Source organism: Cervus canadensis, chromosome 10 (assembly GCF_019320065.1).
Source record: "Cervus canadensis isolate Bull #8, Minnesota chromosome 10, ASM1932006v1, whole genome shotgun sequence".
NCBI classification, from domain to species: Eukaryota; Metazoa; Chordata; class Mammalia; order Artiodactyla; family Cervidae; genus Cervus; species Cervus canadensis.
In genome coordinates, this window is record NC_057395.1 from 73,356,899 (window position 1) to 73,499,706 (window position 142,808).

The 142,808-nt window shown below is 51.5% G+C and overlaps 1 protein-coding gene across 2 annotated transcripts; it reads right to left on the reverse strand.

Annotated features, from left to right (window-relative positions):
- Positions 1-19,276: 19,276 nt before the first annotated feature.
- Positions 19,277-98,940, reverse strand: CDH22 (cadherin 22). Of its 2 annotated transcripts, XM_043480332.1 has the most exons (11): positions 98,676-98,940; positions 87,153-87,447; positions 72,229-72,348; positions 61,258-61,425; positions 56,392-56,585; positions 53,521-53,774; positions 43,472-43,608; positions 31,466-31,587; positions 31,228-31,345; positions 24,172-24,423; positions 19,277-20,575 (listed from the first exon to the last, which is right to left on the reverse strand). In XM_043480332.1, exons 1-11 carry the CDS (start codon positions 98,892-98,894, stop codon positions 20,013-20,015), a joined length of 2,442 nt encoding a protein of 813 aa, XP_043336267.1. In that variant the 5' UTR covers positions 98,895-98,940; the 3' UTR covers positions 19,277-20,012. The 2 variants fall into 2 exon arrangements, with proteins under 2 accessions (XP_043336267.1, XP_043336268.1); XM_043480333.1 differs by lacking the exons at positions 31,228-31,345; positions 31,466-31,587 and having other exon boundaries at positions 19,280-20,575.
- Positions 98,941-142,808: the final 43,868 nt, after the last annotated feature.

Consider the following 142,808-nt stretch of genomic DNA (forward strand, 5'->3'; position numbering starts at 1 on the left):
TGTCCTGAGCGGCTGGGATAGCTCATTGAACCTGGGCAGCTTTCACTTTCCCCATCCATTAAGTGGGGATAAAATTAAAGCACTGACCTCTGATTTAAGTGACTGTCAGGTGCATGCATGCCCAGTCGCTAAGTCACATCCGAATATGCAACCCTATGGACTTTAGCACGCCGGGCTCCTCTGTCCATGGGATTCTGCAGGCAAGAATACTGGAGTGGGTTGCCATGCCTTCCTCCAGGGGATCTTCCTGACCCAGGGGTCAAACCTGTGTCTCCTGCACTGACAGGTGAATTCTTTACCACTGGTCCACCAGGGAAGCCCGACTGTCATGAGAGGGCCAAATCCAAACCACTAGACCACCAGGAAAAAAATGATTGTTAAGAGGATTTAATGTGGTACCTGGGACAGGTCCTGAAATATGATGAGTGCTCAATTAATAGCAGCTAGGGTTAGGGAGCATTTTGTTTGCATCATCTTATTGAATTCTCTGAACAGCTTGGTGAGGGAGGCATTATTACAGATGAGGCTCAAAGATAAGAAACCCCTGTACTTGGGGGAGCTGACATTCACTCGCACTGAGCATCCCCTGGGCACTTATCAGGCTTCACACTGACTGCAGAAACAGACTGCTCCCACCCTCTTGGGGCTCATATTCGAGCAATTTGAACCCCCCGCCCCCCCATCCTCAGCTTCCCTAGGAGGGACACCACCCCACCCTCTTGCAGTAGCTGGGGAGGAATTAAGCCAGAAGGTCCCAACCAATAGATATCCTTGGGGTTTGGGTGCTTAATGACCCCCCTCCTCCTCATAACCATCTCATGTAAATTTCTTTTATAATTACACTGAAAGCTATCAAACTATCTAATTTAATTTCTTTGCGAAAATAAATAGCTAAAGTGGCCCTAGGTACTGGCATAAATACTTCAAGCAGAACCGTCCGGGATAGCTACTTATGCAGGCCTGACTGGCCGCAATACACACTTCATAAGTACATATTTATTGGGCCTGCCCCCCCCGCCCCCCCGAAGCCCTCTCCCCCCCTGAGAAGAGGCAAAGATTCTGCTGACTCAGCTGGAAGGAGAGGAAAGTGATTGGGGCCATGGTGGTAGTGTGGAGGAGGGGCGAGGGAATGGAGGGAAAATATGCTGGGTAATTAATTATCCGTCTTTGTACATACATAACTTTTTATTAAACAAATATGCAAATACTGCCTCTCCGCTGCCTTCGCCCGGGTCTGCCGTGGGGATGACTGTTAATTGGCGGCGGGGTCCGTGGGGAGGAGGCCTGTTTGAGAAGCCAGCCGGGGCTGGGCCAGACTCCTCTCTCCCTCACTTGCCGTGGCTCCCCTGGCCCACTGGGCCAGCATCGTTACTCAGATGCGCTTATACAAGGCCAACGGATTGTGCCTCCAGCGTATCACCTCTTGGCATTTCTACCTTTCTTCCCGGCTGCCAGGGCTTAGGGTCAGGCAGAGAGCAAGAGTCCTCTTTTGTTCTGGCTTCTGTCTACTTCCTCAGCCTCATTTCCTGTCCTTCTCGCTTTTGGCCTCCTGGCCTCCGACCTAACCTGCTCTACCTCAGGACCTTTGCATTGGCTATTTCTCTGCCTGGAATGCTGGGTTCTCATGGCCAGCTCTTTCTTTTTTCTTTTTTGGGGTGAGGGTTATGCCCCAAGGCATGTGCGATCTCAGTTCCCTGATTGGTGACTGAACCCACACCGCCTACAGCGGAAGCCCAGAGTAGCCACCGTGCTACTTTACTGCCAGGGAAGTTCCTGGCCAGCTCTTTCTTGAATTTCAGGTTTAAGGTCACTGTGACTTATGTGGCCACTTTTGTTTTTAAGCTACTTTGCTTTATGATTATTATTTTTCATCATACCTATCACCTTGGTAATTTTCACTTTTATTTATTAGTTTTGTAAGTTTTTTATTTCCTCCTGCTAGAATGTGACTTCCAATAGAAAAAAGCCTTGTGTTATCGATGGCCAAATCTCCAGTGCCTGGAATAGTATATGTAGTTAGTTGGCCCTTGCTCAGTATTCATGACCTAAATGGAAGGAAAAACTTCCTCACTCCTCTCCTTGCCCCCAGGCACCCTCTTCCGTTCTCCACACCTTTCAGGAGAGCCTTTTTAAAACACAAATCTTACCGTGGACAACCTTCCGTGGCTCCCTAGTTCTTCAGAATGATATCCAAGTTCCATTACCTGCCCCGTTACAACAGAGTCTCTGTTTACGTCTCCAATTCCTTCTTTATCCTCTGATACACTCACTGGCCTTCAGGCAAAGCCTCGTTCTTCCATGTGAGCCTTGGCACAAACGTTTCCAGCTGCTAAATTCTCTTCCATACCTCTCTTAGCTTGGCCAACCCCATCTTGTCTTCTGCTTCTCAGATCAGGCAGCGCCTCCTCCAGGAATTCTTTCTGCTTAATCTGCTATCCTCCCTGCCAATGCATCTTTCACCTCACTCTGGCTTTTCTCTCTATAAATGGAGGCCTTTAGGAGGGTGGGGATGCTGTCCCCTTTCCCATCTTTCAGGCAATGATCGTGAAGCTGGGTGGGGTATTAATCAGGTTCTGGTTTGAGAACATGGATTCTGGTCTAGCCTCCCTGGATTCATACTCCAGTGCCTCGATTTACTGGCTGCACTGAATACCCACCAAGATGGTGCCCAGTAGGGTGGGGGCATCTGGAATTTATACCTGTGTGGAGCCCCGTCCTCTTGAGTGTGGGCTGGGACCTAGTGACTTACTTCTAATAGATACGATACAGTAGAAGTGACGGAAAGTCACCTCTGAGAGTAGCTTATAAAAGGGTGAAAGCTCCCGTCTTGACACTCTGCCCATTCTCTATGAGGGACGACAGACAGCTGCCCTGTTATGGACGGCCCTGTGGTCTATGGAAAGGCACATATGGCAAGAAGCTAATATCTCTAGTCAATAGTAGTGAGGGCCTGGGACGCCAGGTAAACTGTGGAGTCCTGACCTACAGAAACTGTGAGATAATCAATGTTTATTGTTTACAGCTGTTAAGTTTGGGGCTAATTTGCTACACAGTGATAGGGAACTAAATATTGACTAGGTGGTTGTGGGCAAGACCTTTCTGTGTCTCAGTTTCTATATCTGTAGAGTGGAGACAATAATTACCCCCATCTTGTGGGTTGTTGTGGGGATTAAATGAGTTCCTTAGAACAGTGACTGGCACATAGTGAGTGCTGTGTGACTTTAGCTAGTCTCACATTCTTAGCACTTGGGAGGTGCTTAATAAGCCCTGAGCAGGAACAAACACGGTAAGAACAATAGTCCTTGTCTATTGCTCCCTGGGCATGAAGTCTTAGCTTCTTGGGATGGCACTCAAGGCCTTTTATGATCCCTTAGGCTCCTGCCAGCTTCATCGCTGTGGGGCTGGCCACTGTGTTCAACTTGCCACGTCTCAGCTCATCCTTACAATATCCCTGTAAAGTAGGGACTGTCTTACAAACGTGGAGCTTGGGTTCAGAGAGGTTAAGTAACTTGCCCAAGGTCACACAGCCAGAACAAGATTAAACTAAGTTTTGAATTCAGGAATGTCTGGCTTCGGGTTTGGTTTATTTGTGTGGCCTCAGTGCCTCCCATGGGCCTGGCATAAAGTAAGAAGCAGGTCCACGGTCACTGAACTGCCTGCCTGCCTGCCTGGATGAAGATTGCCCCTTCCTCCACCTCCCATTTGTCAGGTGAAAAAGCAACAAAAAGCTCACGCGGCCAAGAGACTTTGGAGAGCAATGCTTAACCCAGAGGATAGACTCACCAACGGGCCCCTGGGGCATCAGCCCAGTGACCCTGCTCAGTGGCTGGCTTTAACAGAGGAGGAGGAGGCCGTGGGAGCCAGCAGGGAGAGCTGCCCATTAGCCCTAATTAGCAGCCTGTCTGGAAAAGAGCTTGGGCTGAAATTAAGATGCTGTCAGTGGGTCCCAGCTGGGTCGTAGCAGAGTGGCAGCTGCAACATTTCCAGAGCCTGAGCTTGAAACACTCAACTGGGAAGGCCTCTCTGCCTGACTCCACCTGGACCCAGGGGCCCCCGGGAGGCAGCCAGACCTCTCCCCCAGCGAGACTGTGATTCACTGAGAACCCCTCGAGTGTCAGAGCTTGAGCCAAGCCCCCACTGGCCTGGTTATCTCCATGGGTCCTCCCACAGCACCTCTACACCACCCATTTTGCAGGAAGAAACAGAGGCTTAGAGAGCTTTCATGGTGTGCCCAAGGCCGCACAGCTAGAAGTGGCAGAGTTTTGGGGGGGGCTCCCGAGCCAGTGCCCCGAATCCAAGGCTGCACAGGTGGGAGGGAGGGGGAGATCCTGAGCAGGGCTTGAGTGGCAGGAATCACCAAGAGGACAGGGGACAGCGTCTGGGCTCCAAGTCACCTTCTTTCACTCCATCCCTTCCTCCCATCCCCAGGGCAGGACAGAGGTCCCTGTGGGGAGAAAGTTATGTAGCAGAGGCGGGCTGGATTTGGGGTGAAGTAGGGTGAAAGAGCAGGAAGACCAAGTGGCAGGAAGGATGCAGCCTGCCTCCGACTCTCCACTTCCTCTTTTAAGTTGCCAAGAATAAACCAGGATTTAAAATCAAACTTAAAAAAAAAAATCACAAAATCCCTAAAGCTGCTTTCCAAGAAATCAGTGGCAGTGATTTGTGCAGCAGATGAGCTTTGGCCAAGCGCTGCACAGTGGGCGGGGCTGCAAGGCGGGAGGTGGGCCAGGAGGTGCCCAGGACCTAGGCTGCCCCCACCTTGGTTGTCGATGTTGTTATTCGTAATAATGATCAGCAGCCCGTTGAGAGCTTGGGATGAATGCGTGTGGAATAAATGGCAGGTGGACTGAGCCTTCCCCATCCCAGCATGGCCCTCTGGGAGGTACTGGGAGGTCTGCCTTACCGGAGGTCGTGGCTGAGTCTACACAAAGCTGGTGTCCTCAGAGAGCCTGAGCTGAGCCCCCTGCAGCCCGCACACTCCCACCTCGGCCTTCCTGCCCATCCCGCCGCCAGGCTGAGTAGATGGTCATTTGCTCCCCAGCTGGCAGGCAGCTACTGATGTTTTTATGGGCAGGTTGCAGGTAATGAGCTTTCCCTCCAGGACCTGGAGACAGTCTAGAAAATTGTATTCAGGTTGGAGAGCGGAAAGGGGGAGAGGAGGGGCAGGAGGTGAGAGATTCTTCCTGCCTCTGCCATCTGCATCCCCACAGCCAAGGGGAGAGTCAGGTAAAGCCAACAGGGAGGGCCCAGACCCACCAGGGGTGGAGCAGAAGGCAGTGGTTCCTTCTCTCTGGGGATAACTTTACGCTGAGTTCTGGTCATGGGGGCTGTATGTCTGGAATCACAAATGGCACTGACTGTGCCCCCAGGGTCACTCTTACTTTATTCCATGCGTGCACCCATCATCCATCCATCCATCTACCATCTACCCACCCACCCATCCATCCATCTGTCCATTCATCAGCCCCCTGAGTCATCCATCCAACAGGTAGTTCTGGAGCTCTCTCTTTGGCTAGGCAGTGGGTAAGGTCCTAAGAATAGGGAGTATGGAGGTGAAGAGGAAAAAGACGTCTCCTTCCTAAGAACGGTCACTTACTTATTCATCTATTCAAATGATGTTATCGAGTTCCTATGACGGCCAGGTTCTGTGGTTAGTGGAGATATGTGCATGCATGCCTGCTAAGTTGCTTCAGTCCTGTCCAACTCTTTGCAGCCCTATAGACTGCAGCCTGCTAGGCTCCGCTGTCCATGGGATTCTCCAGGCAAGAATACTGGAGTGGGTTGCCATGCCCTCCTCCAGGGGATCTTCTCCACCCAGGGATTGAACCCTTATGCCTCCTGCACTGGCAGGCGGATTCTTTACCATGAACGAGCGCCACCTGGGAAGCCCAGTGGAGATAGAGTGATGAACAAAAAGGACACAGCCCTGATGCTTGAGGGCATCGGTGAGGATACCAAGCAAGGGCTTCGGGGGCGGATACTGATGGGTAGAGAATACAGGTGATGGACCTGCAAGGGTATTGCTGGCAAACATCGATAATGCCACCAAGTCATCACTGGCGATCCCTGCTGGCGTCCGCGGGGGTGTTGGTGCTAAGTGTTGAGTTCGTGCTCCCGAGGATACTGGTAACGGACACTGATGGTGCTCCTTTGGCATCCAGGGTGGGCACTGGCCCTGAGCAGTAGTCATGCTCTCAGAGACATCAGTGACGGGCTCTGGAAGGAGCCGATCTGTCCTTCTCCTGCAGATCTCACTCACCCTCCGCTTTCAGTCTCCTTTTCCCCAACCAATTAAAGCTCCTGCAGGCAGACAGACCTCGGGATGACCCTGTGGCTCCCAGTGTGATGTGATGGTGGCTCTCTCCTGGCCTTTACCGAGCTGCAGAACCCGCCTCCCAACTGGTGGCCTATTGATCCCCTTGCCAGGAATTCTCTCTGTGGTTAGAATGTCATTTTCCACCCCAAACACCTCTTTCTTGCAATTACTGAGAATTACTTATGAGGAGAAAGAGAGAGAGAGGAGTGTGTGTGTATATATTGATTACCACCTCTGAGAAGCTCAGGGATCATTTAGAGTAGATTAACCTAACTTTCTTTTGCCTTTTGGGAAGTTGGACTGCAAGTTATTTAAGGAGATTAATCAGCTCATCAGAGAACCAGACAGTCTTCCTACTTCTATCTCTTTTTAGGCTAGTTGGGACCGTGCCATTGTTACCCCTTTTTCAAAATACCCCTCCTTCAAAATCTCTTTTGCCCACCAGTCTGCCTGTACGTTCACCATGACTGCCCAGGTCACTTCAGCAGGGGCTCCTGCCAGCTCCTCTTTAGGGGAGAAGTAGGCACATCTCTGGCCGCTGTTTGTTTACTCAGATGGTCTTGTTGCCCGGATCCCAGTCTGGGCGCAACCTCAGAAAGGGCTGGACCACCCCAGGCCAGTCTCCCCCATCCAAGTCCTGGCTCAATGCAGCTGTCGCATAGGAAAGACCCAAATATTCCAGCCACTAAAAGGCAGTGACTTCCAGAGGCCTTTGCATGAGCAAGGCTTGCTCATCGGTTCTGCAGATGTCAGTCCCGCCCATCCACTCCTCTGCATCTCCAGGTGCAGCTCCGACCTCCTCCGCCCTGCCAGGAAGCCGTCCCAGACCGTGCCATCCTTCCGGGGACACTCGTTCTGCTTAGAGAGGCGGAGAGAGGGGATGTGAGAGGAGAGGAAGGAAAGAGAGAGAGGAAGAGGAGGAGAAGGGAAAGAAGAGACAAGGAGAGGCAGTGCGGAGGGCCTGGGGAGGATCCGCCGGCTTCCTGACTCAGCGGCATGTCTTGCAAGTTCATCAAGTGCAGCTGGGGAAAGGGCAGACAGACTGGGGTTCGAATCTCCACTGCAGCCTTCCCCAAAGGCTGTGTGACCTTGGGCAAGTCACGTCACCTCTCTGAGCTTCGGGTCCTCATCATTCAAACGGGAAGATGACAGTTCCTACCTCGCAAGGTTGTTAAGATTGCAAATGAGGTCGTGTATGTAATGTGCTTAGAACATGGCCCGGGGCTTTAGTAGGTGGTCCATTGATGGCAGGTAGGCATCGCCAGGCCACTGTTGACGGCAGGACTCCTGGCAGAGCCTCTGTGAAGACGTGCTGGGTGATCGGAACCTCGTCTCTGCCGTGGGGACCTCCGTCCCTCCTCCCCGTCCCCCTGTCCACAGGCGGATGCAGAAGGGACAGCCAGTGGCCTGGGTCTCTGGGAGGAGGGGCCGGGGGTCAGCCCCTGGCATCTGGGCTAGGAAGCAGCCCCTTTCAGAGCACAGCAGGCCCTCGCTGCCCCCCTCTCTGCCATTTCTCTCCTCTTCCAGGAAAAAAGTTTGAAGTTGAATGGGTCCCGAGGTGGAATATTTTCCAAATGTCAGTGCAATCTGTGGTACATTACAGCTAAATGCGATCATCGCCGTGCTGGGCTCTGAATGTCAGCGCACCGGCCGTGATGGAGTGACAAACAGCAGGTTGACAGGTGGGGTCTCGGCCCCCCCACCTCCTGGGAAGTCAGCCTGGCAGGGGAGGGAAACAGGCCATCTCTGGGTTCAGCAGACGTGGACCATGGGCCTCGGAGGGACACACTGTGGGCTCGTGAGGTCCCGTGTGTTTTATGTGCGTGTGCATGAGTGGGTACATCTGTTCCTGTGTTTCTGTGCTACCTACCTCTCTCTCTTTCTGGCTGCACTGTGTAGCATGTGGGATCTTAGTTCCCCAACCAGGGATTGAACCCGTGCCTCCTGCAGCGGAAGACCCCAGGAAGGTGTTCACCGAGCCCCGTGGAGGTGTATGAACAGTGCTGTGTACGAGTCCTCCATCTCAAGGTATCCCCGTATGTCAGTGTGTTCACATGCATTAGTTCAGAGCTCCTGGAACGATGCACACACGTTCACACCGTCCACCAGGAGACTGTGCATCTGTCGATACAGACATCATCCTTCTCGCGGTGACGTAATACCCGTTGCATCATCTATCTTCCTACGGCTCTTCCGATCTCCCTGAAATGTGCGTAGTGTGTGCCTGCAATGTGTATTTCTGTGTATCCATGACTGTGTGTGTGGTGTATACAGTTTCAAGACCTTACCAGGTGTGTGTGCGCGCGCACGCACGTGTCTAGGTTAGTAAATTGCGTCTCAACCACAAAGGAGGGTGGGGAAACAGGAGTCAGGAGCGGCTCTCTGCCTCGCTGCCCCTGTGGCAGGGCATTCTGATGGCCGCGTGCTCTGTGGAGCCTGTGATTGGCTGAGCGGGAGGGGGCTTCAGTAGCCTCCAATTACCGGGGAGTGGATGGTGAGCTGTGAGGCCAGAGGGATGGCGCGTGCATGCCAGGATTAAAGCGTCCTGTGTATGCAGACGGGCCCCGTGTGTGTGCGTGCTGTCCTTGTGTTTTGTGATTTTTATGTGTGGCCACAAGGGCCCATGAGAACGCATAGGCAGACCCGCGTCATGTGGGACTGGAGGCCATCGATGTGTCTCTGGCGTCCATAAGTGTTGCTATCATCGTCCCTCTGTGAGTCTGCTAGCGCACACCTGGGGTGTATGTATGAGATGTGGTCTCTGCACGTCTGAGCATGTGTATATTCTTGTGTGACTCTGTGTGTGTGCGGGTTCTGCCCGACTGTCTTTGTATGTGCCTTCAGGTATATGGGAGGGTCTCTGGGGTTATCTCTGGGTAGAGTGTGTGAGCATGTGTTTTTGTTTTAGTCGCTAAGTCGTGTCTGACTCTTTGTGACCCCCTGGACCACAAAGAGGTAACTCGCCAGGCTCCTCTGTCTATGGCTGTCTATGAGCGAAGGAGAACGGCCTGGCTCTCACAGAAAACTGGAGAAGGTTGCCGTTTCCCCGTCCAGGGGATCTTCCAGACCCAGGGGTCGAACTTGTGTCTCCTGCATTGGCGGGCGGATTCTTTACCACTGAGACATCTGGGAAGCCCGAGTGTGCACATTTGTGTGTGCGTCTGTGTATGTTTATGGTTAAATGTGACATTCTGAGCGAGCTGATCCGTAAGAAGGAAGAGGAAGAGAGAAAACCGTGCCCCATCCTCACCCCGTCCCAGCTGGTGGTCAGGATCCCAAGGTCTCCTCCCTCAGACTGTACAAGCGTCCACCCAAGGGCGGAGGTCCCGCACACCCCCAGTTAAAGAGCTCGGTGAGCCTGGTGTCTGGTGACAGCTGGTGCTGAGCCTGGCCTGGGGGATGAATTGTGTCCCCGTGGAATCCACGTGTTGAACTCCTAACCCGTAGAACTTCAGCACGTCACCTTATTTGAAAAAAGAGTCATTGCAGATGTGATTCGCTAAGAGGAGGTCATCCTGGAGTCAGGCGGACCCCTAATCCAACATGACTGGTGTCCTTAGAGAAAGGAGGAGTTTGGACAGGGACAGACAGGCAGTGCGGGGAGAGGACAGCCATCTACGAGCCAAGGAGAGCGGCCTGGCTGTCACAGACCCTCTTCTCCCAGAGCCTCACACATAAGCCTTACCTAGGCCCACATAGCACACACTAGGAACCAACTCTATGGGCACCTGGATGTCTGATATCTGGCCTCTGGCACTGTGAGATAATAAATTTCTGTTGCTTAAACTGCTCAGCTTCTGGTGCTTTGTTACGGCAGCCCTAGCAACTTGATCTGGGGATGTGAAGGCTCAAAGTGCTTCTCCGAGCTCCTCTGCTTCCTGCAGACCCATCTCGCAGCCTCCAGTGCTGTGATCAGCAGGCTGCCCGCATCTTCGCGCCGCCCTAGGCTCTCCCAGCGCTAATCACAGTGTCCTCAAGGTCTCAGGCCATCAGCCCCTCCCCTGGGCTAGACAACCCCACCTCTGACCCTTTCCCCACGCCTCCCCTGCCCCCAGATCTCAGCTTCCTCCAGACTCTCCGGATAAGCCTGGGCTTAATCACCTTTCTGAGCCCAAGTATATCTTTCTCCACCCACTTCCCGCTCCTCCCATCTGGCTCTGTGTTCTGCATAGAGCAGGTGCCCACTGAAGGACTCAGCGAGGGGCCCCAGGCTTTCAGTCTCTTTCTGGGCCGGGACTGGGAAAGAGACCTCTTCTGCACGCTGCTTTTCCCAGACCAATTGCCCGCATCCGGGTCCTGCTCTTGAAAGTGAAGTCGCTCAGTCGTGTCTGACTGTTTGTGACCCCATCGACTGTAGCCCATATGTGAACTGTGAACTTCCAGATGTTCAAGCTGGTTTTAGAAAAGGCAGAGGAACCAGAGATCAAATTGCCAATATCCGCTGGATCGTCAAAAAAGCAAGAGAGTTCCAGAAAAACATCTATTTCTGCTTTATTGACTATTCCAAAACCTTTGACTGTGTAGATCACAATAAACTGTGGGAAATTCTGAAAGATATGGGAATACCAGACCACCTGACCTGCCTCTTGAGAAACCTGTATGCAGGTCAGGAAGCAACAGTTAGAACTGGACATGGAACAACAGACTGGATCCAAATAGGAAAAGGAGTACATCAAGGCTGTATATTGTCACCCTGCTTATTTAACTTATATGCAGAGTACATCATGAGAAACGCTGGGCTGGAAGAAGCACAAGCTGGAATCAAGATTGCCGGGAGAAATATCAATAATCTCAGATATGCAGATGACACCACCCTTATGGCAGAAAGTGAAGAGGAACTAAAAAAACCTCTTGATGAAAGTGAAAGAGGAGAGTGAAAAATTTGGCTTAAAGCTCAACATTCAGAAAACTAAGATCATGGCATCTGGTCCCATTACTTCATGGCAAGTAGATGGGGAAACAGTGGAAACAGTGTCAGACTTTATATTTTTGGGCTCCAAAATCACTGCAGATGGTGATTGCAGCCATGAAATTAAAAGATGCTTACTCCTTGGAAGGAAAGTTATAACCAACCTAGATAGCATATTAAAAAGCAGAGACATTACTTTGCCAACAAAGGTCCATCTATCAAGGCTATGGTTTTTCCAGTGGTCATGTATGGATGTGAGAGTTGGACTGTGAAGAAAGCTGAGCGCCGAAGAATTGACGCTTTTGAACTATGGTGTTGGAGAAGACTCTTGAGAGTTCTTGGACTGCAAGGAGATCCAACCAGTCTATCCTAAAGGAGATCAGTCCTGGGTGTTCATTGGAAGGACTGATGCTGAAGCTGAAACTCCAATACTTTGGCCACTTCATGCAAAGAGTTGACTCATTGGAAAAGACCCTGATGCTGGAAGGGATTGCGGGTGGGAGGAGAAGGGGATGACAGAGGATGAGATGGTTGGATGGCATCACTGACTCGGTGGACATGAGTTTGAGTAAACTCTGGGAGTTGGTGATAGACAGGGAGGCCTGGCGTGCTGCAGTTCATGGGGTCACAAAGAGTCAGACACGACTGAGAGACTGAACTGACTGGACTGACTGGACTGTAGCCCACCAGGCTCCTCCGTCCATGGAATTTTCCAGACAAGAGTACTGGAGTGGGTTGCCATTTCCTTCTCCAGGGGATCTTCCCAACTCAGGGATCGAACCCTGGTCTCCCACGCTGTAGGCAGACACTTTACCATCTGTGCCACCAGGGAAGCTCTTGCTCTTACTCGGGCTGAACTAGGTGCAGGTCTGGGTCACCAGACCCTCCAAACAACCCCACAAGACAGGGACTATTTTAGCCCAGTTGTCCGGAGGGAAAACCAAAACCAGGGAGGGGAAATAAGTGGTCTAAGATGACGTGTTACTTCTTGAACATCAGATCAGGAAGGAACTTTGGTACCAGCTAGATCATCCCTCTCCCCTGCTCCCATTTTAGAGCTGGAGAAACTGAGGTCCAAGTGGCTCCTCTCCCTCTCCCGACCTCTAATGCTTCCTCACTGCTCACCCCTGACCCTCTGAGCGCTCCCGGCTCTCTAGCTCTTGCGACTTGAGCGATTCTGCAGACGAGGGTGACCGCAGAGCTCTTGTCAGCCCCTCCTCTTTCCCAAGCTCCAGTCCAGAATTTCCCTGTCTTGCACACATGGCCCGCAGGGCTTTCAAACTCAACATGCCCGGAGCCAAACCGACTTTCTGTGATCCTTGATCCGGGGCGTCTCCTGGGTTCCCTGGCTCATTACCAGCTTCTCTGTCCTTGCAGCTCAAGCCTGAAGCCTTTGACCTGCTCTCTCCGCCGTGCCCACATCCAGTCAACTGCTGACTCCCACTGGGTCTTACGCTTAAATATTTCTTAAATCCACTGTTGCTGACCCAGTTTAAGCTTCAGCTTCTCTCTCTCTGAGATTCCTGTATTAGCTTTTACTTTAAAAATGTATTTATTTGTTTGGCTGTGTTGAGTCTTAGTTGCAGCATGTGGGGTCTTTGGACTCTAGCCGTGGTGCATGGACCCAGTAGTTGTAGTGTGTGGGCTTATTTGCTCCTTGGCATACGGCATGTGGGATCTTAGTTCCCTGACCAGGGATTGAACCCACGTCCTCTGCATTGCAAGGCGGATTCTTAACCACTGGGCCACCAGAGATGTCCCTGTATTAACTCCTTGTATCAGCTTAGAATTAAGCTTGGCTGCTTGGAATGGAAAACCAAAATAATAGTAACTTCAGCAAGTTGGACGTTTATTTCTCTCTCATGGAATCAAAGTGTGGATTGGGCAGTTCGGGGCTGGTATGGTGGCTCCATGAGGCTAAAAGGAACCTAAAAGTTTCTGCCCAGCCCACTGGCTGGCAACCATAGGGTCAGCATTTGTCTTCATGGTCCAAGATGACTGCTTGAGTGCCAGCCATCTCAGCTGTGTTCCTCCAACAGAAAGGAGAAAGGAGCAGGAAAAATAGGCTAAAGGTGTGGGTCAACAGTCTTTTAAGGAATTGTTCCCAGAAGCTTCCACTTAGCAATTCTGCTTAGATTGTTGACTAGGACTCAGTCCATGTAATACATAGTTGTAATGGAGATTGGGAAATGTGGCCCCTGTATTAGGGGGCCAAATGCCTAGTCCAAAATCGGGGTTTTCTGACTAAAGAAGAAGGTAAGAATGGGAGTTCCTCACCTCTTCACGGGTTTCCCTCTCTCTTTTCTCACCCTCTAATCTACCCTGGACACAGCAAGGTAGGGTAATCCTTATAAAATACAAATCCATAGAGTTGCCAGATTTGGCAAAGAAAAATATAGGATTCCCAGTTAAAGATGTGAATTTCAGATAAATAATGACACATGTTTTAATATAAGTGTGGCCTAGGTGATATTTAGAAGATACTAATGCTAAAACAACAATTTATTATTTATCTGAAATTCAAATACAACTGGACACCCTGCAGTTTATCTGTCAACTCTTTGCATACACCTTTCATGGCTCTCCATTGTTTTTGAGAAAAGGCTCAAGCTCTCTGGAGGGATTTACTGGTACCTTTATAATCTGTCCTCCAACTGACCTGTCCAAACCCAGTGTTTCCTGGACAAGCCAGGCACTGCCACTGTGTCTCCCAGGCTTCAAGCCTTTGTTTGAGTTGTTTTGTCAGCCTGGAACGCCCTTGTCTATCTGAGAAGCCCCATGCATCCGGGAGGGACCATGGCCTCTGTCCATCTCTATATTCCTGGGAACTGTTCGGGGTCTGAGGTTATTTGATGAATGAAATGACAAGTTCAAGGCTACCCAGCAAGTGAAGGGCAAGGTTACAGCGGCCGCCTGGACTCATAACTCCCTCCCCAGTGCTCTCTGCACCCAGCTGGCTCATGTGGACCCAGCACTGAGTTCTCTGTCTCCTGGGTCGTCATACTTTAGGAGCCCACATCGGAATGCAATGCCCCCAGCACACAGTGGGTTAAGCCAGCCTTGGAGACGGGAGCTGGAGCCCACGGAGTCCTTTCTGACAATAAAGCTAATGAATCCCTCCTTGCCGTTTTCTCTTGCACAATAACATTTAATCATCATTTGCACAGCAGATGAGAAGTTTGAGGCAGATGCAATTCTGCGTGAGTGGCGATTTCTGTGTGTGGGCACCGTTCCTGCTGTCCCCAGCACACCTGACAATCTGGGGCTGGGATGGGCTCCTTCCCAGAGGGGCTGTGTGTGCACCCATGTGCCAGGGCTCTGACCCCACACCCATGTGGGAGGTGGGCTTTGGAGGCACGTGTCTATCCGTGTGCATGCTTGGGTGTGGAGTCAGACACATGTGTCGTGGCTGTGGGTGAACTGTGGCAGGTCAGCCTGACTGCGCACGTGGACAGAGGTGGTGAGGTGCCTGAGGACACGTGGTGTGGAAGTGGCGGTGCACACGTGTAGGCAGGCAGGCATATGGGGGTATATATCATTGCACGTGTATGTGTCCTTGGTGTTGATCTGAGGCTTCCTGGAGGATGCCTCTAAGTGGTTAGATGCTTGTAAGTGATCACGTATATTATGTACACGCAGGCCTATGTTGCTCGTATGTGCATACACATCTCTGGGCATCATGGAGTTGAATTTAGCTCCATGCGTGCACCCATGTGCCAGGGCTGACAGTTCCTGAGGCTATACATGCTTTCCTGTGCATGCACATGCATTATGAATGCATGCATGGACCTATGAGTTCATATGCATGGGTGCATCTGAGGGGACATACATTCCTATACCACATACCTGCCTGGGAGTGTCTGGGGACACACATATGTTCATGAACATGCATGCATGCATGCCTGAATGGGGAAATGTGTTGGTTCCTGAAAGGGTATCAGTGAGCACACACATACATGCAAGCAAGAGAACACAGCTATGGAAGGCACACATGTCTTGTGTGCAAATGTGAGTGCACACATGAGAGTGTGCCTCTAGTACACGCATGGTGTGTGGGCACACGGCCACATCTGCAGACCTGCAGGAATTATGCTCTGTGTGCGTGGCTGGGAGCATCTGTATGTCTGCACCGTGCGCCCAGCCAGGAACGTGTCTGAAGGTACACATGTGCCTGCGCTATACGCTGGCTTGGGTATGTGGGCATGCTCGTGCCCCCCCCCCCGCCCCCATGCACGCACTGAAGCGTGAACACTCTCTTGCTTCCAAGTGAGGGCTGACAGGGTTACATTTTCCAAAGGCTCAGCGGCCAGTGACAGAGCTGGTCTGAGCGCACTGGCTGGCAGGAGGTAAGTGGAGCTGCTGATTCGTGACCCAGGGGTGGGCGGTCATGACGGCCGGCTGACGGATGCAGCCCTCAGCCGCCCCCTGTGACAGCAGCCGGCTCTCTGAGCTGCCTGAAGCAGGAGGTGGGAGGTTAGTTCTTGACCTGTGCACTTGGTGTTGGCTTCCCACTTCTCTGGTGCATGCCCACATCCACGTGCAGACGCACACGCGTTGGGACATCCAGAGACTCAGACCCGGGCTTGGACCGTGGCCACGGCCCCACCTCCACCTTGCTGCCCAGCTCTGCCATCTGTCTGAAATGCCTCCCCTTCTCACCAACTGCTTCCCTCTCCTCCCCACACCTCCAGAAACTCCACTCAGAATCCGAGCTGTCCTTGTTCTGCACAGAATCAATGGTGGGGTGTGTGTGAAATAGTCCAGGCCCTTGTAAGCTCTGCAGCCCTGATCTAGCCTCCCCCTGCCCAACTGTGAGCACTGGGTTCCTCGTCTGTAAAATGGAGCTAATGAGGTACCTGCTTAAAATAAACAAGGCCACTTAAATAAAGCACTAAACACAGCACATGTTGAGTCCACCCTCCATGGGTTTTACCTGAGCTAGTAATTATGTACAGAGCTTAGAACAGGGTCTGGCATGCGGCAAGAGCCATGTAGGGCGCTGTCATCATCTTTTACCATCATTGTCATTGTCATTAATATCCCTGGTTCTAAAATTCTTAGCCAATTATACATCAATTCTTGCTCATGACCCTGAATGCTCTTTTATCCCGTGCTGCTGATGGTGACAGAGATGATGACAATAAAAGGGATTTTTTTTTTTCTTTTCGTTTTCCCCATGCCTTGAAAGGGGGGCAGACGTGGGAGAGGCAAGGCTCTTTGTTTTCTGAGCTCCCTGATAGAGTTGGGTGTGCCCAGTTAGAGCCTGGAGCTGGGGTGGCTGTGCTGTCTGCGTAATACAGGCAGGGGAAATGGAGCTTGTGGGGGAAGTTGGTGAGAATCAGTGAGGCCGATGGGCAAACACTGTGTCTGCCACGAGACCCTTGTCTGTGACCCCAGACCCTCAGAGAAGGGTACAAAGCTCACAAAATACATGACGTGACAGGCACCTTGTGGAACCCAGAGGAGGGACTGGGCTCACGTATTTCACTCCTGGGCTGGCTCAGAGCTCAGTGGAGTAGGCAGGTGAGGGTGCGGGAGCTGGAAGCAGAGGGGATCGAGGGGGCATTCCCTAGCCCTCCAGCCCCACTCCTAGGATTAGCAGAAGTCACAGGGAACCTTGAAGACTCCCACAGCCTGTAGAACATGGTGGTAAGTGGAGGAAAAGCTCTCCCAGAGCAAGAAGGTGACATCAGATACACCCAGGCCACGTGTCCAGGACTTCCAGTGGGTCAGGCACCATACGTGCTACAGATGGTGTAGGTTCCGGGGGTCAGAGTGCCCCTGTTAAATCTTGGCATCTCCACTTCTTAGTTGTTTGATCTTGGGCAAGTTACTTAACCTCTCTGTGCCTCATTCTCTGACCAATAAAATGAGGGCTACTTCGCTGGGCTGATGAAGGATTAAAAGAGGTTAATTCACATGAAGAGCTTTGAGTAATGCCTGGCGGGTGGGAAATGCTCAGTGCCAGGGATTATTTCTGTATTTTATCCTCACTGCAACCCTATGGAGTAGGTGTTCTAGTGTGTGCACTTTATGGAGAAGAAAATAGGGGCACAGAGAGGGTAAAACACTTGTCCGAAGTCACACAGCTGGAAAACAGAAGAGCCAGAGGCTCAGAAGGTGAATCTGGATGAATGACATTTTTTTATTTCTGGCAAGCTCTTTAACTCTGTGTGACCTCAAGAAAGTCATTCTCCACGTATGGGGTTTGGACAAAATGTTCAAGGGTCTTTGTGACTCTGTCCCTTTGGATGTGCAACCTGTCTGCAATCTTCTCGACAGGGACAGAGTCTGTCAATGCAAGGGGCACATGTGGAAGGGACAGAGACTTGGAATCAGAGGTCTTGTGTTGTTTCAGCTCTGTCCCCACCAGCTGGGCGAACTTGAGCCGGTCACTTTACTTCTCTGGATTTGGATCTCAGTTACCCTCTCTACAATGGTGATGGCGATACCAATCTGAGAACTGTTGGGATTCTGTATGTGAGAATTGGGCACACAATTGGGTGAGGGAGAGGATCACGTCTTCTCAGGGGTCCGCAAGTTACCAGGGCTCCTACATGGATGAGAGTCCCAATGCCCCACATCCCTCAGTGGACTTTAGGAGACATGGTCAAGTTGACCAAAGCATCATTTCTTAGCCTGGCCTTCAAGGTCTTTTCCCAGCTGGCCTCTAACCAGCCTTCCCCGCTCACATCTCACTATTCCTCCACCTGGTGGCCCAGCCCTGGGGACCACACATCACTCCTGAAGCTGCCTCATGCTTCCTGCCACTCCCCCACCCCCAGTCCTTGAGGATGCTCTTCTCTCTGCCTGTAATGCTCTTGCTTGCTCGGCTATCTCATATATCTCAGACTCATTCTTCAAGATCCAGTTGGAGTCACCTCCTCTGGGAACTATTCAATCTTTCTTCAGTGTTTCCAGCAACTTTTTTTTCCTGTTAATTCTGCTACAATGCTTACCCAATGCATTGTTACTGGCTGCTTCTGGCCCCCTGCACCCCCTCCCCCAAGTTGGAAGTTCCTGGAAGGAAGGAACTACTTATGCTCTGTGTGTATTAATGACTTTGCATGGGTTACTACTCTCTGAGCCAGTTTTCTCATCTGTGAACTAGGCTGACAGTGTCTAACTTAGATGAGATAATACAGGTAGGGCACTCAGGACAGAATGACTATCTCTGGATCTATCACAGTGGACCTTGGCAAATGTGGAGGGAATGAATGAATGCTCCCTGGGAGGGCAAAAGAAAAAGGCAAGTGAGCATTTATTGAGCACTTTCAATGTGGAAGGAAGGCACTGAGATCAGAACTTAACATTCATTATTTCCTTTTAGTCTCTTAACAATCCTTTAAGGAAGGGATTATCAGCCTCATTTTACAGATGAGAAAACTGACGCTCCAGCAGTTGAGGACCCTGATGAAGGATGCCTACCTAGCAGGAGCTGGAATTCACAGCCAATCAATGTGGAACGAATCACTTGGGGACAAGGGTGTGAGGGCAAATTAACCTGTATCTTATAATCAAACGGTTTTAGAACTGAAGGCTCTTAGAGATGACTTAGCCCTGGGGTCCTTAACTTGGGGTCCATGGCTGGGGAAAACTGCAGGGTCCCAGACCAAATAAATAAGGTCCTCAGGGACTTCCCTGTTAGTTTAGTGGGTTAAGACTCCTCGCTGCTGATTGAAAGGGAGTGGGTTTGATCCCTTGTCAGGGAACTAAGATCCCACATGCTGTGCAGTGTGGTCAAAAGGTAAAACTAAAATAAAATAAGGTCCTCATCACACCCAGTGGCTTTCAACTCTTCCATCTCCCAGCAACCCTTGCACTTGAGCCAAGTCCTGGAGCTGCCCACCTTGTCCTCTCTTGGCACCCCTGCCCAGTGTCGTTTCAGCGTCATCTGAAACTCCAGTCACTGGGAATGTCCCTACGTCCCCCATCCTCCATTCAGAGCAGGAGCACCTTTTCTCTTTCCTTAGAAACATAGAGAAAGTGGGGAGAAAGCTCAGACCTGGGAGACAGACACGCCTGGCTTCTAATAACGACAAAAAGAATAATAGTATCAAAGGCTAACATTTATTGAACACCTACTATGTGCCAGGCACTGTCCTGACCACTTGACACATACGAAACCTTTTTATCCTCAGGACTCTTCGAGGTAGGTTCTGCTCATTTGCCTCGTTTGACACAGGAGGAAACTGAGGCCCAGAGAAGGGAGGTAACCTGCCCAAGGCCAGGTAGCCAGTAAGGGCCGTGGCTCCACCGCACACTGGCCAGGTGTCCTTGGACAGGTCCCAGCCACTGCTCTGGGGGGGCTTTCCCCATCTGTTACCTTCAGGGCTCCACCTCGCGGTTTCCATGACGACTAAGACGGTCTCTGCACAGTCCCAGTACACAGTAGGCGCTTAGTAAATGAACAGCCCTTCTTTCCTCTTAACTCTGATGGGGGATACCTGGGGAAGGGGGGGCACTTCGGCAGCATTCTCTCTCCGGCTTCTCCCCCAAGCCAGGAGGGAGCCACGCCCCACCCCACACCCCTCTCTCTGTGTAAGCCCCAGAGCCGAGCGGCGTCCGTTCTCGGGGCAGTTTCCGTGATGTTGATCCTAATTCCCGCACCTCTGGGCGAAAGCTGCCCACCCCCTCGGGGAGGGATGCCGTCGGAGGGTCCGCTCCCGTGGCCCCACTCCTGGCCGCCCTGGGAGGGTGGGAGGTTTGGGAATGGGGGTGAAGCAGGGGACGGACGTGCTTTGTCCTGGGGGTGCAGTCGGGTCCCGGGCGGCAGGGAGGGCCGGGCTAGGAGGCCGGGGCCTCGTCGTCCGGGCGGTGGCCGGCGTAGAGGGCGGCCAGGGGCCGGAAGCGGGGGCCCCAGCCGCTGAGATAGGCGAAGTCCTGCTCGGAGCCCGACGAGCCGCCGCTGTGCAGCGAGCTGAGCGAGGCGGCCGGCGAGTCCGCGCCCTCGAAGGCGTAGGTCTGGAAGGCGTCGTAGGGCGGCACCGACGGGTCCCCGTCCGCCAGCGCCACTTTGCGGCTGATGAAGTCCCTGAACACCGAGAAGTCCGGCTCGGGGCTCGGCGGCCCCTGAGGCAGCGAGTGGCGCTCCGAGGGCAGGCGCGCCTGCGGGGGGCTCCCCGCGCTCCCTGCGGGGCCCTCGCCGCCGCCGCCGCCGCCGTCGCCGCCCTTGAGCTCGCCGAAGTCGTAGAGGCTCCGCAGCGCCGACATGTCGTAGGCCTCGGTGTCCTGCTCGCCGCCGCCCTCGTCGTTGTACTTGATGACGTTGTCCCGCATGTCCTCGTCCTCGTCCGAGCTGAGGTGACTCTTGTGGTGGCGCCTGAGGGTGAGGATCAGCAGCACCAGCACTGCCCGGGAGAGGGAAGTGGGAGCCCGTGAGCGCCCAGCCCTACCCAGGGTGGCCCGCGGACCACCCTTCTGATGCCCAGCAGAACGGGTTCAGCCTAAAAGCTCATGCGGGCTTCCTAGATTTCTGTGCAAAAATACCTTTCTCACAGTCTGAACAGAGCTGGCTATCTGGAGAGGTAGTGAGCTGCCCATCTTGGGAGGTGTGCAAATTCAAGGCTACACCCCCACTGGCGGTGGGGACAGAGAGCTGGTGTTAAGAGATTTCGTGTGTGTTGTAGGGCTGGACCCAACCTCTGAGGTCTTCATCCTCAACTCTATGAAGATACATCCCTGTGAGGTCTCTGGGGGCTGGTGCGTGGAAAGAGGGCAGCTGAGGTTTGAGGGAATGAAATGTCCTTGACCCTGACGTCTCTCTCACCCTTGTCCTTCTCTGTCCACTCCAGAGGCCCTGATCACCCTGTTAGCCCTTCGGGTCTCAGATCCAGGTATGTCCTGAAGGAGCCCTTCACCTCCTGCAGGCCAGGTTCAGCACCATCACCTCCAAGCTTCCCTGGTGAGGGTTCCTCTCTATCGCCCTGCTTGGGCCCCTGGATCAGCAGCATCGGCACCTCCTGGGAACTTGTTAGAAATGCAGGTTCTTAGGTTGTGCCCTAGATCTACTGGATCTGTTTCAGTAAGGCTTTGAAGTGATGCCCAGGCAGCTCAGGTCTGAAAGCCACCGCTCCTTCATAGCACAGATCCTGCCATATGTCGGTCTCATCTCACCTCGAATCCACACTCTGAACTACCCTGGAGGACCCTGGGGCATGTTCCCCTGGCAGGGTGCCTGGCACGCAGTAAGCATGAGAACTATGCTTATTGAATGAATGACTGAATGAAGAAATAGATGGAGACCTGGGTGTTGCAAGGTTGAGAGAATGAATGAATTGTCCCTACTTGGCTTTCTTCACCTGCCAGAAAGGACTCCGCATGCCCTTCCTCCTCCCACCTCACTGATAACTCGTCTTCAACCTTCTAAGCTTCTCTTCTCCTCTACTTTCTGACTTCTTTTATTTAAAAAAAGATTTTGGCTATGCCTTATGTGGGATCCTAGTTCCCTGACCAGTGATTGAACTCGCACCCACTGCCTTGGAAGCATGGAGTCCCAACCACTGGACCACCAGGGGCAGGAAGTCCCCTCTCTGATTTCTTAACATCAGATGTCCCAGGACTCAGTCCTTGGTCCTTTATCCACATCCTCTTTCATGGCGCTTTCCTTGTCTTGTGGCTTTAAATTCCAATTAGAGGCTGACAGCTCCCATACTGCAGCCTCCAGCCTGGACTTCTCCCTTGAAACCTAGATTGTACATCCAGTTTCTGCCCCAACAAGTCCCAGGGGGTGACCAGAAGAATTGCAAACTTAACCTGTTGAAATTTGATATAATAATCTTTCCTCCTTCCTACCCTCCATCTCCCTGCCTCAGCAACGGCAACCCCAACTTCCCAGTGACTTGAGGCTTTTCGCCTCTTTCATTTACTGATGAATCCCAGTGCCTAGGATAATTGAGCACATGGGGGTGGGGCTCATGGATGGATAAATTGGGAACTGAGGAGCAGACAGAGAATTAGATGGATGGGTGGGTAGATGAATGGACAGAGACGCGCTGGGTATCATGTCAGGCACTGGATTTTTCTTGCTGCTACAAACAGCTCGGGCTAGGCCAGGGGCCAGAACCAGCTGCGTGGGCCATGGGGCAGGCTGCTGGCTCACGACCTAACAAGGTGGCCCATGACAGGGAAGGAGGGGGGGGGACCCAGGGACAGGTCGGGAGGGAGGAAAGGTGTCAGGAGAGACGTGGGAAAGATGGATGGACGGCTTCCGGAGCTGGAGGCTGGAGCTGCGGAGGGCGATGCCCGTGAGAGCAGATGGTGGGGAGCGTGGGCGGCGGGCGACAGATGTGCCAGGCCTGATCAGCGATTCCGCCCGTCACCTTTACAGCACTGATGTGCACTTTCTTCGTTTGTGGGCAATTAGGCAGAAATTTGTTTGCACTGCCTCGGAAAATGAAACCGCTGTAAAGTGTACCCTCTGGAAAAAGGGTTTCTGAGCCATGGGCTGAGGAGGGGAGAGAGCGGGGTGGGTGGGGGGAGCCTCCTAGCTAGGAGGGGCCTGCCCAGGGCTTCTGCAGGTCCCGGGGGTGAGCAGCGAGGCGTAGGATGCAGCTGAATCTCCCAGGGAACCGAGCAAACCTGGGATCTGCCATCTGGCCCTTCCTTGAGCTCCTCCAACTTTGGGTGTTCTGTGAAGTCCAGAGGTCAGGGCTGAGGTGAAGCCCTTCTGCTTCAACAGCGAGAGGCGGCACTGTGGCCACTGGGTCTAGTTGAGCTCCTGAAACTGGACTTCTTCCTTGGGGACACTTTGGGGGTTCAAGTGGCTGCTGGTGCAACTGATACCAGAGTAGATTTTGCCCCCTCCCCGAATACCTTAAGATTTTAAGCCAGCTGCCCCAAGATTTTGCCCCCAGTTTAAATTCCTAGCAGTGAAAAAAAGTGAAAGTATTAGTTGCTCAGTCGTATCTGACTTTTTGCGACCCTGTGGACTGTAGCCCATCAAGCTTCTCTGTCCATGGGATTCTCCAGGCAAGAATACTGGAGTGGGTAGCCATTCCCTTCTCCAGGGAATCTTCCTGACCTAGCGATCCAACCCTGGTCTCCTGCATTATAGCCGGATTCTTTACCTTCTGAGCCATGGGGGAAGCCCAGATTTCCCAGCAGGTGGGGTAGTTAAAGGAACAGAAACCACAGGCTGAAAAGACCTGATTTCAAGGAAGACCCAGTTAGAAGACTAGCTGGGTCCCCTTCTGCAAGCCACTTAACCTCTCCAAGCCTTAGTTTTGTCATCTGAAAAAAGGGGTTGATACATCTGGCTGCACGGTTGTAAGGTTCACAAGAGTCCTTTTTACTAAAAGCCCTACATAGAGAATAAAATAGGACGATAGACATGAGAGAACTTTAAAACATAGGCTTGGCTTTTAAAAATTAGGGGAGACTTCGGGCCATATAGAGCCAGCTGAACTCAGTCTCCACTGGGTGCTGACCACTTCTGAAGTTGGCAAAGCGGCTGCTTGGTACTTAGGAGACTTATAAGAGCTGCAGGTTAGAGCTCGGAGCTCAGGCAATTGGTTCAAGATGGAAGACTAGAAAGACACACCCCCATCTCCTACTGCGAGAGCACCAAAATCACAGCTAGCTATTGAACAACCATCGACCAGAGGATGCTGAAACCCACTAAAAAAATCCAAAGACAAAGGAGAAGCTGCAGCCAGACGGCAGGAGGGGCGCAGTCACTATAAAATCAAATCCCATACCTGCCAGATGGACACCCCGCAAACTGGAGAACCAAAGAAGTTCTCCGCCTGTTGTGAAGACTCCGAGTCCCACGTCAGGCCTCCCAGCCTGGGGATCCCGGAAAGAACTTGGAGCTCCATCAAGCCAGCCGTTCCTTGTGCGGACAGGGAAAGTCAGACCCCCACGGGGGCCACTGGGGAAGGAAATCTGGGCCCGAGGACCGGGGCCAATCAGGCGGGGGGGTGGGGCTGGCTCTTGGCCGACTCACCGACCAGGATGAGGACACAGACCAGGAGGGCGATGAGGGCGCCGGGGCTGAGGGAGGCGGCCATGACGAAGGCCGTGGTGTTGCAGGACTGGATGGTGCCCGAGCTGTCGCAGCCGCAGATGCGGATGGTCAGCGTCCCCGTGCTGCTCAGCGTGGGAGGCCCGCTGTCCACCACCAGGATGGGCAGGAAGAACACGTCCTGCTCCTGCCGATTGAAGCCCATGTGCTGCGTGTGCACCGCGGCCGTGTTGTCTGCTCCGGAGAAAGCGAGGGGCGAGTGACTCGGGGTCAGCCTTGCTTGTCCCAGCCCCTCCTAAGTCCACCTTGGGATCTGCCTCACTCTGCCCTCAGCTACCGCCTCCCAGCGGACCTGATCTCCCCCAATTCTGCCCCCCAGATCCCTGAAGGTTCTGTCCCCAGCCCTCGAGCCTTCGCTTCTGTCCTTAGCTGTTCTAAGTTTCTCTTCCCAGCTGTCTCAAAGTTTTGCTTTCAGCTATTTCAAGATTCTGTCCCCAGCTGTGCCAAGGTCCTGTCCCCTGTTATTCCAAGATTCCATCCCCAGCTGGGCCAAGGTCCTGTCCCTGCCTATGTCAATTTTTTTTTTTTTTTTTGCCATGTGCCTCAACAGCCTTTTGTTGTTGTTGTTTCAGATTCTATACCAGCTGTCAAATGCATCCTGACCCTGGGGCCCTGTGGTCTTGGGGTTGTGGCTTCCTGAGCGCCGACAAGTTCTGGGTCATCAGAGAAGACTGGAAACTCCAACTGGCACCTGCCTTTGGCTGAGGGAGCTTGCTGTCAGGGGTCTCTTTAAGAGCTGAGCCTGGAGTGCCGGGGACATGCCCTTGGGGCCTGATAAGGATGCCTCAGGGCACCAAGGTCTCCTCACCCGTCTCTCTCCTTTGGATGCTGGCAGCCAGAGGAGACAGTGAACTCACATGAGTCATACTCACACTGCTGCCGGCTGGCGCCGGGAGTGCGGGTGGAGAATGTGTAGACGTGCCCACTTCCCCTGGCCTCCTGACTCCTCTGCACCTCCCCTGTATGGGCTTCACAGGCCATCACGGACCACCCCCTCCCCTGCCATCATTTTGGTGGAAGTACTCAGAGCCCACCTGGCTGCTGGTTGTTGCCCCCACCCTCGACAGCCAGCCCCGCAAAAGGGGCCCCACTTCCCACGGGGGGCTCAGGCTTCCTTCCTGAGTCCTTCTCTCTGCGTTCACAGACCTCAGGCAGGTCTCCCTGACCTCAGATTTTGGCAGCCTGGGTCCCTTCCTCAGCTTCGAGTCCCCAGTTAACTCAACCTCTTCCGTGGCCCCCATGCAGTGTGCCTGTCCTGGCCTTCCCCATCACGGACATAAAGCAGGAACCAAGAGCCTTTGGAAGGGCCAACTTGTGGGCTTGGGCACCTCTGTGAAGTAGCCTGGAGATCCGGCTGAAACAAGACTGGTCATGGGTTGAAGGTCATGTGATGGCCACATAAGAGTTTGTTGTGTGATTCTATTTTTCTACACATTGGAAATTTTTCATTAAAATGTTAATAACTAAGGCTGAGTTGATCATGTACTAGTTTGGGGAACTCATTTAGCTTCTCGGGACCTCGGTTTCCTCATCTGTAAACTGAGGAAAACAGCATCACGCAGGTGTGAGGATGAAATAGTATAGTTCATCCATGCCGTGTAGAATAGCTCCCCCAAAGCAGAAACTCTCCGTGAATGCTGGTTGTTACTTTTTTCATGCTCCACCCCCACACACTGTACCCCGTGCCCACTCTCTGTTGAGGCTGCCCTGACTTTATTCACCAAGTTCCTGCTAGCTGGAACACCCTCTCCACCTTCTTGCCTGGGCAAATTCCTCATCCGTCATGCTCCAGCTAAATGTCACCTCCTTCCTGTGGCCACCTTTCTCCGCTTCTCTGGGAAGGAAGGATTTACGGCTCCCCCCGCCCTGCTCTGACTATGCAGGTGCCACGCACACTTCTGTTACAGCACTTGTCATGCTGCCTTAAGGTAGCATTTGCCTGTCTCTTCCCTGGCAGTGAGCCAATCTGAAAGAATGATGCTTGAACGAGCCACATCTTCTAGGGGTAACTGGTGGTCCTGGGTCAGCTCCTCAAGTTCTGGCTTTAGCCTCCTGTCAAAGGGCAGTCAAGCCAGCTGTGACAACATCTGCCTTCCCCTGAGGATGAAAGGCTGAAGAGCAAGATGAGGGGTAAAACGAATAGCATGGGACTCCTTTGCATTGACTGCATTTTTTTTAATGCATCAATGACTGGGTGGAAATGCTTAATCCTCACAAACATCAAGAGTTGTAACATTATTTTAAATACATGGAATTTGAGGTTCAGAGAGAAGGGACTTGTCTGAATTTATTCTGTGAATTGGTGGCATAGCTATCTTTTCCATCCACCCATGTTATCATCAATCCATCCATCCAACTATCCATCTTCCATTCATCCATCCACCCATCCTCCATCCATCCATCCATCTATCCATCTATCCTTCAACAATCCATTCATCTATCCCTCCATCCATGGATCCAATAAATCTTTATTGAGTACCTACTGTGTGCTTGGCACCATGCTAGTCATAGGAAGGAAATAATGAAGACCTAAATCAACCATAATCTTGGATCTGGTCTTACATGATAATATGAGAGACAAATATTAATCAAATAAACCCACAATTTAGTCTACAATTGCAAACCATGAGGAGTGCTAAGAAGGAAAAGTATAGGAAGAGCATTTAACAGAGGATCTGACCAAGTCTGGGAGGTCAGGGAGAACTCTTTGGGTGAAGATATGATATTATTGCTGAACCCTGAACAATGAGTTTGAGGATAGGGAATAGCCCATGCAAAGGTCCTGTGGTTGGAAGAGGCACAGGAACTCAAGGAGCTGAGAGCAGTCTTTTGTGGCTGGAGGGACAGGGTAAGTCAAGAAGAGGCTGGAGAGGGAGGCAGAGGCTCATTATAGAAAATCTTAGAGGCCACGGTAAGGAATTGCATTATTTTCCTAAAGGCAATAGGAAGCCACTGATTGGTGGGCAAAGAAGCAACCTAGTGACATATCATCCCTCCGTTCAACAGCAAATAAGAATTAAACACCCTCTATAAGTCAGGATAAGCCTTCCCTGGTTCAGTGGTAAAGAATCCACCTGCCAATGCAGGAGATGCTGGTTTGATCCCTGGGGTGGGAAGATCCCCTGGAGAAGGAAATGGCAACCCAGGCCAGTATTCTTGCCTGGGAAATCCCATGGACAGAGGAGCCTGGTGAGCTACAGTCCATGGGGGTCACAAAAGAGTTGGACATGACTTAGCAACTAAACAACAAGAAGTCAGGATTAGTCTAGCCCCTGAGGATAGAGCAGTGAATAAGACAGACATAATCCCCGCCTTCTCGGAGCCTACCTTCTAAGCAAGGGTGACTCTAATCTAAAACACAATTGTGGATGTGGAAGACCAGTTAGGAAGTTGTTGTATGTTTTAGATGTGAAATAATAGTGGTCGTGGAGGCACTGAGAAGTAGACAGATTTGAAAAATGAGTGGCTGGCTCTGGCTCAGCCTCAAATTCCCAAGTAAGAACAGAGGAGGAGAAAGGGGATATTTGTTTCTCAGGGCTGCTGTCTTTGACCACGGAAGCCATATGTTTCTGGAGCTCTAGTCCCTGCTACTGTTTCACTCCATAAGAGGAAATCCCTGAGCCTCATTCCCATCCCTCTTCACTCCTCTCCTGGCAGCTGGCTTTATCTGGGGAAGCCGCTGGCCACCCCAGACCCCGACCCCACCCTTCTAGGCGGGATCTGCGCCCAGCACTGCATCCATCCATCTGGCCTGACATACATCAGTGTCAATCCCTGGCTGCAAAAGCAATATTTATAAATCACGTTTCCAAACTGGCTACAAATTTGTACAAAGAAACAGATGGGTTGGGGTAGCCGTTTGTCAACTGGGATATTTATATGGTGAGGAGGAGGGGGCTTGGCACACCGCGGGGAGGGGCTGGGGGGCTGGAAGGAGGAGTCCTTGCCTGCCTGTGCTGACCTCAGCACGCTGCTGCTGCCCTGGCTCCCATGGGTCAAGCCAGGGCTCCTTGTGTCTCCTATGCCCAGCTCAGGATTCCACAGCAACGATAAGCAGGCAGGACAGTACTGGTGGTGAAAGTTGTTAAAATACCGAACTACTACGGTTTAAATAGCCGTGACTCTGAGTCCCCCAATTCCTGCCCTGTTGCCTCAGCCTCTCCCTCAAGCACACTGCCAACTTTTCTTTAAAAAAAACATTAATGTATTTATTTTGGCTGTGCTTGGGTCTTTGCTGCCGCGCGGGCTTTTCTCTAGTTGCTGGGAGCGGGGGCTACTCTCTAGTTGCAGTGCTCAGGCTTCTCACTGCAGTGGCTTCTTTTATCGCAGAGCACGGGCTCCAGGGCTTCAGTAGTTGCCGCTCATGGGCACAACAGTCGTGGCTCCTGGGTTCCAGAACACAGGTTCGACAGCTGTGGTGCCTGGGCCCAGTCGCTCCACGGCATGTGGGATCCTTCTGGACCACGGATCAAGCCCAAGTCTCCTACCTTGGCAGGCAGATTCTTTACTGCTGAGCCACCAGCACACCCCCGCTTCAACACAATCAAGTCACTGATGGGTTAGAGCCTGGCTCCGCAGAGGCCCCAGGGTCCTACTCCAGGTTTATGATCAGTGACCTGATTGGTTATCTGAGCTGCACTGGTTGTTAAATCCATTTGGGACTCCTGGAAATACACATGGGTCTGGCTTCAGAGGCCACTGAGAGAAGGGATGTCAAAGTCTTGGGCGGGGGTGAACCCAGACCTGTTCCAGGTTCAAAAGGAACTCACATAATCTGACCCTTAGTACCTCTGTGACTACACGTCCTCCAGTCCTGTCACTCACTCGCCCCAACTAGGAAGGTCTTGAACATCGCAAGCCTGTTCCTGCCTCAGGGCCTTTGCGCTTGCTGTCTCGTGGACTTGCATCATTCTTTGTGCGGTTATCTGCACGGCTCACCTAACTCCCCTTAGACCCCTCCTCACTACTGACTCCTTCACAGAGGCCTTCCTCAGCCACCTCATTTAAAGCGGCTTCTACTCTTGTGCTGCGCTCTGCGTAGTCGCTTCAGCCCTGTCTGACTCTTGATGACCCCATGGACTATGGCCCGCCAGGCTCCTCTGTCTATGGCGATTCTCTAGGCAAGAATACTGGAGTGGGTTGCCATTCCCTCCTCCAGGGGATCTTCCAGACCCGGAGATCAAACGTGGGTCTCCTGCACTGGCAGGCAGGTTCTTTACCACTAGCGCTGCCTGGGAAGCCCAGCTTCTACCCTTACCTGGCTTTATTTCCTCCTGTTTTGTCTAACACGTGTATGTGAATACCTGCTATGTGCCGGGCACCCAGGGTCCAGCACTGAATAGAACAAAGTCCAGACTTTGGTGAAGATTGCATTATTTCTCCCGGCTGGCCACTTACTACCCTTATCATATTATTTATTTGTTTGATTTCTGTTTTCCCTCCCTAGAATGTAAACTCCATGAAGGCAGGGATTTTGTCTCATGTGCTGCTACATTTTTAGAACCTAGAACAGTGCCTGGCATATAGACAGTTTTCAATAAATGTTCAATAAATAGTTGTTGAATGAAGGAGATGTGCTGCTACATTTTTAGAACCTAGAACAGTGCCTGGCATATAGACACTTTTCAATAAATGTTCAATAAATAGTTGTTGAATGAAGGAGATGCCATGTTCTAGGTGCTGACATTACACTTTGGTAGACCACATTTCACTGGGGTCACCTAGCTGCTTGGCAGGCATTTTCAGCCCCTTTTTACAGATGGTGAAACTGGGGCAGACCTCAGGGCTGCACAGGAAGCCAGGAACTGAAGTTGAACTGAGACCCAGGTCCCTCACTCCCAGTGTGTTGATCCTACCCCCAAATCTACTCCTTAAAGATTCAGACTTCAACTTCCTGATGAAGGGGGACCTGCAGGGGTGGGTTTCACAATGGGATCAGCTCAGGCTGGGCGGGGCAGTTTGCTTTCAAGGTAGGGAGAAGGAAGCACATTGGAACCGACACAGGTGTGGGTTTGAACCCCAGCCTCATGTTGACTCCCTATGTGACCCTGAGTGAGTCCTTATCCTCTTAAAGTCTCAGTTTCATCACCTGCAAAATGAGGGGAGGGGTAAGAAAACCGCCTCTCAAGTGACCAGGAGGATGCAAAGAGAAACGCGAGTGGGCTAAAGCACTTTTTTCCCAGCTGTGCTGTCTTCACTGAGGCACACTGGCTTTCTCTAGCTGCAGTGCGAAGGCTTCTCTAGTTGTGGCCCATGGGCTCAGTAGTTGCAGCGCATGGGTTTAGCTGCCCCTCAGCATGTGGTATCTTGGATATCCGACCAGGGGCAGAACCTGTCCCCTCTTAATCGGAAGGCAGGTTGTCAACCACTGGACAACCAGGGAGGTCCCAAGGGATAAAGCACTTTTAAAACAAAAGGGTAGTTGTGTATGTGTGTGTGTGTGTGTGTGTGTGTGCGCGCGCATGCGTGTATGTGAGTTGTTCAGTTGTGTCCGACTCTTTGTGACCCCATGGGCTGTAGCTCGCCAGGCTTCTCTGTCCATTGGATTCTCCAGGCAGGAATACTGGAATGGGGTGCCATTCCTTTCTCCAGGGGATCTCCCTGACCCAAGATCAAACCTAGGTCTCTTGTATTACAGGCAGATTCTTTACCATCTGAGCCACCCGGGATCCCTGGCTTATTCCAGTCTTCACTTAGATCAGGGGCTCCTTCCACCCTGGAGCTGCACCCGCTCCCATTCTTCATGTATTCCCTCTCTGTGTCTTTCTATCTACCCCTGTTACCCTGGAGCTGTGTCCCCTTCACTCCACCAACCCACCTCTTGCTTGTTCTTCAGTCTGGCCAGCCCTTGGTAAGGGCTCCAGTGTGGCGCAGAGGCCCACCCCTCTAGGGGCCTCTGTAACATGGGAAGGGGACAGGGAGGCTAGGCTCCTCCCTCCACGAATGCTAGGATTTGGCGGTCCTTCAGAGGTCACTCACCTTGGATGTCTAGCAGGGAGAAATGGGGGTTGCTGGGAGCTTCAGGCACCAGGCGGAAATAGAAGCGATGCCCGCTCTGGGGCTCATCTCTGTCCACCACGCTGATGGTCTGGATGAGCTGAAGGGTGAGGAGGGGGCAGGGGACTGAGGCGAGGCCGAGCCCATGCTGGGCCTGAACAGAGGTTGCCCCAGCAACCGACTTGGTAGCGACCCCCAGCCCCCAGCCCCTCAGTGGTACCTGGCCTGGCTTGGCATCCTCACACACGGCTGCCTCATAGGGTGTGGCCAGCTCCGGGGGATTGTCGTTCACATCCAGGATTCGGATCCTCAGGGATGCCCGGGAGAGCTGGGCGTGATTGTCTGTAACAACAGCACAGCTGTGGGGTGGGAGGCTCCAAGTGTGAGATCTAGACAGCCCCCCATCTACTGCTAGGACATTAGGCAGTGGGGTCGCATTGAGAGATCTGTGTGCTGATCAAGCTGGACATCTGGCTAAATGGGTCACCATCACCATACCAGTCCTCACCACTACCAGTGTTGCTATCATCATCACCACCATTATCACTGTAACCATCACCATTAGCATCACCATAATCACCAGTACCACCCCATCACCAACACCATCACCATCTCCACCATCACTACTGCTACCTTCACCATCACCATTACTAGTAGCATTGCCACCTCTACCAGCATAACTACTGGTACCACCATCGCCATCCTTCCCACTCTCACCATCACCAATGCCATCCCACCTCTGTCACTATCACCATAGATGATCATCACCATCAGCATGAGAATTATCACCACCATCGTATCCACTAGTACTGCCTCCCTCATCTTCACCATCATCACAGACATTAAGGCCATCACTCACCACCCTTACCAACCCCAGCACCACCCCCCGACATCACAATCACCAATATCACCACCACCATCATCTCCAGTCATTCACTTCTCCACCATCTCGGTCCCAGCCCCACCAACACTGCCGTGACCCCGCCATCATCACCCACATCACTACCACAGCACCACCACCCCCCACTCCCACCTCCAGCCACGCTACAGTCAACACTGCCACCCTACCCCTTCACCTCAGCGTGCTCAGAATGCTCCTGCAGCATCCATACCCATCATTTCAGGTATCCTTGCAGAAATCCGGTAGTTTGGTATAATTTCTATCCCCATACCGCAGAAGAGAAATGAAAACATTGGAGAGTTTAAAGAATCAGTCAGCTGGCAACTGAAGTCCCAAACCCTTGCTCTTTTAAGACTCGATCCTGAGAGGGCAAGACAAGTCCACTGGAGGTGAGTCTTCACCTCCAAAACCATGCAGTCCCCACCCCTCCATCTGTGATGTCTTTGAGGTCAAGGCTTCTGTTGCATTAGTTCCTGGGTCCCCAGCATTGTGGCATGTGGTACAGACTAGATTCTAACAGATCTGCTGAGTGAATGAGGGCAACCTGGAAACACTGAGACAGACAGAGGCTTGCGTTTCAGGCATGGCTCTGTCCCTGACACCGTGTTTGATCTCAGGTAAAACTTTCCCCTCTCTGACATCAGTTTCCACACCTGGAAAACAGCACAGTGATTAAGGGCAAGGACTCAGGAACCAAGTGGCTCCAATCTCAGTGGTGTCACTTAGCAGCTCTGTGATCCCTGCCAGGTCACTTGACCTCTCTGGGCCTTGATTTTCTTACCTTCAACAAAATGGGTCTGTTAGGAGAGAGTTGGTTAGGCAGACAGATTGAGTCAATATCTGCAAAGCACTTAAAGCTGTATATATAACACACAAGTGTTACATAAGGACTTGTTAAATAAACAGGCATCCTTGAAGGATCCTCTCAGCAATGACTCGGTGACTCGGGGCTCTGGGACACCCCATCCCCTCCTGTCCTTTCTGAGAAGCACCCTGAACGTTGGCCCTTTACAGCCCCCAGACCTCTGAGTGCTCAGGGGTGCCGTGTCCTTGGCTATCTTAGCCATGAGTTCATTACTGACATGTTCCAGCCAACAGTGCAATCAAGGACAGGCAGCCAGGAACCCCATGAGTTTTTGGGGGGATGAGGGGGGTGGTCGACTACTCCTTTCTGTGAACTCAAGGGCCCCATCGGATGCCGACTGCAGCTGCTCCTGTGTCGATAAAGACAGAAATGGAGATTGGGAGGCAGGTGTGGCCACCGGGTCAGGGAAAGGAAGGGCGGGGGGTGGGGGGCGTCCTTAATTAACTCAAACCCCGACTCCTCTCTGGAGCTCCCCTTAGCCAGGGGCACCTTATCTTCTCAGCTCACCCAGATCTGCCGCTTCGGCGATTAGAGGGGGCTTTTCCGGGGGCGAGAGATAGGAGTCGTGACTGGGAATGCCGGGTGAGCTGTTATTTTTAAGAGCGTTTTGCTGGAGAACAGCCAGCCAGAGGGTGCTTTGTGGGGAGAGGAGGAGGGGAGGAGAGGAGGGTGAGGTCCATCGCCAGGAACGGGCACCTCTCTCCCCACTAAGGCAGAGGGAGAGTAGGGGCTGAGAGGGTAGCTTCCCCTTCATTGGGGGGCGGTTTAGGGCTGGAGGCAGAGGTAGGGTCCTGTGGGGCCATGCAGAAGGGGTGCTCAGAGTCGGATAAGATCCTCAGTGGGCAGACTGGAGGCTTGGGTCCACTGCTGGTGAGCACCCATTATTGAATCATTCCTCTGAATTCTCCTGGGCCTCTCCCATCTCTTCATTGAGCTGTAATTCTATCTTGATTATCTCGATTTATTGAGATGTAATTGACATATAACACTGTATAAGTTTAAGGCGTAAAATGCAGTGATTCAATACACATAGATATTTCGAAATGCTAGTCACAAAAAGATTAGTTAGTACAGCCTTACTTTACAAGGCTACCGTTTCGTTGTTGTCCTAGCTCCTCCTTTCAAATGTTACGGGTCACTTCTTGGGAAAGTCCTGAGTCCTTTGGCAAGAGAGAGCATCTCAGATCTGAGAGGCTGGGCAGCCAAGAGGTGTGTCTCTATGTTGCCAAAGTTGCCACCTACATAGCTTATCACAGAGACCCCCTGAATTGGAGGCTGGCCTGGAACCCCAGAGCTCGTGGGCCAACCCAAAGGCAGCACTCCCATGCTCTCGACATCATGGCAGTCTCCAGCCTGGCTCACTAGAATCACTTGGGAAGGGACATTCTTGGTGGTCCAGTGGTTAGGAATCCACCTTGAAATGTAGGGGACGTGGGTTCAATCCCTGGTCAGGGAACTAAGAGCTACATGCCATGGAGAAACTAAGCCTCCCTGCCTCAGAGAGTCTGTGCACCATACTATAGAGTCCATGCATCACAGTGAAAGACCGCACGATGCGACGAACTTCCCGTGAGCCGCAGCTTAGACCTGATGCAGCCAAATAAATACAAATTTTTTTTAAAAAAATCCTGCTTTAAGATGAACTGATGCCCAAGACTTGGTCATTGATTTTTTTTTTTAATAACTCCAGGTGAATCTATATAATATGTATCCATAGCAAGTTTTACAAACTCTGGGGGTGACTGGCAGGTGCTGGGGGAGGTCCAACTGGACATCTTGCCTCTGATTGGCTTCTCCAAACCCCTATGGATCACAGCATCATTTGTAATAATTGATAATAATGCATAATTTTACCACCTTAAATGTTTCTGGTATAACACAAGAAATCCACCAATAATTTCCTCTTCATGCAGAAAGTTTCAATTTATAACAAACTTTCTTATTTTTCATTGGATCTTCAAAACAACTCATAAAGGAGGTCTTAATTAAACCTGTTAAAAAATTTTTTTTGGCCGTGCCGTGCAACTTGCAAGATCTTAGTTCCCTGACCAGGGATCAAACTCAGGTGCGGGCAGTAAAAGTGCCGAGTCCTAACCAGAGAATTCCCTAAACCTATTTTGCAGATGGAGAAACTGAGGCCCAGAAAGGGGTAAGACTTTGTCCAAAGCCATAGGAGAGTCAGTGGCAGAACTGGCGTTGGGTCCTAGGTCTCTGGACTCTGAGGCCAGTGCCTAGTCCAGATGCAATGCCAGTGGGCCCTCCCGCTGCCTGAATATTTGTCCATCCAGATGCAGCTACTGCTCGGACCGAGGCCCAGGCTGACCTCGCCCCACACCCAGCGGTAGGCGCCCCCTCCCAGGGCTGGATCCCCCAGGGGTCCCACCCACCCTCCCCTGGCATCTCAGTTCAGCTGACTGACATGCAAATTAGTTTAATTATTTCTTCTTCTAAAATAAATTATATTTTGCAGTAGCTGCAATATGTTGTGTCAGGCAAAATTACATTCAATATTTTTAAACTAATTGATGCAGCCTTGAGGAAGGCTGATTGACAGCCCAGAGCTGAGCAGGCCTGCAGTCTTAACCGATTCCTAAATTAAAATTAAACGTGCCTCGGCCGGGTGCTTCCTCTCTGAGCTGGCTCACCATTAATCCGAGGAGGTGGCAGGTGGAGCCCTGGGGGACCGAGGGGCTGAGAAGCGTGGGCCACTCTGTGGGTGCCTTGGGAAGAGAGCAGGCTTGGGCAGGAGAGCCAGTGTGCAGTATTGGCAGGCCCCTTAGCTTCTCTGGGTCTCAGAGTCTCTTCTGTATAACAGATGGGGGACCGGACTGGGCAATTTGAAACTGAGACTTCTGTTTTCTGCTGACTATTACAGTTTGAGCGTCTCCTTTGTACCAAGGACACAATACTGAACAAGACCAACACTGCCTCTTGGTCTATGGCAGGGACAGACAGCATTCCAGACTGTGATAAGAATTGAGAGAAAAAAAGTCCAGGACTGTGAGAGGAGGAGGCAGGGGCTCCTACCCTGGTGGGGCACAGGGATGTTTACCCTGAAGTAGGGGACGGTGGCGCCAGTGGTAAAGAACCTGCCTGCCAACGCAAGAGATGTAAGAGACGCAGGTTCGATCCCTGGGTTGCAAAGATCCCCTGGAGGAGGGCACGCCAACCCACTCCAGTATTCTTGCCTGCAGAAGCCCATGGACAGAGGAGCCTGGTGGGCTAAAGACCATAGGGTTGCAAAGAGTCAGACGACTGAAGCCACTTAGCACTTATCAGGGGACCTTTAAGCTGAGATCCAACCAGGAGGTGATCAGGTGAAGGGGATGGGAAGAAAGAGCTCTCCAGGTAGTAGGAACAGCATGTGCAAAGGTCCTGGGGTGGGAGGGGAGTCTGTAGATAGTAAAACTCTGGATTCCTTCTAAGGAAGATCCCATCCCCTGGCCGTTCCTAATATAGTGTCTGGACCAAACTGGACTTAGAGGGCTGGAGGCCACTAGGAAAGGCAGAGGGGGTAGGGCCTGGCCTGGTGTCCCTGTTAGGGAACTCCTAGGAATGTGTGCCTCCCAGAAGGCCACCAGCAAACACATACAGAGAACCTGCCACGGGCTAGGGTTTGTTCTGCCTCATTTCATCCTGTCAGCCCCTGTGGGAGGTACGGATTTGAATTACTGCCATTTTGTTGATGAGGAAACTGGCTCAGAGAGGTAAAGAACTTGCCCAAAGTTTCACAGGGGACAATCAATGGAACCTGAGCCTGGTTCACAATAGGGACTTTCTACCCATCAAATGATGTGGCCTTTCTGACCACCTTTAGCTGCCTGAGGCCGGCTTGCCTTGAGGCCCCAAATGTCTCTGCCTCCTCCAGGAAGCCCTCCTTGACTGCCCTCAGTCCTGGGCAATCAGACTATACGCCCAAGACCTACACACCCATAAGGCTGTGTGATCTTCCTCCCTGGCCTGTCCCTCGCCCCGCTCTCCTTTTGCCTCTGGTCCAAGTTTCCTCTTTTCCCTCCTTCAGCTCTTTGCCCAGATGTCTTCTCAGAGAGACTTCCTCTGATGACTTTATTTTACTTTGCTCCTTGCAATTCCACCAGATACCCCATTTACTGCTCTCTCTCTGTAGTCTTTATCCAACATCCCTGTATTTTTGTTGTTGTTGTTCAGTTGCTAAGTTTTGTCCGACTCTTTGTGACCCCATGGACTGTAGCCCGCCAGGCTTCACTGTCCTTCACTGTCTCCAAGTTTGCTCAAACTCATGTCCATTGAGTTAGTGATGCTATCTAACTGTCTCATCCTCTGTCTATAGTTTTACTTACTTAAATTCACCCATCATCTATCTCCCCCACTAGAAAGTAAGCAGATTTTTGGTCTCTTGTGCTTTCTGCTGTCTCCCCAGCCCCCCTCTGCATGGCACACAGTAGGTGCTTAATAAAGATTTGTCAAATGAATGGGTTTCACTGTCTGTGGCATCTCTAACCGTGCTGGGCTGCTGCGGAGTGACAGGGAGAGATCGAGACCTCTGGAGGGACAAAGTCTGTGGGGGCCGCATCCCCTCCTGAATCACATCACCGAGGGAGCAGTCTAGTTGTCCCACCCTGTTCCTGCCTCTCTCCCTGGACCAAGGTTTTCTCATCCGTAAAACGAATGGAGCTGGACTCCGCGGTTCTCCTTGATTGTCACAGAGAAAGAGAGAAGCCAGGGAGAGAGACAGAAGTGAGGATGCAAGAGTGGGCGTGGGAAGGAGAGTGAGAAGTGGGGACAGGGCGGAGGGAGGGGGCCACAGAGGTGGGGGGCTGCTGGAAGGTACCTCCTTCTCCCTCACCTGCAGCGGTGCAAGGGTAGCCTGGACCCTCTGCTCCACAGTTCCCTCAGCTCCGCCCGCCCCCACCACCTCCCGAGGGAATTAAATTGCATCCAAACACCAGGCTCTGATTAGCGCTGCCCAGCTGGGCAGGAAGATTTATCATCCCAATTACGAGCTGGCCAAGACAAGCAGGCAGGATGGCAGGGTGGGGAGGGGGACTGGGTGAGCAGGTGGGGGTGCTCCAGAGAAGGGGTGTCAGAGCTGTCAGGGGAGGATGCCTTGCATTCCTGGCCTGGTCCCCACTCACCTCCAGTGGGAGCGCGAGGTTAGGGCATCCTTCTCTGCTTTTTGATTATCTGTTTGGCTTCCACATGGAGACTGGAAGTTTGACCTTGTTGAGGTGGGGATGTTTTATCCGCCAAAGGGTAGGGGAGGACTTCTGGGTAAAATAGGGGCCCTGGAATCATTGGTGGCAGGAAGTTTTCCTTCTTAGGGCTGAGCTGGCCCTAATACTCTGGGCTTTCCTACAAAGACTCCATGGACCTCACAAAAATCTTTGTTCCTGGTGGGATCAGTTAAGTACCTAGGCAGCTCAGGATCCTGGGAGTTACCTGGTCCAAGTGGAACCCAGGCTTGATTTACACACCTCTGGTGACCGGGAGCTCACTGCCTTCTGAAGCAACTGCTTCCATGTAGGGCTGTGCCAAGCCTCTTCCCCAGACCACTACAGTCAGCCTCCCCAGCACATCTTCCTGCCTGCCCTCCACCCTCAGCACATGTCTCAGCCAAGTCTTCCTGACAGCCTCCCATCTGTTCCCTGCTCCAGGCTGCCCCTTCCCATCCCCCTTTCCCCACGAACCCAAGTGGCCGCAGGGCTGCACATCTGACCATCTCCCTCTTCTGCTCGAAGACCTGCTCTGGCTCCCTGTCATCTCCAGGAGATGTCCAGCTGCAGCCAGTTGCTCACAGGACACCCGAGACCCTTCCTGTAGAGGCCCAAACTGAGCTTCTGCATGCTAAGCTCGTCTCACCTGCTCCAGCCACCCTCCGGCCACACCCCGTTTCTCAGAACGGACAGTGGTCTTCCTGCCGGCCAAGCCTCCAGGCCTTGGCACGCAGGTGTCTTTCTGCTGGAAGCTCCCAACCCCACTCTCCTTAACCTTTGAGACCCAACTCAGACGTCCCCTCCTCTGGGAAAGCTTTCTTGCCTTCTTCCCCTGCCTGCACCTCCTAAGGGCCCACCGCCCCCTCCCCTCTACCCTGTGTTGTCCAGTGCAGGTTTGAGTAGGGTCAGACCTCCCGAGGTCACAGGCCAAGACTGTACCCCCAGACTCCAGTGCCCAGGCCCAGTAGGTGAGAAAAGGCCCCCAGCAGACACTTTATATAAAGCATTCAGCACAACACCCAGCAGATTGTGGGCTTCAAATAAATAGAAGCCACTATGATGAATAGTTATGAGCTTCTCAGGTGGCTCAGCGAGTAAAGAATCTGCCTGCAATGCAGGAGACACAGGAGAGACAGGTTCGATCCCTGGGTTGGGAAGAAACCCTGGAGGCGGGCTTGGCCACCCACTCCAGTATTCTTGCCTGGATAATTCCATGGACAGAGGAGCCTGGAGGGCTATGGTCCATAGCGTTGCAAAGAGTTGGACATGACTAAAGCAACTGAACACGCATGATTAAAAGTCAACAGTAACCGGTATTATCCTCATAGCTATCCAATAGGGTGCCATTTCATAGGTGAGAAAATCAAGGCAAGAAGAGGGGAAATGACTGTCCATACTCTCAGCTGGGAGTCAGACCACTAGAAGCAGTGTTTCTTTATCACGCTGCCCTGCCTTCCTAACTGGGCAGGCAAGATCATTTACCATCTATTCAGGAAGTATTGACTTGGCCAAAAGGGTCGTTTGGGATTTTCCATACGGAAAATCCCGAATGACCTTTTTGGCCACCCCAATACTTGTACACACCTTCTAAGCGCCAGGCCCGGTGTGAATGCTACAGATACAGAAGAGACCCTGCCTTCATGGAAGGTCCTTCTCCCAGGAGAAGAGAGATCAACAAAGTCGGCACACAAATGCATACCTAAATCATAAAGCTTGCTCTGTGATAGAAAGGAAAAATCAGGAGCCTGTGAAATAGTGACTTGGTCTGGGGTGACCCAGATGGGGTAGCTCTAGCTAATCTAGTTAACTCTTTGCTGTCCAGCCAGAGACCACCCCTCCAGACCAGTTTAGGGCCTGGAAGAGGGGGCTGGCTGCAGCCCCCTGGCACACCGCCCCCCTCTACCCCAGCGCCAGCTTCGCCAGCCCGCCCACCACCCCTCTGTCTCTTTGAAGACTGTCCCTTTACAACTGCCCTTTTTTCCACTGAAGGATTCAGACACAAATTGTACTTTAAATTCAATATTGGTCATTAATATTTCATGATTACAAAACGTTAAAGATAATGTCAGTGGAAGCAGCGTCTGCATGGGCAGAATGGATGACTCAGAAGTTCGGGGGAGAGGGGAGCCCGCATGCTAAGTGGCTGGGGAGTCTTTGAGGTAATCCGGCCTGACAGGCCGCGGCTGTGCCTCAGTGCTGCGTGCTCAGAGGGGCTCACAAGGCTCCGCCGCTGTGTGTAAATATTTCCCCTCTGATTCTTGTCACCTCGCATTTGTTGCACCCGCAGCAGGCGGGGCACCATGACCCTGCCACTGGACCCCCGCCATGGTCCCCTGTTTCTGAGAAGCCAAATAGAGGCTTTGGCAGAAGGGCACCAGGCTGGGGGGGCGGGTGGGGGTGGGGAGACCCCAGGGCATTGTCCTTGAGGCTCCGGCCTGGCTGTGGGAGCCCTGCCCACCCCCACCCCCCAGGGACTGGCTCTGTGACTTTGGGGCCATCGCGGTTCCTTCCTGAGCCTCTACTTCCCAGTCTGTAAAGTGGGGATAACAATTTGTCCTAGTCTCACGGAGAGGGCAAGAAGCTGGAGTGGGTGGATCGCTGACGCCGCTCCTGGCTTCATGCCTGGCACCAAAGACATATGACTCGGGGGCTGCTGGGTGAACGCCGGACCGTGCAGTCAGACTGGCTGGGGCCAGGAATTTGGACAAATGACTTCACCTCCCCGAGTCTTAGTTTCCTCATCCATACGTTGTGGGTAATGGCAGAATCGACGTCTGATAAATGGGGAGCTTCAGCGAACACAGCACTGTAAAGCGCCTGGCACAGAGTGAGTGCTTAAGGCAAGTGCACCGAGTCCAGATGGATAGATATCATTAACTGAGCACTAAGTACTAGGCTAAGTTCTTTCTATCCTATTTAATCCTCCCACCAGCACAGTGAAGTGGGAACCACTCATTTTCTCATTGATTAATATCCCCGGTGAGACTTGGGCAGGAGTTGTGAATTGGGGCTCCGAGGGGAGTGGTCTCTAGCCCAGTCTTTTCCTTCCCCACGCTCAGTTACTGGGATGGTGTGGGGGCAATAGGGGTGGGGCCCAGAGAGCAGAGTACCAGGAAAAGGGAGGCCGTGGAGCAAAGCTGTGGGAGAAACCAGGAAGACTCGGCCCCAAATCCCGGCTCTGCCACTGCACATCCTTGGGCAAAGCCCTTAATAGTCTGAGCCTCGATTTTCCCATCAATAAAATGGGTGCTGACCTGTAACTGATCATGATTCAATAGAAGTATGTGCTAGAAAGGATCAAGCTCAGTATCTATTAGGCAAACACTGTAAAAATCTCTGCTGGGGAGAGTCCCCTGACACACTCTCTCTGTGAAATGGTAGCATTAGAGATTCTGTATGCTCCTCTAGCTGCTTTCTGGAAGAGATTCACAGGGCAGAAGCACAATGCTTAACCCAAGAAGGAACCGGCTAGTGGTGGGCCGTTGGGCGGTGTGACAGCTGGTGGGGAGATGCTCTGTGTAGGGAGAGGGGGCGTCTCTGCCCAGCAGCCCGGCCAGGCCCCCTGGCTGCCCAGGAAGCAGGATCAGGGAGGTAAGGAGGGGGAGCTGCCTTCCCGCCAGTCCAGCCGCCACTTCCTCTCCAGCCACCTTTGTTATCTCCCTTTCATGCGGTGGAGAAGTGGATTCAAAGGCTCGGGAGCAGCAGGCACTGAGGTTTGAGCCAGCTTTGTATTTTCTTTTAAACCAAAGTTGAAAGAGACGAAGGGAAGTTCAGCCTAGGGACTTCCTCGGCTGGAATGGGCTGCTGGAGCCAGGGAAGTGGGAGGCACCAGCCGGGGAAGGCGGAGGAGGAGAGCCTCCAGGAGGGCTCGAAGGGGCAGGAGGGCCTTGGGGCCCAGGTCTGCAGAGGGGAGACTGAATGGCACCCACCCCCACCAAGGCTGAGGCTCTGAGTATTCCTGCTGTCAGCATCGGTTACTGGAGGCTCTGCTGGCTGCTGAGACCTGGAGAGCTGACGGCGGGGAGCTTGCGGAGCCGGTCCGGCATGGGCACTGGCAGTGTTGCTCTGGTTGAGGAGGAGGTCTGCTGAACTGCCCTTTCCCCACTCCTGGGGTGCCGTGAACCCCTATGCTCTTAGCTCCTCACCTCCGTGGCCTGACTTGTCCAGACTCCATGTCCCAGGGCCTCCTCTTTCTTTCTCAGCTCACACGCCTCCCCAGCTGCACCAAACTGCCTGTGACATGCGAGCACACACACCACACTCTTCAACACAGGCCAAGCACCTCGGAGTCATTCTTGACCCTCAGTCTCTTTCCTCCATCTCACCCCATCAGCAGGTCCAGGGGGCTCTATTTTCAGCCTGCCTCCAAAAGCTGACCACTTCTCACCATTTCCATGGCTATCAGCCTGGGCCAGGCCACTGTCACATCTTCAGGGACCTGCTGCATGTAAATTCTAGCTGAGCCCCTGCTCCTTCCCCCCACCCTGCCCCTGCCCTGCAGCTCCCAGACAATCTATTTTCAATGCAGTGGCCATAGGTATCATGTCAGGCAACCTCCCTCCTCTGCTCAAACCCCTCAGTGACTCCCGCCTCATTTGGAATCAAGTCCAAAGACCCTGCAATGGCAGACACTCTGCCCCTCACCAACCACACTGGCCTCCTTGCTATTTCTCCAATTATGATCCCAGGGCCTTTGCACTGGCTGTTCTCTCTCCTCAGAACTCTCTTCCCTCCAATGGCAGCATGACTCTCTCACTTTAACGAGCTCTCTTTTGAATAGTCTCCTTTGCAAAGAGGCCTACCCTAAGAGAAACAATTCCCTCCTAATCCCTTTCCTCTGCTTTCTTCTTTTCCAGTTTCTTGTTAGCACTTAGCATCAGCTGACATGTGAACACCCTTTCTTGAAGTTTGCTGAAGGTCTAGCTCTAGCCCATGGAGAAAGAAGGTGTTGTTGTTTTTATCTTGTTAGGGGCTATAGCTCCAGCCTCTATAAAAAGGACTGGTGTATAGTAGGTGCTCAATAAAAGCTGAAGGAAGAAAGCCAAACTCAAGACTGGGCCCTGCCTTTTTGGCTTGGGATCCTTCCCAGATTTGTGTTCCCGTGGGTCAGCCTTTGCCGACCACGCCCCCACCTCAGCTCTGCCCAGCTTCTAACTTTTTGCCCTGCCCCCAGCGTTCGGCCCCTCCTCCCTGGGTTTTGCCCCGCCCACAGCCCCACCCTTCGGTCATCGCCCCTCCCTTCCGTATTCGCCCCGCCCCCTGGCTCACCAGCCTCCATGGCCAGCACTGTGATGTTGTGCCAGCCGGCCGTCTCTCGGTCCAGCCCCTTGCCGGTGACGATGGCACCCGTGTCCGCATCGATATCAAAGATCTGGTCCAAATCGGAGTCGCGGTCGATGGCGTACCTAAGAGAGGCAGGTCAGGGCTGATTGAAGGTGTCCTGGCGCCGTTGGAACCGGTGCCCACGTCCCTCCACCCGCCTCCTAAAGAGGAGCCACCTGCCTGGGAGACACAGGAAGCAGAGACCCTTTCCGGCAGAGGAAGAGTGGAAATGGATCCGAGTTTGCATCTCAGCTACACTGGGTTCCTGACGTGTGACCATGGGCAACGGTCAACCTTTCTGAGCCTCAGCTTCCTCAGCTGGGTAACGGGGCTAATAATTTTCATCTCACGGTCGTTGTGAAGGCGGGAAGAAGTTAAAGGGCCCAGCAGAGTTAGTACTCATGGGGTATTTGATTCTTATCTTTCCATAAGAGGTGACCCTAGAACTGGGCTTGAGAAAAGGACAGGATGGCATTCCAGGCATGGGGAACAGAAGCTGCAAAGTGAGAACTGCGCGAATGAGAATCATTCAGGGGACGGCAAATGGTGCAGAAACGGCCAGAACTGGGAAGTGCGGAGGAGGCGGCTTGAGAACAAGCAGAGTGCAGAATTTAGGGCGTTGGGGGTCCTGGGGAGCCTAGAGGGATTTTGAGAAGGAGGGAGGGAGTTGGCTGTGCCGCTCCGAGGCTCTCCGGAGGCCCCAGACCTGGAACGCGGGCTGAGCCGGGAAGGGGTCTGAAGTCTGGCCGCCGGCCCCTCCCCGCCAGCGCAGCGCGCCCGTGCTAATCTGCGGCTTTTCACTTGCCGCGTGAAAAAGCCCTTTGTTCCGCCTCCTTCCCGGGCCTTTGTGCGGCGGCTCCAGGCCTGAAAGGCCCGTGTCCAACACTTGTCTCGGGCGGCGGCGGCCCAGAGAGGCCCCGCCAGCTCTGTCCGCCGCTTCCCCGGGCTGATAACGCGGGCGGGGGCGCCGCCAGGCTGCGCGGCCTACAAAGGCCCCGAATGCCAAGCAAGGGCTCTTTGTGCTGCGGGGACAATGGAGCCTGGTGGGGCAGGGCACCCCTCCCCCTTTCTCCAGCCGGAGGAAACAAGCCCTTCCCGCATCTTCCGGAGCCCGGACACTGAGGCCCACGGAGAGGACGACACGAGAACACCCCCTTCCCTCCCCGCACTGAAACTCGAAGCCCTGAGATGACCCTTCAGTGGGCCTTGGCTGCATTACCAAACCGCTCCAGGCCTCAGTTTCCTCATCTGTTGAATGGGGATAATGATACCCAGTGCATGTGGGAGGGGTTTCCCAAGTAGCCCGTGGTAAAGAACATGCCTACCAATGCAGGAGATGCAAGAGACATGGGTTTGATCCCTGGGTCGGGAAGATCCCCTGGAGGACGAAATGGCAATGTACTCCAGTATTCTTGTCTGGAAAAATCCCATTGACAGAGGAGCCTGGAGGGCTTCAGTCCATGGGGTCGCCAAGAATCGCCAACTACTGAACACAGCCGTACCAGTGGGACTGCAGAACTCTGGGAGCAGGTGGGGCTGGCTTTGAATCCTCTGCTTATTTACACCTGGGGGACCTTGGACTAGGCACTGGACTTCACTGGCCTCTGTTTACTTGTCTGCAAAATAGGGTGATTCATACCTCACTGGTGTGGGTTAGAGGAGGTAATCCATGGAACCGGGCAATGGTGACAGCCCTTACTGTTTTCCTATTCACTGCAGTAGTGGAGGTGGAAGCTTGTGGCAGACTGCAAAGGGCTGGGCATGAGGGTGTAGTGGGCATTACAGCTAGTCTCCTGAGGCCCTAGGTTTTTTTCTTTTTCAGCCATGCCACACAGCATGTGGGATCTTAGTTCCTTGACCAGGGATTAAACCCACATCCCCTGCATTGGAAGCCAAGAGTCTTAACCACTGCACCACCAGGGAGGTCCCCCAAATCCCTGGTTTAATGCCACCTCCTCTCTCTAAGTTGCTAAGCTCACATCCTCTTTGGCCCTGCTCAGCCTGGGTCCCCCTGACCTGGGTGAAAGTGTGTAGGTCAGATTTAAGATGATAATTCCTCCCATCAGGACAACACTTAACAGTCTGTAGCTTACTTTTCCGCCAGCCATCCCTCCCTTCGTTCCTTTATGCCTAAACATTAGCTGAATGCCTTCTCCGTGCTGCTCTGTGCTAAAGTGAAAGTGAAAGTGAAAGTCAGTCAGTCTTTGAGACCCCGTGGACTATACAGTCCATGGAATTCTCTAGGCCAGAATACTGGAGTGGGTAGCCTTTCCCTTCTCCAGGGGATCTTCCTAACCCAGGGATCAAACCCAGGTCTCCCACATGGAGGGCGGATTCTTTACCAGCTGAGGCATGAGGGAAGCCTAAGAATACTGGAGTGGATAGCCTATCCCTTCTCCAGGGGACTTCCCGACACAGGCATCGAACCCGGGTCTCCTGTATTGCAGGCGGATTCTTTACCAACTGAGCCACAAGGGAAGCCCACTCTGTGCTAAGCTCTGGGGGTAAAATGGCAAATGAGACAGATGAGGCCCCGCCCTGCCTGGCATCTTGTGAGGCTGATGTGCGGTCAACCCATTTTGCAGATGAGGACGAGACAGGCAGCTCCCCAAGCTTAGGGCTGCCAAGTATGGTTGTGCAGGCTGTGTCCTGCGCAAAGTTACTAGGCTGAAGAGGGGTAGAGGGGATGAAGATCAGCTGGTGTTCTTCTTGCCCAGCCACAAGTGCTATAGCTCAGGGAGCATCTTCTCAAAGGAGGACCTTTTTCTTATTTACGAAATGTGCCACATGGGCTGGTGAAAACCCTGCCTAAGGTTGCACGGGGACTGTCAGAGAGCTGGAATTTGTACCCCAATTTGGGACTCTACACCCAGAGTTCTTTCTAGCGCACTGAGCCATCCAAAGCAGCAATGCATGGAGTCTCGGGTCACTGAGGACCCAAGCCTGAACTGCTGGATGTTTGGGTCCAAAGGAGGTAGAACCAGACTCTGAATAGTGTCGGCTCAGTTGGAAGGAACCATGGAGACCTCCTCTTGATTTTACAGGTAGAGGTGAGTCCAAGAGACAGTCAGGGGCCCCTGATCGCCTGGTCGGGGCTGGGCATGAGGCAGGGCTGATGGGAGGATGCCCACCGCCTTCTTCTTTCTCCTCCTCTCTCTGCTCAGACCTCTGTCCACTCTTCTCTTTCCTCCCAGTTACTCTTTTGTTTCCTCCTGGAGGGGGAGAGGGGGATGGATTCTAAGTGGAGGCAGCTGTTCCCAAGGACATGGGGAGGGAGGGGGGCGGTGTGGGGAGCCTCCATCTTCCAGCTGAAGACTGGGGGCTGCAGGTCGGTGTGGCTGCCCAGACCAGGGGGCTTTGTTCCAGCTCAGGGAGCCAGCGAGCGAGAGAGAGGGGTGGGTGGAGGGCATGGCACGTGGCAAGGAGCGTGGCCTGGCAGGTGTGGGGGGCAGTGGGGGAGGCTTGAGGCCCTCACTTGGCGGTGCTCAAGTTGTGTGTCTGGTCTGTGTTGCAGGTGGTCAGTGCGTGTGTGTGATGCTGTGTTACAGCTGGAAGGTACAAGAGGTGGGCACTCAGACTTGGAGCAGGATCCACAATGACCCCAGGCAAGCCGCTTCCTCTTTGAGCCTTAATTTTAAGGAAAATGGAAAAGTGATTTTACTCCTATCTTGCAAGTAGTTGGGAGGATTACGTGCCTAGCTGGGGGACAGGTGCCTAGTTGGGTTCCAGGAAAATGACTCTATGAGTGAGCACTATTGTTATTTTAATGACAATTCAGAAATGTCTGGTAAGACCAGAGACGAAGGAGCCCCCCAACCCAGTGTGTTGGTCTGTGGGCCTGGGGGTGGGAGGTACCATGTATGGACATGGGAGCAAGGCATCTGTGGTCTAGAAGGTTCTGCTCAAATCTCACCTCTCATTTGGTCAGCCAGCACCTGGAGGGCAGGAAGGGAACAGGAGCAGGTGTGAGTGGAAGAGTGCAGTGAGAGAGTGTAGGTTTGTGTCCACTAGTGTGTGTGTGTGCACACAAGTGCAAGAAAGCCTGGCAATGGTGGTCAGGAGTGGGATCTGGTGGCCATCTGCCGAGGTCTGCAACCTAGCTATGTGACCTTGAGTCAGTCACTTAAGCTCTTTGGTTCCCTCTTAAAAATGGTGCTAATAATAACACCTACCTCAGAGTGGTTGTGAGGATTAGACAAGTACTACCAATAAAACACCAATAAAACACTTTTAATGGCGCTGGGCCCCTGCCGCATGACGTATGGATTCGCTCTCATTTTTATTTGCTCAGCAAAACTCTGTGCCAGGCCTGTGTTAAGGGCTGCACATGCAGGAGCCCCTCCCAGCCTTGCAGATAACTGTCATCACTGCTGCTGCCATTTTACACATGGGGAAACTGAGGCTCAGAGAAGCCAGGCGCCTTGACCTGGGGTAGAAGGGCTGATGGGTGGCAAAGCCAGATTCCCAAGCCATGTTCGTCTGTGCAGAGTTCCACATCTAACTAAGGACAGCCGCCTCAGGGCCAGCTGGGTACACCTGCGGGCACTCCCACACCCTGGGAACAGCACAAAACACTGCTGTTGTCAAGGTCAGGGCGAGAGAAGTGGCGAGGGTGTGTCTTCCTGGCTTGAGGGCGCATGTGGGTTTTCGACACTTAAATATGTGCATATATAGCTCACGCAGGCATGATAAATACGAAAGTGTGCAGACTCATGGGTGTCCAGGCTGCCCGGTGCTCCTGTATCCGGGCTCGTGTACACACACGTGCACACACAGCAGGCTGTATGATGCAGCCCCCGCCTGAGCTCCTAGTGGGGGAGACTCCCCTGATCTGGGGATTCCTCTCTGCTCACTCCATCCTGCCTTTGACTCTTTCCCCTCCCCCACCCCTTTTAAAGCACACCCTCAAAGCCCATACACGATGCCTAGAAATCTGTTTGGGGTTAGTACTGGTTGCAGAATGAAGGGGAGTACTGGGTGTCCAGACCACCGAGAAAAATGGTAAGGTCCATTTCCTGAGGACCTGCTATGTGCCAAACACTTAATCCTTCCTCCAACCCTGGGACCACTGATCCTAGAACCTGGTCCATAGTAGACATTTAGTACTTTTTTTTTTTTAATAAATGAATGAGGCAAGAACTACCATGTCACCCATTTTAGAGATGGGAAAACTGAGGGTTGGATTAGGTGCAGTGATTTTCCCATAATTCTGCGACTGAGCTAGGATTCATTCCAGGTTTTCTCTGACTCTAAAAACCCATGTATGTGCTTTCTGTTGCACCCCATTGTGGAATGCTGGGAGGAAATGAAGTGTTCCCTCTCTCTCTGGTCCAGCATGGGCTTTCCTGTTTTTGACACTCAAGGGAGACTCACGAGGGGGCTGGGGCTGGTAGGGCTGGGGATGGGCTGATAAATAGCCAGTCTGTCTGCAAGGCTGCCTTGCAGATCCAGAGATTGGCCCATCTGAGCCCTCTCCTCTTTCTCTTCAAAGCCTTCCAAGACTTGGCACTGCCTAAGGATAAAGTCCCACACCTTCACCTGACATTCAAGGTCCTTCACAGCTTGTCCCCAAGTGCCCCCACCCCAACCTCCTCTCTGGTCCCAACGCCCCTCCTATGAGCTCATTCAGCTGACCTCACTGATCCTGAACTTGACCTCCTGGCTCCCTGACTCTGTTCCTGCCACCAGATTCTCACAACCACTCCACCCTGGATGCTGCCCTCCCATTTCAACCCCATCCTCTTTATCCTTGCTCCATCCTTCCTTGGTGCCCAGAGAATCTGCCCCTTCTTGGATCTCCTGAGCCCTGAAGCCCCTGCTCAGCCCATTGATCTTACATCTGTCACTTGATTCACTCATATGGGGCCCCAGCCTTCCCCTTCACCCCCATCTGACTCTCTGTGCCCCCGCATGGCGCAAGGCACAGCATAAAGTTGGAAGCTGTTCAAACTATAAAGAGAATCAGAAAGAAATGTTAGTCACTCAGTTGTGCCCGACTCTTTGCAACCCCATGGACTGCAGCCCACCAGGCTCCTCTGTCCATGGGATTCTCCACGCAAGAATACTGTAGTGGGCTGCCATTTCCTTCTCCAGGGAATCTTCCTGACCCAGGGATTGAACCCTGGTCTCCTGCACTGCAGGCAGATTCTTTACCAACTGAGCTATGAGGGAAGCCCTAAGAGAATCAGAAGCAGGGGTGAAATGGCAGAAGGCTGGACTCAAGAATCAGACAATCATGGGTTAAATCCCATTCCTTCCCCCTTTCAGGCTGAGTGACATTGGCAGGGTCACTTCTCTCTGCCCCTCAGTCTCTTCATCTATAAAATGAGTAAACTACATCCTGAGGGCCAAACGCCACAGTGTGAGGCATCTTCCATGCTCTGCAGTACAGCGACTCAGAAAAATCACTCTGTACATCTGCATCTCTAGATTTCCCAGGTGCCACCATCCTAGGCAGAATCGCCTAGGATATCACATCATTTCCAGGAACACACTAAGCCTGTTCCTGCCTCAGGACCTTTGCACTTGCTATTCCTTCTACCCCTGATAGCTCAGTTGGTAAAGAATCCACCTGCAATGCAGGAGACCCTGGTTCAATTCCTGGGTTGGGAAGATCCACTGGAGGAGGGATAGGCTACCGACTCCAGTATCCTTGGGCTTCCCTTGTAGCTCAGCTAATAAAGAATCTGCCTGCAATGCGGGAGACCTGGGTTTGATCCCTGGGTTGGGATGATCCCCTGGGGAAGGGAAAGGCTATACCCACTCCAGTATTCTGGCCCATGGACTGTATAGTCCGCGGGGTCGCAAAGAGTCAGACACGACTGAGCGACTTTCACTTTCATTCCTTCTACCCAGAATGCATTTTGCCACATCTTGGTCTAGTTGGCTCTCTCTTGATCATTCTGATGTCAACTCACTTGTCAACTCCTTGATCACTTAATCCAGAGTAGCCCCCTGTGGCCCCAATTGGTCTTATCCTATTACCTTGTTTGTTTTCTTCATAGCTCTTATCAGCAATGACTCCTTTTAACCATCTGTTGACTTGTGGTGACAAACATTCAACTACTTATTGGCTATTTCCCTGCCTCCCCTGCCCCCCAGGAGAAGGCAAACTCCTTGAGCGGAGAGACTGGGTCTAACACTGCTGTTTCCCCATTGTCTGGATTAGTGCCGGATGTGACATGACTCACACGCCTAGGTGTTGACGGAGTCCAGGACCCTTGGAACTCAGGGAGCTGGAACATAAGCCAGGCTCTGGGCTGCCCAGGTGGTCTGTGAGGACCCCTTCTCTAGCCATCTGTCCCCTTAAAGACTGGACGCTCCTCCCCAGCTCTGCCCTTGGCTGAGTCATCGTGGGCCTGGCTCCAGGCCGGGCAAGGAGGAGGAGGAGTTGGGTAAATGTTTGTGGTGTGAAATTGGACCTGTCTCAAGCTCCTCACCGCCTCCACATCTGAGGAGCCCCAGGGAAGGGGCGGCACAGAGAGATGAAAGGAGGTGAGGAGCAGGTTTCAAAGTTGGCCCTTTCAGTGCAGATGAAAGCGGGGGGAAGGGAAGTCAACAGACGGTGGAGGGGGAGGACTGAGGGGGGAATGAGGAGAGCAATATTGGAGAGGAGGGGAGAGGGCAGAGGGGCGCGCTGGACCTGGGAGGCAAGGACAAGGCTCCCACTGCTGCCTGGTAACTCTTGTGAGCCCAGGGAACCTCCTCCCCTCCCTGGGTCTCAGTTTCCTGCCAAACAAGGGTGATAATGCCCTCCTGGGAAAGGTCTGGGGCAGAGCCAGAGGCTGACAGGGATGTTTAAAGACTATCTATTGTCAGCGGGGATGGAAAGGTGGTGGAGGAGTTCATAGGCAGTGGAGGGTGGTTTTGGCTATAGGAAGGGTGGAGGCAGCCTAGGAGGCATTCGGAACCTCTGGACTGAGTCTGAGCCCCTCAGCCTATCTTTGAGCCCTATCAGACTTCTCTTGTTGGCTCATTGCTCAGCTTCCTGTAGACATCACAGTCTATTCATCTCCAGACACACCTACCACTTCTTGCCTTCCTATGCCTGTGCCTGGAATAGCCTTCTCCTCATAGCTACACTGACCAGACTCAGGTACACAGCTCAGTATAATTCCTGCCTCCTCCAGGAAGTCTTTCTAGACCCTTGAGGGTAGCTTCCAGTCTGGGAGCCCATAGGTAGTTAAACATCTCTGTGTCCTCACCTTGGGGCTGCCATGTAAGGTTGCACAGGCTATGCACTGGACAAATCGGAGGGAGCCATTCACATGAATGATGGTGAGAATGTTACCCATATGGAGTTGAGTAATGCAGAGATCCTTAACGTAACTTCCTTTCCCTCCTTCTCCAATGCTTGGCACAGAGCTAGGCACACAGTTGGCTCAGGGATCATTCACTATGTACAGGGGTTTCAGGGAATAAACAGGAAGCTCCAGATGCTTAAATTCAGTCAGCAGTGGCCATTCACCCCACCCTGATCTCCTCCTCTGGATCACTTTCTATCTGACATCCTTCCAACTGGGGCGGTCAGGGACTCCCCAACCCCTGCAGATCGCAAACCCTTCCAGGGACACCAACAGCGCCACAGCATCCCGTCGCCTCTGCCCACTTGCCACTGCCCCCTTTCCCCCCGCGCCGCACCCCCCATGCCTCTGCCTCTGAGCCTGGCTTTCTCTCCAAGTCTCCTCTTTCTCTTCCTACAGTGTCAGGTCAGTTCCTCTGTCCTTTAGTTACTCCTGCCCTCTTTCCACTGGCTTTTCTTCTCTGGTCACTTCCTCTCACTGTTGGTCTCACTACCTCTCCAAGAGCCTCTCTCTTTTCTGTCTTTCGCTGTTTTTACATTTCATTCATTCACCATGCATCAGGGAATGTCCACCAAGTGCTAGGCAGTGTGAGGCCCTGAGGATACAGCAGTGAACTTAGACACGCATCCTTATTCTCCTAAAGCTTATCTTCTAGGGAGAGGGACAAAGTCATCAGGAAAATGGGTAGCAGGTTAGATGGTGATGAAGGACAAAAGAACATGGATATGAAGTGTGGGGACACGGATGGGGTGGCGTTGACATTTTCGAAAGGGTGGTCAGGGAAGGTTGCACTGAGAAGGTGACTCTTGAATAAAGTCTTGGAGAAAGTGAGAGAACCAACCATGGAGATGTTAAGCGGGAGAACATTCCAAGCAGAGGGATCAGAAGGTGCAAAGGCCCTGGGGTAGAGGTGGGCTGGGTGTATCCCTGGAGCTGTGAGGAGGTCAGTGTGGCTGAGCAGAGTGAACCGGGGAGGAGGTGAGCAGGGGATGGGGTCTGAGAGGTTACAGTGAGGCCACATCCCATAGGGTCTGGGCTTTTGCCCTGAGCCCCAGAGGTGCCTTTGGAGGGCTTTCAGCAGAGGAGAGCCAGTGGAGGGCGGTTTGGGCCATGAGAAGGCTGGGGCGGGAGTCAATCTGGCTCCTGTGCCCATTCTAGATTGAAGAGGGGTGAGGACAAAAGCAGAGAGAGGCAGTAATCAGGCAAGAGAAACAGGTGGCCTGGACCAGGGCGGCAGCTGCGGAGGAGGTGAGAAATGGTCAGATTCTGGAGATGTTTTTAAAGCAGAGATGACAGGCTTTGCTGATGGATTGGAGGGAGGTGTGAGAGAAAAACATAAGTCGAGGATGTTTGCAACATTTTGACCTGAAAAGCTGAAAGGATGAAATTATCTTTTTTTTTTTTTTTTTTTACTTTTGGTGGAGGACCGAGGCTGAGCCCAGGTCACTGCTGCATCTGTCACGCCCGGTTCTCTCTCATTATCCTGAGCTCCCCGTCTCTCTGCCACTGTTCCCGAATCTGATTCCTCTGTCTCCCTGGCTCCCGGCGGCCCCGTCCACCGCTCTCGCCCCTCCTCCCGCACCATCGCCGCCCCCGCCCCCTGCCCTGTCCCCACCCGCTCTGCCCGCCGTCTGTCCGCAGGCGCTGGCGGGGTAGCAGGCAGCAGGCGTCGGCCCCGGGCGGGGGTCTCACCGGACGGGCCGGTTGGCGGCGTCGGGGTCCCGCGCCGTCACCACGCCGACCAGGGAGCCCACCTGCGCGTCCTCCTGCACCTCCAGGAGGCCGGAGGGCGGCCGGAACTCGGGGGGCTCGTCCACGTCGATCACGGCCACGCGCACGATCGCCTGGTCGCGGAACGTGCCCAGGTCGGCGAAGCGGGGGTCCACGAACTTGTTGAGGGCCTCCAGGACCACGGTGTGCACCGGCTGGGACTCGAAGTCCAGGCGCTGGAGGGGTGGGCAGAGGGCCGGTGAGTGGGCTGGGGTCTACTCCACACCTCCAGGCGGGACAGAGCCCAAGTCTGGGGGTTGGCGGGGCTGGCCTGGCCTCGAGGGGGCGGGGCCGGCCCCGAGAGGGCGGAGCTGACCCCCGAGAGGGTGGGGCCGGCCCCCGAGAGGGCGGGGCTGACCCCCGAGAGGGCGGGGCTGGCTTAAGGTCACAGTTGGCTGAGGCATCACTGACTCAATGGCGTCACTGACACTGTCGGGTTACAGGTAGAGAAAGTCAGGCCCTGCTGGGGACAGTCTTGCTCAGGGACACAGGGTCACATACTGACGTCCAGCTTTCCTGCTACCCGGCACACGAGACTGGCTATAATTTATTAATTTACAAAGCACTGCGTGCCAGTGTTCTAAATGTAGCGACTCATCTAATTTTACAGCATCCCAAAGAGGCTTGTATTATTATTATCATCCTATTTGACACGAGAGGACATCGAGGCCCAGCAGGCTCTGTAACTTGCCCTAGGTCACTTAGCAGTTAGTCCCTGGCAGAAGCGGGATTCACATCCCCCACAGTGCAGCTGTCAAGTCCCAGCCCTTAACCCCACGGCAGGAAAGGTGCTGGATCTGTGGCTGCCCAGCTGTGTGTCTGCGGGCAATCTCGGCCTCTCTGGGCCTTGGGCGGGAGGGTGAGAGAGACCTTCCTGGTGTATTATTGGTGGCAGCTGCTAATGTGAGTTCAGCCTGATAAGCTGGACAGCCTTAGAGCTTCCCTCAGAGACTTGGCTAAAGCCACGCTGAGCCCTGGTCCTCATCAGGGAGTGCTGGTGGGTGACCCTCTGATGGACAAGCTGCATGGCTGCGTGGGCTCTGGCCTCCTAAGGACAACGCCTTTAGAGCCAAGAGAAAGGGCAGTGGTGGAACGTGGGCACCACTGTCACATGCTGGGGGAGCCATCTGGGCAGCAAGGGCCACCTTCCTGGAGAACTGCTCTCTGTCTAGGGACCCTCCTTTCCTCTCAGAACCTCCCCTCCACACTCCCCCTTCTCTAACAGAAAAAAAAAGAAAAGAAGGGCTACCTCCTCCCTCCGTCCTGTCGCCTGGGAAATCAGGATGCAGGGAGGCAGGCGCGGACCTGGCCTGGGAGTGAGCGATGGGCTCTGGAGCCGGGTCATCAATCAGGCGGGGGCTCTGTTCCCTGAGCCACCACTGACTCCAGAGACACCTCAGGCGCCACTGCGGGAGCAGGCGGGGTGGAGGGGGCGTTATGGGGCAAGAGGCAGGGGCATCACCGGGGAGGAGAGCAAATGCTGTGCTGGGGTCCCCAGGCTGGGCCTGGGGCCTGATTCTACTGCTCTGTGATGCTGGGCCACCCCAGGCCTCCAGTTCCCCCATCTGTGAAATGGGTTCATCTTACAGTGAAGACAAGTGGAGGTCAGAAAGCCATGTAATGTTTAAAAGGGTGGATTCTGGAGACAGACTCCCTGGGGCCCTGTCCCTACAACTTCTCTGTAAGATGCTTGGCCTTGGATGCAAATGACTGAACTCAGGGCCTCAGATTCTCGCCTATGAAATCGGCAATAATAGTACTGAGAGGGTTGTTGTAGAGATTAAATGAGTTAATACATGGAAAGCATTGGAAAGGAGGCTGGCACACTATTAACACTTCATTGTAAGTATTAGCCTCATATTCTTATCCTAGTTGAAGAAACAGAGTTTTCTCTATCCTCAAACCCTCACGGCCAGGGAAAGGGTTTGATTATTGAGTGAATAAAGGGCTGTCAGGGCAGATGTTTTTGTGGGTCCCGGGAGGTAGAGCCTGGGCTGACAGGAGTAAGATAGACTGGCTGAATGGGAGAAGGAGGAGCAGGACACTGGTAGGGAGTGAGCATCCCATCCCTGGGAATATACAAAAGCTTACGACTGTTTGTAGGCCAGGGCAGGGGACTCAGACCTCCCGTGGAGCAGCAGGGTTGGAGTGGGCAGCGTCAAAGGCCTGTGCACCCCTGAGTTGCCAAACTTGTTCCCAAGCCCTGGAAGATGATTTTTGCTTTTTTATCTGACCTCTGTCTCCTTTCCCTAGCGGGTGCTGAGTTTGCTGTTTGAGCTTCTGGTTCCTGGGCTGGTCAGTAAGGAGGCTGTTAGACTCAGGAAGGAAAGAGCTTTGGGGTCACCAGACCTGGGTTCAAATCCTACTCTATCCCTTCCAGGTATAATCTTGGGCAAGCCCTTTGACCTTTCTAATTCTCTGTTTTATTACCTGTAAAAACGGTCATAATATGTTTTCCTTCGGAGGGTAACATGAAGATGAAAGGAGACAATGAGTGTGAAGGGCCTGGTGTGAACTTAAAGTAGCACAGCATAGATTCAAATCTGGATTGACTCCTGGCTCTTGACAGCTAGCTGTGCAACCTCAGACAAGTCACTTAATCTCTCTGTGCCTCGTGTTCTCCTTTGTAAAACGGGAAGGACAGCATCAGCGTTTCCCCAGGTTGGTCCAGCGTCTCTGGAGAGACTTCATCCCTGGAGTGAAGTGGGCTGGGGTGTTTGGCTGCTCAGTGACCCCCTTCCCGACCCTGCTACCCTGGGGTTGCCTCCCCCATCGCTCCCAGGGCGGCCGCACCTTCTGCACTACGATGATGGCCTCCTGCGTGTCGCTGTCTGTGATGACCTTGAACACGTGCCCGCCGCTGCCGCTCTCCTCCCTGAGGTGGTAAGTCATGTCTGTGTTTTCACCCACGTCTGAGTCCTCGGCCTTCACACGTCCCACGGCCGTGCCGATGGGGGCCGACTCCTGAATGCTGAACTGGTACATCTCTGTAGGGGATACAGCTGTGAGCGGGGATGGGAAGGCAGCCCCTCCCCCAGCTTCCACCAGTGCTAGGGGAGAGGTGGGGGAGGTCTCAGATGGGCTCCTTGGAGCTCCCTGCTTGGCCAGGACTGGTACTGGGAGAGGCGCTTCCTCTGCAGAAATGTGGGATGCAGTGCAAAGAGGAGGGTTCAAATTCTGACCTTGGCTTTATTCCCTGATTGATTTGAGAAAGTGCCAGCAGTTCTTTGGGACTCAAGGGTCCTCATCTGCCCAGTAAGGGGACAGAGAAGCACAGTGCTAAAGGCTACGGCTCTGGAGTCAGTCCTGCATGTGTAATTCTGAGCTCTGGTTTTCCTCATCTGTAGAATGGGAAGAATAATAGTGCCTTCCTAATAGCACTGTCATTTCCCAACTAACTGAGATGATGATGCATGTCAATTACTTAGTATAGACACTAGTATCTGTTACCTACCCAATAAATGGGACACATTGCATTCACAGTAGGGATGCACACTGACTTTTTTGTTGTTGTGGATGTTAATGATATTGGTTCCTTCATTTCCACATACTTATTGAGCATCTGTGATGTCCCAGATGCAGCTGTACACACTGGGGTTCCAGCAACAAGCAAAACCCACCCAAATCCCAGGGTTCACAGTGCTTTCCTCTTAATGGAAGGAGAAAGACACTAAACAATCACGTCAGTAAAATAGGATGTCAGATGGTACTTGGGAGAAAAATAAAACTGGGAAGGGAAATGGGGTATGATGATGAGAGTGTGTGTGGAGTTTTAAATAGGGTAATTGGGACTTTCCTGGTGGTCCAGTGGTTGAGACTCTGTGCTTCCAATGCCGGGGGCGAGGGTTCAATCCCTGGTCGGGAAACTAAGATCCCACATGCTGCGGAATGCAGCCAAAAAAACTGTAAATGGGGTAATCGAGGAAAAGACAACATTTCTGCAAAAGTCTGAGGGAGGTGAGGCAGTGATTCAAGCAGATATTTGGGAAAAACAGAGGGAACAGCAGGTGCAAAGGCCCTGAGGTGGGTGCAATGCCTGGCATGTTTGAAGAACAGCAAGATGACCACTGTTACCCGAGTGGGGAAGCGGAGGGGAAACCAGAAGGAGTGATGGTCAAGTAGAACTCAAATGGCTCCCTGCTCTCCTCCCAGAGTGGAGATGAAGGTGAGGGTGATTTGCTAAGTGATGGGCCCGCCCAGGGGAAGCAGGGGCTGTGGCACTGGGGATGTGTCTCTCTTGGAGCCCCCACTGGTCTGGATACCCTTGTGTGGTGTGGCTGTCTCTGATTGACTCTCACATAAGCGTCTCGGGGGACTCCTAACACAAGCTGACCATGCCACCCCCGACTCTTTGCCATAGCTCCCCGCTGCACTTGGGGTGAAGTTGTACAAGCCCCTTGGCCCCTGCTGACTTCTGCAGCCTCATGCCTCCAACTCCCCACCTCAACGTAAGCCTTAGCCTGGCTGAAGTTCTTAGAATTCTTTCACGATGACTTGCTCTGTCCCACCTCTAGACATTTCCTCTCTTTATTCTCCTCTCTACCTTCACTTCCTCTGTTTCCCCTCCTTTTTAGTCTCGCTGACTATTACCTCCTATAACGGGGAAGGTTCCCAGACCTCCAGGCTCTGATCCTGTGTGTCCAGGGCCCCCAAGCTTATTCTATTGTAAGGATTACTGCATCTCCCTATTATTTTCTGTCTATTCTCCCTCTCTGTCTCTTTTCCCTCCCTCCCTCCGGGCTGTGAGCTCCTGCAAGGCAGGGACCACATCTCTTATTCATCAGGCATTCATGGTGCCTGGCAGAACACCAGGCTGTCACATAAATGGAATGTTTGAGTGACTAGTGAGTGAATAAATGAAAAGCAGCATGAGTTACTAGTATACACTCACTAGATTAACACAAATGAAAGAAATCTGACAATACCAAGTATCAGTGAGGATATGGTATGATGGACACATGCATTTCTTCATGGGGGAAAACAATTTGGCTTTATTTAGTAAAGTTGAAGATGAGTTTATTCTGCTCCTCTGTAGACTAATGAAATTGCATGCAAAACAGCAGTAGGACACATACAACCATATTCAAAGTGGTGTCCTCGATAATAACCTCAGACCGGAAACAACCCAAATGTCCATTGGCAGGAGAATAGATAAATCATGGAATGCTATACAGCACTGAAAATGAATAAATTCCAGCTAGAAGCAATAACATGTGATTTCACAAACATAATTTGGGGAGATAAAAAAGCAAGATGAATCACTTGTATTGTGAGTTTCCATTTAGATAAGGTTAAAAAACTTATAAAATTAAACTATAATGTTAGGTGATGCCTACATGGGTGAATCAACCCTAAAGGACTGGATAAAGAAGACGAGGTATATATGCATATTTATACATAATGAAATACTACTTAGCCATAAAAAAGTGAAATTTTACCACTTGCAGCAAGATGGATGGACTTGGAGGGCATTATGCTAAGTGAAATAAGTCAGACAAAGAAAGACATATACTGTATGGTATCACTTATATATATATAAAATCTAAAGAATATAAAAAAAGAAAAAGATTCACAGATACAGAGAACAAATTAATGGTTGCCAGCGGGAAGAGGGAAGCAGGCAGGGGCAATATAGGAGGAGGAGATTGAGAGGTACAAATTATTAGGTTTAAAATAAACTACACCTCCAACTAATAAAAAAATTAAAAAAAAAAAAATAAAAAAAATAAAATAAACTACAAGAATATATTGTACAACACAGGAAATATAGCAACTAATTTATAATTAGTTATAACTATAAATGGAGTAAACCTTTAAAAATTATGAATCACTTGTATTGTACACCTATAATTTACATAATATTATACATCAAAGAAAGTGAAAGTGTTAGTTGCTCAGTCGTGTCCAACTCTTTGTGATCCCGTGCACAGTAGCCCACCAGGCTCCTCTGTCCATGGAATTCTCCAGGCAAGGATACTGGAGTGGGTTGCCATTCCCTTCTCCAGGGGATCTCCCCCACCCAGGGACTGAATCCGGGTCTCCTGCATTGCAGGCAGATTCTTTGCCATCTGAGCCACCATGGAAGCCCCTATTATTCACCAGCTATACTTCGATAAAGAAGAAAAAGAAAAGCAAGGAGATGATGATCATGAAAGTGGGCGGTGGTTAACTCTGGAGGAAGAGGGAGGGGGAGAAGTTATGATCAAGAAAGGACTTGTGGCAGCTTCGGGGCCCTGGTCGGTGGTTACAAGAATGTTTGTTTTGTAATTATGTGTTGAACTGGACATTTATATTTTATGCATTTCTGTCTGTGTGCTGTATTTCCCAATAAAGAAATAAAGAAAGAATGGATGAGCAACACGGCTATATTAAAAATGGATGACCAACAGGGTCCTACTGTCCAGCACAGGGAACTCTGCTCAATGTTATGTGGCAGCCTGGATGGGAGGGGAGCTGGGGGGAGAATGGATACACGTGTATGTATGGCTGAGTTCCTTTGCTGTCTGCCTGAAACTATCACAACATTGTTAATTGGCTATACTCCGATATAAAATGAAAAGGTTAAAAAAAAAAGAAAGAATACATGAATGAATAAACAGGAGTCTTCCAGGGGCCCTGGCCCCTCTGCTGCCCCACCCCTTCCAGCTGAGGGCTGGCACGCAGCCTGGCACACAGGAAACTGGGTGGCCCCCGCCCCTTCACAGGGGCTTTGAAGCTTCCCCATCAAGTGAGTGGGGCTGGGCTGGGGGAGTGGCTGAGGGCGGCTGCTGGACCGGTTCCCCCGGCAACAGCAAAGACGGGGAGCTGGCTGGCGGGCTCTGCCCACCCCGCTCTGCGTCTGGACTGAGGTGCTTAGGCTGCGCTGTGCTCTCAGCTAAGGGATTGGATTCCCTTATCTCTCGGGGGTCAGTCCCCTGTGGCAGGGCCTAATGTGAGAGCAGCAGACCTCAAGTAATGACTCGCCTGATAGGAATCAGCCCAGCTCCCCACGGCATTTAGTCTCTGCCAGCTTCGTCGGCTTCCTGGGCACAGCTTTCCCGTCTGAAGCTGGGACTGAGGGGCTGGCTGGGCTGACGGGAGTTGGGGGACTGGGCCAGAGAGGTCACCCCCACTCTGTTGTGCCTGGGGAGGCGGAGAGTGGAAAGCACTCTCCCCCAGTTCAGAAGCAGAGTCCTGCAGGCTCAGAGGAGAAGGGAAAGACCTGTCTCTCCAGACCCTAGCATTTCTATGCAAAATGATAGGTGCCCCTGGGCATGGCTGCAGCCTCTGTCTGCAAGTCTAAAGGACCCCTGTGTCTGTCCCTCCATCCCCAGCGTACCTTTGTAAGCTCGGGTGACAGGGGTATGTGCAAGGACCAGCTGGGGTGGGTGGACAGACGGGGGCTCACTCTTGACCAGAAGCAAGCTGCAGGGAGGGGTGGTAAGTGTGTTACATGGATGTGTGGAAAGTCAGACAACTTTGGGGCTGTCTCCTGCAAAAGGCAAGATTGGAGGGGGCGAGGGGGCTAGTGGGTGACTTGGACAGATAGACAGATGGACAGATCGGGGAGTCCCTCTATGGTGAGAAGGCTGCGGGGCAACTTGGGGTCAGAGGATGGCTGGGAGGGATGACCAGACAGACACACAGATGCACTCCTCCCTCCGGGAAGGCCTCACTCACTCTGCGGGAAGCGGGGCGGGTTGTCGTTGACATCAGTGACCACGATGGTGACGGTCGTGGAGCCGGAGAGGCCGCCCAGCTGGCCTGCCATGTCTGTGGCCTGGATCACCACCTCGTAGCGCTCCTGGCTCTCGCGGTCAAGGTCGGGCACAGCCGTCCGGATCACACCTGTGGGTGGAGGGGTTGAGGCCAGGGATGCCCCTTGCCAGCTGCCAACCGATACGGAGACCCCTCCCCAAGAAGAGGCCAGGCTCATTCAAGTTCAGGAGGGGAATCACTGATGCAGAAGACACTGATACGACCACCATGCAGGTGTGGGGCTCAGCATACACACACACGTGCACACACGCATGCACGCACGCACACGCACACATGCATGCACACACACACGCTTATACAGATAGGCTCACAGACAACTCACACTCAGCACTCCACACACACATACCCTCACACACACACTGCTGTCTCACACACATCAGATTCATGCATGCGTGTGTCTTCAGTCGCTCAGTTCGTGTCTAACTCTTTGTGACCTCTGGACTGTAGCCTGCCAGGTTCTTCTGTCCATGGGGTTTTCCAGGCCAGAACACTGGAGTGGGTTGCCATTTACTTCTCCAGGGGATCTTCCTAGACCAGGGATCAAACCCACGTCTTCTGCATTGTAGGCGGATTCTTTACCGCTGAGCCACTGGGGAAGCCCAGATACATGCACATACACTTTAAAACACACACCCTCCCACCCACTTGTACACATAAACACACACATTATATACAGACATATTAACATACATCCACACACTCACACACATACGTGCACATTCACACACTCACAGGCAACACAAAAGCAATAGAATATGGACTATTTAGTTTACTAGAAAGAGGCATACGGCCTAGAATCAGGCACTGTGTGACCCCCCTTGAGCCTCCGATCCCACTTTCGGGGTCTCAGTTTCCCATGTGAGGGGGAATCCTGACATTTTCTGGGTGAGCCTGGCCTCTGTCTGATTCATCTCTAGGTCGGTGTCACTCAGCCCAGAGCCAGTCCCAGCGTAGCAGCTTGGTGAATGTTTAACTGAGTGAACTGGCCTGACAGTCACCCTCAAACACACTCACAATGGAGTCACACTCACCCACACATAAACACTGATATGTCTCACACACTTAGATGTGCTATTAACACATTAATACATCAATACACAGGTAACACCTATGAGGTCACACGCACAGGCACACACATAGCTACTAGCACACACTTATTCTCACACACACACATACACCCTCCATGATTAAGTCATCCCCCAGCCCTGGGGACCCCAGCCCCTTCCTCCGGGGCCCGGCCCTAGATTCTCTGTCCAGGCATCAGCTAATTGCTGATCAGACAATCTTTCAAACTGTTAATGGAAGCAGGCAGAGGGGCAGCAGGAGGGGGTGGCTGTGAGATGAATTCTGAGCAGGGGAAGGCTGACTTCTGGTCTCCCTGCACACACGCTTATACGGTGGGAGATCAGGAGGGAGGGGGGACCTGAGGCACCAGTCAGAGCCCCCCCCACCCCTGACCCACTTCAACCTGTGAGCGCCAGGTGGTGGCAGGTGGTGCCCAGGGCCTGAGCACCAGGTGGAGTCACGCACCAGCAGCCCCACGATGCGCCCCATAAAATCCAGCCTCTCCCTCCTGATGTCCCCAGACAGTCCCTTGACTCCAATAAAGGCAATGGAACGGGAGAAGAGGCTATAGTGTGTGTGTGTGTGTGTGTGTGTGTAACTGGGGGAGCCAGAGGTGGTGCATCTAGGGGGTGGGCCTGCTTCTGTGGGATCCCATGGAGATACGGAAAGTGCAGTCTGTCTAATCAGGGGTCATAGAGACCCTCTATCAGCGGCCTTCTAGACTCCTCAATAAGCTCCCTCCTGACTCCTCCTTGGCCTGGACTGATCTTTCCAAGGGCAGGAGAGACTCGGAAGCAGACCAACTTAGGATAAATCCCAGATCTGCCATTTGTTGACCAGGTGATCTTGAGCAAAACCCCTCATCTTTCTGGACCACAGTTCCCTCATTTATAAAATGGGACCATCACATACCTCCCCAAAGAGCAGGATTTCCCCAACTGGCACCGTGGACATCCCGGGCAGGATAATTCCTCCCAAGAGGTGCTGGTAGCAGCACCCTCCCCCTCCCAGCTACAGTTCCAGACATTGGAAAATGGTCCCTGGGGGGCAAAATTGGTTGAGATTCACTGGGGTAGAGTTTCATCTCATGAGAATTGCATGTGACAGTAACAACAATAACTGACATGGATGTGCATTTACCCTGTGCTTGCTGAGGTTCTAAGCACCTTGAGGAAACTGCCTCATTTAAATTTCTCCACAGCCTTATGAGGACGGTGCTGTAATTATACCCAGTTTACAGATGAGGACGTGGAGGCACAGACAGGTTAAGTACTGGCCCAAGGTCGCACATGTAGAAAGCACACAGTGAGGATTCCAGCAGGCTCTCTGGGGCTGGAGCCTGTGCTGTGGATGGCTCTGCTGGACCTCAGTAAGGACGGAGGGCCCCTGCCCAGCCAGCCTGGTATCCCCTGCCCCACCCAGCCTCAGGTACAAGGGGAGAGCGCAAGCCTCTGATAGACTGATGCTGCTTATGCGGTTCTGTCTCAGTTCCTGAGAGAGTCCTTGCTCATCTCCATCCTAATCAGGAAAGCCATGCTTCCAGTCATGCACTAGGTGCCTTGCCCATCTCCCCGGGGCTGGACCTCAACACTGGGATTGTCAGAGGAATCCCTTCCGGGGACTAGGGCAGGACCTGAGGCTGGGATAGGGCAGGACCTGAGGCTGTACTGGGAAGGTGGCCTTGTGTGTCCTCTATCCTGAGGGGCTGAAGGAGGAAAAGAACAGGAAGGGAAGAGAGAAGAGAGGGGAGGATGGAGGTGGCCGAAAGGGAAGGAGGGAGAGACAGAGAGGAATCTGAGAGGTCAGAGCAGAAAGAGACAGAGAGCGCCACTTATGCGGAGGCACAGAAGAAGGGGAAGGAGGGGAGGAGAGGGAAAGGGAGACCCACGGAGAGACAGAGGCCTGGAGAGAAAGCGAAAGAAAGGAGAAAGCAAGGCCAAGGACAGCAAGGGCAGCGTGGACAGACCTCCTCGGGGACGCCAGAGAGGCAGACGGACAGGGAGGGGTTGAGAAAGAAGGTGGGAGGGCGGGAAAGAGAGCGCAGACAGATGGACCGACAGGGGCGTGACCACAGGCCAGAGACGTGGTGGGGGGCAGAGAGGCGGGCTGGGGGGGGGGCGGGCCAGTCGAGCACTTACAGTGAGCTAAAGAAAAAGTGAAAGTGAAGTTGCTCAGTTGTGTCCGACCCTTTGCGACCCCATGGACTGTAGCCCACCAGGCTCCTCCGTCCATGGGATTTTCCAGGCAAGAATACTGGAGTGTCATTATCAGAGAAATGCAAATCAAAACCACAGTGAGGTACCATTTCACACCAGTCAGAATGGCTGTTATCAAAAAGTCTACAAACAATAAATGCTGGAGAGGGTGTGGAGAAAAAGGAACCCTCTTACACTGTTGGTGGGAATGCAAACTAGTACAGCCACTATGGAGAACAGTGTGGAGATTCCTTGAAAAACTGGAAATAGAACTGCCATACGACCAGCAATCCCACTGCTGGGCATACACACTGAGGAAACCAGAATTGAAAGAGACACGTGTATCCAATGTTATCACAGCACTGTTTACAATAGCTAGGACATGGAAGCAACCTAGATGTCCATTGGCAGACAAATGGATAAGAAAGCTGTGGTACATATACACAATGGAATATTACTAAGCCATTAAAAAGAATGCATTTGAATCAGTTCTAATGAGGTGGATGAAACTGGAGCCTATTATACAGAGTGAAGTAAGCCAGAAAGAAAAATACCAATACAGTATATTAACGCATATATATGGAATTTAGAAAGATGGTAACGATGACCCTATATGTGAGACTGCAAAAGAGACACAGATGTAAAGAACAGACTTTTGGACTCTGTGGGAGAAGGTGAGGGTGGGATGATTTAAGAGGATAGCATGTATAAGAGGATAATAAATATGTATATTATCATATATGAAATAGATCGCCAGTCCAGGTTCGATGCATGAGACAGGATGCCCAGGGCTGGTGCACTGGGATGACCCTGAGGGATGGGAGGGGGAGGGAGGGGGGAGGGAGGGTCAGATGGGGAACACGTGTGCCCGTGGCTGATTCATATGAATGTATGGCAAAAACCACCACAATATTGTGAAGTAATTAGCCTCCAATTAAAAAAAAAAAAAGAATACTGGAGTGGGTTGCCATTTCCTTCTCCAGGAGATCTTCCCGACCCAGGGATTGAGCCCAGGTCTCCCACATTGTAGGCAGATGCTTTACCGCCTAAGCCACCAAGGAAATCTATGGGCTGAGCTTTGTCATTTACGTCTAGGCTCTCACTGATGGGAGTCTGGTGATGGGGCCACTGTGCATAGATGAGCTTGTGGACCAAAACGTCAGTGACCCCGGTTCTGAGTGGGTCTGGGAGCAGGGGTCTGACTGAGATCTATGCCTGTGGGTGAGGTGCCACGCTTGTGTGACTGGCCTCCTTGCTGTCCCTGTCAGTTCTGACCCCAGAGGAACTGGGGACCCTTAAGTCTTCATCCCTAGAAACAGGTCATGAAGCCGTGCTGAGTGTGTGAGCAGGTGCCCTCTCTGGACAATGAGGAGGTGCTGCTTCTGGACCCTGCCCCCAGGGCCACACTCAATGACAGGTTGCTATGGTGATAGCTCCCGATGAACCCCGCCTGCTGGGATTCACGCCTTGGGTCAGCCCCTCCCACACTGACTCCAGCCTCGGCCGTGGGACTGGCTTTGGCCAACGGGACATCAGCAAGTGCGACAGAAGCAGAGAGACTTGATAAACCCTTGTGTGCCAGGGCTTGTCTCCTTGGGACCCCGAGACCACTGCGCCATGAAGAAACCCAAGATGAAAGGCCATAGCTGTCCTAGCCGACCTGCCAGCTGACTGTTGCTATGTGAGTGACCCCAGCAAAAGAACTGCCCAGCCAACCCACAGAATCGTGACAAATAATAAATTGTTGCTGTTTTAAGCCACTGTGTTTGGGGACAGTTTGTCACACAGCGGTAGATAGCTAACAGAGAAATCGAAATTCCCCAATCCGTTCCTCTTCTGGGCTCACTCCTGTAGCTGCGTTTCACGGGAGGGCCATCTGGCTGGAAGGTCCAAGATGGCCTCATGCATTGATACATGCTGGGCGGTTGATCCTGGCTGTTTACCAGGCCTTCTCTCATCCTCCCGTGGGCTGGGCTGGCTTCCTTAAACCGTGATCTCAGGACCATGTTCCAGGAGAGAAGCATGAAAGCTGCAAGGTCTCTTAAGACCTAATCCGGGAATCTGCAGAATATCACTTCTGCTACATTCCATTGGCCAAGGCAAGTTGTAAGGTGGCAGCCCAGATTCAGGGGGCAGGGAAATAGACCCCTCCTCCCCTACTCGATGGGAAGAGCTGAAGTCACTTTTCTAGGAGGCCAATTCAGGGATGGGAGGACTTGATGGCATATTTTGCGATCTGCTCTATTCCATGCCCCATTCTATCCCTGATGCTGGGAGAAGCGTCCTGGAGGCTGGTGTCCACCTGAGAGTCTGAGGGAAAATTCTCAAATCAACTCTTAAACCATCTGGCTCTGGGTTTCCCTGGTGGCTTAGTGGTGAAGAATCTGCCTGCGAACGCAGGAGACACGGGCTTGATCCCTGGTCTGCAAAGATCCCACAGGCCGAGGAGCAACTAAGCCCGCGAGCCACAACGACTGAGCCTGTGTGCCCTAGAGTCCGTGCTCCAAGAGAAACCACCACAGTGAGAAGCCCACACACCTCAGTGAGAGGAGCCCCCACTCTCCGCAACTAGAGAAAAGCCCGCACAGCAAGGAAGACCCAGCACAGCCAAAAATAAATGAAGAAATAAAATTATTTTTTAAAAAACAAACATCTGACTCTGAAAATTCATTCACTGACTCATTTATCAGGGCCTTACTGAGGGGCTATCATGTGCCAGGGCTACACAGAGTCAGATAAGAAGTAGCACAAAAATGAGGGACTTTAGAGTCAGATAGATATGGGTTCAAGCCCTCTTTCCACCACTTATATGTTACCTGACCTTGGGCAAGTTCTTAACTCTCTCTGAGCCTCAGTTTCCGATTCTGTAAAATGGGACTACTCAGTGGAAAGGGCTCTTACATGGGTTAAATGAGGCAAAGCTTCAGTAGCAGGTCCCACATTTTGGAGATGCTTTGAGGATTCCCTCTCCTAAAGTCCTGGGTTGTGGACCCCATAAATCTGTTCCACAAGGGCCAAGATCCACATTGTCTTGCTCATCATCTTATCTATACAATCCAGCACATAGTAGGTGTTCGATAAACATTCTGACTTACGGACCTACAACCATAGACCCTCTGCCTGCCTCTCCCAGCCTGGATAGTTGTCTGTCTATCTGGCTTCTCTGGTGGAACAAAAGCCCATGAAGGCAGAAACCAGATCCAGTGCATCATCCTGACCCCCGGGATCTGGCACTTACAAGGGTGAGTTTCATTCCCTCTTCGGGAAGCCAACGATTCTGGCTCAGCTGAGAATGTTCAGCAGAGATCTTGAAGTCTCTGAGAGCCAGAGGCTTTCTGTTCTTGCTGGGATGGTGGCTGGGCGGGGGCTGGCAATGAGAACCTGGCCCTGGCTCCCCACAGCCTTGTCCTCACCCAATGCCCCCAGTTCCAGCTGTTGTCCTCCCTGCTCCCGCCGTCCCCTCCAAATGCTGCAGAAGGGGCCCAGGAGCCCAAGTGATGCCTCATTAGCCCTGCAAATGCCATCCCTGTTTTCCCAGCGGGGGGTCTGCTGGCAGGCCTGGCCTTTAAAACACACACGCTAATTCCTCCTCTGGCACGGGCTCGTGGCGCCCCGCCTCCTCCCTTCTCACACCTTCCTCTCAGGCCCCGTTCCGGCTCTGCTCCCTGCTATCTGCACAGCCAGAACAGACTGTACCTCGCAGCAGCTGCTAAATATAGACCCGCATCAGCAGCATATTCCTGGCTGGGGAAATGGAGCTGGGGCTGGAAATGGCACTGGGGCGGCTCCTACCATGGGGCCAAAGGCTCGGGGAGGAAACATCGAGTCCTTCCTGGGCAACACCTCCACAAAGACCCTTTCAGGCTGTGGAAGTTGAAGGGTCCTGAAAACAAGGACCCCGTTTGTGTTTCTCCGCTTGCCTTGCCCGGTGCCCACTTTCAAGCTTCTTGGGAACCGTTTCTGCCCTCCCAGGCTCCACGGCCTCCTACTTGCCACCTTCCTCCCGACTCTCTGCAGCGGGGGATGCTCTTTCTTAGAACCTGGCCATCCTCCTCACTCTCTTGGAGTCTGATGCTTCATCTGCCCACCCCTGTCACCTGCCAGACTCGGTCCTGGCCCTGCCCTTATTTCTCTGTCCTGTCTTTTCCTCCCCACCTTAAAGCTGAAGAACTCTCAGGCTGAAGGCACCATCATCCCCAGGGATTGCACTGAGCCCATCACACCCTCACTGTTCCCCGGCCTGCATCTTCTGTCCTAGATACTGGGTGGCCGACCCCCTCACTTTCATTCAGGGATCAGCCCCAATATCACCTCCCCAGAAAGGTCTGTCCTGACTTCTTCATCTCAGTCTACTGTCTTATCCTGCTTAGGTGTCTTCCTAGCACTCACTGCTACTCAATATTATGTTACATGTTTATGTGCTTGTTTTCTGTATTTTCTACCTAAAAGTTCTGTGAGGGTAGGGTCTTGGGTTTGTCTGTTGCTGCATTCCTAGGGCCTGGAGACAGCAGGACATGTACAGGCATTCAATAAAGAGCTGGTGAATGAATGAATGAATGAATTCTCCTACTGGACCCTCCCAGCAATCACGTGAGATGAGTATTATTATCTCTCTTGTGCACACGAGGAAGTCAAAGCTCAGAGTCCCAAGCATTCTTGGAGCTTTACACCCAAATTTCAGATGGCCCATTCTAGATGATTCTTCCCTCCTCTCATCTAAAAGCCAACAGAGTTAAAATCAAATTAAATAGCTCTGCCCCAGATCCTGAAGCATACTCAGTAATTTCTCTGCCGCTTGACAGTTTTCTTAAGCCAACCTCATCCTTCTGTTTTTGTAGATGGTGCCCCTTTCCATCCCAGGTTCTGACGTTAGGAAACCCCAGATCCCTTCCTTAATCTAGTCCTATACATTCACCCAGGTCTTCAAGGTTTGCCCTTTGCAGGATCTCACTGTCACCCCTCATTCTCCCTCCTCAGCATCTCAAAGAATCTTCCTTAGCAATCCCGTATCATCTCTGGCCCCCAACAAGATGAAGCAAGTTAAGGAGTCTGGGTGGGCACCAAGAAAGGGTGCAGGCTTTGACTTTTGTCCTTCGGGGCTCTCTGCTGGCACCCCAGGCTCCTGGGTGTCCCTGAATTCAGTGCTTGCTTCTGAGCCATGCTATACAGGGGCAGCCTGAGGGATCTTGTTAAAATGAAAACCTGAGCATGTCACTTTCCTGCTTTAAAGTCATCAATGAACCCACAGGGTTGGCGAGGGGGAGGGGAACAGGCTCTCTCCTAGGCGGCTCTTCGCGAGTGTAATCTGGTACATTTCGGCATTATCTATCCTGATTCCAAACGCACATGCTCTTTGACCCAGCTTTTCCACTTCCCGAAAATTATCCTGCAGATACACTCACACAAGCACAAAATGATATATGTATGAGGTTATTCACTGTAGCATTGTTCGTTGTAGAAAAAGATTGGAAACAGCGTAAGTGTCCATCAAGAGGGGACTGGTGAAATAAATTTCAGTGTATCCACAACAGCTGTTAAATAAAAGAATGAGGAAGCTCTTTATGTGCTCATATGGGATAATCTGCAAGATGTATTGTTAAGCGAAAAAGACAAGCAGTGTGTATAGTGTGTGTTTATAGCTACCATTTGTGTAAAAAACAAGCAAACAAACAAATACATGTACCTACATTCTTGTACATGCATAGTATAGCTCTGGAAAGATACACAAGAAAATTACATTGGTTGCTTTGGGGATACAGACCAGGTATCTGGGAGACTAGAAGGGGTGAAAAATTTCCATTAAATACAAACTTGGACTTCTTTTGGAACTGTGCTGGGTCTTCGTTGCTGTGTGTGGGCTTTCTCTAGTTGTGGTAAGTGGGGGCTACTCTCTAGTGGGATGCGGGCTTCTTATTGCCGTGGCTTCTCTTGTTGCAGAGCGTGGGCTCTAGGCTCACGGGCTCAGTAGTTGTGGGTTGTGGTGCATGGGCTTAGTTGCTCCATGGCATGTGGGATCTTCCCAGACCAGGGATCAAACCTGTGTCTCTTGCATTGGCAGGCAGATTCTTTACCTCTGAGCCACCAGGGAAGCTCCCAAATTTGGACTTTTTGAATCTTGAAATGTATTATCTATTAAAAAAATTTTTTTAGACAATATTTTTCAAGTGAATGAGTTCAAGGTCTCATAGGATATATACACCATGTGGCTCCTTTTGGGGTTGCAACTTCTGAGGGTGAGACTGCTCTTCCTTCCTCTCTTTTTAAAAACATTTCTTTCATGTTTGAATGTTTTCTAAAATGTATTAGTTTTGCAAGGAGAAAAAGTAATGCAGATATTATGTGTAAGAGCATGTGATTATAGACTGGAACCCTCCCCCTAAACAAAACAAACTCACACACATACAATATCCCAATCTCAAATCTATCAAACACCCTCCCACCCCACTGCCCTTAGAATAAAATCCAAACACTTTGCTTGCCTTGCATGCGATGCAGCCAGGCCCCAGCCAGCCTCTCCAGGTCACCTCTCCACAAGCCACTTCCCCAGTCCTGAGTTGTTTACAATTCCCCTTACGCCTCAGGCTGTTCTCTTCCTCCCAGTTTTGCCTGCACCATGCCCTCTGCCTGGAATGCCCTTCTCTGCATCTCGGTCTGGCCAGCACTTTATCCTTTGGAGATTGCTACCACTTCCTCCGAGAAACTGGCATCCTCATTGCCCACGCAGACGCCTGTCCCCTTGCCCCCACTGGACTAGGAGCCCCATGGTGACTTTCAATAAACATTTGGTGGTGTCTGATGTCTCAACCCCTGCCTTCTTCAGTCCCAGGACCATTGAGAGCACTGCTCTTGGCATTGGCAGCCACAGCCAGCTGTGGGACCTGGAGTGAACCAGTTCACCTCTCTGAGCCTCCTCCTGTCCTCTGTGCACCTCCGGCAAGCCACCGGAGCACATCCCCCACCCGGGGATGTACTCAGGTTCTAGCCTCAGAGCGAGTGAAGCGGTGGACAGTGGGGAGGTGTGCTGCACCATTGCTTGGCGGTGGTGGGGAAAGCAGTAAGCCAAGACCTTCCCTAACGGTCTTGGCTTCTGTCTTCCCATCAGATCCTTAACAACTGTCACTTGAACAGAGGTTTCACAACTGCCAAAAATGTGCCCTGCACAGGCCCACTGCCGCCCCCCACTACCTGAGGGCCCCCAGCTACACTTATGACCATGGCCGACTCATACGGACTGCGGATGCGTCTGCTCCAGTTTAGTTCTCAGGCCAAGGTGGGGGGCCCCTGAGTTCAGATCTCTGACGTCCTTTCAGGAGGCCTATAGTGGTTGCTTCCCGCCTTTTGATTTTCGTGCCAGTCTTGCAGGTGCCCCCCCCCCCCCGACTCCATTTTTCCCCCTCCTGCTTTGTCCTCTCTTCCTGCCTGGCCGCCCTTCCTCTCCGAGGCCCTGGGATCTCCTGGATCCGACGAGATGCTTCGGTATCCTGTCCCAACCTCAGCGCTGTTGGTTGGAAGGCTGAGAGCGGAAGTCCGCCCGCCTCTCTGGTCCCGCCCCTTATGCCACGCCTCCAGTCCCGCCACGGCCCCGCCCCTTTAGGCTGGCCCCGCCCCTCACCGGTCTTGGGGTCCACGGTGAAGTGATGCTCGCCATCCAGCACGCTGTACACCAGTCGAGCGCTGCTGCCATACGTGGGGTCATCCGCATCGGAGGCCATCACCTGCATCACCGATGTGCCTGGGCCCGGGGGACCAAGCGAGACAGAGGTCAGCTGGCGCCGCTGTGCTCCTCCTCTCCACCTCTCCCCACCCACGACAAGCTGGGAAAGGAGACTGAGGCTGGAGGTCACTGAAGCCAGTCCCTTCACAGTCCCCTTGTCCACATTAAGCCCCAACCCGCTTCCAGATCTGGGGGCCTTCCCAGAAGCACGAGCAGGACCATGGAGCCAGATCTGGATTCAAAACTCCTTTCCCAGCTGCAGGACTCTGGCGAGAGAAGAGAGCCTCTCTGAATCTCAGTTTCCTCACCAGCAAAATGGGGACAATCCTGGTTCTTGTTTGTGATGGAACACATTTTAAACTCCCACTCTACAATGAATGGGCTCAGAGCCGTCTCTCAGTGGTGGTGGAAATGGTTAATTTTACCAGTTAAGGTCATTACCGTCAGAGTTAGAGCTGAGACTGGAAACCACGCACTTTACTCCCAAAGCAGGGGTCTTTCTACCCACCCCAACGCGTCCTGATTTCTCAAGGAAATTCTGCCTTCTTCCTCCCATCCTCCATACTCCCATCCCCACTATGGAGGGGGTGTGTGCGGAGGTCAATGCAGAAGGACAACCAAGTTTACTGAGACTCAGCAGCCAGTGTCTCTTGGCCCCCAGGCAGAAGAACAGCAGCACCCAGCTCTTGCTTTGGGAAGTAGTTGGCTGTGGTCCTTGGTGCCCTCCTCGCTCCTCCCCCCGGGTGCCCAGACAGCCCCCAGCCCCAACGCACACACTTCTCCTCATGCTCTGCACGTAGGCTGCTGGGGAGAGTATAAATTGGATAAAAGTCCATCAAACAGCGGCAATTAAGTTATTGATTTTCGACGCTGCCTCATTAAACTGGGAGCTTCTCTCGGCCTGTCCCAGAGATGGCTCTAATTTGACATCATGTTCAATTTGACGAAAGCAGAGCTTGGGACGTGAGGCTGGACAGGGTGCGGATGATGGAAGGGGTGGGGGAGGGGTTGGATGGAGGGACAGGCTAAGCTGAGTGGTCCATCGGAACCTTTCCAGAGAGGAGGGGATAAGACCCAAGAGGGAGTCATGAAGGCTCGAGATGGGACCCAAGGGGGAAGAGACTCAGGCATCACTTCAAGGAGATGCCCCCTTCTGGGTGCCCTGCTAAGGTTCCAGATAGAACCCTTCTGGTGGGCTGGGCCCTCTGGGCCAGTGAGGTGGCATGCTGGGGGGTACGGCTAGTTCACTGCCTGGCTAATGAGTGAGGCTTTGGAAGTGCTACTGCAGCAATTCTGCTGAGCCCAGACTGCCGCCCGCCTCTCCCTCCTCCAGCCTGGGGCCCTCGATCATTCCAGACAGACACATGTATTTATTTTTCACTCTTTTGCATTTCTCATTTCCCTCTCCGTGTCCCCCCCTCCCAGCCTCCTAAACCGGCCCTGCAATGCGCCTCTCTCTTTTGGCGGCTCCAGCTCCACATCAACCATGTCAGAGTTGCCTGGAGAAGCTGGGAGGAAGAGGTTTGGGCAAGCCCCCTCCCTCTTGATGCTAGGTAACCAGGGGTCTTCTATTCAGGGCCAGGGCATGATCCCAGGCCCCTCCTCTTAAACAGGGAGAAGAGAGAGTAATAGACCCTACTGAGCACTCACTGCATGCCTAGCTTCACCAGCCACTTAAATCCATCATCTCTAATTCTCATAGCATCTCTGAGAGGCAGAATGGACCTCTCTAAATTACAGGTGGGGGAAACAGGGGGAAAGACCTGAATGGGGGCACAGAATGATGAAGTGGTGGGACTTGAACCCAGGACTCTCTAAGGTCAAAGTCCTCTGGAAGCCAGAGTCAGCACAGACACACATGGTGACCCTGGATGGTGGCCTGGTGTACTGAATCACAGCCAGTGACTCTGCCACTTCTTAGCAGTTTGACCTTGGGCCCGTCATGAACCCCGCTTTTGCCTCAATTTCCTCCTTTGTGAAATGAGGGTGACAGTACCACCAGACTCCTGGGATCGATTTCAGAATTCAAATAGATTTCCGTATTCAGCACCAAGGACAGCGCCCAGCCCACACTAAGAACTCCGTAAGTGCAGGTTGTTGTCTTCTCAGGAGGCACTGCATGCCTGTATACAATGGCACAATCAAGCCTCCCTCACAGACACACTGAAATGAGAGACGATTCATACAGCATCAGGCTCATGGTGGGCGCTCAATAAATAGTGGCTGTGTAACTGTTAGGAGAGAGGATCTCCCTGTCACTCTCCTCTGCATGTTGCCCCCACCCCCTGGGCAAGACACAATGCTGGCTTGAGTGAGTCCCCAGGGACATGGCTGAGCTCTCTCTCTCTCTCCCTGGATGTATCCCAGGGACTCCCGCAGGGATGATGGAATCATTTCCCCAATCTGGGGTTCTTTATTGCAGCCATTACAGTTAATGCGGACGCATGGGGATGGTGAAGGGTCAGTGATTCATCCCTGGTTCCACAGGCCCCACACTCCCTCCCACCTCCTTCACAAGTCAGCAGCTCCCCAGAATCAGCAGAAAAATGGGTGCCAGGCTTGTGGATGCTGTAGGACCACTTTGTACCATCCCCCTAAGTTTAGCAGATTGCATTTTACAATGCACCATCACGGCTCTTCTCTCCTTCAGTCCTCATGCCAACTCGATGAGGTAGATGCAGTGACATGCTGGCAAATGTTTAACCATTGGCTCTGGGGGACGGAGGGGTGGGGATAAATGCCCTGCTTTGTAGTGTTTGCTGATTTCTACGGTGTAAATACTCTCACCATGGCCAATTTCAAACTACCAATGTGATATCAAGTGGCTTATGAAACTCCTGAAAGTCAATATTTGGCTCTCATGAGCTGATACAAGCCAACTTCAGTATACTCCTGCATCACTTCCATTTTACAGATGAGGAAACTGTTATGCACAGTGAAGGATGACAATGTAAATTAATAATGAATAATAATGAAACCCATTATTACATAAATGTCTTCGATGATAATGATAGATTGTTTATTAAATAACTACCTTTCACTACATGTTATAATAAGCTCTTTATGCATAGTATCTTACGGAATTCATATAATAGAGTCTTGAAGTAAGCTCTATTAAGATTTCTACTTTGCAGATAAGGAAATGGAGGCTGAGTGAAGTTTAATAAAGAACCCCTTTTGTCTCAATTTCATCATCTGTGAAATGGGGGTACTCAGGACCATTGTGAGAACTCAAATAGATTTCCTTGCTCAACAGCTGGGACAGTGCCTGGCTAAATTCATCCGGCAAGGAAATAGGAGAGGCAAGGTTCAAACCCAGGTCGATCTGATGTCAAAACACACACGTATCTTGCCTTATAAGGTAGTAGGTTGGGGATCAATAGAAGTAGAAGTAGATAGGCAAGTGAAAGAAGAGTGGAAGAAAGGACAGAAAGGGAGAGCAGGAGAGCGAGGAACTGGATTCAGGATTCTCCCTCCCTGGTATTTAGTTCAAGCCCAGACTTTCAGAAGCAGGGCTGGGATTGGCTAGAATGAGCCATTCGCTGTCCGTGGTGCTGCTCCCAGCCCTTCTGCTATTTGAGGTTAAGGGCCTAATTCCAGACTGTCGTAGGAAGGATTGCCCAAAGGATTCTTGCATAAACAGGATCTCAGAACTCCAGGGCTCCATGTAGAATGTTGGATATGGAAAGGCTGCTCCTTGGAAAGCACAGAAACCAGTGGTTCTCAACCTGGCTGCACATTAGAATCTCTTAGGAGCTTTAAAAGAGAACTGATATTGAGCCCCAACCCAGATTAATTTAACAGCACTCCCTTGGGGGTGGAGCACAGGCAAGGGTATTTTAAAAGCTCCAACAGTGATTCTGAAGTGCATTCCAGACTGAGAACTGATGCCCTAGATGCAACCCCTGATTGAACTGATGAGGAAACAGAGTCACAGAGAGACTCAGAGCCTTTCCCCAGGTCAAGTCACTAGTAAAGGGTAGGAAAAGATTCCAACCCACATCTCTGTAGCCAGCATGTCGCCCTCCTGGACTCACTGTGCCTGCACTGAGACTGACACCTAAAAGGAAGCAGCAAGGATGACACAAGCCACCAAATCAGCATAAGAAGTTGGACACCCCTACAAAGAGATGCCCCTTGCAACTTCATGGAGACATGGGACTTTGGCATCAGAGAGTCCTGGGTTCAAATCCCACCACTTCCTCACTCTGTGCCCTCAATCAAGGCTTTCCCTTGTTTGGCCTTTTTCCTCATCGATAAGTTAGAGGGTCACACTCTGCCTCTCAGAGATGTTATGGGGGTTAGAGATGATGGATTTAAGAGGCTGGTAAAGCCAAGCATTTAGTAAGTGCTCAATAACAGTTTATTCCTTTCTCTTCTCTCTATATGGTCAGAAGATCTCTGGGGCTGTGCCTTTGCCCCTGAGTGGGAGACTCCTGGGCACCAGATTCAGGAGGGCTGGGGCTTGCCCACCCTTCATTTCTAGTTTATCTGGGTGGCTCTGACATTGTTTATCCTGGGTCCAGAACTAGAATCCATGCTCTGGCTCCCAGGTCAGAACGCTTTCTCTTCTCCCTTTAACCCTTGCTGTTTATGAAATCCAACTGAGGCCCAAACATGGGTCCCAGAACCCCAAACTGCTCAGGAAGAAGGTGGTGCCAGGTGGAGTGGAGGTCAGGGGATGAAGACAAATTCTCATTCCAGCCCTGTCCTTGGCTCTCTGTATGGCTATGGGACAACTACCCCAACCTGACTGGGCCTCAGTTCCCCTTCTGTAAAATGGAGATAACATTTTATGCTTCCTGTATCCTGGATGAGGGAGACCCCTTGATGAGATGAAAGGGACGAAACGCTTTGGAAAAGAACAGAGTCCTCAACCGAGGTGACCAAGTGTCATTATTATGAAGATGTTAGTAATTATTATCATCCTGTTTCTTCCCCACATCCCTCTGCTGCCCTGCTGGGCCCGGGGAAACCCTTGGCTCACATTTAGCTTCTCAAACATTTTTGAAAAATGAGTCCCACCCCCTGCTGCTGCTAGAACTGCGTGGAATGCTTTCTATTAAAAATTAAAAACCACTTGTCGAGTCCCTGGGAACATTCAGATTACACAGGAAACAAGTCCCTTCTCAAACTCCCCCTCTTACCTCCGCCCCCCGCCCCTGTCAACTCCCTCTTTGCTCATCACTTACAATGCCGGCTCACTGCACGGACCTCAACTCCGCTTCTGGCTGCCCAGTCAGGGCAGCCTAATGTAGACGAATGATACACAGGAGGTGCAGGAAAGTGGTTGCATGGATGCGGGGTCAGAAGATAGAGGGGGAGGAAGCAGGTCAAGAGACAAGTGACAGAGAAGGCGGCATACAGAGACGTGGTGAGAAAGTGGGTCAGAGACTGAAAAACAAGAAACAGAGATGCAGAGAGATGGACAGAGAGAAGTGACAGAAACAGAGGTAGCCAGACATGTGGGGAGAAATTAGAATAGAGAGAGATGAGGGCCAAAGAGGCATATATACATATGTATATATACATATATATACAACGAGAGAGAGAGACAGAGACGGGGACAGAAAGAGATCGCCATGGACTCACCCAGGCAGGCAACACTTGAGTGTGTGTGTGTGCATGGATCTCATCTACCACCCTGAGAAAGGGGATTCTTCTTTTGTTCCAAATTGAGTCCTATTGACTCTTCCATCCTCTCCACACTCAAGTGGGACCCTCTGTGGAGTAGTCTGGTCACCTCGTTTATTCGGGGCAGCAACATTCTAAGTTTCTGCAGTAGCATCCCTTGGCCAGTTGCAGAAAGCAAATATTTTTAGCTTATGATTCAGTTCTATTTGGTCACCCAAGGTATACAGAGCACCTACTATGTGCTAGACCCTTGAGGGTAGGATGCCACATTTATCACCTCTGTACTCACTGACATGTGGGCATGTGGCCTGGCAGAGAGGGGCTGCTCATGTTTGCTGAGGGATTTGTTGATGGAAAAGACAGAGAATGAAGTGAAGCTGGGGCCTGTGCTCCTCTCTGCCACCTCTCTCCACCAGAAACCTCCTGCCCCTTTTCTCCCCATCCTGAGTGGTGAGAGCCAGTGCCGTTGCTAGGCAAGGAGATATTGCACATATAGATCTTCCTGGACTTTAATTAAAAACATCTTTAGAAGGTGTCTCTGCAGAGGCCAGCAATTGATTCCTGGCTTGGGCCTGAGGGCTGTTGAGCCACACTCTCTCCAGCAGCAGGTGGGACAGTCAGAGGCTCCCAGCCTTCCCCGCCCTCCCCAAACAGGACCTCTGGGAAGCACACTGCCCCCTGCCTTCCTCCTCTCCTCTCTGCCACCGTCCTCTCAAGCATGGGCCCTGGCAATCAGATAGTATGTCCTCCCGATTTTATTTCCCCCTCCCCTCTCAGGCCTCAGTATCCTCAGCTGTAAAATGAGGGTATCTACACTTAACCCAAGAGAGTTTCTGGGAGGATGAAATGAGATTAGGGGTGTGAAAGTGCTCTGTAAGCTGTAAAGTCCTGTATACACTAGAGAGATGGTTGTGACTGTTTCTCATGCCCACTGAGGCAAGTAGCTTAGGTTCTGGATGCAGGCTCTGGGTCCAGTTCTGGCTCCAGCTCTTACTATGGAACCTCAGGCAAGTTACTTTATCTCTCTCCACATTTATCTCTTCATTGGTAAAATGAGGACAGTAATACCTGCCCTGCCTATCCCCCAGGATTGTGAGAATAAAGGGAAATAGCTTTGTGAAAACAGTGTTGGCTGATAGCTGTTATTTAGTGGATGTCCCAAGAAGTGCAGACTGTACTACAAAAGAGTCTTTTTCCATCTATTATAGATGCTGCTCACAGAGGGATTGCAATACACGGGAAAGCGGCTGTGGCAGGGCCCCTGTCCATTTCCACAGTCTGTTGAGCCCTAATCTCAGGGTCCAGCAATGCCAATCCTATGGCATATGTGCCTCCATAGTCTCCTTCCTTTGCTCCCAGCAGACATCACTAATCGATTGTGGCATTTTTTTCTGCTAAGCCTGAATGAGACCTCAGACACCTTCTCGACACAGCCCTACGACCAGTTGACCAGAGTTGGCACCAGAGATGAAACTGATCTGCTAACACTTTGAGGACAGTGGCAGTATCTTGCTTATCTTTGCATCCTCACATACCTAGCAAAGGACCACATACATAGTAGGCACTATTATGTATTTACTGAATTAAAGCAATTGCTTATTTTTCTATCCCATTTGGGCTATATATATATATATATACACATATATATATATATATATATATATATATATATACATATAAAGTAGGTACTAATAAATGTTTGCTTAGTTGGGTGACTCATCTTTGCAACCCCTACAGACCCAAGTACACTGAAGGCCTTGTATATAATGGGTGCTAATAAACACGTGTGGATTTAATTCAATTACTTATCTTTACATCCCCAGCAGTGCCCCGAATAAAGTAGTGGGTAATAGATGTGTGCTGGATTGAACTTCTCACTTCTGTATCCTCAACAGTGTCAAGGATTTTGTCTTACACATAGTTGGCATTAATAAGTAGGTGGAGTTGAACTGGGCATGGGAGCCCTGTGAAATGCTCTTGCTGTCCACTGGTCAGGTTCTGCCAGCCTATATAAGGGATCTGGGCCCCCCAGCAACAGGAGATTATCTAGTCTAACTCTTCCATACCAAAACTCACTCCCTTGTTGATTTCACCCAGCCTCAAGCTTTAAATTCTTGCTTTGCTGATGACTTCCAAAGTGGTAACTCTAGCCCTCATCTTGCTTCTGACCTCCCGACTTGGAGATCTAACTGTCCCGTTGACAACTCCACTTGGATTTCTAGTAGACATCTCAGTCTGCTGCTGCTGCTGCCTAAACATGTCCAATTAGGAACTCTTAATTTTGTGCTGCAAATTTGCTCATTGTGGACCATTTCCCAGCTCAGGAATAGCAGTTTCATCCATCCATTTGCTCAGATCAAAAACTCAGCCTCATCCTTGTCTTCTCTCTCTCTCACTCCCCTCATCCAATCCCTTACAAACCCTGTTGGTCTGCATTCAATATACATCCAGAATTCGAGTCACCATCACCTCCTGTCCCAATTACAGATGTCTCCTCACCAATCCCCCTACTTTCACCCTTAACCCCTATAGCTTAGTTTCAGCCAACAGATCATCTTTTTAAAATCTACGTTGGATCATAGAACTCCTCTGCCCCACCCCGTCTTACTCAAAGCACAACCACAAAGCCTTCAGCAGCTACAAAAGTCCTATGTGGTCCAGCTTCCAGTATCTCTTTTGACCTCCTTGTACCCTCTCCCCTTCCTTTATTCCTCTTTTCTGCCACACTGACTTCTTTGCTATTCCTCAAACATGAGAAAACACATTATGCCTCAGGACCTTTGCACTCGCTGTTTCCTCTTCCTGGAACATTCTTCCTCTAGCTTAGTTTTTGCGGATCTTTTGTGCAAGAATTCTTCAGTTGTGGTGCAGGCTTAGTTGGTTCTTCAAGTGTCCCCTGAACCAGCAGCATCAGCATTGGCTTTGACAACATCTTTGCTAAAAATGCCAACATTTCTAATAGACCAGATGTGCTGGGCTTCCCTGGTGGCTCAGATGGTAAAGAATCTGCCTGCAATGTAGGAGACTCAGGTTCGATGCCTGAGTCAGGAAGGTCCACTGGAGAAGGGCATGGCAACCCACTCCAATATTCTTGCCTAGAGAATCCCATGGACAGAGGAGCCTGGCAAACTACAGTCCATGGGGTTGCAAAGACTGGGACAAGACTGAGCGACTAACACTGAATCAGAAACCCTGGGGGTAGAGGGGAGCCTTCTGCGCTTTAACAAGTCCTCCAAGTACAATAAACTTTGAAAACCACTGTTTCACATGAACCTCACCAAGATGGTGGAGTAGAAGGACATGTGCTCATCTTCTCCTATGAGAACTCCAAAATTACAAGTCGCTGCTGAACAACCATTGACAGGAGAATGTTGGATCCCACACAAAAAAAAGATACCCCATGTCCAACGGCAAAGGAGAAGCCCCAGCAACACTGTAGGAGGGGCAAAATCACATTTAGAGTCAAACCCCATATCTGCCAGAGACACTCGGAGGGCTCAAACAAACCCTGTGCACACCAGGACCCAGAGGCCCCACAGAGACTGAACCAGAGCTGCGTTTGAGTGTCTCCTGCAGAGGTATGGGTCAGCAGTGGCCTGCTGCAGGGGCAGGGGCTCTGGGTGCAGCAGACCTGGGTATAGCATAAGCCCTCTTGGAGGAGGTCGTCATTAACCCACCATAGAACGCCAGAACTTACACTGGACTGGGAAACAGACTCTTAGAGGGCACAAACAAAACCTTGTGTGCACCAGGACCCAGGAGAAAGGAGCAGTGACCTCAGAAGAGACTGACCCAGACTTGCCTGTGGGTGTCCAGGAGTCTCCCGCAGAGGCGTTGGTTGGCAGTGGCCTGCTGCAGGGTCAGCAGCACTGATGCAGCAGTGGGTGCACTGGACCTTTTGAAGGAGGTCACCGTTATCCTCATTACCTCCACCATGGTTTGGCCTCAGGCCAAACAACAGGGAGGGAACACAGCCCTGCCCATCAACAGAAAATTGGATTAAAGATTTACCGAGCATGGTCCCACCCATCAGAACAAGACCCAGCTTCCCCCTCAGTCAGTCTCTCCCATCAGGAAGCTTCCACAAGCCTCTTATCCTTATCCATCAGAGGGAAGACAGAATGAAAACCACAATCACAGAAAACTAACCAATCTGATTACAAGGACCTCAGCCTTGTCTAACTCAGTGAAACTATGAGCCATGCCATAGCCAGCCAAGACAGACGGGTCATGGAGGTGAGTTCTGACAAAATGTGGTCCACTGGAGAAGGGAATAGCAAACCACTTCAGTATTCTTGCCTTGAGAACCCCATGAACAGTATGATAGGCAAAAAGGACACTGAAAGATGAACTCCCCAGGTTGGTAGGTGCCCAATGTGCTACTGGAGATCAGGGGAGAAACAACTCCAGAAAGAATGAAGAGACAGAGCCAAAGCAAAAACAACACCCAGCTGTGGATGTGACGGGTGATGGAAATAAAGTCCGATGCTGTAAAGAGCAATACTGCATAGGAACCTGGAATGTTAGGTCCATGAATCAAGGCAAATTGGAAGTGGTCAAACAGGGGACGGCAACATTGACATTTTAGGAATCAGTGAACTAAAATGGACTGGAATGGGTGAATTTAACTCAGATGACCATTATATCTACTACTGTGGGCAAGAATCCCTTAGAAGAAATGGAGTAGCCATCATAGTCAACAAAAGAGTTCGAAATGCAGTACTTGGATGCAATCTCAAAAATGACAGAATGATCTCTGTTCGTTTTCAAGGCAAACCATTAAGTATCATAGTAATCCAAGTCTATGCCCTGACCAGTAATGCTGAAGAAGCTGAAGTTGAACAGTTCTATGAAGACCTGCAACACCCAGAAAAGATGTCCTTTTCATTATAGGGGACTGGAATGCAAAAGTAGGAAGCCAAGAAACAACAGTTAGAATTGGACATGGAACAACAGACTAGTTCCAAATCGGGAAAGGAGTACGTCAAGGCTGTATATTGTCACCTTGTTTATTTAACTTATATGCAGAGTACATCATGAGAATGGGCGGGATGAAGCACAAGCTGGAATCAAGATTGCTGGGAGAAATATCAATATCAGATATGCACATGACACCACCCTTATGGCAGAAAGTGAAGAAGAACTAAAGAGCCTCTTGATGAAAGTGAAAGAGGAGAGTGAAAAAGTTGGCTTAAAATTCAACATTCAGAAAACTAAGATCACGGCATCTGGTCCCATCACTTCATGCCAAATAGATGGGGAAACAGTGGAAACAGTGAGAGACTTTATTTTGGGGGGCACCCAAATCACTGCAGATGGTGACTGCAGCCATGAAATTAAAAGATGCTTACTCCTTGGAAGGAAAGTTATGACCAACCTAGACAGCATAGTAAAAAGCAGAGATGTTACTTTGCTAGACTTTGCTAGGCTGTCTAGTCAAAGCTATGGTTTTTTCAGTAGTTATGTATGGATGTGAGAGTTGGACTATAAAGAAAGCTGAGCACCGAAGAATTGATGCTTTTGAACTGTGGTGTTGGAGAAGACTCTTGAGAGTCCCTCAGACTGTAAGGAAATTCAACCAGTCCATCCTAACGGAAATCAGTCCTGAATATTCATTGGAAGGACTGATGCTGAAGCTGAAACTCCAATACTCTGGCCACCTGATGCGAAGAACTGATTCATTGGCAAAGACCCTGATGCTGGGAAAGATTGAAGGCAGGAGGAGAAGGGGACGACAGAGGATGAGATGGTTGGATGGCATCACCGACTCAATGGACATGAGTTTGAGCAAGCTCTGGGAGTTGGTGATGGACAGGGAGGCCTGGTGTGCTGCAGGCCATGGGGTCGCAAAGAGTCGGACACAGCTGAGCAACTGAACTGAGAACTGAGTTTCACATAGCTCTTTGGTCCACTCCCTTGGTTCCTTCAGACCTTGTTCAAATGTTCTGTTATAAAAAACGAAGGCCTTATGTCCCTACTTCCCTGGTGGTTCAGTGGTTACGAATCCACCTTGCAATACAGAGGATGTGGATTCAATCCCTGGTAGGGGAACTAAGATCCCACAAGCCTTGGAGCAACTAAGCCTGTACCACAACTAAAGAAGCCTTGCGCTGCAACAAAATATCCGTGTGATACAGCGAAGATGCAGCCAAATAAGCGAATAAATACAGAAAAGAAAGGTCTCTCCTGACCCCTCTGTCTAAAATAGCACTCCCCCAATATAAGTCCCAATTCCCCTCACACTTACACCACAGGGTGTATTTATATCTTGACTTGTTTCTTTCTTTCCTATCTCTCTCCCTGCCCTAGATGCAGGCTTTCTAAGAATCTCCGATGCCTGAAACAGTCTCTGGCACAGAGTAGGCTCTCAGTAAACATCTGGGCATGAATGAGCCCGCTCTGTGCTCAGAAGGGAACCTGGGGCCCAGAGAAGAGCAGGGGCTTTCCCGAGGTCACGCGGGGCGCCAGGCTTCCTGACCGTCAGATGCAGGACCCGCGCTGCAGCGTTAGGCTCAGCGTGGCTGGCGTGCCCCTCTTTAGAAGCGTGGCTCATTGGAGGCCCCCGGCACACTTCCCTTCCCTTTTAAGCTGTGAGTGGTTTAATTTGTGAGCGCCGCTGCCTTTCATGTCCCAAGCTGTGTCCCGCTCCCTCTGATCTCAGAGGCCACCCAGACCCTGGTGCTGCTTGTCGGCCCCGCCCCTCTCAGCCCAGATCAGGAGGCTCAGTAATTGTGACTGATTTTCAAAGCTGCCTGGAGTCTCCGTAAGCACCCAAGTGTCGGATTTGCTTTTCCTTCAAAAAGTTGCTCAAATGAAATAAACTAATTTAATTTCTGCTTCCTCCTCCCCCTTCCTGGGTTCCCCTGGCTTGTCCGAGTTAAATCCCCACTATTTCCTGAGCAGAATATCAGAATCAGTGGACCGGGAAATCGGGGTGAGGTGGGGCGGGGGTTCCTTGCGGCTGGGCTCATCAAGCTAGGGGCTGGCTCAGCCTCCCACTCTCTGGGTGACCTTGAGTGAGTCCTTGTGCTTTTCTTGGTCTGACTTTCCCCATGAGTGACACAAGAACCTTGACACTCCAAAAGCCTGGGAGCCCAACCCAGCGATCTGCTGGGTCATTGACTTGCTATGTGACCGTGGGTCACATCATCTCCTCTCTCTAAGCCTTAGTGTTTCCATCTGTTCAATAGGGATGCTGACATCAGTCCTGCCACCTCTCAGAGTCAAAGTGAGAGTGAAGTGGTGATGGGCAAGCCAGCATGGGGTATATGGGACTATACCTCCCTCTGGGTCCCTCACTCCCATCCACTCTCCACCCTGAGGCAGAGGGAGGCTTCCAAAATGCAAGTCTGCCCACTTACTTTCTTGCTTAAGCTTTTCCCAGGCTACCTGATTCCCTCAAGTCCTTTGCATGAGTTCAGCTTCCTCCTCTAGCCTCATCTCTCGCCATCTTTCTGGCTTTTCCATGTGGAAACATGCAGTTCAGTTTTGGGTGAAGAGAGACAGGACTATGTCTCTTTTGGCCAGTGTTTGAGTCCAGGAGTAAGGGCTGCCGGACTTGGGAAATCAGAGGCTTCACAAGCTACCGCTGACTTGCAGTGTGACCTGGGACCCGTCACAGCTCTTCTGAGCCTCAGTTTCCCCACTTGCAAAACTGATTTCTAAGTACTCCCTGGGTCTCTGCCATGGACAACCTACAAATTTATCTCTCTACCTCAAACCTTGCAGCTGAAACTGGATACTGAACTGCCTTTTTCAAGATCTCTCCTTGGCTTTCTAATACTTTCAACTTAGTTCATCTAACCAAACTCATGATTTCCCTCCATCCCCACAAATCTGTTTCTCCCATCTCAGTAAATGGAGATTCCATCTATTTAATTGCCCAGGTCAAAATCTCGGTAGTCATCCTTGAATTTTCTTTCTCTCACACCCCACATCCAATCCATTAGCAAATGGTTTCAGCTCTACTTTCGAAATATACCTAGAAGCCGACCTCTTTTCAGTACCCTTACTGGTACCACCTTGTTCCAAGCTACCATCATTTCCTGCCTAGGTAATTGCAATATCCTTGTCAACGAGCTATCTGCTTCTGCCTTTCCCCCACCTCTCCATCTAATCTTCACGGAACAGTCTCAGGATCCTGTTCAAATTAAGTCATATCATGTCAGTCTTCTGAACAAGCCCCTCCACTGACTTCCCAGCTTGCTGAGCATAAAACGCAAAACCTTAACTATGATCACACGGCTGCCTGATCTGGTCTCTTCTCTGCTTCCCCTCAGAGGGAATTCAGCCCTGAGACCTTTGCATATACTGTTCCCACTGCCTGGACTGCTGTTCCCTGGGTGCAGGTTCTCACTTCTTTAGAGTCTTTGCTTCAGTGTCTTCTTCCCAACCCCAGGATCGGTTTGTTAACTTGCTTCCTGCCTGTCTTCCTTGACCAGAATATCCCTTCCATGAGAGCAGAGAGGCTGGTCTGCCTTCTCCACGTTGTGTCCCAAGTGCCTATGCGTATTTGTTAAAAGAATGAATGAATTCATTCAGCAGACACATAACCTGTCAAATGCATGCACGGGTCTTAAAGGCTGTGCACATCTGTGCATGCGTGAGAATACGGTATGCACAGCAGACAACACCAGCACACCTGTGTGTGTGTGTGTGAACACCAACCCACACCCACATTCACACCCTCGCCGTTCCCTGTTCTCCCACCATCCTTTGTGCTCACTGTCTTCTCTGGTTCACTCCCTTCTCTTCCATTACCACCTGCTCGCTCATTACCTACCGATTTGCCCCATCTAGAGAAGCCAGGGATGACCGCACTTTTCCCCAAGAAACCAAGTTCCTCTGGCCTCTGATGAGCAGCTGCAGAGCTGGAAGGCCAAGAAGGAGGCAGTGCCTTGGCCAAAGAGATGGAACGTGCTCTAGGACCCAGAGCCACTGTTCCCTGTCCAGCCTGGCTTGCAGGTGACTTAGGTGGGGAAGGTGGTAGTGGCCGGCTTGCTCCTCAGCCCACGGCTCCAGTTTCTACCAGGAGCCCTGGGCTAAGTGATTGTCCAGGACCGTGCCTGGGCGCCTGGGCTCACAGCTGTGCCCTGACTCCCCTCCCCCCAGCAGGCTCCCTCGCTCAACCCGGCTGCTCCCCTTCCCCTCTTGCTGGCTCATCCCACCCCCCGGAGCCCACCGCCCACCTGTGGGTGAGAGCTCGGCCACGCTGCCAATGTAGGGGCCGTGCAGGAAGCGGGGCTCGCTGTCGTTGATGTCCTGCACCTTGATGATGAACTCCGACTCGGGCTCCAGCAGGCGGTTGGTGGCACGGTCCCGCGCCTGAGCCCGCAATGTGTAGAAGGTCTTCTGTTCCCGGTCTAGGCGCTCCATGGCGTGGATGTCGCCCGTCAGCTCGTCGATCAGGAAGATGGTCCCAGCGCCCTCGCCCGAGATGGTGTACTTGATGGCCCCGTCACCCTCGTCTGAGTCCGAGTGGATCTGGGGAGGCAGGGAGGAAGGCAGAATGGAGGCCCGGGTGGGAGCTCCTTTTGGCGCCCCACTCCCCCACCAAGTCCCACTGGGGGCCTCTTCCTAAGCACATCTCTTCTTTGACATACTCATTCTTCAGTGAAGTCACTGAGGCTGGGGAAACCAAACGTCATCCCAGTCCCAGGCCTCACTGGTCTGGCATGTTCCACTAGCCCTCCATGGCTCTTCCTGCCCCAACCCTGCCCCTGTAATTGACCTTCCCCCCTGCGGCCAGAGATATCAGCCTCAGAGGCAGATCTGAACAGGTCCTCCTGTGCATGCAATCTTCTATGGCTCCCTATCACTCTTACAAAGAAGTCACAGCCACCTCCACACCTCTCTTCTTCTTTTAGTGTCCTGACTTATTTCTCTGTCTACTGAAAGTCTCCTCATCCCGCAAAGCTTGCCACATCTTGCAAGTTTAAATGCCACCTCTTCTCAAAAGCTTTTTTTTGGACCCACCCCCACCCCCACTCCCACTCCACCTCCAACTCTGCCATTCCGCTCCAAGATCTTTGCAAGACGTCAAGCCATCGTTATCACGTTCGCTGTAGCCATGCTTCTTAAATCTTAATGTGCATGCAAATCACCCAAGATCTTGGTAAAAAGCAGATTCTGACCCAGGGAGTTTGGAGTGGGGCCTCAGAATTTGCATTTTTAGCAAATTTCCAAGCTGCTGTCCATGACCCTCGCTGGAGTGACAGGTCTAGGGTCCCTAGGCTCCGAGCCCTCAGAAGTATCTTCTTACTTCTCTGGAGAGCAGCCTCAGGGCTTGGCATACGGTGGGGACAGGGATTGGAAGGACAGAGGGGAAAGCGGGATGCAAACTGGAGGAGCGCCTACCATGTGCCAGGCGGTGTGCTGAGCAATTTACATACTTATTTGGTGCACAGTTCTTTAAAAAGAAAATCACTATTAGAGTAGGTTTTGCTATCTTCACTTTGCAGATTTTTTTTTTTTCATTTTCCTACTGAGGACTAGAGAAATGGGATGAATTGCTCAAGGTCAGACCGCTGGAGGAACTGGCCTGGTCCACAGCCTGGGCTTTCTCACTCCATCCTCACGCCTCCTGGGAGGAGCCCATGGCAGAGGGAAGAAGCAGTACAGCTTGGTCCAGCCTTGGTGCCAGCATCACCTCCCTGTGAGTTCTCGCACAAGTCACCACCTCTCTGGGCCTCAGGTCCCTCCTCTGTAACATGCGGAGCATAACAGCACCTCCTCCTAGAGGAGCACGTCTGCGTGCTGAGTGGCTTCAGTTGTGTCCGACTCTGTGTGACCCCATGGACTGTAGCCCGCCAGGCTCCTCTGACCATGGGATTATCCCAGGCAAGAATACTGGAGTGGGTTGCCATTTCCTCCTCCAGGGGATCTTCCCAACTCAGGGATCGAACATATGTCTCTTACATCTCCTGCATCGGCAGAAGGGTTCTTTACCACTAGCACCACCTGGGGAGCCCAAATGGAGGGCTAATTGAGTCTAAAGTCCACATAAGGCCCTTAGCACTTGCCTGGCACCAGATGATGTTTACAATATGTAACAGCCAGCCTGGCACTGGCACTGCCTATGAAGTGGTACCACAGCAGAGCCCCTGCTGGCCCAGGTGGGAACACTTTGGATGCTGGATCACAGAGAGGTCCGAGGGGCGGAGGGAGCTGAGGGGAGTGAGGGGAAACAGACTATTTACCGCAGGTAGGGAGCCTCTTCACTATTTTAGCAACTGGTACAACTATACTGGTAGGTACTAGTTGAAAATCAGTCCTGCCTGAGACATAGTAAATGTCCCATAAATGGTAGCTATCATTATTATTATATTATTATTAAATGTTAGCTATATATAACTGGGATTTAATCCAGGCACTGCTAAGCTCCAGAGCCCAGGCTGTTTTCACTGCACCGAGATCTCCTGGGCAAGGAACCAGCAGAAAGACTGTTCTCCCACATAGAAACACCCAAGTCCTTATTCTACAACGTGCAAATCTCTCAGGCAGCTCTGGGCAGAAGAAAATGCATCCGAGGAAGTCAGTGACCTTGGGCGGCTCTCTGCTCCTCTCGAAGCTTCCTCCAAGATGAAGCATGAACAAGAGAAGACGTAAAGGCCCCTTTCAGGCCAGGACGCCATGTACCCCAGCCCACTCAGCAGGATAACAGGTGCCAATGAAGTCATCACGAAGAGGAATAAAAGCCCACCCCCTGCCACGCAGGAGGAGCCCGGGTATAAATTCTGCTGGTGGAACTTTGTGTCTGAAAGGTGGATTATAGAAGTGCCATTTGGAAGATTGAATGGCCCATAAACATTTTCATATTTCATTAGCCGATTAATGGGCATCTCTCTCTTTTTGGCGAGTCTGCTGATTCTCAGCAGAAATTGCGGGGAGTAAATGGAGGCGTCGGGTGGAACCTTTCCGGGTCCCTGTCCTGTTATAGATTGCCCCAATTAATGCCCGTCCTGGGCTCCACTGAGAAGCCTTCTTCCTGTCCAGTTACTGTTAATAGATTTCTCATAAGTGGCTGGATTGTAAAAACCTCATAACTCAGTTTAATACCCCCAATAAAATTATCTCAAGACATCAGCCCTGAATCATCGGCAGTGCTGGAGATGAGGAGACCTGTCTCTCTTGTTTGCTGTTTATGCTGTTCCTCCACCTCTGCCCGGAGGAGGTAGGGACCAGAGAGAGTGAATGGGTTCCCTTTGCAGATGACTTCACCCACTTCCCAGTCAGACCCGTTGCGGGTTTATTTAATCAGCACACACTCCCTCCCCGGAAGTCTGGTGGAATAGATGCCATTTGGAGGAATGCATAACAGCTGTAATCTTATTAGTCTTCATCACCACCCTAATAAGAATGAAATGTCGTTCTTAGTTCCATTTACCAGATGAGGAAACTGAGGAACACAGAGGGGAGGTCATTTGCTTGGTCACCCAGCTAAGTGCAGGAAGCCAATCTCCTGAACCCATCACTCACGCACGTTGTGATCACACCATCTGTTATTTTTATCCCTCTGGGTCTGTTTTTCCACCTGAGAAATTGGATCAAGCCTACCTGGCACAGATGCGGTGAAGACGAAACAGGAACATGACCTACACACTCTGTAGGGTTTCCCTAGAGGCTCAGTGGTAAAGAACCTGCCTACAAATGCAGGAGAAACAGGTTCAACCCCTGGGATGGGAAGATCCCCTGGGGAAGGAAATGGCAACCCACCCCAGTATCCTTGCCTGGGAAATCCCATGGAAAGATGGAGCCTGGTGGGCTACAGTTCATGGGGTGGTAAAAGAGTCTGATACGACTCAGCAACTAAACAATAACACACTCTGTAAGTGATTGTCTTCTTCCCTTTCCGTCTCCTGGGTCTCCATCACATCCCTGAAGCCCTTAACATTTTATCTCAGCCTCTGGCCAGGGATCACCTACCAGTGAGCAGTAGAAAGGAGGGAGTGAAACCTAGCGATGACGTCACTGCTATTCTTCCGTGAAGTGTGACAGAGAGCTCATGCTGGGGCCCAGGGACTGCTCTCTGGGGACAGCAGAGTTGGACAGAGCCGGTCAGCCTGCGGAGGAGCTAAGAGCTCAGAGCTGCAGATTCGGGCTGGGTCGGGGCTGCTTCCCACCCGTCACCCACTGCCTGGGTCCTGGTTCTGGAGTGGAGAGGGAGTGGACAGAGGATCCTGGAGGGCTAGAGTCCACAGGGTCACAGAGTCGCACACGACTGAAGTGACCTAGCACACACACACATGCCGCTCATTCTATCCCAGGATGATATTTCTCAAGAATCTCAGCTATGAGGCTGGAGGATGGGGCTTTTATTTACTGAGCACCTACTACATGCCAGATTGCAAGCCTCTGCAGAAGTCTAATTTAACATTGTGGCAGGACTTCCCTGGTAGTCTAAGTGGTTAAGAATCTGCCTGCCAAGGCAGGGGACATGGGTTTGACCCCTGGTCCAGGAAGATCCCACATGCCATGGAGCAACTACCATGGCCCACAACTACTGAGCCCATAATCTACAGCCAGTGAGTTGAAACTACTGAGCCCACATACCCTGGAGCCCATGCACCACAACAAGAGAAGCCACTGCAATGAGAAGCCCGCACACCCCATCTAGAGAGTAGCTGCCACTTGCCACAACTAGAGAAAGCCTGGCGCACAGAAAGCCTGTGATGACCGAGCACAGCCAAAAATAAATAAATTTAAAAGAAAACACTGTGGCCCATGTAAATGTCTCCCCATTATCCAGGAGAACAGACTGAGATGGTCCCAGGTCTGTCTGACTCCAAAGCACAAGTTGGTCCCTCTGCAGCCTTTGGAATCTGGCTAGTCCACTTACAGGGCTTCCCTGTAGCTCAGTTGGTAAAGAATCCACCTGCAATGCAGGAGACCCCCGGTTTGATTCCAGTGTCGGGAAGATCCGCCGGAGAAGGGGTAGGTTACCCACTCCAGTTTTCTTGGGCTTCCCTTGTGGCTCAGCTGGTAAAGAATCGACTGCAATGCAGGAGACCTGGATTCGATCCCTGGGTTGGGAAGATTCCCCTGGAAAAGGGAAAGGCCGAGCAGATCCCAACTGACCTTCTCGGTCAGGCACAACGGAGCGACTTTCACTTGACTTCACTTAGTCCACTTATAACATTTCTGGTTAAGGAAGAGAGAGAAAGGAAGAGGGGGTGGGCTGGAAGGCAGTCATGGGGCTGCATGGCTTCGACAGAGGCCTGTACCACCCTGTACCCGCAGGCCATGGTCATTGGTGGCCTTTTCAATCTGAGCCTCTATCTCATCATTTGGAAAAGGACTTCAAAATCAGAAGAGGTGATGGGCTTTGGATACAGGAAGAGCCAGGTGCCAGCGTCTGCTCTGTCACCCACTTGTTGCCTGGCCCTGAGTGAGAGGCTACCTTCCTCCAAGCCTCGGTTTTCTCAACAGTAAATGAGACTGACAGGGCTTCCCCAGAGTCTAAAGATGCACTAGACAACATGTGGGAGCTCCGGGCACTTACTAAGTGCTCACTGAAGACAAGTTGCCTTTCCTCTTCTGGCACCTGGCCTCAAGAGAGACTGAGGGTCAACGAGTGCATCCATTCCCCCATCTCCTGACGTAATAGCCATAGGCTCAAATCCTGACCCACTGGAGACATGGGGGCCATTATGCAACATTTTCTTGTCTTTTACTTATTTTTTAAGTATTTGTTTATTATTGTAAGTATTATTACTATATTACACTAATTATATTATTATAAGTACTATATTATTATAAGTATTATTTTATTTTATTATAAGTATTATTTTATTTTATTATTCTTATTTTATTTATTTTTATTTTCTGACCCTGCCACGTGGTATGTGGGATCTTAGTTCCCTGACCAGGGATCGAACCTGCGTCGCCTGCATTGTAAGTGTGCTGTCTCAACCACTGGACCACCAGGGAAATCCGTCTTCTTGCCTTTTAGACTCAGCTCATTTCCTCCTGCAGGCAGCCCTCCCAGAGGCCCTCCCATTTGCCCTCCTTCATGCACACTCCCCTCTGCTCCACATTCGCCTATAACACCTCTGTATGGCAGTCTGTCTCCCCACTTCTCATGGGATTCAGGGGCAGGGACTAACTTTGATTCATCTTTGTCTGAATTCCCCATGCCAGGCACACAATAGGTGTCCTGACAACGTATGCAGAGAAAATACAGGGGGAGTGGGAGAGGTGAGTGTGTGTGTGTGTGTGTGAGAGAGAGAGAGAGCAAGTGTGTATTTGAGATGGTGAACTCAGATCAAGCATATGGCTGTTCATTTCCATTTCCCCTGTACCTAGGTTAGGCCACAGCACCAAACATTGAATACATTAGTGAAATATACAACTGTCATTGTGTGTGTGTGCTAAGTCGCTTCAGTTGTGCCCAACTCTTTGCTATCCCATGGACTGTAGCCTGCCAGGCTCCTCTGTCCATGGGATTCTCCAGGCAAGAATACTGGAGTGGGGTGCCATGCCTTCCTCCAGGGGACTTCTCCAACCCAGGGATTGAACCCATATCTCTTATGTCTCCTGTATTGGCAGGAGGGTTCTTCACCACTAGCGCTTACCTGGGAAGCCCTGCAACTGTCACTAGAATTTTGCAACTGTCTTCCAGGATTTCTGGAGGATCCAGTCACTCTGTTCAATCCCAGGTACCCGTGAGCTAGACTAGGAAGGACAATCACTAGGCACACTTTTAGACCCTCTACTGTTACCTCCTTGATATTGCATAATGATCTTGTGGCTCAGAGTTCATCCTCTCCCCATTGTACAGATTGGCAAACTGAGGCTCACAGAGGGAACACATCCTACCTAAAGCCACACAGCTAACAAGAGGCAGCCCAAGGCCTGTCTGCCTCCACATCCTGGGCTCTTTTCACTGCAGCTATTGGAGACAGCCCCGCAGGGGATTCCCCCTCCCTAAGCCCCAGCCCAGGATCATAAACAACTTGAAAAACACCAGAGTGATGGCTTCTCATCCTGGGGTGGGGGGGGGGGGGAATGCTGAAAAATGGGATTTACGAGGCCATTAATTACTTCCTCCTAATTAAATCAAAATTAAATGCGAGCAGAGGTACGTTTTCCTTATTAAAGACAATTAAACGGACAGTGCGGCTACGCAAATAAAACGAGTCCAGGATTTAAACGGAAAGCAAATCAAATAAAAAGCGTCCCCCAGAATGAGGGATCTGTTCATGCCTGTGCTACTCGTAAACCAGGAGTTCATCAATTTTCTTTAAATATTAGCAACTTAATTAAATCTGCTCTCCTCCCCACTTTAATCCTGCCGTATATCTAAAATAGATCTCACCGCCCACAGGAGTTGGTCATAAGTGCTGACCCCATAATTCTCTTTAAAAAAAAAAAAAAGAAGAAGAATTAAAAATCCTACGAAACCCACATCCAGCTGACAGAAGCCTCAGGGGAAATTACAGTTCGGAAAAGGGATTAGTCAAAGTACCCAGATTGTATGGAAATGTTGGGAGGCCACTCTGAGGGTGGGAGTTGTGAGAAGGCGTAGGGAAGAGGCAGCCCCCAAGCTGTTGGGGGGAGTGGGGGTGGGGGGGCAGGACAGCAGAGGGAATTGTTGGTGTGGGGCCCTGGTGACAACCACAGGGCCCAGTGGTTCCTGCAGGTGCCGACAGGAGCCTGGCGGTGAGTGATGGAGGAGGCGGCTGTAAAATAGGTTACCGTTGGGCGCCTGGGGTTCACTCCACGGATGGTGCTGTTGCTAAGCTACCTTTGGAATTCGACAAGGACGGATGCTCCCAGCGGCTCCCTGGGGTGGGGACCGGGAAGCAGTGAATTAACTGAAACTGTGGAGAAGTCCTTTCTCCCTGATGAGCGAGAGCACGTGGTATGAAGGTGTGTGTATGTGTGCGTGCATACACAACCACTTGTACAAATGTGGGACTTGGCTGGAAGGGGAACAGGTGGTTTTCAAGAGGACGAGCTCATCTTCCCAGGGTCAGGGGTGGGCTGACGACCACCTCCCCCTACCTTGTGGTGAGAAACTAGCACATCAGGTTGCAAAGAAGGCTTTCGGGATTTGGGGCTGGGGTTCATAATACCGGTGTATACTCAAGGCAGTGGGAAAGTCAGGCAAGATCCATCATAATAGAAGCTAATACTTACTGGGCACATAGAACATGCTCTCTAGGTTCTTGGTATATGCTAACTCATTGAATCCTCACTGCAACTCTTTGAGAAGTTGCCAGGTACAGCCTCACTCAGCAGATGAGGAAACTTAGGCAGAGAGAGGTTAAATAATATGCCAAGGTCAGAAAAGGAATCAGCAGCAGAACTGGGATTTGAGCCCTGGCAGTCTGGCTCCAGTTGAACAGCAAAGTGAATCAGTTATACATGTACGTAATATACATAGACGTATACATACATCTCTGAACCACACACTATACCACCTTTCACAAGAAAGGGTGCTTTGGGCCCATGTTTGCAAAGAGATGGAAACTTCTCTCTTCTCCCTGCAAAGAGTGCTTTTCTGGAGGTGGCCTTGAGAGTGAGGGAGGAGGGGCTCTGGGTGAAGATGATGGAGGGGGAAGATAACGTAGTCATGACTGCAGTGGGGATGCTGGGAGAGGCTGCTGTGAGAAGGATCCCCGGGGCTGGGCACAGTGCGGGGCTCATAGAGGGTGTTTAATACAGTACTACTATGCAGCACAGGGAACTCTATTCAGTGCTCTGTGATGACTTATATGGGAAGAGAATCTAAAAAAGAGTGGGCAGATGTATAACTGATTCACTTTGCTGAACACCTGAAACTATCACAACACTGTAAATCAACTATACACCGATAAAAGTTTAAAACAAAGATTGCATTGGAGGAATTCCCTGGTGGCCCAGTGGTTAAGACTCCATGCTGCCACGGCAGGGGGTGTGGGTTTGATCCCCGGTCAGGGAACTAAGATCACATATGCCCCATGGCCAAAAAGTTAAAATAAATAAATAGGGTCAAGATATTACCAAAAAAAAAAAAAAACTATTAAAAAATTGCACTGGGGCCAGACCTGGTGTCAGCAGAACCTCACCTCTTGGGGTTGGTTCTACCACCATGTTGGACTCACTCCATCTCTGCTGATAAAAAGTCCCTGGAAAGCTGACTGGCTTTGGCATGATACTCTTCTGGCCTCAGTTTCCCCTTACCAGGAAGGCAGGTACTAGTATGCCCCCCATCACCTAGAGACAGTGGTTCAACGAGACAAGGGTGGTGTTTGACTCATAACAATAATTGCTAGGTGGATGCAGGTGGGAAATGGTGAATGAATCAGCAGCTGGTTTCTCTCATCTGCTCGGGATGTGGGTGGCTGAGGAGACCTTCTCAGAGCCCCAGCTGGCAGGCAGACAACATGGCCGAGGTGCCTGAGACCACCGTAGCTGACAATCAGGTAGACGTGTCAGTCACTCTCTGAGTTTCTGGGCTTTTCCTGGACCCAAATCTCTCTCCCAAGCTTGGAGGTCTTGTAGAGGTTTGGAGAATCAGCACATGGGTTTCAATCCTTGCTAAGCCACTTGCTCACTCTATGCCTGCCTGCTCTGCACCTTGAGTCCGTTGCCTACAAAATGGAATGATTTCTACCTTGCAGTTTAAGAGTTAAATGCTTCATATGGGAATAATGAGAAAACAACAATAAACAACTAGGGACTTCCCTGGTGGTCCAGCGGTTAAGAATCTGCCTTGGATCAAGCATATGGCTGTTCATTTCCATTTCCCCTGTACCTAGGTTAGGCCACAGCACCAAACATTGAATTATGAGTAATGAAATATACAACAGTCATTGTGTGTGTGCATGCTAAGTCACTTCAGTTGTGCCCGACTCTTTGCGATCCCATGGACTGTAACCAGCCAGGCTCCTCTCTCCATGGGATTCTCCAGGCAAGAATACTGGAGTGGGTTGCCACGTCCTTCTCCAGGGGATCTTCCTGGCCCAGGGATCAAACCCACATCTCTTTCGTCTCCTGCATTGGCAGGTGGGTTCTTTACCACAGTGCCACCTGGGAAGCCCACTTCACTCATGTACTATAAACATCTCAACTGTTGACAAGACTCTAAATAAGCCAGGTTCCGTCAGGACATCAAGTCTTTTTATAGGCTATGCCCTCTTCCCATCAGCCCAAACTCCTACTCATATATTAAAACCTAGCTCAGGCATTTAGAAAACACTTCCACAAAGCCAGCCAACAGATACCACTTAATGAAAACCTACTCAGTGCCAGGCGCTGACCTGTGAAGCTTTTTCTGCACCAGGGTGTCTCTGCCTCTACACCATCACACCCATGAGGGGCTTAGGGATTAAAGGGACGAACTAAAGTCCTTCTCAGTTCCATATACTCTTAAGGCATAGACCTTCAGTCACATTAACCAACACTTCCTCAGTTTGAGAAACTAGCTTTCATTCATTCATTCATTCGATGAACAATTTGTGAGCAACGTCTGTGCAAGGTGCTATGGATTTTATGCTGAGCAAAACAAACACAAGCTAATAGGAAAGACATGCATTAATTGCATAATCAAACAAAAACACATACATAATGAAGTGTTATGAAGGAAAGATATGGGGACCTCAAGGGCCACATGCAGGGGGATCCATCCCAGATGGGTGTTATCAGGGATGGCTTCTCTGAGGAAGTGGCATTTCAGTGGAGACCTGAATATGAGATAAAGTCAGCAACAGAAGGAGCAGGATGGGGACTTCCCTGGTGGTCCAGTGGTTGGGAGTCTGCCTGCCAACGCAGGGGACATGGGTTTGATCCCTGGTCCAGGAGGATCCCACCTGCTGCGGGGCAACTGGGCCTGTGTGCCATAGCTATTGAGCCTGTGCTCTAGAGCCCAGGAGCTGCAACTACTGAAGCCCGTGCACGCTAGAGTGCGCTTCACAACCAGAGAAACCACCACAACTTGAGAGTAGCCCCCTCTCTCAACAGAGAGTTTCTCTGCAACTAGAGAAAACCCATGCACAGCAAGGAAGACCCAATGCAGTCAAAAATATAAATAAAAAGAAGGAGCAGGATGGAGCAGTTAGGGGAGGCAAGCAATTGAGGTAGGTAAGGGGGTGTGGGGCTAGCAGAAGCCTGTGGGGGCAGCAGAGGGACCAGGGAAAGGTATCAGAAGGGTGTTGTGGCCCAAAACTCGGAGTGTGGCAGGAGATGAGGTTGGAGAAGCAGGATCTTTGCAAGCAGTGGGGCAGAATTTGAACTTGACCCCAAGTGCATGGGAAGCTATGGAAGAATTTTGAGCATAGCAGGGAGTCTGTGTGTGACATGATCAGATATGCAAACTCCTTTCTACATTCTGGAAACCCGCTCCAGTATTCTTGCCTGGAGAATCCCATGGACAGAGGAGCCTGGCTGGCTACAGTCCATGGGGTCGCAAAGAGTCGGACACAGCTGAAGAGACTTGGCATAGCATGGCATTCTGCACTCCAGCTGGGTCCAGCTACAAGACGGACTGACTTTGCGCCCTACTAGTCCTCTCTGCTCTAAGATGCGAGAGCAAGAGGGTCCAGAGAAGGATGCAGGGCAGGGATGCGAGCAGAGTGAGGATCCTGTGGTCCGCCCGCGCTATCGGGGCAGCTGGGAGGAGGCAGAAGGGGTTTGGGAGGGCATGGGAGGGAACTGGGATCCCTCGAGTCTGCCGGCGGGTGTCTCTGGGGTCCTAGGAGTAGGACGGCGGGTGCTGGGTCCCACTTTACCTTGCCCACGTACAGGGGCTCGGTGCCCGTGTACTCCTCCACCACGAAGAACTGGTTCCACACCCAGCCGCGCTTCACGCGGCCGGCGCCGGGCGCGCCGTCCTGCACCGACGGCGCAGGCGAGCCCGCCGCCCACAGGGCTCCCAGCAGCAGCAGCAGCAGCGCGGGCGACAGCGCGGCTCCCGCCCGGAGCCCCCGGCCTTCAGGCCGCGGCCTCATGCTTGGCCTGCGAGGGGCCCGGGCCCAGGAGCATGGACGGGAGGCACCAGGGTGTCGCCGCTCGGGGGCCAGGACGGAGCGGCGCCGCGGTCACATGGTGGCTCAGCGCGGCCGCCGGGGCGCCGCCCCCGACGGGGCACCCGGACAGGCCCGCGGCCCTGATCGCCGCCCAGCCGCGGGGGCGCCCGGCTGGAGGGGGGGCGGGCGCGACCGCACCCGGGGCATGGACGGCCCCCCAGGTCCCCGCCTGCGCCCCCCTGGCGCCGGCGCGGCCGGGTCACCAGGCAGCGCCTCGGCGGCTCCGGAGTCTGGGATGCGCCATGGTTCCTGCGCGAAGGGGTGCTGGCCGGGGCCGGGCTGGTCCTTCTGGAACTAGGGGCCGTCCCACCCAGGAGCCTGTGAGAGAAACAAGAAGACATCAGAGGAGGCGCTCTGCGGGGTCGGGGCGGATTGGGTCTATCTTTTTGTCCTTTTAGGTACCAGTTAAACACCTCCTGTGTGCCTGGCACCGTGCAGGCTGGGACAAAGAGGAAAGAGTAGTCCCAGCCTTCTTGGGCCCACGGTCTAGCAGTCCTGCCCCTCCCCGCTCCCTCCGCTAGCCCCGCGTGCTTCCTTTGAACACCCACCGCTCACCTCTCCTCCCCCAGCATCCCTTTTCCTCAGCCCCCCTGGTCCAGCCCCTTCTTAGTGGTCCTGGGCCACCCTACGTTCCCACAGGGACAGGGACCCCTTGAGTTGCTTTTCCTGCTCGCCCCGCCCTCACAATCTCTGTAGCCCAGCCCCCCTGCCCCCATAACCCCCGACCGAGAGGAAGCCAACCCTTCTAGAAACACTGGAGAGCTCCCAGGACCCAGCTTCCTGGGTGCACAGAGTCCAGCCTGCCACCCCACCACCCCTCTGGCCCTCCCGCGGCAGCACAGAGGAGTCATTCCATCCAAAGCAAGAGCCTGGGGAACGCCCTCTGACTTCAGGGAGTCCCTCCGCACCTCCCTTTCAGGAGTGGGGCAACTGAGTCCCAGAGGGCCTTGCTTGGAGGCATCCTCTGTGGCTTTGGCAGGGTCACACCCCCTCTGTGCTTGCCTTTGGTGTCTCCACCCGCCCCCTCTCTCCCCCCCAGAAAACCTTCTTTTCCTGGAGACTGAGAGACACTCCCCCCACTACCCCGGACCAGCACTGCCTCCCCAGATCAATCCATCTCTCCTTCCCTCCATGCCCGCCCCCCGCCCCCCCCCCCCAATCAGATCCTGCTTTCAGCCAGAAAGGATCTGAGGGACTAACTCCTACTCAAGCCATAATGATGAATAATGGCTTCGTGTGGGTGTTTACAGGGGACAGCAAAGCTGCTTCCATGGAGGAGTTTCGGCCTGAGAAGCCTGAGCAGAGGTGAATCCCCAAGTTCCCTGCCCCCTCCCAGCCCAGTTCAATTCAACCACTTCATTTCGTCTGAGCTTCTGCTCTGGTCCAGGTTTGGGCTGGATGTTAAGACAAAGATGAAATAAGCTCACAGTTTAGTGGGGTGGGAGACAAGACTCCCAGTAATGACTTAAATGCTGGGTGGCATGTAATCAGGGCTAGAAAAGGGGGTGCTACCTGACACCTGTCTGGAAGGCACAGGTGTATGGAAGGATATCAGGGCTGTTGCTTGGAGGAGGGGGGCATCTGACTGGGTAAGAAGAAAGGGATGGGCATTCTGGTAGCTGAGTGTGCAGCCAGGCTGGGCGTGATCTGGCTAGTTTGGAGAGGCAGGTTGGAAACCATGAGGTGTGTGGAGCTAAGCAGAGAATCTGCAAAAGTGCCTGGCCCCAGCCAGGTCCTCCTGCGGACAAAGGAAGTGGCTGGAATTTGGTGTGGGCGGGGGGGGGAGCGGCAGAAGACATGGGCCTCATGTGACCCAGGACCCCAGTGGGCAATTCTCACACGTTTTTAGGGGTCCCCAACCTCTGGGATCTAATGTCTGATGATCTGAGGAGGAGCTGATGTAATAATCATAGAAATAAAGTGCACAATAAATGCAATGTGCTCGAATCATCCTGAAACCATCTCCCCCACCCCCGGTTCATGGAAAATTTGTCTTCCCTGAAACTGGTCCCCGGTGCCAAAAGTTGGGGGCCTGCTGCAGTTTAACTCGCTAAGTCACATGAGTCAACAGCTGTGAAAGTGGGCGTCTTATACCCATTTCACAGATGCTCAACGCCCCAGTGCTCTTTCCCCATCTCAGCTCCAGAATTTCTTTATGGAAGGGGTTCTGGGGGAGGGAGTCATCTGCTGGGAGGTAGGGGCAGTAGTGAGGGGGTCAAAACTGCATTTTGGGGCAGTGAAACTGGGAAAACCCTCACAGTCCATAAGGAGGAATGGAAGGGAGGCATCCTGAGCCAGCCCTCTTTCCCTTTAGGACCCACCCTGAACTGATGGGCATCAGGAGGACCTGGGACCCTGATGAGAGCATCCCCAGGACCCCATCCCACCCCCTCCTCACCCCACTCTGGGGGGTCTAGGCTTGAAGATGTTGGCAGACCCCTCCCCACCCGGGTGGTCCCTGAGCTGTGCTGCTGCCTCTGGGCATCCAGCGTCGATTCCCCATGTCATGGCCAGGGCTGGTCCTAATGAGACTGGAGTTATGGGTGAGGAGGAGGCGCCGCTCCGAGGCCTTCATTTCCTGGAGCTTATGACTTCCCTGCGCGCGGCAGGAACTGGTCCCCTGACTCCATCAGGCAGTTTCAGGGCTCATCACAGCCCTGCAGGGATGCAAAGGGGAGGGGCTGGTGGGAGGGAGGGTTTGGGGAAGTGGGGACCATCTCCAGGAGGGCTGTGGGGGGTGCAGGAAGTGGGAACAAGGGGTGATCCCTCAGTGTTTGCAAGCACCCCACTGTGGCTCTTTCTCCTTCCCCCATCCCCCTCTCTTCTTTATGTCTTTCTTTATAACACCTTTTACAAGACGGGGACACACTAAGATTCAATCATTCATTCATTCATTAAACATTAGTGTCCGCTACAAGTGGGGAGACAGAAATGCATTTCATTTATTCATTCAACACACTTTAAAGATCATCTCTTTGTGTAAGACAGCAAGATGCAATCAGCTCCTCAGCAATGTGACAGGAGAGAGGTGCATTTCTTCTGGTTATTCATAGACTCTTTCTACAAATATTTACCCATGCCTCCTTGATTCCAGTTCCTGCGCTAGGCACTGGGGACAAAGTAATAAAATAAAGTCCCAGCTCTCATGGAGCTGACCTTCTGGTAACAAAGGAATAAAATCTACAATGCAATTCCAGGGAGTGGTAAGTATTAAGAAGGAATATAAAGCAGGAAAGAGGAAGGAAGAGGATGATGAAAGAGTTAGGGTGTGTGTTATTATAGACAAGGTATCAGGGAGGACCTCTCAGAGGAGGTGACATTTGGCTGATCTGGAGGAATGAGACAGAGCTGGGGACAGCATGGTTTGATGGAGCAGTATGTACAAAAGTCCAGAGGCTGGGAGAAGCTGAGGAAGAGGGGGGAGGCCACTGTGGTTGGCACAGAGCAGTACAGATGAAGATGAAGGAGAGAGGGGTACAGGCCACGCTGGGCAGGACTGGAGGAAGAGAAGCAGTGTCCATTTAATTCTGAGCGTGCAGAGAAAGGCTTGGAGGGACTTTATGCAGTAAAAAACCATGGTAAAACGAAATGGTACACGGCCATAAGGGACTTTCATGATGCAAGCCCGTCAACATTGGAGGGCCAGGCCTAGTGAATCGCGGAGTAGGGACAGCATCGCAGAGAAGGTGGCAGTTGGAGTTGAGGCACAGGAAGGATTGGGGCGGGTGGCGTTTGGGGTGCTGGGGAGGAGAGAGTGCACTCTATGGAAGGGCTGCAGAGGCCTACGGTCAGATCCCACTTTAGAAAGGGGCGGAGTCCAAGAGTGTGGTCCAAATTTGCACAGGATGCCTGATGATGGGGTGGGGCCTCGAACCCAGGACTTGGATTCCCCTTGGCAGAGGGCACCTTTAAGGAGGATGGGAAAAGATGCCCCTCTGAGTGGATCAGCCCTAGGCGAGGAGGCACGCTTGGCAGGACAAGAGTGGCCGCCTCTCAGCCCCCACCTGCCCCAGGCCAGGCGCCCTTGTACGTGCTGATCCTGCACTGTTGTTTGCGGGGCAAGGTCCTCACGACCCCATCTCTCCCTCCCTCCCTGGGCCTTCATACCTCGGCCCACCAGGTCCGCCTTCGGGCGTGTTGGCCAGCTGCCCTGGCCGCCAGCCGACTCTACCACGGCTACTGCAGACACTCCAGCCTGTTCCCTCCCTTCCTTCCTTTCTCTCCTGTTCCAGCTGCTTGTCCTGAATGGGTGTCAACTACAGGGCCCTGTCCTGGCATTCCGAGTCCTTCAGGGGAGACAGCTGTAGTGCCGTGGGGTCACGTTTGGCTCCACCGGGCCTCCTGGTGAGATCTTGGGCGTGTTGGTGGCCTTCTCTGGGCCAAACGTCTCATCCTACTGTGCAGTTGTTGAATCCCATGTTGAATCCCATGAAAAGTTGAGCCCCAGCCTGGCTCAGTTAGTGTTGGCTTCACCCAGCCCGCTTGTCAGCCTCACCCCCTGTAATCCTTGTGCTCTCCGGCTCTGGAGTAAATGGGTGTGGTTCCTACATGCCTGTGGACATGGGTCTGCAGTCTTGCATGCTAGCCTATGTGGGTGTGTCTATCTGGTGCATACTGGTTCATTCTTCAGATGTTTGTGAGTTTCCACCCTATGCTGTTCTCGGCACAATGAAAAGAAAGAGTCCTTGCCCTTGCACCTCTAGTGGGGGTCAGAAAATAAACAAACAACATGTCAGAAGCTGGTAAGCGCCATGGAGAAAAACAAAACTGGGGCCCAGAAAGTGTTGAGGGTGGGGATTTTCTCTCTCTCTCTCTCAATCATGTATTATAAGTAATAGTTTATACGTGGTGGTCAGGGAAGGCCCCGCAATGGCGATGACATTGGAAGAGAGCTCTGAAGTGAGCGAAGAAGAGAGCTGTGCGCATGGGTAGAAGAAGAGCATTCCAGGCTAAGGGGACAGCAGTGCAAAGGTCCTGAGGTCAGGGCGTGTGTGGTGTGCAGGAGGAACAGCAAGGAGCCCAGTGTTGCTGAACTGCAGTGAGTGCAGAGGAGCAGCAGGAGATGAAGCCAGTGAGATGAGCTTGGTTGGCATCAGAGTCTATAGGGTCTCCTTTGGGTATTTCTGTGAGTGAGATGGGACCCAATAGGAGGGTTTGAGCAGAGGAAAGACCCAATCTGACCTGTGTTTTAAAAGATCCCTCTGGCTGGTGGATTCAAAACAGAGGGAAGTGGGATAAGGGAGGGGGGTGGCGAGGGAGCTATTTCAATAATCCATCTGAGGAGTAAACATGGCTTGGACCAAGTGGGAGCAGAGGAAGTACTGAGAAATAAGGCTCCTCCTGCAGGTATCTCCCCCACAAGATACGTTGGTGGGTCAGAAATGGCGTGGAGGAAAGGGAGGAACTGAGCATGACCACACCTGCAGCCTAGGCAACAGAAATGATGGGGTGCCCTTTCACAGAGCTGCAGACAGGCCTGAGCAGAGCAAACCTGGGGAGGCGACCAGGGACTCATTTGGACATATTATAATCAAGTCCCGGATGTGTTACGTTCACTGCCTACTGGATACCCAGCGGAGACATCAAGCAGGTGACTAGCACTTACAGACAGGAGTTCAGAGGCGAGGTCCTGCCTGCAGGTATAATTGTGGGAATTTGGATGGTATTCAGAGCTGAGGCTGCGTGAGCTTGTGAAGGAGTGAATGTAGATGGAGAAGAGGCCCAACATCTCAGCACGTAGAGGCTGGGGAGATGAGGAAATAGCAAAGGAGCCTGAGAAAGAGGGGAGAGAGGGGAAGGGAGGCGAGGAGAGAGGGGAGGTATCCTGGAAACCAGTAGAAAAAGGAGGGAGGAGGCATTAACTGGTGACCCTCTGTCCACCTTTGCCTGCGACAGTTCCACTTTACATCTGCTGTCCTGGCATAACTATGAATAGTGTCTTACCCCCTTTTACTCTCAGCTTGGATGATAAATTGTATGGTCATCCTACTGCTAGGTCAAGTCAGATGTGGACTTTGAATTGACCATTGGATTTAGCAACACAGAGGTCATTGGTGGCCTTGACAAAAGCTATTTTGGTCGAATGGTGGGTGTGCTGGTGCTACTGGAGTGGGTTCAGGAGAGGCTGGGAAGAGAATATGTGCAGACATGTGTGAGTGGGTGGCAGCCCCCCTAGGGATTTTTGAAGGTCCGTTTTGCCTGCTCCCCCAGCTCCCGCCCCCTACCTCAGCAGTCTGGCTGGGTTTTATGATGTGTAAACAGAGTGATGGGAAATATAAAAGATGGGCTGGCTGCTAAAAACGAATTCATTCCCCCAACCTTCTTTCTTGTTTCAATTTTGTTTTAATATCCACCCTCCCACAGCTGGGCCATGTGCGGGGCTCCTCCCCTCTGAACAGTGATTAGTCTAAGCCAGTAAGAGCCATTCTCCCTTCTCCACCAGTGACTGGTCTAGAAAGTATCATATGCACAATTCTGGCCAATGAAGTATAACTCCTGGAGAGCTTCTGGATTTATATTTTCTTAGTCTTTAAAAAGAGGTGTCTTGAGGAGAAACTTTTTGTTTCCTGCACATATGAGGTGATGACCAGAGCGCTAGCAGACATTTTGGGACAATGAGGCCAAAGGGCCCTACTAAAAATGATGGAAAAGTCTGTATCCTTGATGATGATGTTGAACCACCAAATATATATCCATTCTGGGCTTTCATGATCCAGTTCTGGCCCCTACTTCCTCCAGACTCTCCTTTTCTTTTTTCCTCTGAACCCCTTCAGACCTTTCTGGCTGGGTCTTCCTCTGAGGTTTGGTGTCAGCTGTGATGACAAGCTTCTGAAGAGCAGAGATCATGCCTATTCCTTCTTCCACCCCTCCCTGCTCCCTCCTACACACACCTGCCAGAGCCAAACAAGGAGTTGGGGCCTGGGAGGGACTCAGGAGAGTTTTGTCTCAGATAGGTTTTGGGAGCTGCTCAGGCAATATGTCTTTCCCTTTGACTGAGGAGCTGCCAGCCTCACTGATTTGTTGTGGCCCCGTCTGTCCTGTGGGCATCCCAGCAACTGTCCACAATGTATACTTTAGAATCTGGGCTGAGTGACCAGCATGTCCTTTCTTGATTTTTCAGTGCCCTAGTACCGTTGCTGCCAAGGCTGCAGCGCTGCAAATTTAGTGGCTCCAGACCTCCTTTGTCATCTGGCTGTCTCCTTGGGGACAGAGGAAGGGATTCCTATCCAACCCATCCCACAGTTGTGTTTCAGCCTCTCACTCTGCCAAGACTAAGAAGGGGGCAGGGCTCTGTGACCCCACAGGCAGGACAAAGGACAGGGGGCTTCATCATGTAGCCTGGGGCTCCTCACCTGTGCCTCCTCACCCAAACTTCTGATAATCTTCCTAGCCCCAATCTCTGGGACAGAATTTAACAATCAGGGGACCTGAGGTCCCTGTCATGAGGTCCAAAGTCAGAACAGAATTTGAGTCCCAGTTCCATTGCTTTACTGTATGTATGTATGATCTTGGTAATGTTCTCCTTTTCTCTAGCATCTTAGTAAATGGATATAACAGTGCTTACCTCCTAAAGTCAGTGTAAGGAATAAATGAGATGATACAAGTGAAGAGATCCACAGTGTTTGGCAATAAATGCAAGCTAATGTAATGATAATGGCTATTGTTATTATTATTTCTGGTCACTTGAAAAACACCAGTGGAGGGACTTCCCTGGCAGTCCAGTGCTTAAGACTTCTCGCTTCCAATGCAGGGGGCATGGGTTTGATCCCTGGTCGGGGAACTAAGATCCACATGCCATGGGGTGAGGCCAAAAAAAAAAAAAAAACTATAAAATTACTAATTAGCCTCCAATTAAAATTAATTAATTAAAAAAATTTAAAAGTAAAATAAAATTACTAATGGACTCCTACTGTGTACAAAAGTATCCTGACCAGGTGAAAGGGGCTCATAGATATTTGTCCACTCAGTTATTCATTTATTCATTTGTTCATTTATTTAACAACTGCTAGAAGCCCATGAATGCACCTCATTCTAAGAAGAGTGAAGTCTTGTACCAGGTTGTGGTGCTTATTCTGGCTCCAGGGCTGTTGCCCTGGAGGGGATGTGTGATGCAGGAAGAGGCAGTTCATTCATTTTCTCATCCATTCATTCCCTCTCTCTGCCCCACCCTGGCTTGACATGTATATGTCCTCTTTCCATGCCCACCTGGCTCCCAGGTCTGCCAGTGGGAACTGTGCCTGGCAGCCTGGCTCCTGTCTGCCCTGTCCGAGTCCTGAGGGCTCCGTGCCCGCTGGATCCTGTGCCCAGAGCGCTCTGTGCTTGGCTGCTGCCTTCCCCTGGGGGAGAAATGATCCCTCCCAGCTCAGTACTGTCCCTCCGGGCCAGAATGGACCCCAGAGTAATGTAGGAACTGTTGAGATGTGGAGCGGTATGGGGTAGAGTCACCTTGTGTCTGCCCGTTCCCACCCCCCTGCTCCATGGAAGGCACAGCGGAGTCACAACCGAGACAGCAGACCAGTTACTGCCTCAGCCCTGCCTTGACGCGCGTGAGCATGGGTGTGCCTGAGCACATGTGTGCCTTTGCCTCAGTGATGACGTGTGCAAGGAAAGCACGCATACGCACAATATCCCAGCAGCCAGAACAACTTCTGGCGTGTGACAGGTGCTCAGTAAGTGTGCAGGGATGACTGGATAGGGGCCTGCTGTGTGTGAGCTGAGCCCGTGGGCTGTTCCCAGGGCCCTGGGGGTGAGGCGGGTGTCCTGAAAACAGTGCTGTATTGCTGGGTGGGGTAGGGACTATCTCTCTGAGTGTTTGTATGGCGGCTCAGGATATGCCAAAGCTTCTGGGCTTGGTAGCTGGACAGTTATCGAGGGAGGAAAGTGTGGGAGGTCGGGGGAGAGAGGGGACAAGAGGGGTCATATGTAACCCACATAAAGGATCACCCCATCTGCAAGCATCTGCAAGGGCTCCCAGTCTTGCCCCCAGTCTATCCTGGGCATGCTGCCAGAGGCACCTTCATGCAGCCCAGCTCAGTCTGGAAGGCTCTGTTCAAAACTCTCCCCAGCTCCCTTTCACCTTCAAGATAAAGTGCAGCCTCGGGCCTGGCATTCATTAGTTACCATTCAGAGTAACAGAGTTCTTCATATTCAGTGACTCTGCCTAGACGTAATCCTTTGAGGTGGGGCCTGTTATTTGCCCTCATTTATCAAATGGGGAAACTGAGGTACAGAGAGTTCATGAAACTTGCCCCAGATTCATCCAGAGGAGGTGGAACTGGGATTCGACCTCTGGGCTGTGGGCTCCAAAGCTTGTTCCTTTAGCCACTGCACACACGGCCACTCAAGGCCCTGGGAGATCTGGACCGGCCCACTCCATGTTACCGTCACCGCCTTGTTTTCAAAGAGACTTTTTACATTCGTTGATTTGGCTGCATTGGGTCTTAGTGGCAGTATGCAGGCTCTCTAGTGCTGCCCACGGGTTCAGTAGTTGCAGCATGTGGGATCTTAGTTCTCGTGACCAGAGATCAAAGCCAAATCCCCTGTATTGTAAGGCGGATTCTTAATCATTGGACCACCAGGGAAGTTGCTGTCATGGCGTCTCTCCACGCACTCATCTCTCTGGGCAGATGGGATCAACCACTGTTTACATTTTCATGCCTCTAGTTCTTTTCTCCTACTATTGGTCTTTCTGCCAGGAATGCCCTTCTCCCACGTTGCCCCACATCCATCCCTGACCCCCCTCATGGGGCCCAGCCCAATTGCCCTCTCCTCCAGGCAGTCTCTCTGCCTCCCCTCCACCACCTCCCCAGTGAGCTCACTCACCTGAGCCATGGCTCAGAATTAGGCTGTCTCTCTTGTCTTGGTCTCAGCATCTGGCCAGCTGGCTTTGGGCAACTCCCTTACTGCTCTCTGCCCTTCAGTTCATACCTGTGTACATGCTCAGACTGGCTGCTGCTGAATGTGTGAGTGAACTGGATGAAAGAAGGCATGAATGGATGGAGGCATGGGTGGATGGAGGAATGGACAGGAGGGCATGCATTGCGGTTGCCTGGTTACTGCCACACCACCTCCCTGCAGACCACCCGTCTATGGCATCGTTTCCTTCTGTTTGTTCCATTCATTGACTCATTAAATATTTATTGAGCACCTACTCTATGCCAGGCACTGTGTTAGAGGCTGAGGATGTAGCTGTAGGCAAATCAAAGTCTCTGCCCCCGTGGAGTTTGTGTGTGTGTATGTGTGTGTGTAAGAAGACATTCATTAATCCAATCATCTCACATGTAAATATACAATTACTGATGGGGGCAGATTCCACAGAGGGAAGGTAACTGGGACTACCACATTTCAGGAACCTCATTAGGGCTGGGTGGGCCAGGGAGGGGAGTTCCCAGAGAAAGGGCTTTTGAGCTTAAAGGTAAAGGATGACAGAGGCATCCTGGGGCCCAAGTAATAGAAGGTGCAAAGCCACATTCAGGGGCCTGAAGATTCACATAGCACGTGAGGGGGAGAAGCGGCTCGCCAAGGGTCTTAAGAAGTTTAGATTTTAGCTCCAGAGCGATGGGAGGGCATTGAAGGCTTTTTAGCAAGGAGATACAATCAAACTTGTGTTTTGAAGAAGATCATGGGCTTGAGACTTAAAGGACAAACTGTACAGGTGCAGGACCAGAAAAGGGGACCCAAGAGGACTCGGTGGTGGTATAGATCAGAGAGGCTGTTATGGGATGGAGGGGGAAGCAACAGATTTGAATTATTTAAGAAATAAAGTAGACCAGGCTTGGTGATGGGTCAGACATAAGGAATGAGGGGGGAGCAATATCGGGCATGACCCCTGGTTTTTAAGGGATGTTTATTGATCACTTACTGTTCCAGCACTTTATGGGCATTACCTTGCTTACTCCTCACAATAACCCCATAAGATAAGTTACCATCATCCCCCTTCACAATCCCATTTCACTCTGATCACAACTGGGGAGGAAGGAGGGGGGTGAGTGGACACAGTGGGGTTTGTCCCAAGCTTTGTTCCTTTGGGGAAACAGCCTTGGCAGATGAAAAGAATAGAGAAGGGAAAAAGGGAGGTAGGGTGCATGTACTGAGCTGATTCTCAGTCACCGAGAATAATGATAGATAACATTTTTAGCACTTTTACTGTGTGCCAGGCACGGTGCCATTCAATTAGCTAATAATAAGAGGCAACACTTAGTTCCAGGGCATTTTATATCAATGATCTGACTGAAATCTTACAGCAGCTCTCTTTAAAATTTCTATTACAGAAGAAGGGAAAGTGGCGAGGAGAGGCTGAGGGACTTGCCCAAGGTCACACAGCTAGCTAGTAGCAGATGTGGAATTCAAACAGGCTGTGCAGAAAGCGGGGATGGAGAATGAGCAAAGAGGGGCTTAGCGGCTGCTGGGAAGGAAGGAAAGGCCTGCTTTTGGCTCTAAGGATGAGCTGTGTCCCTCCCCCAAACGTCTCCTGACACTGTTTACCCCAGGCCTGGATGTCTACTTACAGCCTGACCTCCCGTGAAAGTTAGGAACACACATGTGCATACACATTGACACCCACCCACACCTGCCCCCTCCCTGCCAGGGGCCTGGGGCCTGCACCTTGCTCCCACCCTGCCCCCATCCTGCCTGCCTGCTGGTGCCACAGGCAGAGCCCGCTGTACATCATGTTGACAGTAGAAATTACATCCGAGCTGCTGTTTTACACCTCGCCCTGTCAGAACTCACCGCAGCCCAGTGATCAGGACAAATTGAATACCATCCTGGCCGTGTCAATATTTATTCCATTTTACAAACGCGGCCGAATGGGGGGCAGGGCCCTGCCGCGAGGCCAGCTGAGCAGAGTCCCGGGAGGTCCTTCTCCCTCTCACTCCTGAGTGGCCCCCCTCCTCTTTCTTAACTTTGGTGACCAGTTAAAACTGTGAAATGCAACATACATACTGAAAAGTACACGAAACATAAATGAGGAATTTAAGAAATAATTAGAAAATGAGCCCTGTGGATCGCCCTTTGATCAAAACACTGAAAACGGTCCCCTTTTCAGAAGCCCCCTACTGTGCCCCTTTTTGACTATAACGCACTGCTTCCCTTCTCCCAGACTTTTGTGATAACCAGACCCTTGCCTTTTATACAGTTTACCACCTCATTATGCATTCCAATAGTCAGGTTTGTTTTTGAACTTGAGATAGATGGAATCATCCTGTATACACTCTTTTGTATCCTGTTAGCTTTGTTTTTAAGATTCATTTTTGTTCTTGCGTGTTTCTTTTCACTGCTGTATAGTACTCCATCATGTGAATATCCATTCTAGTCATTCCCCTTTTTCCTCTGCTTTCCTCCTTTCTCCTGCTCTTTCTTCTAGCCTGTCTCTTCCGACCCTTCTATCTTCTTCTCCCCATTTTGCCTCCTTGGTTGTCTGTCTCTCACTGTTCTGTCTGCTATATCTGTTCATATCACACATCCCTGCTCCCAGTTCCTCCATCCTACCAGGGGCCTGGATACTTCCTCTGGTATCAGTTCTTGGAATGTGTGGCTTAGGCCAGAGGGAAATTCCCACAGACCTCATTCTATTAAAGTTTATCTGTTGTAAAGGATGTTCAGGAGCAGAGACTGAGACCCACAGCACCATCCTTTGCCCTCTGTGCATCAGCTTTCCTTCTAGCAAACTTGGGGGAGGAATTCTCACCCATCACCTTCACTCAGACAGTAAAACACTGCCATCTGGGCTGGGGTGAGAACCGAGGTGACGGGCAAGATGTACTAGTAAGATGTATAGGTGGGTTGGGAGGGGGGGATTGGAACCAGGGGAGTCAAGGGTGAAGCCCCCCCCTCAGCCCTGTTCACTCAAGGCCTCTTGGGGCACCCATCCTGTGCCTAGCATCGGGTCCCACCCAGGCCAAAGCAGAGGAGACCAGCAGGCTCTGGGGGGAGGTGTCCTCCTAGAGTGGAGGGCCCTCCAAGGAGTCATTAAAGAGCCTGCCTGGATACCCCAGGAGTGTGTGTGACACATCTCATTTCCATCCCTTCTCTGTCTTGGAGCTGCATTGATGATGCCCATATTCAGGGTAGTTAATTTTTACTGCAACCCGAGCAGATGACATTAAGGGATCTGTCCCTCTGCGGCACAGGCAGGAGGAAGCTCTCCAGGATGGAAGGCAAGTGGACTGGGTTGGAGGTTGGCTATGATCCCGCTGTGCTGGGTGACCTTGGGCAAGACCCCACCCTCTCCGGGTTTCTGTACAATGGAAGGTCAAACTGTGGTTCCCAGGGCTCGTCCGATAACCTGTTGGAAGCAGGGTCATGTTGGCAGTATAATAAGAGGGACTCTTTCAAAATCCATATCCCCAGGTCCCCAGGGCATCTGATTCGCTAACAGTGACAATAATACTAATAGGCAACATTTATAGGGTGCTTTCTACATGCCAGGATGTGGGTATCTGATGAACTAAAAGTAAGAAGCTGTGCTTGTTGACTGCTGTGCTAAGCACTTTACCTGAGTTACCCTGTTTAATTTGTGCCAGTCTGTTTTAGTTATTATTATCATTTTACAGATGATGACATTGGGGCACAGAAAGGTGAAGTAACTTGTCCAAACTCCTAGCCAGGAGGTGGGAATCTAGGGCTTGATGTAGGAACTTCTGGCCCCAGAGTGTGTCCTAGGTCTGGGACAGCCCACTCTCAGATTCTGAAGCTGGTTTTGGAGCCCCTGGACCATGTGGTCAGGATATTGTGTAACAAAGCATCATGTACCTACTATGAGCGACATGTTTTCACAGTGGTTCATCAAGACGTGTGTGAAGGGCTCATCCAACACACAGCCAGGGCCAGCTCTTATTGTTACTTAAGCAAGCCTCACCCTATCCTCCTGAGACGGGAACTGGTCTCTTTAGTTACTGATGAAAAATAGAAGCACTTAAGAAGAGGTGGTTTGCTCAAGATCATGTGGCTAGCATCCAGCTCCAAAGCTGTGAGCTTTCACCCTAGCACACTGCCTCCATGCCCTACTCTCCCCTGTACCTTGTAACTCTCTGGGCCTCAGTCTTCCCATCTGTAAAATGGAGGAGCTGGGCTAGTGGGCTGGGAGTCTGGCTTTCCAGCTTTTGCCCCTAACACCAAGTGTTCTGGAGTAAGTTTCCTGCTTCTTTGGGCCTCAGTCTCCCCATCTGGAAAAGGAGGCTCTGTGATCCTCTTCCAACACTACTCACAAAAGCTGTTCTACAACAACCCCGCTGGTGAGAGAAAGCCTTAGGTCTGATTACCTGGAAATAGGCTCCAGGGTAGAGATGTGCCTGTGGGAGGTTTACTGGGAGAGCTGAAGGGAACACGGGAGAAGGGGTGAGAGAGGCAAGGCTGAGCAGAGGGAGAACTTGAACCATGAGGCTGTCTCAACAGAGGCCCCAGCTGCTTCCATGGGGTGCTCCGGAGCTGGGATGCTCCAGGTTGAGTCAAGGGGTCCCGCCTTTGAATCCATGCACCTATCAGATACTGGACATGAGTTGTGCCCTCCCCTCCAGCGGGCATGACCTTGAGCTGGACAGCTCCCTTTGGCTGAGGGCAATGCCGGAGAAGGCGCTCAGCTGAGTGCTATTGGCAGCCTTGCTCACAGCTGTCCTGGGCGGTATGTTCCGCTACATAAAATTGGCTGAAAAATCGGGGCCTGACCTCGGCTCTGGAGACGACAGCGGACAAGACGTGGCCTGAGCCCCAGGCTTAGCCGGCATGGCTGGCCCTGCTCGGAGCCTTGTGCCCCCCGGTCTGCCGCCCTCCACTGTGATCACAGCGGGATCAGCGCCCCAGATCTCGCTTAAAGCCTTTGCTGCCACCGCCTGCCTCGCGGCTCGTCTCCCGCGGCTCCCCGAGGTCCCAGCGATTATGCCACTGAAAATTCCGCTTTCATCTTGTCAACCTCGCAGTAAATTACAGGCCCGGAGAGGCGTGGGCCTCCTCCTTAAACAAGATTCAATTCCACTTAGCTGCCCCCCTTCCCACCCCACACACGGGTTCCCTCCCTCTTACCACCCTGGGCTCAGGATTTATGGCCTCCCCTTGCAGGCAGCTGGTAACCATGGCAAGCTCCTTAGGGAGGCTTCAGGCTGGAGCCTCGTCAGCCCCAGACTCTAGTGCGGCCGCTTCCTCCTAGGATGGGAGAGAGGAGAGGCCAAGACAGCAGAATGGGGTTTCTGGAGGCCAAGGCAATAACAGGAACCCCAGCAATAAAGGAGCACGTCCATGCCATCCCATCTATCCTCACACTGTCTGCAATACGAGACGCAACCATCACCCCCATTTGACAGCTGGGCAAACTGGGGCCAGAGAGCATGGGGTCGCTTACTGTGGAAGCAGGTGACTCCAGGGCTGTGGCACTTACCTAAGCACCTCGGTCACTGCCTCTTCCTGCAACGGCCGCTCCTGGAGGGCTGCAGTGTCTGAGACGGTTTCATGCCCTCTAAGACCTTAGCCCACCCAGAGGGCTTCCTTGGTGGTCCAGTGGCTAAGACTCCTTGCTCCCAATGCAGGGGGCCTGGGTTCGATCCCTGGTCAGGGAACTAGATCCATTGTGCCACAACTAAAAGATTGTGCATGCTACAATAAAGGCCGAAGATCCTGGGTGCTGCAACTAAGGCCAAGTGCAGCCAAATAAATAAGTAAAAGAAGACAAGAAGACCTTAGCCCACCATCTGATGTCTGAACCCTCTCTTAGATCTCAGCCTCTGCTCGCATTCCCCTGGGGATGGGGAGATCGCTGCCTCTCTGAAGGACCCATTATCTCTTTAATGATTAGACACAGTCTCCAAATTATTGATCAAGCCCTGTCACCTCTCGAAAGCATTGCTTTGGCATTTGAGTTTCTCTGTGATCCAGCTGCTCACTTCCTTCTCAATACTCACCTTTTGTGGCTCACCAATATGGTAGGCTTCCTGGGGGACGGGAGGGGTTTCTCACTGGGTCTTTCTATTCCCCCCGGCCCCTTATAACTATTATCCCCCTTTTATTCCTATCCTCGCATATCGGAGCTAGAAATCTACTACTTTCCTAATTTTCCCGATAGAGAGAGGCTCAGAGAGAGTGAATTTCTCCTGTACACAGTGGGAGCTGATAATGGGCCCAAATCTTCTGCCAATGAAAATAATAAATAGTAATAAAATAGCCGACATCCACTGAGGGCCTGATACCACCATCCTAAGCACCTCGTGTGTAATGCACTTTCTCAAACATCCCTACGAGGCAGGCCCCATTTCTATTGTCATTTTGTGGAGGGGACAAGGCACAGAGCGGTCAGGTGACTTCCCCAAGGTCACACAGGTGGTCTGACATCAGAGCCATGTTTCTCACCAGGTGCTCCCCCTGCTCCACTCCACCTGGCTTGTTTGCGAACAGTTAGCAGACAGAAGACGCCAAGAGGAGCCAGCATACCAAGGAGAAGCACAGGTGGCTGCTTTGTCAGGGAAAGTGACCTGTCACTTGCGCTATCAGGCCTGGGGCCTGAAATCAACACTCCCCCTGCCCCAGCCTGCCCATTCCCGGTCGTCACTTCCCACCTCCTCTGCAGTTTTGCATCCACATCCCCAAGGACCTCCAGCCAGGCCCCTTCTTCCTACCAGACTGTCCACCCCGAGCCCCTGGAAGCAAGGTCACGATATGACACATCTCTGAGCCTAACTTGCGGACCACACATAGTAGGTGCTCAATAAGGTCTCGCTTTTCTCTAAGGAGGGCTTCCCTGGTGGCTCAGACTGTAAAGAATCTGCCTGCAATGCAGGAAACCCGAGGTTCAATCCCTGGGGCAGGAAGATGCCCTGGAGAAGGGAATGGCTACCCACTCCAGTATTCTTGCCTGGAGAATCCCCTGGACAGAGGAGCCTGGAGGGCTGCAGTCTATGGGGGTCATAAAGAGCCCAACACGACTGAAAGACTAACAATTTTCTCTAAGGAAGTCACATGAGACTTTTTGTTGCAGGTGACATTTGAATTGCTCCTTTAAGGATAAGGAGGGGTTCACCATTTAGAACAAAGGAGAAGGGGAGTGCCTGGCAGAAGGAACTACTTGGGCAATGTCCTAGAGGAAGGAACATTCAGGCTGCGGGGCAGGGGTGGGACTGTGAGGTGAAGAAGAGGATGGAAAAGTAAGCTGTGGCCAGGCTGAGCATCTTGGCAAGGGATCAGGTCTTTTTTTAAATTTTTATTTCTTTATTTTTGGCTGCACTGGGCCCTCATCGCTGTGCGTGGGCTTTCTCTAGTTGCGGCAAGCAGGGGCTACTCTCTGATTGTGCTGCATGGGCTTCTCACTGCGATGGCTTCTCCAGGGAGCACCAGGCTCAGTGGTCGTGGCACACAGGCTTAGCTGCCTCTCAGCGTGTGGAATCTTCCCAGACCAGGGATCGAACACGTGTCACCAACATTGGCAGGTGGACCACCAGGGAAATTCAAGGGTCTGGGTCTTGACTTAGAGGCGGAAACACTCCTTATGACCTCGTTGTGCCTGCAACAGATGGGAGAAGGGAACCGGGAAAGAATATTTCTCACAAGTGCTACATCCCCAGGTTGGGACGGCTGGGGCTGCAAGCTGCAAACTGCAAACCAGTTTGGCCAAATCACCCTCCTGACTGTGAGCAGGGCCTCCTCTAGGGTGACAGATAGGCAGCACCGATGCCAAGCCTTGAAGGAGGTTTCACTTTCTTCTCTCTCCTGACAAGTGATGGAGCTGGCAGATAGGACATCGTCTTCCCTAATCTCTTGTCTCCGGCTGGAACAAGAAAGCAAGCCGAGCTCGGCACCTTGTTCAAAACTTAATCCTCTCTTTCCTGAGCTTAAAGCTGTAGATTCGAGCCATGGATTCCCCAGCCCTTTCTCTAGGGGACACTGCAACCACTGAGGAAAACAGAGCTCCCACAGAGGGCTGTATTGTAGAGGCTGCATGGGGGAGAGGAGAGACCTAAGTCTGAGTTCGTCTTGGTGGAGAAAGCAGGAGCTGGTGTAGGGGGAGTGGATTGGGGATTGGACCTGGCCTCCCAACTCTGCGGCTGCCAGCTTTGTGACCTTGGGCAGGTTTCTTCACTTCTCTGAGCCTCAGTGTTCTCCTTTGTAGAATAGGGAAAATAAATCCTCCCAGGTTTTGCTGTGAGACTCACATAGATGAATATCTAAGTAATCCTCTGGAAAGAGTTAAGTGCTATAACCAGGTGAGGTTTGATGATTATTATCCACACACGAGAGTGGATCAGAGCTTCGAGAGTGAAAGATAATAATAGTGGCTGCTATCTGTAGAGTTTTAACTACCTGCCATTACTACCCCAGGCTGAGCCCATTATAAGCATCCATTCGTGGAATTCCCACCCCACTGGCCCCAGAGGTAGGCACTATTATTATCCCCATTTTATAGATGAGGGAACACATCTCCTCTCTCCTCTTTCTTGCTCTTTACAACAGAGAAAATGTCTCTCTTGTCTGAGGACAGGTCCCTTATCTGGGTTCTGAAGCCCACTCACATCTTCCTGGCATCTGAGAAAACTTACTCTGCAAATTCCCCCTTCTTCTGCCTTATCTTCTCCGGTCTCTGATGGACTCCTGGCATTTACACGTGCTCAAGAAGATTCCTTTCTCAGTCATGTCCAACTCTTTGTGACCCCATGGACGGTAGCCTGCCAGGCTCCTCTGTCCATGAAATTCTCCAGACAGGGATACTGGAGTGGGTGGCCATGTCCTTCTCCAGGGGATCTTCCCAACCCAGGAACTGAACCTGGGTCTCCTGCCTTGCAGGCAGATTCTTTACCATCTGAGTCACCAGGGAACCCCCTTTCAAGAAGATCCCATCTTAAAATAAACAAACAAAAATAGGCACACCCCTCCTGACACCTCTCAGCCCCTTCCCTTAACGGCAGAACTTCTCTGCGGGGGGCGGGGTAGCCTCACAATTCCTTTACTCACCTCCCACTCTCCTCTTAAGCCACGGTCATCTGGCTTTTGTTCCCAGCACTGCATTGAGACAGCTCACAGAGGTCACCACTGACCTCCATCTTGCTAAATCCAATGGATGTTTTCCACGCCTCATTTTACTTGACTTCGCAGCAGCATTTGAAACATGAAACTAAGCAATTGGGTTCCTTCCCACCTCTCTAACAATACTTTCTGCATCTCCTTTGTAGGTTTATCATCCTTTATGCCACTTTCAAGCTCCTCAGTCTCTTCCTGGGTGATCTCAGCCATGCCAATGGCTCCAATTACCATCAATGCTATGATGACTCCCAAGCTTAGTTTTGCCCTCCCTCCTGAAGAAGTCCAGAGATAAAGATACAATAACTTCTCAATACTTCCACTTAGATGCCTCTGAGAGATCTCAAATCTAACATGTGAAAAGCCAAACATATGTTCTTCTTCCTCCATACTGGCCCATCTCCTGGGTGCTCCATGTCAGTGAATGGCATCCATATCCGTCAAGTGGTCCAAGCCGGAAGGCTGGAAGTCATACTTGACAACTCTCATCTCGGCACCCAATCTATTATTAAGTCTGGTTCACTTTACTCCATAAATAACTCTCTAGGTTGACACTTTGCATAATCTTTATCACCACCCTAATTCAAACCAGGGATTCTAGATGATTCTTAGATTCTTGGCCTAAAACTGGATGGTGTGACACCGTGATTGAGCAAATGAAGGAAGGGTTGGCGGTAAGAAGCAAGAGTTTCTATTTAGGTATGTTATGTTTGAGACATTCACAAGATATGCTAGAGGAGATACGTAGCAGACAGTTGGATGGAACAGTCTGGACTCCGAGGAGAAGGGATATAAATCTGAGGTTTATCAGCATGTAGGTGATATTTAATGCTGAGGAAATGAATGCAATCACCTGGGGTGAGATAGAGAGCAGACCCAGAAATGGTCCCTGAGGCCCGCCAACATTAGAGATAAAACAGAGGAGGAAAAGGAAGGAGAAAGACTGAGAAGCTCCCAGTAAGGCTGGAGGCCATTCAAGAGACTGGTGTCATGGAAACCAAGAGCAGTAACTAGAGGGCAACATGTGGAAAGCTGCTGAGAGGTAAAGTAAACCAAGGAGGAGAATGACTCCAGTAGGCAATGGAGAGGTTGTTAGTGGCCTTGATAAGAGTCTTGGTGTCTGTCTTCCTTGCTGGACTATAAGCTCTCTGAGACAGGGGGATGGTATTTGTTTGCTCCCACTGTACCTCTAAGTGCTTACTTAGCTTACTAGCATTGCTTTCTGACATGTCTGGTTATCTTTGACTATGTGTTCACCATTGTACTTGGAAATTTTTTTTTGGAAGAATTTTTAAGAGGAATTTTATGCCTCAGATGAAAGCATTTGCTTCTAAAAAGGATTAGCATTTGGCTGCAGTGCTACCATTCTGGGATTGCTTTAAACAAAATTTAGGGTTTGATGTTCCCTGGAATACCCTGGTAGTGTGGATGAGGCTACCAATCTGTGATTCAAGGCTGGGTTACCTTTCAGTTCAGTTCAGTCGCTCAGTCGTATCCAACCATTTGAGACCCCATGGACTGCAGCATGCCGGGCCTCCCTGTCCATCACCCACTCCTGGAGTTTACTCAAACTTGAGTTACCTTTGGTTCACCCTTAATGCAAGGGTGAAGCCCCCTGGAGCCTCAGCTCATTTTGGTGAGGGTCTCCTACTTGACTGCCCACTTTGTACAGGCTGCGGACCTCAGTTTCAATTCCCTTTATGCTGGGAGATCCTCAAAAAACAAATTCAAAATTTTCAAGATCCCTCAGGACAAAAACAGATTTCTGTGCTCTCAAACTTCTCTGGGTTTCTGTCTTCCCCTCAGTTTTGACCTAATAATTCCTGGTAATTCCTTACAAAGAGCTTGCTTGTCAGCTCTTTGATGATGCTTTAATAAGATGCTTTTTCTATTTTATCCAGTATTCTTAGCTCTTTTCAGCTGAAGGGTTGTTCCAAAAAACTAGCCTCCTGTTTCTAAACACAGAAATTGCCCACCCCTGGGACTTGGCAACAGGCACAGGCACATCGTGACGACTCGATGAATATTTGTTGATCTAATGGATGAAGTGAATCCAGCTCTCCGATGTCCCCATTCTTTCTAATGTGTTGGACATCACACTCCCAGCCAAGATATTAATATTACCAGAGCGCTGTGGTCAGAACAGAGGGCTGTGCGCTCAGAAGAGGGAAGATCTAAGTGGGATGGGGAGGGGCAGTTAGCAGGGGGTAGGGGACAGAGTGATTGGGAACACAGAGACGGAAGCACATTTTAGCAGGTGAGGCACTGGACTGGGAAAGGAGGACTCACTGGAAGTGACATTTTAAGTAGAAGCCTGGAATGAAGTCTGGAAGGTGTAAGGGATCCAGGAGCTAAGAGTGGGCGGTGGGCAGAGAAGCAAGGACCAGTCAGGGAAAAGTTTCGGAGGCCAAGGGAGACTTCTGGCTTCACTGTGAATGTGGAACCCGAGCCCCGGCAGAGTCAGCTCCCTGCAGCCGGCAGGAGGAGGGAGGAGAAACAGCTTTTGTTGAAATGCACACATAGTAATTGCTAAGAAGAGTATTTCCCCTAGTTTAAAAGGCTTTCTCCTCTGCATTTTCCTTGGTCTCAGTTTCAAAGGAATTTTAATTGCAAAGAAAATGTTGTCATCTTCCCGGGGGTGGGGGTGGGGTGGAGAGGGCTCTGTGGCTCGGAACAGTCATGTCCCAAGGTTGATTCTTCTTCATACTGGGGATTTTCACGGTTTGGCTGCGTGGAAGCTGTCCGGGGATTGGGTGGTGTGGAGGGAGGGGTAGGTATGAGACAGTCCTCCCCGTACCTTTCTGGGCCTGGGAAGGCTGGGTTTGCAGCTGGGGAGGTCTCCTGGCCTGGGCCTGCATGAGGGTCTTGCATGAGGGTCTTTGGTACCAGTCTGGTGACAGTCCTAATTTCTCTCTCCGCAGATGCAGTGGGTTTATTTACTTACTTATATTCATCAAACAACTGGTCTTTCAGCTTCCACCCTTGATCCACTGTAGACTACTCTCCACATAGCAGCCCATATGGAAAACACTTCGAAAGCGAAAAGTCAAAGTGTTAGTCGCTTAGTCGTGTCCAACTCTGCGTCACCCCATGGACTATAACCCGTCAGGTTCTTCTGTCTGTGCAATTCTCCAGGCAAGAATACTGGTGTGGGTGGCCATGCCCTTCTCCAGGGGAAATGTCCCAACCCAGGGACAGAACGCAGGTCTCCCGCATTACAGGCAAATTCTTTACTGTCTGAACCATAAGAAAACATTTTGGGAGTTTCTCAAAAAGTTAAACTTAAATTTGTTGTATGATTCAGCAAGTCCACTCCTAGGTATCAACCCAAGAGAAGTGAAAACATACAGCCGCACAAAGGAATACTATTAAGCAATAAAAAGGAACACTCTGCTGATATATGCTATCATATGGAACACATCTCAAAAAATATTATGCTCAATGAAAGAAGCCAGATGGAAAACACACACACACACACACACATACTGTATGGTTTTGTTTATGTGAAATGTCCAGAAAAGGCAAATCTCTGGAGACAGAAAACAGATTAGTGGCCGCCTGGGGCTGGTGGTGAGAACGGGGATTGACTGCAGATGGGCACGAAGGATCTTCCTGGGATAAAAAAAAAATGTTCTAAAACTGGATAGTGATGTGAGTTGCACAAGTCTGTAATTTACTAAAAATCATCGAATTGTATGCTGACAATGAATGAATTTTATAGTATGTAAATTACACCTCAATAAAGCTGTCAAAAAAAAAAGGCTCTCATTTCTCTCAGCACAAAAGCCAGAGTTTCTACAAGGCCCTGTGTGGTCTGTGATCACGGCCTGGTTGACTTCATTCTCCCTCCCATCCTGTCCCCCCTTCCCTCTGCTCCAGCCCCGCTGGCCTTCTGGGTTTTCCTTGAACACAGCAGACGTGTTCCCATCTGACTGCCTTTGCGCTGGCTGTTCCCTCTGCCTGGAATATTTTTCCCCTAAATATCTGCAGGGCTCCCTCCCTTAACATTTTAATATCTTTGCTCAAATGTCACCTTTTCAGTGCAAAGCAACCCAACCACTCCATCTGAAATTACAGCCCCTGTCCAAGGCTCTCCCAACCCACTTTCCCTCCTCTTGGTTTTTCAAAGTGTTTATCACCTTTTCACATATGATTTACTTCTTTATTATGTTTAATGCTTGTTTCTCTCTCGACCCCATCATAGGTGCTTCCCTGAGATCAAAATTCATGTTGGTTTGATTCCCTGATGCACCCTTTCGGCAGAGAACAATACCTGACACAAAAGAGTTCAACAAATATTTGTTAAGTGGAAGAATTAGTAAGTGATTCACCAAACATTTTCTGAATGCGCTCTCTGTGTCAGGAGCTGAGCAGACAGCAGTGAATGGGTGAACAGATCTCACACCCCCAGATGGCATGCATTTCAGAAAAGTAGAAGGGCCATAGGCAAGAGCAAATTTTAAACCAGTAATGCAGGGTGACCCCGAGTTCCATCACCAAGAAATCATGAGTGTGATAAACTTGACAAAAGGCTGGTATGGGCGCGGGATGGGTGGGGAGGATCTTCCTGGGGAGTGACCCGTTGGATAAGTAGGAATTGGCCAGGTGGGGTGGAGAGAAGAGAGTTTCAGGCCCAGGGAACGGCCTGTGAGAAGGTCCAGAGCTCAGAGAGGGATGGTGTTCTGTTTGGAGACATGTAAGGTGTTTGTCCCAGTCAAACATGAACCTTAAAGGGAGTGGCATGAGAGATGGGGCTGGTGAGGTGTGCAAGAGTCGGACTGTACAGGACCTGGGGCGCATCGAAAGATATAACGGTCAGTTCAGCAGGGCACCGACCAGTTAGAAAAGACACTGTCCATACACAGATGGCATCCCCTGCTGAATCTCTGCTGTGCGCTAAGCCTGTGGGAGAGACCGTGGAGTTAACACGTGTTGGTGATCATGGGAGGCTGTAATCAGGTTTACGGAAGGATCACTTAGGAGCAGAATGGATTGGAGGGAGGTTGGACGGGGGCTTTAAGCCAGTCTGCCTGGGAGAATGGACAGTTGCAGGCGATGGATTGGATGTAGGTGGTCAGGAAAGGGAGGGGTCGTGGGTAATATCCATAATCACAGCCAGCACTTCTAGGGCAGGTACTGTGCGCCAGGGAAGGCTCTGAGCGCCTGGCAGGTCCCAGCTCTTAATCCACACGGCACACCAGGAACCGGAAACACAGGGAGGTTCCATGGCGGAAGTGGGGCATCCAGGCTTCAGACGCAGGCTAGAGACAATGTCAGGCTTTCAGGGGGTGACCTCAGGGAGCTGATTTGGGTGAGTGATGGGAAGATGGGGCTGGGAGTGGGCAGGAAGATGCTAAACCCACAAAAAGTGTGAGGTGTCACCCAAGTGGTGATGCCAACTACACAACTGAGTGTGTGGGTCTGGAACCCAGAGAAGAAATGAGAGCTGGCAACAGGTGACTTGGCATCACGCCCCGCCACTCCACCCCAAGACACAACCCTGGGTCAAGAATGAGGAATGAGAAAAGGCCCAGGTCAGCCCCAAGATTTAAAGGGTGGTAGAAACACAGAACAGGGTGTTAGGATGATCCCTTCAGAGCACATAAAAATAACATAAAGACATAGGCGCTGGAGTATGCACAAAACATTTTTCTAGAAGAATTATGAGACAGGGTGATCAGGGTTTGCCTCTGGAGAGTGGTTGTTGGGGGGCCTCTCTGGACACAGCATATTCCTGGATGTGTGGTTCATGTGCCACATCTATTTAAAAAAATATATCGGCAGGGGAAAATAACTGGTGAGGTTTCAAATCATTTTCGTTCATTTTTTTCCTCTGTATACTATTTTGGTATATTTAGAAAAATGTTTTTAAACAAATGGAGGGGCGGGTGGGGAGGAGATGGCAAAGGTGATGGAGAAGGAATGCTCAGAGAGGCAGGAAGGATCCAGGAGGGAAGGGGGATATGGAGGTCAGTGAAGGTAGATTTGGGAGGATGCTGTGGCCACGGGTGTCCAGTGCCCATAAAGGACCAAGGGGATGACTGTGACGCAGGAATCGGAGGCCATGAACAGAAGCATCGCAGTAGGGGAGGCCACGGGGGCTGAGGGCAGAGACAGGGAGGCTGAGGGGAGAGACAGGGGCTGAGGGCAGAGACAGAGAGGCTGAGGGGAGAGACAGAGGGGCTGAGGGGAGAGACAGGGGCTGAGGGGAGAGACAGAGGGGCTGAGGGGAGAGACAGGGGCTGAGGGGAGAGACGAGGGGCTGAAGGGAGAGACAGAGGGGCTGAGGGCAGAGACAGAGGGGCTGAGGGCAGAGACAGGGGGCTGAGGGCAGAGGATGAGGGGCTGACGGGAGAGACAGAGAGGCTGAGGGGAGAGACAGGCCGGCTGAGGGAGAGACAGAGGGGGCCTGAGGGCAGAGACAGGGGCTGGGGCCAGAGACTGAGGGCAGAGACTGAGGGGCTAGGGGAGAGACGAGGGCCTGAGGGGAGAGACAGGGGCTGTTTCAGGGGAGAGACAGGGCGCGAGGCTGAGGGCCAGAGACAGAGGGCTGAGGGCAGAGACCAGAGAGGCTGAGGGCAGAGAGCGGGCTGAGGGCAGCTGAGACAGAAGGCGCTGAGGGCAGAGACAGGGGCTTGAGGGCGAGAGACAGAGGGGGCTGCAGGGGAGAGACTGAGGGGCTGAGGAAGACAGGGCTGAGGGGAGAGACAGAGTCGGCTGAGGGCATGAGACAGAGCGGGCTGAGGGTCAGAGACAGGGGCTGAGGGCAGAGACTGAGGGGCTGAGGGGAGAGACAGAGAGGCTGAGGGGAGAGACAGGGGCTGAGGGGAGAGACAGAGGGGCTGAAGGGAGAGACAGAGGGGCTGAGGGCAGAGACAGAGGGGCTGAGGGCAGAGACAGGGGCTGAGGGCAGAGACTGAGGGGCTGAGGGGAGAGACAGAGAGGCTGAGGGGAGAGACTGAGGGGCTGAGGGCAGAGACAGGGGCTGAGGGCAGAGACTGAGGGGCTGAAAGGAGAGACTGAGGGTCTAGGGGAGAGACTGAGGGGCTAGGGGAGAGACTGAGGGGCTGAGGGCAGAGACAGGGGCTGAGGGGAGAGACAGAGAGGCTGAGGGCAGAGACAGGGGCTGAGGGGAGAGACTGAGGGGCTGAGGGGAGAGACAGAGAGGCTGGGGGAGAAGACAGGGCTGAGGGGAGAGACAGAGGGGCTGAGGGAGAGGACAGAGGGTGAGGGGAGAGACGAGGGGCTAGGGGGAGGACAGGGGCTGAGGGAGAGACCGAGGGCTGAGGGAGAGACAGGGGGAGGGGGAGAGGACAGAGGGGCTTGAGGTGAGAGACAGGGCTGAGGGAGAGACAGAGGGCTGGGGGAGAGACAGAGGGGCTTGAGGGGAAGAGGACTGGGGCTGAGGGGAGGGACTGAGGGGCTGAGGGGAGAGACAGAGGGGCTGAGGGGAGAGACAGAGGGGCTGAGGGCAGAGACAGGGGCTGAGGGGAGAGACAGAGATGCTGAGGGCAGAGACAGAGATGCTGAGGGCAGAGACAGAGATGCTGAGGGCAGAGACAGAGGGGGTGAGGGGAGAGACAGGGGCTGAGGGGAGAGACAGAGGGGCTGAGGGGAGAGACAGAGGGGCTGAGGGGAGAGACAGAGGGGCTGAGGGGAGAGACAGGGGCTGAGGGGAGAGACAGAGGGGCTGAGGGGAGAGACTGAGGGGCTAGGGGAGAGACTGGGGCTGAGGGGAGAGACAGAGGGGCTGAGGGGAGAGACTGAGGGGCTGAGGGGAGAGACTGAGGGGCTGAGGGGAGAGACAGAGGGGCTGAGGGCAGAGACTGAGGGGCTGAGGGCAGAGACTGAGGGGCTGAGGGCAGAGACAGAGGGGCTGAGAGTGGAATCCAGAGGGCAGAAGCAGGAGCGAGGAGCCAGGAGCACAGGCAGAGAGCAAGGCTCATCTGACCTAACCGGAGGAGAGAGGGTGGAGGGGGAACAGGGGCCGCCCCCAACTCTCCCCTGTGGCCCTGGGCTCCTGGGGACCCTGCTGACTCTGCACCTCTCCTTGACCCCTAATCCAGGCCCAGGCTTCCACGCCCCTTCTCTAGACTTCTGGGTCCACTGGACAGGGAGAGGGCAGCCTCCTCACCCTGCTCCTCCTCTGGATGGCCGTGTGGCCATCAGTGAGTCCTCCTCACCCCTTCCCCAGGCCTCAGTTTCTCCTCCCAGGTCAAGCTCCAGGAGTCTACCATTTCATGGTTCAGTGTCTTTGCTAGTCCACATCTCGACTGCTTCAGCCCCTGCCTAAGGAAAACTCATGGTGGGGGGGAATCCTAAAGGAAATCATCCCTGAATACTCATCATTAGGACTGATGCTGAAGCTGAATCCAATATTTTGGCCACCTGATGTGAACAGCTGACTCACTGGAAAGGACTCTGATACTGGAAAATGTTGAAGGCAGAAGGAGAAGAGGCAACAGAGGATGAGATGGTTGGATAGCATCACCACTCAATGGACATGAACTTGGGCAACCTCTAGGAGATGGTGAAGGACAGAGAGGCTTGGCATGCTGCAGTCCATGGGGTCTCAAAGAGCTGGACACAAATTGGCTATTGAACAATGACAACAAATGGTGGAGGTGAGGAGCTGGTCCTCCCAGCTGACAAGCTGAGCCTCCTGTCCCGGAAATGACCTGGGCACCTTTCCTATCGCCAGAGGACACCTGTCACTCGGAATTTTGTGGATTCTGGGCTCTGGGTGCAGATATGCCCAGTTGGTTTTTCCTGATTCTTGCTCTAAACCCCCATGAACAGAGGGGGAACACCACTGCTGGTGCAAGGTGTGTGCTGGGCTGAGGAAAATCAGGGCCAGCTGTGTGACGAGGAGGAAATTCTCCATGTCTCTGGGCCTCAGTCTTCTCATCTGAAAACTGGACATGATCTTTGCTCACACATGACTTTCGGTGGGGGTTAAATGAGATAATGCGTGTGATGCTTCTAGAACACAGCGAACGCTCGGTACAGGACAACTATCATTGTTATTCACAAGCCCTGCCTGGATCTATGACCACATCTGTGCCGGAGAAACCTCAGCACGTGCTCCAGGAGATGCGCACGTAACATTTACAGAAGCACTGCTAGTAATAAGGGGAAAAGAGAAAACATTCTACATGTCTATTGGTAAAAGAGGGAACACATAAAATGGGGTATATTCATACCATGGAACACAGCCACTTAAACGGAATGAACCAGATCTATCAACACGGATAGCTTTCAAACACATTGTTGGAGAGAAAAAAGCCAGTTGCTGGGCGATGATACATCTAGTAGGAATCCATTAACATTAAAATAATACAAAACAACGCTCCTTATTTTCTGGAGGTCCATGTCATATATGCTCAAGTATAAAAATGGTGTGAAATGATACAAATCAAACTCATCACAGGGGTGATTTCTAAGGAAGTGGGGAAGAGACCAGATTGGAGGTGGCGATAAAGGGGACTTTATTTATCTGATGGTGCCCTGCGGCTTGTGGGATCTTAGTTCCCCAACCAGGGATGGAACCCATGACCCTTGCAATGGAAGCATGGAGTCCTAACCACTTGACCACCAGGGAATTTCCCCAAGGGGACCTAAGTTTCATCAACAACGTCCTGATTTCTAAGAGAATGGATTCATGCATTTCTTATAAAATTAATTTTTTTTTAAGAAATTAACATAGGGACTTACTTCCCTTGTAGTCCAGTGGCTAAGATTCCATGTTCCCAATGCATCAGGGGACCCAGCTTTGATCCCTGGTCAGGGAGCTAGATCCCACATTCTGCAGCTAAGACCTGACACAGTCAAAAAAAAAAGAAAGAAAAGAAATTAAATTTAAAAAATTCTTGCCCTGCCCATTTCATGAAATTGTTTGGAGGACCGAATTATATGTGAATGTATAATTCATTTTCTAGTTGACAGAGCATTTTTTACCCATGTGACCTTACTCCATCCTCTCAACGAGACTTTGAGGGATGAATTGTAATTTCTGTTCTAGTGAGAAGGAAATTGGGGAGTAGAGAGGTTATGTGACTGTTTCCCAGGTCACACGCGGGACGTGTAGGGACAGAACCGGGATTCCAGCCTGGGGCTGTCTGGCTGCCTAGCTTGGGCCCCTCTTTCTGTGGCTTCAGGCTCTGGAATGAGAATGCCTTTGTCACTGTTGTCACAGGATAATCTTGGTGGGGGCACCATCCCGACCCGACCCTGAGCTCCCTCTCAGCGGGGCCTGCAGCCTCTACCCAGAAGGCCCACGGCCCCGCCGCGCTGTCTGGCCCCAACGGCCGTGGACACCTGGCTTGGGAGTCACCCCCTCTTCTCTTTCTCTTCTTTTTATCAAAGATTTGTTTATTTTCGGTTGTGCTCGGTCTTTGTTGCTGTGCGTGGGTTTTCTCTAGTTGTGGAGAGTGGGGGCTCGTCTTCATTGTGCTGCGTGGCTTTATTGTTGTGGTGGCTTCTTTTGTTGGGGAGCACCGGCTCTAGGCACCCTGGTTTCAGTAGTTGTGGTTCGTGGGCTTAATTGCTCCACAGCACGAGGACTCTTCCCTACCAGGGATCGACCCCATGTCCGCTGCATCAGCAGGGGGATTCTTGACCACTGGACCTCCAGGGAAGCCCCACCCTCTCTCGAGACCCTCACCCACTAGCTCCTGGGAGGCAGTGGCAAAAAAAAGTGGTGGGGAAACATACAGACACACACATGGATCAGACTCAGAGACACCTGGGTTTGAATCCCAGCTCCAACACTTACCGGCCTGCGACCTCAAACAAGCTATTTCCTTGCTCTGCCACAATGATACCTAGTTTGTAGGTTGCTGAGGGCAAAAGGTACACAGGAGGTGATCCGTGAGTGTTGGTTCCTGTTCTTTCCCTCTTCTCACAGCTTCCCTGACTCTTAGAAGAAGCCTGACTTACCTCTGAACCCTGTGTCAGGCACAGTACCTGACATAAAGTAGGTCCCCAGGGAAGCTGTGGCTTGGTTTCTCATTAGATTCCATTATTATTTTAAAAATTGTTTTATGTATTTATTTTTTTGACTCCAACACACAGCATGTGGGGTCTTAGTTCCCCAACCAGAGATGGAACCCGCACCCCCGGCAGTGGGTGTGTGGAGTCTCAAGCAATGCACCACCAGGGAAGTCCCAGGATTAAATTATTGATGACAAAGGAAAAATTCTCCACCACCTAACTGGGGTGGCAGACCCCAGTCACAAGCAAGGGCCATTCTGAACTCTACTTTGAGGGAAGTGGGAGCCATCGAAAGATTAATCAAGAGAGTGATGGGGCTGGCTAAGTCTCAGAAAGAACGCACAGTGTGGAGTGTGGCTTTGGAAGGGAAAGCCCAGGGGTGAGGAGACCTGTGGCAAGGCTCTGGTGAACAGTTCAGGTGAGAGGTAGGGCCCAAGGTCCCTTTTAATCCTGATACCTGGTGGGCTGGCATAAGCCAGGGGAGAGAGGGATGGCTGGCTGGGTTTTGACAGATGCTAGAATTTTATAGGAGCTTGAGATATAACACATGATGTATAGGAGAACATGTTTCATAAACTTAAAAAAAAAGCGCATATCCCCACCCTGATGCTCTTAATGTCACAATCATAGGCTTTTTGAGGCATACAGCCTCCCAGCCCCTTTGTATTCAGAGAGCATTGACAAGGTCTCAAGTAAATTCCCAGCTCACCTGAATCACTTGGCAGAAACAAGTTTTTATGTCAACTCACAAACCGACCGGTGTAAGCCCTCCGACAAACACAGCACATTATTGGGAAAGCAGGTAGCCCACAAAAAGCAATGGCCTGCTTTTCTCTTCCTTGTTTGTCAGACACATCTGTCGACCTCCACCCAGCATTGAGGATAATATCACAAACACCAAGACTTCAGACTCAAGGGAGAAGCAGGGAGGGCAGGTGGGAACACGGGCAGCATTGAGAGAGAGAGAGAGAGAGATTGCAGTTTATAATAAAAATAGCAGCTGCCAGCTTTTGAATGCTTACTATGTGCTGGGCGTATGCACTAATTCTTGTATCAATCTCTGATGTGGGTGCTATTTTAATATATGCCTTTTACAGATGGGCGAGTGCAGACCTAAGAAACTGAAGTATTTCACCCACATTCACCAGCTGGTACGTGACAGGGCAGGGGTTTCGAGCTGGTTGAGTGCAAGGTCCATGGTGACAGCGAATTCTCATCACCAGACTTGATGAATACCAATACTTTCCATTTTGTCCCCAAAGACAATGATACTGATGATTTTAATGATGTGGCTTCGTTTATTCAAAAAATAATTATTAGAGGACCTCCTCTAAGCTTGGCAACAAAGAAGGACGGCAGGACTTCCCTGATTGTCCAGTGGCTAAGACTCCACGCTCCCAATGCAGGGGGCCAGGGTTTGATCCCTGTTGGGGAATTAGATTCCATGTGCCACAAGTTAAGAGTTGGCATGCCTCAACTAAAGATCCTGCATGCTGCAACTAAGCTGGCATAGCCAAATAAATGAATTTTTTTTTTTTTTTTAAAAAAACAAAGATGGTAGGAAAGAGCATGGGCAGAGGTCAGGAAACAGAGATGTGTGCGTATGTGTGGGACACATCCAGACACCCTGGACGTGGTGAGTTACATCCAGAGTAGCTTAGTCTGGATGGGTGGGGAGAGGATCAGGGTAAGGGGGGGGAGGGCGGTCCATAAACAGTGGGTGTAGACAGAGGTGGGGTAGGAGTGCATGCCGAGAGCAGAGAGGGAATCCCGCTTCCTTATTTATTACCTCTGAGCTCTCAAATGCATGACTACTAGGCAGAAGTGACAAAATAAAAAGGGAAAGGAGAAAACGCCAGCTACAGCCAGAATAAAATCAGGGCAAATAGAATAAAACCTGACAGCCTAGTATAAATAAATATTCGTAAAAGAGTTAAAGGACAGATTAAAATAAAAACACCAAATGCAATTCTTACCCCTTGACAAATGCAGTGCGAATTGGGTTCTTTTAATCAAATGTTTGGCAGGTGTATGAATTATTTATAATTCAATATCAGGTGGTTAAATGGAAAATGGAAGATGTTCCCGTCATCTTCTCAGCTTATCCGCCTCCCCCAATGAGTTTTCCCCGGGAGAGGCGGTGGGTGAGGGCCCCTCCCCCACACCAGGTACCAGGCTGGACACTGGAGCCCATAATCCCTGGCGCGCTGCTCTGGGCGTCCCCATTTGTCGGTCTGTTTCCTGCTGCTCAGAGTCTTGTTCCAGAAGGCAGCCCCTCGATGCTGGGCACAGGAGTGGGGGCAGCTGACCAGGAGCAGAGCATCTGGGGGTCCAGACCCCTGGGTTTGTGTCCCCAGCTTCCGCCGACTCCAAGGATGCCCTTGGGTAGTCTTTCCCTCTCCCTGAGTCCTCTGCCCTCAGATGAGCTGCTCCCCTGCCATCCTCCTCTCGGCTACCTCATGTTTCAGTTCACAGGGCAAGCCTGTGTGAGGCTGGTATGGTGAGGATTAAGAGTGGGCAGAGTTGCCTGTGTGAGCCTGGTCTCCAGGAAAGCTTGACAGAGATGTTTCTGTAGCTACAGGAAATTACTCTTATTTTACTTGTGTTTTGTTTTTTTTTTTGCTGCTTGTGGGATCTTAGTTCCCCAACTAGGGATCAAACCCGAGCCCTTGACAGTGAAAGCTCGGAGTCCTAACCACTGGAGCACCAGGGAATTCCCTACCCTTATTTTACCAATGAGAAGACAGATGTCCAAAGACACAAAGTGACTTCTCAAAGCCATTCAATGAGTCAGTGGCTGGGAATTATGGTCCCTGGGGAGACGCTAGTCAAGAACTTGTGTGGCAGGATCCAGCCTCCACCTCCCCCAGGTACCCTCCACCTCCCCCAGGAACCCATCCATCCCTGATTCTGAATATGGCACCACCCTCACCCTCATTCCTACCCATGGGGCATTCATTTGTCCCTCTATCTTACACACACACACACACACACACACACACAGACACGCCCTGTGAGTGAAAGCGGGAGCGGAGAATCCCATCGCAGCCAAATGTTGACGGCCTTCCCTGAGCAGCAGATGAATGAGTCCTTGCTGCTAACAAACGGCTGTCGGAAAGGTGGGAGAAGGAAGGTAATTAGTCCCCTTAATGCCGATTTCAGACTAATCTTTCACACTTAAGGAAATTGTTCCAATGATTTTCTTATTTTCAGGGGAGCTCGTTAAGTAAGAATTAGAAAAATAGATATGGTAAGAGATAAGAAAATGGATTTCGTAATGACAAGCTGCCTAAACACACTGAGAGGGGGGCTGGCTGGGCCAGGATGGAGTGACAGCTCCAGGTCCTCCGGGGCTGGGTGATGGAGGGGCTGCAGGGCCTTTGGGCAGGATGAAGACTCCTGGGGGCAAGGATGTAGGGCCCACAGTCTTAGCTCGCTGGTGGTAGTTGCTGTATCTGGACCCTGAACACCTCTCCAGACCCTGTGCTCCTGAGCCCTGGAGGGAGTGGGCACGGAGGGCTTGTTAGAGAGCTTCCTCAACACCTGGAAAGAGAAGTCTTTGCTGGGATCGGGGTCCACTGCAGGGCATGCAAACCTCAGCACCTTCTGCATCTTCTGGGGAAGTGAAGGGGCATTTATTGATTGCAAGTTGCAGTGCTGGGCCCTCTCCCTCTATTTCATCCCACAGCCCCACAGGGGTAGATATGTCGCTATTCTATGGAGATGAAGGAGAGGCACAGAGGCAGGCCTGATGGTGTTCAGCCAGTCCTACTGGCCCTTTTTTCCTTTCCAGGTGTCATCTGTTCTGACTGGTCAGGGCCTGTGCAGTTCCAGTTGTTAACTATTTTGAATGTCGGTCACCCTTGATCATGTGATGCAGCCAAGGCCACCCGGCTGTAAGTTCCACTGCAGCTGCAATTGAAACCCTTGGGGCCCAATATCAAAGCATCCACCTTTCCTGCCCCTCCAGGCCTCCTCTGGGTAATGAGTCCCAGTGGGAGAGAGGCTTGGAGGGAAGGACTTGGAGCCAGGAGGAGCTGTGTCCCCTGGGAAAAGGGGTGGCTTCCCCAGGTAGGACAGTGAGAGGCAGGGTCTGTGGGAGAAGGAAGGAGGCCCTCTTGTCTAACCTTCCGGAATGGGTACAGGCCATTTTATACAAGCTCATTCCTGCCTCATCTTTGCTGAAGTGGTACCTGCCCCCTGATCTGCCTAGGACTCTTTCTTGTCTCTCCAAATCCTCCAGAGCCTCCCTGGAGACCAGGTCACATCATTTCTAGCCTTCATCCCCAACAGCCTGAGATCTCACCTTCACCTCTGAACCTGAGAGGGACCCAGCAGCCCCCAGATTTCACTGCAACGCATTCTGGGACCTTCACCTTACACAAAAGGAAGCAACTTTCTGTGTGTGGACCAGGTTAGCATCATCAGCAGAAACTGCCAGGCAATTGGCTCTGGCAAGGAGAATTGTCCTCTAACAGGACAAGTGGGAAAAGGTGACTCTGTGAAAATATCAACGTGATATTTCTCCTTGGGTCATGGTGGGGTCATGAGTTCAAGTGTTGTCTTCTCCCCAACCCCCGAGACCTCCACAACGTAACAGAGCTTGTGTGATGTTTCAAGGACGCTCCTAGAATAGTGGTGGTCAACCAGGGGCGATTTTGACCCCCAGGGACATTTGCAATGTCTGGAGACACTTTTGCAGGTCCCAGCTGGAGGGGTGCTACAGGGAACTAGTGGGTGGAGGCCAGGGACACCGTGAAACATCCTGTAGTGTAGAGGGCAGCCCCCGACAACAGAGAATTATCCAACCCAAAGTGTCAGTAGGCTGAGCAACCACTCGCAGAGTCATCTGATCCAATGTCCCCATTATCTAACTTATCCGGGAGGTGGGGACAGCACCCAGCTCTTATGACTACCCCTGGGATTCAACGTGGAAAGGGCAATAGGCCTCCAAGTCAAAGATTCATGGTTCTGACAGCTTTTGTTTTCAATTCAACAATCATACATTGTACTTCTGTGACAGGTATTGTGCATAGAGCTGGGTACTCAGTAGTGGACATCCAATCTCTGCCCATTTGGAACTCACATCATATGGACTTTAAGCTGGGTCACCTTAGACGTATCTCTTTCTCCCTTCAGCCTCAGTTTTCTCACCTCTAAAATGGGCACGATACCCTCTCCCTGTGTTGTTGTGAGGCCTTCAGAAATTTAAATGTCAAATCGCAACCACAGAAGTGGATTGACTGCTTCTCCTTCCTGGAGAGAACTGGACAGGTGGTGCAGACAGTTTTCCAAAGAGAAGGGGGAGAAAATGAAGACGTTATTGAGCTTCATGTGCTTCTGCTGAATGCTCCTAACAACACTGCTATTCGGCTGCAGTTCTTTTACTCAAGTGCTTCCCTGCTGGCTCAGCTGGTAAAGAATCCGCCTGCAATGTGGGACACCTGGGTTCGATCCCTGGGTTGGGAAGATCCCCTGGAGAAGGGAAAGGCTACCTACTCCAGTATTCTGGCCTGGAGAATTCCAGGAACTGTATAGTTCATGGGGTTGCAAAGAGTCAGATGCGACTGAGCAACTTTCACTTTCTTTTACTCAAAGTGTAGATGAGAAAACTGAGGCTGGAGGGAGCAGGGTGGGAAACAGACACGCTTAAGCTGATCAGGTGTAGGGGCTATGATTTGAACCCAGCTCTCCTGGCTCTTTCAGCTCTCCTTTTTTGCCATCTCCAGGGCCTTTTAAGATGGTGCTGGGCAGCGAGTTGAGGTTTGAGGCTGACCAGGCCTGGCCTTCAAGCGTTATCCCCCAGCAACCCCCAGGGTCTCGGTCTCACCCCATTAGCGCTGCTTTAAAAAGTACAGACCGACCCGGGTGCGTTATTGCCCACATAAATCAGGAGGTTCCAAGTACGGAACACCTTTAAACAAACAGCTGATGGGAGTGAAGTTCCAGGATCATTATTAATAGCTTTTCATTTCGGTGGCCGCTGTGCTGTGACATGCCTTCCCAGCAGAAGCCCCGCGCAGCCAGCCCCCGATCGGCTGATCCCCCGAGTCCGCCAGTCAGAATGAATGACTGTACCTTTGTGTTAATTGTGGAGCCCAAGCCGCATGCGGAATGCTAATAGGGCCAAGTGGGAGGGGGCAGGTGCCAGTCTCGCCTGGCTGCTGGGCAGGAAAGGACCCTACCTCTGGCTGTCCTCCTCAACAGCCAGCAGCAGGATCTGGCTAACATATTCATCTGAGCTCCACCCTCCTCTGCTGGAGGAAGCCCCAAGGTTCCCAGGGACCAGGGCCAAGTCCAGACTCCTGCGGCTGCCACACAGGGCCTTTCACGTCTCGTCCTGTCCATCACGCCAGCCTCCTTGCTTGCATTCCCACACCACGAACCTTGTAGCGCTCAAACTCCTATTCATTTATTCATTCATTCATTCAACATTTACTGAGCCCTCTGAAAGGTGCAGGGGACGAAGCTGTGAACAAGACAAACATGGTCTCTCATCTCCTGGGTTTAACATCAAGCACAAAAGACAGACATTGGCAGGCTCTGGAGCCAGGCTGCCTGGGTCCATATCCCAGTTTGGCACTTTACTATCTGTTTCATCTTAAAAAAAATTTTTTTTTTATTGGAGTATAGTTGATTTACAATGCTGTTTTAGTTTCTGCTACGCAGCAAAATGAATCAGTTATACGTACACCTGTACCCACTCTTTTTTAAAGATATCTGTGTGATCTTATAGCACAAATAACCTCTTCCTGGGCCTCAGTTTCTTCTTCTGTAGAATGGGAACATGAATAGTAGCTACCTCAGAGGGTTGTTTGAGCAATTAGATGACTAAAAACATGTGAAAACATGTAATACAGCATCATTTACTATTGAGCATGAAGTTCTCAATAATTGTTAGCTATTATTATCATTATCAACTCCAGATAGCATTACAACAAATGGCGATGGGACTTCCCTAGTGGTCCAGTGGTTGAGACTCTGCGCTTCCTGTTCAGGGGGTGGGAGTTCGACCCCTGATCAAGGTCAAAAACAAACCCACAAAAACAAATGATGATGATGACGAAATAAAGTTACAAGGGAGCAAGCAGGGCATCAAACAGGGGAGCTGGTCCAGTCTGGGGCTGGGGAAGGGTTCCCTGAGGATGTCTGATTTTCTCAGACAGAAGGGCTGAGTGGGTGTTAACTGAAGCAGTGGAGGTGGGGAGGGAGAGAGCAGAGAAGTGGAGGGAACAGCACGGGTAAAGGCCCTGAGGCTGGATGGAGTGCGGAGTCAAGAAACATGAAAGGCAGCGGGAGGCTGGCGCGTCAGCAGTGATGGGGAGGCAGGGCTGAAAGGAGCCTGGAGAAGCAGACAGGGGGCCACACCACGTGGGGCCTCGTGGGTCTTGTTAAACTGTCAATTCTGTCCTGAGAGTAAGGGGAAGTTGTTGAAAGCTTCTGAAACAGACGATCACCATGAACCTTATCCTGTTGTTAAACTCACTCAGGTTGCTGCATGTGTAAAGTCGGTGGTTCACCCACCCTCCTTCTGCAGGGCCCCTCAGGGGGTGGCTGAGAAAGAAACGGTGGGCGGAGAGGGGGGAACAAGGGAGAAGTAACTGCTGTCCAGGTGAATGACAATGGGGAGCTGGTCTGGGGTCGGGGCAGGGAAGAGGAGAGGAGAGGGCTATGTCTAGAGATCTACAGGAGGCTGAACCCTCCGGGCACAGCAGGAGCGAGGGTGAGGGACCTGTTGGGAGGACTCCAAGGTGGCCCCAGTGGCGACTCCCCAAGGGGGAGTGAGCCGCGGGTTTGGAGGGTCAGGAACCAGGGGCTCAGTTTGCATGCCCTGGTGGTCGTAGGACTCTGAGCCTTCACACGTGCTTTTCCCCAATCTTGTCTAATGGGGGGTCTTTACTAATTGCTCAAAGCCAGGCTCCAGTGTCACCTCTGATATATGAAGACTTCCTCCGCTGCCGTAAATTTGGTGTCTCCCTTCGTCTAGTATCAACTCCCTTCTCTGTTAGCAACTTCTCTGTGTTAACTCATGACTTCATTAAAAGGTGTGAGAGCAACTGCAAAAGAGAGGGACCAGGAGCAGAGACAGCATCACTCGACCCTCTCAGCATCCCATACCTTGCCACTTTGTGCCTTTCACTGTCCCTTTTGCTGTTTCCACCTTGTTCCCCATCCCCCGCCCCCCATATGCTGACGGGGCCCAGGGCTCAGTCCTTGGGCCGCTCATCTTTTCTGTCCACACCTACTCACTACATCACCACATGCAATCCCACAATTTGAAGCCCCATGGATTTGCTGATGATGCCCACGTGTGTGTGTCCAACTCAGATTTCTCCCACGACCCCAACTCCTAAATCCACTTACCTGTTCAACATCTCCACTTGGAAGTCTAAAATGCATTTCAAACTCATCATGTTCAACACATAACTCCTGACTTCTATCTACCCATCACCCGCCTCCACACACAAATAATAATAAAAGAAAATAAATGTAAAGCTGCTCCTCTTCCAGCGTTTCCATTTCAGTAACTGACAACTCCATGATCCCAGCTGCTTCTGCCAAAAGCCTTCGAGTCCTTCTTGACATCACTCTATCTCACACCCTACAGCCAATCCATCAGCAAATCCCGCCAGCTCTACCTTAAAATAGATCCAGAATCTGACTATTCTCACCACCTTCACTGTTTACAGCCTGGTCCAAGTCACCAGCATCTCTCACCTGGGTTATTGCAACAGCCTCCTCGCTGGTCTCCCTGTTTCTGCCAGTAACCCCCTACAGACTGCTCTTGGTTTTGGTGTTAAAACATAAATCAGATCATAACACTCCTTCTCTCCAAATTCCTTTCTCGCCTTTCTCTGGGTAAAATAGTTCATAAGACCCAACAGGATACAGCCGCTGGTTATTTCTGAATGCCTCCTCCCATCACCACCCTTCCCCCACATTCCAGTCACACAGTTCTCTGAATCCAACGGGCACATTCCCACCTCAGGGCCTTTGCATTTGCTGGTCCTCTTGCCAGAACACCTCTGCCCTGTTACCTGCAGGGTTTACTCTCTCCTTTCCTCCAGATGTCTGTTTAAATGTAAGACTTTCCCGGACAACCTGGGAGAGAACAACCCCTCCATTCTCAGGACCCCCCATCCTCTCGGCCTGTTTGCTCCCTGCCCCAGCCCCCACAGAACTCAGCACTGTCTGATACAGCACTGATTTATCATCTGCCTCCGTGCCCTTTAATGGAAGCTTGCTAGGAGCTTTGTCTTTTGTGCTCAAGGCTGTATGGCCAGCACTTAGAAAGGCACTTGCCATATAATAGGTGCTCGGTGGCCATTTCTCGAATGACTCTGGAATCACTGTTTTGAACTAGCTGTCTGCTTGTTTGTCTATTTCTTTCTCTCCCCCAGTAGACAGTAGGCAGCAATGGATTCAATTCTCCACTGTTTTTCTAGTGTCCAATACAAAGCCTAGAGAGTGGATACTCATTAAATGTTTGAATAAACAGATGAATAAATAATAGAATTTCCAGATGGGTTGCCAGGAGTGGTACAAGGGAGGGATTATGAGACACTTGCCTCCTGGAGCCTCTAACTCCTGCAGCCCTTCCTGCCTCTCCCTGGAGACCTGAGGTTACCTTGGAGGGGAGGAGGCTAGAGCTTGACCTAAGAATCTCCAGAGGCCAGAAGGGACTGAGATCAGTATTAGGAGCTGGTGCTCAAAGGATCTGGAAATGTAGATTTCCTATTGGAGCTAAACTGTGGATTGACTGACTGATTTCTCTTTCTTTTGAAATCAAAGTAGATTACAATGTTGTGTTAGTTTCTGGTATACAGCAAAGTGATTCAGTTGTGTGTGTGTGTGTGTGTGTGTGTGTGCGTGCGTGTGTGTGTGCGCATGCACGCGTGCGTGCTGAGTCACTTCAGTCGTGTCTGACTCTTTGGGACCCTATGCACTATAGCCCACCAGGCTCCTCTGTCCATGGGATTCTTCAGGCAAGAATACTGGAGTGGGTTGCCATGCCTTCCTCTAGTGGAGCTTCCCATCTCAGGGATGGAACCAGCATCTCCCATGTCTGCTGAATTGGCAGGTGGGCTCTTTACCAGTAGCTCCACCTAGGAAGCCTATATATATACCCGTGGATGGATATAGAGGGGCTTCCCTCATGACTCAGATGGTAAAGAATCCGCCTGCAATGAAGGAGACCTGGGTTCAATCTCTGGGTCAGGAAAATCCCTGTAGAAGGAAATAGCAACCCACTCCAGTATTCTTGCCTGGGAAATCCATGGACAGAGGAACCTGGCAGGGGCTAAGAAATCTGAAGTTTTGGAACAGGTCAAGGGTTTAAAAATAGGATTTGAATTAAGGTGTGGGGTTTGGGAAACAGGTTGAAGTTTTAGATTTAAGGTCAAGATTCAGGGTTTGGGCAAATTCTGGTAAATTTTCTTTTCATTTTTATTCTATTACAAATTTTTTCTAATTTTCCTTGTTACAGCTTCTTAGATTTACCCATCATTTAGAAGTGGACATTTAATTACCAAATACATGAGATTTTTTAAAGTGAAAAAGAAAAGATTCGTGGTTAGGGCCGAGAGTCTAGGAGTTGAAGCTGATGCTTGTGACCAGTTGGTTTTGACTCTGGGTCAAAGGATTGGAATTTTGGTTGGAAAATGAGACAAAGTTGAGGGTGGCATCAGGGGCCCAATTTGAGGGTGTTCATTAGGTCTTAGAAGCATCTCTGCCAAGATACTATCAGTTTAAGACAGAAACTCACATTTTATAAAAAGGTTCTAACAGTGACTCTCCCACCAGGGGACAGTTGGCAATGTCTGGGCTCATTTTTGGTTGTTGCAGCTGGAGGATGGTCTCTACGAAGGCAGAGACTGCTAACCATCCTCCAGCGCACTGAGAGGCCCTCCTCTACCGAGAGCGATGCAGCCCCGAATGTCAGTCGTGCTGAGGCTGAGAAGCCCTGTGCTCAGGAATTTACCCATTCTCTGAAGGCTTAGCCAAGGGCTGGCCCTGGTGGGCCAGGACCCAGGGTATGTGTGTTCAGGCCTACGGGCTGCTGTGATGGGGCCTGAGTTACAGAGTGAGGTGCAGGTACCTTGTATCTCCCTCCCCATGGATTCAGCTTCTCACAGCTATCTCTGCTCTGGCAGACTCAACAGGAGAGGAGGAGGGTGAGGGTGGAGATGGGATTCATGAAGCTATAGACAAGCAGGGTGCGAGTGATTGAGAGAGAGCAGCAGCGGCCATGGCAGGCTTGCAGGGCCCCCAGGCTGGGTCCATGGGGGGCGGGGTCTTGGGTTGGGGGGAGGGACAGGCAGAAAGCTATAGAGAGATGGCATCTGGATAGGCCAGGGTCTGAGGCACCTTCTGCAACTTGTGTGGGTGCCTTGCTCCAGAGAGAATCCATATAATAATAATAAAAACAGCAATCACCACCATAACAACATTTGTAGCTAATATTTGCATAGCACTTACTCTGTGCCATTCTAAGGGCTTTACCTCTGTTAATTCATTTTTAACCTTCCCCCCAAGCCTTTATGGTAGGTACTATTGTCATCCCCATTTTATAGGTGAGAAATTGAGGCACAGAGTGGTTAAGATGCCTAAGATCCCATAGCTCTGCATGGCAGAGCTGGCTCTGGAGTTGGAGCTGAAAGGCTCAGAGTTTGCGTCTGCAGCAGAGGGTTTTGGGGTGCCCCCCTCTGGAGGTGTGCCCCCCCAACTTCCCGTGTTGCTGTCTTCCTCTGCCATCTGCATACATGATCTCATCACACCCTCTCAACAGTTTCCGGAGATAGGTGCTATTATTACTGCTTCTGTTTCACTGATGAAGCGCTGGAGGCTCAGAGAGGTTAAGTACTTCTCAACACAGCCAGGGCTGCCCGACATCAAGGCCACTTCGGATTCTCTGCGTTACAGCCTGGGGTGCATCTCGGCACAGCGCTCGGTGCCCGCCCTGGTGGCCTCACTTGGTCTTCACCAACAAGGCTCAGACTGCAGGGCCTCTCCTTCCCGGCTCTGTTGACATTTTGGACTGGATCATTCTCTGTGGTGGGGGCTGTCCTCCAAGTGTAGAGTGCTTAGCGGCATCCCTGGCCTCTACCCACTAGATGCCAAGAGCACCGCCTGTCAAGCAGGCTGTTTCCAGACACTGCAACTCGTCCCCTGGAGGGGGGGGGGGGTCCAAATCATGTCCCATTCCCCCTCGCCATTGAGAACAACTGCCCCAGGGAGAAGGCAAGGAGGAGCATCCTATGATATAAATGATCATGGAAACTGAGACCTGGAGAGAGGTAACGTCTTGCTCAAGGTCACCCAGAGAGTCGGGGCAGGACAGCAAGTAGGACCAAGCTCACTCCAGCCAAGAGGAACCTCTTGCTTCCGAGCTTTCCTGCTGGAATTGTGTTCCTCCTGTGCAAGTATTCAGTGCCAATGATGCGACAGGAGCTGGCCCTGGCTGTCTATCCCACTCCACACACTGGTCCTACTGGGGCAACCAGAACTTGCCCCTGAGAGTGCATTCCTCTCCCAGCTCTGGTTTCATGAAAACAGTTCAGGCTTTGATAACAAACAGACCAGATTTCAAATCCTAGCTCCGCTGCATCCTTATTATGTGACCCCAAGCATAGTACTGAGCATCCCTGACCCTCTATTTTCCCATCCGAAAAATGGGCAGATTGGACTAGAGTCTTTCAAAGGCCCAGCTAGCTCTGAAATTCTGGTTCTCTGAAAAACCAAGGTATTGTGTCTTAGCCCCAGCTCCGGGTGGCAATTTGGATAAGTCGTTGACCTTTTTCAGAATTTCATTTTCTTCAAAGGCAACCAATACTTGAGCCACACAGAAATCCTTGTTGTTCTCTAAACTGTGAATACTCCTCTTTCTTTGTTTATGCTGCCCCTCTGAAATGCTATTTATTCCATTATCCACATGAAGAACTCCAATTCATCCTTCAAGACTGGGCCCAAGTCATTTCCCCCACGAAGGGTGTGTGTATGTGTGTGTATTCCCCAAAAGACTGAAAGAGTCCTTGAAGGTGGAGAAAACTGGGTATCCCTAGGTCTCACATCCTCATGGCCTGCATAGTGCCTGGCACAGAGTAGGTGCTCAATAAATGTTGAATAAGAAAGAATGAATGAATGGAGGGAGTAGATGGTTGCCAAGACCCTTAGCGGTTCCAGCACTCCAGAATCCAGGGAAGGAAGCCAACCTCTTGCTGTTACCCAGTCTCACATTCAGAGAACTGTCCCCACCCCCAGTCCCAGCAAGTGCCTGCCGCCCCAGCCACCCACACAGTCTGCAGCCCCAGCAAGTACCTTGGACAGCGACCAGACACGCTTTTTTCTTTTTCTTAAGGCTTTTATCCTTAGTGGAGCTGCCACTACAGGGAGCTGTCTGTGCAGACCTGCATTCCCTACATGTGCACAGAGACATTTACTAATAGAAGAGGCTTTGCTTCTTCCATTTTCCAATCCATCCCAAACCGAGGATTGAACAAGGATCTTCATTCCTCACATTTACGCTTCTGAATACACAGCCTCTGACCAGGGATGGATGGCGGCGGTGAGGGCAGGGGGATTCAGTATTTCAGGAATGTCTCCCATTATCTCCTCCAGGAATCTGTCCTTCTCTTTCTCTAAAGCCACAAGTCCCTGAATCGCTCTCAACCCCCTTTTCTAAAAAGTCCTCTGAGTGAGGAAGCTAGATCTTAGTTCCTGGTTTGGGCAGGGGTTAGTGAAGAGAGAGAAGTGGTCTATTCTCTTTGAGATCCACCCATTCAACAAGTATTTTCTGAAAAGTTATTTAAAAAAAACACTCATATTAAACTTAACTTCCTGGGTCCTCAGTTA

Bases quoted from the DNA above. Each gene is read 5' to 3' on its own strand.
- CDH22 (XM_043480332.1), bottom strand. From the start codon at position 98,894: ATGAGGCCGCGGCCTGAAGGCCGGGGGCTCCGGGCGGGAGCCGCGCTG. The intron at 43,609-53,520 runs GTGAGACCCCCG...TGCCTCTCTTAG, and splicing joins GCCGCCAACCGGCCCGTCCG to GTACGCCATCGACCGCGACT. The intron at 31,346-31,465 runs GTACCACTGAGG...CTCACCCTTCAG, and splicing joins AGGATGCCAAGCCAGGCCAG to CTCATCCAGACCATCAGCGT.